Source organism: Ruditapes philippinarum, unplaced genomic scaffold (assembly GCF_026571515.1).
Source record: "Ruditapes philippinarum isolate M1 unplaced genomic scaffold, ASM2657151v2 ctg1191_1_1_1_1, whole genome shotgun sequence".
NCBI classification, from domain to species: domain Eukaryota; kingdom Metazoa; phylum Mollusca; class Bivalvia; order Venerida; family Veneridae; genus Ruditapes; species Ruditapes philippinarum.
The window spans coordinates 12,110-156,288 of NW_026853614.1; the positions used below are offsets into that span (position 1 = coordinate 12,110).

Below are 144,179 nucleotides of genomic sequence, written 5' to 3' on the forward strand. Positions count from 1 at the left end.
CTCGCCATTTGAATTGTTATATGGACGTAGTATAAGAGGTCCAATTACCATTTTGAGAGAGTTATGGTCAGGAAAAACAGATAATGACGAAGTTAAGACAACTTATCAGTATGTAGTTGATTTGCAAGAAAGACTAGAAAGTACATGTAAGATAGCACAGCAGGAGTTAGAGAAGAGCAGTATTAGATATAGAAAGTATTACAACAGGAAAGCTAGAGATAGAACTTTTAAGAAGGGAAGTACTGGTTCTTATACCTACAAAACGCAATAAGTTGTTGTTACAATGGAAATGTCCATTTGTAGTTTCCGAGGTCGTGAACAAATTAGATTATCGGATAGACATAGGTAAAATATGAAAAACAAGATCAACAAGGAAAGGCGGCGTTCAGATCAAAACTTTCCATGCCAATATGCTGAAGGAGTATGTTGAAAGAAATTTCGAACCAGAACGAGGTGCATTGGCAAGGGTAAGTGCAGCTGTTGTAGAAGCGGAAAATGGGTATGATAGATTAGAGGAAGATGATAGTTTAGAAACAAGTTACCAAAATGGTAGTGACATATTGTTATGTCCATTGAAGAAAGGTTCAGAGACATATAAAGGTGTTCAGGTCAATCCTGACTTACAAACAGATTGTAAGACTCAGATTGCAACCTTGTTAAAGAAATTTTCAGATGTTTTAACAGATATACCCGGAAATACGTCATTAATTCAGTATGACATTAAGTTGACTACGTCAGAACCGGTAAGGACTAAGGGTTATCCTATTCCTTTTCACTCACAGCAGATAGTAAAGGAAGAAGTTGATAAAATGCTAGAGTTGGGAGTTATCGAACCTTCTAATGCTCCGTTTTCTAGTCCAATTGTCCTTATCAGGAAAAAGGATAACACGATTAGGTTCTGTATTGATTTTAGACAGATCAATAAATGCACGGTATTTGATGCGGAACCGATGCCCAATATGGAACAGATATTTTCGAAAATTATCAAAAATACAGGTATTTTTCGAAAATTGACCTTAGTAAAGGATACTCGCAAGTTCCTTTGTCTGACAATGCAAAACCTTTGACCGCATTTGAAACCCCGTCGGGACTTTTTCAATTCCGGAAAATGCCCTTTGGTTTAGTCAATGCCCCTGCAACATTCTGTAGACTGATGAGAAAGGTTTTGAAAGATCTAGGTCACTCAGATAGTTTTATAGATGATATTTTGGTCTATACAGTCACATTGCCAGAGCATATCAACGCATTGTATGAGTTATTTACCCAATTAAGAGAGTCTAGGCTTACTGCTAGACCGTCCAAGTGTTTCATATGTTTTGAAAAATTGGAATGTTTAGGTCATATGATAGGAGGTAGTAAGTCCATTGAACCTGTTCTCAGTAAGGTCAAGGCAATTCAGGAGACCGAGAGACCCACGACTAAGCGAGGAGTCCGGCAATTTTTAGGGGTTGTGTCTTGGTACCGGAAGTTCATCCCTAACTTTGCCGCCATTGCTGTTCCGTTGACCGATTTGACAAAAAAGTTTCAACCAAATCGTATTGAATGGGGTGAAAGTCAGGAAAAGGCTTTTCAGACTCTTAAGGCTAGTTTGACCGGTCCGCCCATTTTGAAATTACCAGATTTAGACAAGATATTTATTCTCAGAGTTGATGCTTCTGATTGTGGATTAGGATCTGTATTACTTCAAGAACAAGGTGAGGAGAAATTTCCAGTAGCTTATGCCAGTAGAAAGATGTTACCAAGAGAACAGAAGTATTCTGTAATAGAGAAGGAGTGCCTTGGTATTGTTTGGGCAATTTCTAAATTTCACAGATACTTGTTTGGTAAGGAATTTATTCTAGAGACAGATCACCAGCCGCTTTTGTATCTTAACAAGGCAAAGTTAAGTAACTCTAGAATAATGAGATGGTCTTTGCTTTTGCAGCCATACAGGATGAGGATTAGAGCAATCCTAGGTAGAGAAAACATAGGTGCAGATTATTTAAGCAGGGTATAATGTAGAGTGTCGTGTAGTATTTATGGTGGTTATAAATATGGTGTACAGTATTTCTACTTACATTTTTGCAATTTGTCGTTTTCACTTTGTTGTATTTAAAGAAAATTTATCAATTTTCTTATTTAAAGGGGGGCGTAAATGTCACAAAGTGAAAGTACGTTTGTAAAATCTTGCATTATAGTTTCACGCCGAACCTCATTTTTACTCTATATTCATTGATGTGAGATTGCATCATCTTTTGTTCAATTTAGAGTTTTCGGGTGAAATTATTATTTAGAGTATTTTAATGGTTTGCATAAATTTCCATGTATCAATTTAAACATTTTGCCGTTTATTTCACAAAAATCCTTTCAGTAATAAGAAAGTTACATTTTTGTTTCATGAACCAGATATATGTATTATGTCTGTATTTGAAGGACGGGCCTTTATTTCACATAACTATTTTTCCCGCCGTCCCAGCTTTATTTCGTGCAAATCGATTTTTCATGTTTTGCACGATCCGTTTTCCCGCTCAGTACTCAGTAGTTTGCTATATATTGACTAAATTTTAAGTGACATATTGCAATGCACTGGACGTTATACAGGTCACTATGACGGTGACAGACAAATTATATTTGTTATAAAATTACAGTTTGTACAAGGTAAATTTAATTTTCTAGCGATTTTGTTTCATAAATTTTTGCTTTTTCGTAAAATACTATTTTCTATTAGAATTATAGTTTATTTGATTCAGGTTTAGTTATTTGGCAGTAATTTATTGTTTTCTAAATTTTCTAAATTTTTGCAGATTAAATTTTAAAAGCTCTTTTTATTCTAGTGTTTCGCTATTGCAAATTTATACCGAGACATGTTAATTGATGTATGTTAATTGAAGTTTTAATTGTATTGTAATTGTATAGGAGCCGTGAATATTTTATAGATATATATATATATATCTAGTCATAAATAATTTATTATGGTTCTACCGTATTTGTGCAACTTTATGTAAAATGCTGCAGTATCGTAATGATTTGTTTCAATCAATTTAATTTACGTTATCATCTTACTTCATTTCATATATCATCAGTTTTTGTTATATGTAAATACAACGTATCAAAACTAACGTATCTCTAGAAGGATCTTCAGTGGCATGATTTTGGAAGACGTTTATTTATTTGTGGTTATTATGTGGCGTATATTTGAATATATTTGCAACGCAGTATTATGCGGATGTGATTGAATTTTTGTTCCACGGAATGTATGGTGTACTATAGTGGACATTTTGTTTATTCAAAGAAGCACGTTATTTTATTGGAAACCGACAAAGGTCGAGTCTTTTCCAAGGGACTTTATTATACCCTTATGTTTGATTATCATGGAACTTACCATGTTTTATACTTTGTAGCTTCTTATTTGAGGACACACCCGAATATGACACGGGCCCTCCACACGTATGTCCATGGCTAAAGGGTGACGCATGCCCTTGTTCAGGATCCTATCAACTGTGCCAACACTGTAGGAAGTACAGTTACGCTTGATAAGATTTTATACAAGACGCCCGCCATTGTGACGAATTTTGTTCAACAACGCCACCACTTTATTGATACATAATGACAGAGACTTTACGGGAGAAATAGACTGAGATACGTTGATAGTGTTTGTTTGCGCAGCGACTTTTCATATATAATTATTTTTTTTATTTATAAATATTCATTTATGGTAAATAAATTTGTATATATTTTTCTGTTCTGAGTTGTTGGTTGTTTTAGATAGCAATTGTGGTCGGCCTGGTATCCCATCGTAGTCCCTATTGTGACAATGCGGTAGATTCTATTTTTTTCTCCCGCGAAAAATATTTACATAACTGTTTTTTTTTTTCACTGAATATTTTCAAATTTTAGGAAGGCTAAAACTATTGACGACATCACTCTGTGTTTCTTTTCTTCTCTATCTCCCCTTCATATCAACATAATATGTAACACTTTAAGTCAACAATTAAATACTGACTGTCCTTTAGTGAACGCTCCAATTCAAACTTATTATTAATAATATCAAATCACTGCCGGTATTTCTGGACATTTTGTAAAATTGTGAGACGGAAAGTTAAATTTGTATTTACCAGCTTAAAGTGTATACCTACGTTTTGGTTGCTCAAACTAGAAAGCATGATATTATATTCTTATAATTTACATTTTCACTCGCTAAGGAGAGAGACAGACTCGTATGGAACGCCGTGACTGTCTTATGTTATCAATGTTTTTGCTATCTTGTGAAACGATGATATTATTTTGTCATTTAAGCATATTATCATGTGCAATAAAATCATATCATGTCTAAAGACAATGCTGACTTGTTCAAACAGCATGTTAACTTGTCAAATAATCATTATGACATGTGCAGACAACATGTTAACTTGTCAAAGTATCATGATGACTTGTGCAAACGACATGTTAACTTGTCAAAATATCATGATGACTTGTGCAAACGACATGTTAACTTGTCAAGATTTCATGATGACATGTGCAAACAGCATGTTAACTTGTCGAATTACCGTGATGACATGCTCATAATACCTTAACAAGTTAACATGTGTTTTTCACAAGTCATCACGATTCTTTGACAAATTAACATGTTGTCTGCACAAGTCATCATGATACATTGACAAGTTAACATGGCATTTGCACAAGTCATCATGATATATTGACAAGTTAACATGCTGTTTGCACATGTCATCATGAAATGTTGACAAGTTAACATGTCGCTTTCACAAGTCACCATGATACTTGGACAAGATAGCATGTTGTTTGCACATGTTATCACGATGATCTGACAAGTTAACATACTGTTTGCATCATGAAATTTTGACAAGTAAGTATAGCATTTGCACAAGTCATCATTATACTTGGACAAGTTAACATGTCGTTTGCACAAGATATCATGATACTTGGACAAGTTAACATGCTGTATGCACATGTCATAACGATAATTCGACAAGTTAACATGCTGTTTACACTTGTCATCGTGGATTTTTTACATGTTAGCATGGTATTTGCACAAGTCATCATGATACTTTGACAAGTTAACAGTACGTTTTGACATGTCAGTATGTCATTTGCACAAGTCATCACGATTCTTTGACAAGTTCACATGTTGTCTTCACAAGTCATCATGGTTATTTGACATGTTAACATGCTGTTTGCACAAGTCATCATGATACTTTGAAAAGTTAACATGCTGTTTGCACATGTCATCACGATAATTCGACAAGTTAACATGTCGTTTTCACAAGTCATCATTAAACTTTGACAAGTTAACATGGCGTTTGCACAAGTCATTATGACACTTTGACAAGTTAACGTGCTGTTTGCACATGTCATCACAATAATTCGACAAGTTAACATGTCGTTTGCACAAGTCATCATTACATTTTGACAAGTTACCATGTAATTTGCACAAGTCATCATTATACTTTGACAAGTTAACATGTTGTTTGCACAAGTCATCACGATACTTTGACAAGTTAGCATGTTGTATGCACATGTCATCATAATAATTTGACAAGTTAACATGCTGTTTGTACAAGTCAGCATGTTCCTTTGACAAGACGTGATGTAATTTCCACATGTTAACATGCTGAAACGACAAAATAATATTATCGTTTCAAAAGATAGCAAAAACATTAATAACATAAGACAGTCACGGCGTTCCATACGAGTCTGTCTCTCTCCTTAGCGAGTGAGCTAGTTAAAGTAGACGCTGTGGTTTCAAGCAAACCAGTGCTGAACGTATAGTAAATCAGTTCCTCTTTCTATATATATTTCTTGTCAGATTTGCATGATAATGTAGTATTTGTTGGCGATTTTCTGTGAAGTTGAACCTACGGAAAATTTTAGCGCACGAACATCGCACCCGAAATAAGAAGGTTAACACATTCTGTATCCCATCGGACCAGGTCAATTTAATTATTTTTAAATAGACGTGATACATACTACTGGACAGAATTCAGACAACTACAGAATTATGTAAATTAAACATTAGCGAAGAACCATCTTTTACAGTGTGGCAATACCACGTGACATTGACGTCATTTTCGGCATCATTTCCAAAACAAATGTTGCTCGATTCGGAAAAGAAAATAGCCGTAAATATTTTATTTCTGTACCAATTTCTTTGGGATATGCACCAGTCTACGGGGAAAAATATAAGCTGTCCACAGAATATTGGATCTTCGTCAGTTTATAAGCCGTTCTATCAAACACTTTGCATAACCTTGGAAGTTGCTTGTATTAGAGCGGGCTTCCGTTGCAAGCTATTTCGTTTTCTGGCGTTATCTGGTCTACGTCATGATTAAAAAGTCAGGTTTACATCAACCGGGAGTACGGAAGGCAAAACTCTACCTAAATATGTTCATATTTTTATTATGAATGACATAAATCTTACATTTTTCTTCAATTGTCAATTCTGGCACCAGTTCCAAGTCGAAAAAAAGGACTATAGTTTAAAGCAGATTTTAGAATCCGTTGCAAATGCAAAGCAACATGCCTACCGTTCTCTTTCTACAATTTAGTTTTTCATTGTTGATCTTTCACAGAGAGATTGTGAAAAAACAGATTGTTCCTTAAAGCAATAACACTTGCTTGTATCGCAATAGTGCACGTGAAATCACGTAGATTTAGTCCTGTCGGAAAATAATATTTGTTTCGTTTTGAAGATGTTTAAAGTATTGCTCATTTTATCCTATGTAGTAAAATGTGTTTTATTCTATTTCACAATGGCGAAATTGATAAGAAATATATGTGCTCTCAGTGAGAGAAAAGAGTTAAAATAAAAAAAAAACACTTTTGTATGCCATTGAAAGGGTTACACTTTAACGCGGGTGATGAAAGTTCAGTTTATTTTTGTAAAGAGTAACTGACAATTACTGACACTCGTGAATTGTGTCCTCAAAAGAGAGACTTTTAAAAGGTATATATTTTTCTGGAATTGTTGTATAATAAATTTCTATAGAGTTTGATAAACAAAATCACAATTTGAACTTGGAACTTTGCCGTGTAAATCTGATAGCATTGTTAGCTCGACATTTTTTTTTTTTTTTTTTTTTAAAGTTGAGGTATTGTTATAGTCCGGTCGGCGTTGTCGTTGCCGTTGCCGTAGCCGTTGCCGTTGCCGTCCGCAAACTTGTACCTGGATCATAACTTTTTTATTTCTTGGTGTGTTGTCTTCATACTTGGCCACAACAACCCTTGGGACAAGACCTTTCAGTAGACCACACTAACCTTGACCTTCATCCATAAATGACCTTGACCTTCAAGGTTAAAAGTCCAATTTTTGCTTGTTCATGCTGTTATTGGCTGTAACTTTGTTATTTTTGAATGAATTGTCTTCAAACTTGAACATAATAATCTTCAAGGATATCCCTTAAAAATAACCAGCCAGACCTTGACCTTCACTCCTAAATGACCTTGACTTTGAAGGTCAAATTATTGAAATTTTCATTTTTTTGGCTATAAGTGGCTGTAACTTTGTTATTATTGAATGGATTTTCTTCAAACTTGAACATGATTATCTTCAGGGATATCCCTTAAAAATAACTAGACAGACCTTGACCTTCACTCATAAATGACCTTGACTTTGAAGGTCAAATTATTGAAATATTCATTTTTTTTGCTATTATTGGCTGTAACTTTGTTATTTTTGAATGGATTGTCTTGAAACTTGAACATAATAATCTTCAAATATAACTGTTAAAAATATACCGAAAGACTTTGACCTTCACTTATTAATGACATTGTCTTTGAAGGTTAAATTATTGAGATTTTCATTGTTTTGGCTGTAACTGACTGTAACTTTGCTATTATTGAAGGATCAACTTCATATTATAACAGAACATTGTTGTTTATCAAACCCAAATTTGCTTGGGCTCTTTAATGACCTTGACCTTGAAGGTTAAATTACTGAATTTTCTCAGATTTGTGCATTAAATGACCATAATTATATATTTATTGGTGTGTGTGTGTGTGTGTGTGTGTATATTAATATTTATACATATCTATCATCATCATCATCATCATCGTCATCATCATCATCATCATCATCATCATCATCATCACCATCATCATCATCATCATCATCATCATCAACAACAACAACAACAATGTATATTGCATGTTTCTATTTTTAGAACTGCGTGTTTCTATTTATTGATTTGCGTGTTTCTATTTATAGAATTGCATGTTACTATTTATAGAATTGCGTGTTTCTATTTTTAGAATTGCGTGTTTATATTTTAAGAATTGCGTGTTTCTATTTTTAGAAATTGCGTGTTACTATTTATAGAATTGCGTGTTACTATTTTTAGAATTGCGTGTTTCTATTTTTAGAATTGCGTGTTTCTATTTTTAGAATTGCATGTTACTAATTTTAGAAATTGCGTATCATACTATTTTTAGAATTACGTGTTACTATTTATAGAATTGCGTGTTACTATTTTTAGAATTGCATGTTACTATTTATGGTTTGCGTGTTACTATTTTTAGAATTGCGTGTTTCTATTTATAGAATTGCTTATTTCTATTTATAGAATTGCGTGTTTCTATTTTTAGAATTGCGTGTTTCTATTTTTAGAATTGCATGTTACTATTTTTAGAAATTTCGTGTTACTATTTTTAGAATTGCGTGTTACTATTTATAGAATAGCGTGTTACTATTTTTAGAATTGCATTTTTCTATTTTTAGAATTGCATGTTTCTATTTTTAGAATTGCGTGTTACTATTTATAGAAATTGCTTGTTACTACTTTTAGAATTGCTTGTTACTGTTTTTAGAATTGCGTGTTACTATTTATAGAATTGCGTGTTACTATTTTTAGAATTGCGTGTTTCTATTTATAGAATTGCTTATTTCTATTTATAGAATTGCGTGTTTCTATTTTTAGAATTGCGCGTTTCTATTTTAAGAATTGCATGTTACTATTTTTAGAAATTGCGTGTTACTATTTTTAAAATTGCGTGTTACTATTTATAGAATTGCGTGTTACTATTTTTAGAATTGCATGTTAATATTAATAGAATTGCGTGTTACTATTTTTAGAATTGCATGTTTCTATTTTTAGAATTGCGTGTCTATTTTTAGAATTGCGTGTTACTATTTATAGAAATTGCTTGTTACTATTTTTAGAATTGCTTGTTACTTTTTTTAGAATTGCGTGTTTCTATTTTTAGAATTGCGTGTTTCTATTTATAGAATTGCTTATTTCTATTGATAGAATTGCGTGTTTCTATTTTTAGAATTGCGTGTTTCTATTTTTAGAATTGCATGTTACTATTTTTAGAAATTGCGTGTTACTATTTTTAGAATTGCGTGTTACTATTTATAGAATTGCTTGTTACTATTTTTAGAATTGCATGTTTCTATTTTTAGAATTGCGTGTTTCTATTTTTAGAATTGTGTGTTACTATTTATAGAATGAGGTGTTTCTATTTTTAGAAATTGCGTGTTTCTATTTATAGAATGCGTGTTACTATTTATAGAATTGCGTGTTACTATTAATAGAAATTGCGTGTTTCTACTTATAGAATTGCTTGTTTCTATTTACAGAATTGTGTGTTTCTATTTTTAGAATCGCGTGTTTCTATTTTTAGAAATCGCGTGTAACTATTTATAGAAATTGCGTGTTTATATTTTTAGAATTGCGTGTTCCTTTTTTTAGAATTGCGTGTTACTATTTATAGAATTGCGTTTTACTATTTTTAGAATTGCGTGTTTCTATTATTAGAATTGCGTGTTCTATTTATAGAATTGCGTGTTCTATTTTTAGAATTGCGTGTTTCTATTTATAGAATTGCGTGTTACTATTCATAGAATTGTGTGTTGCTTTTTATAGAATTGCTTGTTACTATTTATAGAACTGCGTGTTTCTATTTATAGAATTGCGTGTTTCTATTCATATTTATATACAAAATAGATAAATAAAACTAATGTGACAAGACAGACCAACTTAATTTATAAAAAGGAAACGTTAAGATATGTTCAAACCTTTCTATGTTTGCGTTTAGAAAAGTAAAAAGTCGAGCGTTGCCCCGCCCGTCGGTGGCTCTTGTTACTTAGTTGCATTACTTGTGATTCTCTATTTATAAAAAGACCCAAAATAGCCATGAATAAGAACGGGAATGGACGCCATGTGGAGTAAACAAAGTAGAAAATAGTAAACAGATAAATGATTTTACAAACCAACAGCCAGGGATCACAGTCAAATTTCTTGAAACAAAACATTCAAAAAGACGGAAATACCAATGATTATCAATAATTATATAAATATTTACATTAACATCTGTAATAGCAACATCGGCAAGATCTATGACTGGGGTCCATATGCCACTGATGAGTCCATTAGATAATTGATAGCTAACATAAGCTTAGTAAAATTACGATTACATTTGAAGAGTATATTCAATTTTTATCCTTCAACTGTCAATTGACTTAATTCTTTATTTACATATCAGATAATTCACTTATTTAGTATATGCGTCATGTTTATCATGTTTTAGATTTTAATGTGTGGTCCTTTTTTAAATCTTAAAATGCTACAAAAATCCGGTTGAGGACATCTGCAGGTCATGCCGCGTGCAATAATCCATGCATTTATAGCCAATGACCACATCGATAAAAAATAGTCCCAAATAGCCCTATCGTTTTTATTCAGTTGAAAGAGACATTATTGTTAAAAAGTTCTACTCGATTTAAATGTTTTCAAACCATAAATATTCCGTTCCCTTCCTCTCTTTACAATGTATAATGGTGAGCTCTCTGATAAAGCTGAGTTGACTGATATAATTAACTAAATTTGTCAGATATGCAGTTTATCAACAGAAATAAATGCAATTATAAAATAGATAGTGTTTAATAGTGTGTTTAATAGTGTTCTTAAGTTAACAAAGTTATATCCAGTTCACGAAAAACGGTTACCGTGGGTATGAAAACAGGATGTAAAAATATTTTTTATCAACGAGTGCCACTGTGTTAAAAAGCTGAATCTATCATACTAAAACATTGCTACAGGTTCTTTATATATATATGGTTATACGTATAAATAACTCTTTACAAAAGAATAACCTTTGACTTTAAAATTGCCGCCTTTTCACAGCATACAAATCGAAGTGATCCTGAATGTGCACGTTCATTGGACAGGCTAGCTATGTCAATCCGAGCCTGCAACATTTTCAATTTTGCCGTTTTGGGCGATATTTAGGGTTTCTGTTTTCAATTCCACGTTTAGTATTGCTACATGACACAAATAGATTTTTCATAATCATTACCGTGAAAGAACAATGATTAAAGAGCAAATCAATTTCTTTACAAATACAGACAACAATTTTACGACTTTTAAAATCACTTATAGCGCAGCGAGTAAAAATCATTTAAATATTCATTTGTGTTTATGTAAATCGTATAGTAAATAAAATGTTTTTCATGGTTAACATAATTATAGAAAGAGAACGGTAGGCATGTTGCTTTGCATTTGCAACGGATTCTAAAATCTGCTTTAAACTGTAGTCCTTTTTTTCGACTTGGAACTGGTGCCAGAATTGACAATTGAAGAAAAATGTAAGATTTATGTCATTCATAATAAAAATATGAACATATTTAGGTAGAGTTTTGCCTTCTGTACTCCCGGTTGATGTAAACCTGACTTTTTAATCATGACATAGACCAGATAACGCCAGAAAACGAAATAGCTTGCAACTGAAGCCCGCTCTAATACAAGCAACTTCCAAGGTTATGCAAAGTGTTTGATAAAACGGCTTATAAACTGACGAAGATCCAATATTCTGTGGAAAGCTTATATTTTTCCCCGTAGACTGGTGCATATCCCAAAGAAATTGGTACAGAAATAAAATATTTACGGCTATTTTCTTTTCCGAATCGAGCAACATTTGCCGAAAATGACGTCAATGTCACGTGGTATTGCCACACTGTTTTAGTCTTCTAGCTAGTGTTCCCGTTCCCCTACGACATGTTGCTGTATTCAAGATACGCGCTTGATTGAACAGCTATCTAATCAAATCACTTCATTGCTCTTTTTCTCTTAAAAAGAATATAACATAGACAGTATATCATGGTAATTATATAAATCTTTGGGTTATAATTTATAAAATATGATAAACAAGATCAACAAGGAAAGGCGGCGTTCAATGAACGCAACCCCCATATGAAACTGATATTGATATTTCACATCAAATAATTTTAATTATCTTAAATAATTTTTTTTTTGACACCAACTTTGTTCTCATTTTTCATTTTAATGTTAACATTTAGCTATTGATCAGTAAGTAAATAAAAATAATATTTTTTTATAATTACCCAGTACATTTCACGCTAATTGTGAGACGAACCCTAAATGACGTCTGTATGGGCGCCGCCATTTTAAAATCGACGTCACGTCAGGTTACAACGTAAGTCAACGGGAAAAAATGGAATTTTAACATTTTGACCATATTACTGACTTTATTGAAAAAATGAAAAACATGTTTAGAGATATTGACGTTATGGTTACCATAACCTTAATTTGAATGATTTTACTATTATATTTAATAAAAATGGAATATTCAAATTTGGAGGGACAGACTATGTTGAGAAAATCTGATAGTATGTTTGATCTTTCTCGAATAATTTTGAGAAATCTTGTAACATATGCTGCCACCCTTAGTAGTTTAGTCATGGACGAATATTTATCAATGTTCATACCGTAGGGTGCGAGATCTGACATATACATTATTGATTGTATCATTTTCGGATGTGTTTACTTTAAAGGGGCTAACGGCAACTGATAACTGATCTGAACGATTCTTGTTAATATCATAAGTTGACCACTCTTTCAACATAAGATTTAAGGAGGATACCTTTGTTGTTACATGTTATGATTTATTAGTACCAAAGGTCATAAATTTATATGTCCTGTACCTTCTGCTTTCAAATTCAGTTGTTTTGCCAATGCTTCAGAAACATAAGAACGCTGTGATCCTGAATCAAGTAGTATTCGTATTTCTTCCTTTTTACCATTTGTTGGATTATTAACAGTTGTCACTATTTGCATAAGTATCATATTATCAGATGAAAACATTCCAACTTCGGGTAAAATACCAACTTCTTGTGACGTTTCAGTAGCGGTATTATTATTGCATTGCTCATTGACCACTTCTCTTGATAAATTTGAATTTGTATTTGAAGCTTTGAATTTAGCTATGCACAAGCTTATGTGATGAATATGTCTGTCATCACAATGTGCATACATTTTTCCTGGTTTACATTCGGTTTATTTATGTCCGCATTTGAGGCAATTGAAACAACTATTTTTCAGCATTCTTTTTCTTTCTTCTGTAGATCGGTACTTAGGGCATTCATCACTCCAGTGCCCCTTTTCGCAATATCTACATAATGTAGAATAATCTTTACGAACAGTATAAGTGCTCACAGAGCCTTTTTTATTTCCATTATTAGCCATGAGAGCTTTACAGGATGTTATTTTATTGTTTTCGCCATTAAAATCTCTTCTAAGTGTTGGTCCTTTCGGACCGAAACTGGTAGAATGTTCCCTAGGACAAAAACTTTTATAGGGTCCTCTAGGGCTAACACTTGATATCATCCATTGTCATGATAATGTCACAAGAAAGCTCTTAACCAGATATTGCACTTCTAGTTTCTCCATATAGTTTGCTTCGTAGATAATTGAACTTTTGAATATCGTAAATGTCTTTGTAACTGTGAACTGATGTATTAAATGTATCCCAAATCTCACACCACTTCAACTTATCGCCATTGAATGAACACATGTCTACCTTTGGTAATTTAACGTCCATTGTTTTATCAGAATCTTTCTTTTCTTGACGTTCAAGAAAAGCTTGTTGCAACGTCATTTGATTCTCTTGTTGCTTAATTTGTGACACAACAAGATTTTGAAACTCGTGTTGCAAATAAATCATTTCCTTATACCATTTCCCTATATTCATAGGACATATTTGGTTAGTCTCACTCTTTTCTAAGCCTTTCTTTAATTATTTTCAGATGCAATTGAATTCAGATGCGTGTGAATATCTGAATATATTGTTTCATTATCTTCAACAATCATTTTAAATACCCTGTATTCTCCGGTTCTGACTCGGATATGACATAAACTAGTTGTTCCGATTGCATTTCAATTTTTGCAACATATAAATCTATTTTTTCAATGAAGCTCTCAATTAATTGAATCGAGAGCATCACTTCTTTCCATATCATAAACATCGGTATGGATGAATTGATTACCTTCTGAAACTTATGTAGAAAGTGCATTCCTAAATCTTGTTTGAACACCTTTGACATAAGGCACAGAAGACATTTTATTCTATTGGTTCTTTCCCGGGTTCCGGCGCCACTCAATGTCGTGAATTTCCTTTATATTTTATTTTATAATCCAAGACATTGGAGGAAAGAATACATTTCCTTATAGAATTTTAATCCATTTAAACAATTTTATTTAGTTATCACACATATAATCCAATCATTTTACTTAACAACCTTTTATTAACAAATCAGTCTTACTAATTTTATTTCACTCCCACCCCCGTAACTTAAAAACGTCCCAATATATATAGCAAAACTTTCCCGCCTTTACAATTAAGCATAGCAAGAAAAGCATTTAAAACATGGAAACATAAATATCTCGTGCACAATAATTCACCTTCGGGGAACTTAAACAATAGATTTTCTAAATGCACGTGAAAAACATTGAAGTGGCTGATAAAACACGTGCAAAATGCTACTACATCTTCACCGTCGGATAACTTAACTAAAGAACTTTAAAGGCACGGTGATATATGACGTAACTTAGTAAGAAAATGGTTTAAAATAAAAAAATAGTATTTTAAGATACATGTATATCGCAATATCTGCGACAAAAATACTTATTTTGGCAATTATAGTGAATCAATATTTTGCACAGGACTTTGAAATGATGTCAATAATAGCAGTAAAGTCTGATTTATTTTTTGACATACTTTAAAGATCCTGTTTCACAATTTTTTTATGGTTTTATATCATAAATATGATGCTCAAATTAAGATTTATAAATATTGTAGGTTCCAAAAACTATTAATTATAAATATATTACCGAATTTAACATTTCATGTAAATAAAGGGAGGTAATGAAAATCATTTTCTATAAAATTTAAGACAAATTTTACAATTAGAAATGAATGTATATATTTTGATGAATACATATAATATTCACAAACATTTGCAGTACATATTTTCCATATTATTCGATGTTTGAAAATTGTTTTATCTGCATAATTATGTACACTTTGTGTGGTTAACCACTCTTATCAGAACATACAGGATCTTAAAAGGTCCTGTGATATTTTGTAAGCTCGGTTTGATTGATCTTGTTCATGGAGCAAACTACCGACCATGCCCCCTGGCACCGGCTTAAGCAGAAATCAACATTTAATCATAGTAATGGTGAAATTTTTAATTTATAAACATCCGCAGATGTGTTCATACGGCGGTTATCATGGAACTTTCAATGTGACACTTTCGTGCCTTTCCATGAAAAGCGGAGTCGAAATACTAAATGTGTACTATGTTAACATTTTTCAGATGCTTATCATCTCACAGGTTCCTTAATCAATATTAACCGTTCGTTGCCTAAAACAGCGTCATTTTCGTCGGCGTTGCTCGTTAATAAGTAGCAAGGCGGCCATTTTGTTTGATCTGCGCGTGTTTCTAAGCAATCGTAGAAAAAATGCACGATCTTACGATAATCTTACAATTAAGGAAATTTGCGACGTTTGATAAAATACCGCCCAAATCGTACACTCGACGTACAACAATCGTACGATAAAACGATCTTACGGCCGTTGATAAGACGGGCCCAGGCTTACAAAGAATTCCATTGTATTGCCGAAACATGACACTGAAAGAATTGCCAATATACTGTGCTTTCTTCTCTTCTCTAGTAACTTTTAATCTCGATAATGTCGTCATCTTCGATGTCTTTTGGATTGGTTAGTGCCATGTTTCACGAAGTTCTATGAGAAAGTGCGAGCTTAATATAACTAGCAAGGCTTTTTAAAATAATCTTTTCATTTTTGCATTTAACAACTCTCCACCGGGAGTGATATAATAGTAACGTTATATCTATTTTTCTGATGTTATTATAGCATGGACATATAAGTTTAAAATGATATTTGTCTTCAAGGTCCTGTGTATTACAGTATGTACAATAACGTACATTTCTAGCAACTCTATTCGAACCATATCTACCTGTTTGTATACGCACGGAATGAGAAGACATTCTTATTTCACTACTAAACAACCTAAGGTTACAAGGCAGTATGTCTAGATATAGCTGTCAGATACAAAATATCTTTAAGGTTTATATACAGTGTTTAAAAACAGCATTTGTTCCTGAGTAACATACGATATTTTCACGGGGGAGGAACTATTACGATGAATGGTGTTCTTATGATAACTTGTCAGGGGTTCTTGTGATAACTGTCACGGAGTTTGTCGGAAAACGTCTCTATATACTACAGAAACACTCGTCAAAAATGGTCATTTTCATCTTTAAAATGTGAGTTTAAGGTGTTTAATTAAAATGTCATTATTGAGTTTGCCTTACATCTTATACTTGTGTCAAAAACTAATTTATAGCCCCTTTTTCAGCGTCTCTTGTCTAACACCTGGTAGTTTTGAGTAAAATCTCCAAATTATATGCTAATTCGCACGCATTGACCCGTGTATTTGTGATCTTAATCATTGCAAAATATAATTACATAATTATAATGCAAAAATGCAAGCTAACAAATCATGCCCGATTTTTCAAATGTCCCAGAGTACTTGTGATAACTTTCGTTACTGCCAGTATGCTTCAAGGCACGTTTAAGCGTTTTTTATTATTCAATAAGGTTGTAAATCATTATTAAACGTAGTATGCTCATCATTTGAACAAATATATGGATCTTGAGTTAGAAGTATACTGTCTGCAAAGGATATACAAGTGATATGATATCATCTAACGTAAAAATTGAATCAGCGGTCACCTATATTCAGTATCATCACGCCAAACGAAAATGTCGCAAAACATACACTTTGTCCTCAGATACACAACCGTCTTTCGGTAGCAGCCACACTATAGGTGTGCTTCCATTATCTAAGGGCTTAGGAATTTGTATCATTTTAAACCATAATAAAAAAATATATAACCAGGATCACTTTTCCATCTATGTCTCCAAAAAGGAACATACAAGACAAAAATTCATCCGCTGTTGGCTGTAACTACCGATCTCTCGAACACATTTGCAAGCCTTTAACGGGTTTGAGCGAACTAAGTTTGAATATATATGTTAGTTAAAGTAGCATAATTTCCTTCACTTAGGTTACTTTGGGGTAATGTCAATCAAACATCGACAGAGAAATTTTCGTTTTAATGTTACAAAATGACAAAGTACCATTGACAAAGTATATGGTATTACTTTCAGGCATCTAGAAAGAACAACTATCGCATAAGCATAATTTTTCTGGCCTTGTTATGTTTTTATACTCTGTGACTGGTTTTTTAACTGTAGGCATGCACATTGAACTTCGATCATAATGGTAGTTTATAACTAAAAAAACACAAAACAAAATGAAAGTAAATACTACTAAATGTATTATTTTCAATACAAATTATTATTGATTTTTGCAGTATTTCACATCGTCAATTTTTGCCCTTTATTAGCTTTACCTTGTCCTTTACATGTACTGCTTTTAATAACAAGGTCAAGTGAAAATTGCTGATTAAAGTTTACCAGCACCAAGTAATAAACTATGCATCAAACTAAAAAAACAACGAAATACTTTGTAATGGTGATTAAAATGACTCTCTAAATGAAGAAGGGAATGCCCAGTTTAGCATTTATCTATTACTAATAAATTGAAAGCTATCATACTGCATACGACATATTATCTTTAAGGTTATGATCAAATCTTTACTTACTTTATCAAAATACAAGGCTATTTCAAATGATAATGATAATTTATGGCTGATAAGCTGAAAAGTGAATATCTATTTATAACTACCCTAGATGAGTAGAAAGAAATATGTTATTATGAAAAGAAAGTAAAAAAAAATGAATTGTTGTCTTATGTGTTACTTTTTTTCAATGCAGAGATGTATTCAAGGATAACTTATGTTTTCATTTTGTTATTATATCTACGTTATCATGCAGTATTGTCACAGAAGACAAGTAAGTGAACGTAATTTAATAAATAAATTCAAACATGACACATTTAGAGAGTTTAACGTTTCCACCAAAATTTTGGAAAACACGTCACGAACCTAAATTGATAGTTTCACGTAAAATATTAAACAATAATAAAGACTAATTATCCATATATTTATAATATGCTGTAATATATATGATTTTCGAATTGCTCTCATTATGATTATTTTCTTTCAACACCTTTAAGTACATTATTTAAAAATTACTAGATAAGAATGCTTTCGTGTAGAATATAATGTAATCCTTATTCTTTAAAAGTGCCGGTAGACAACCTAGTTCAAAGAATAAAGGCACAAGTGTCAGTAACGATGTCGAGTACCAGCAATTATAATGTTCCAGATACATCCTGGGATAGTTACAATGCTGTAGACAATGTCTATCTAGGAGACCCAAACACATGCAGGTGTTGTGCTTCAACATCAGGTACCGAACCACCATGGATACAATTAGACTTGGGCAGAATTTATAGAGTCAGTGTCATTCGGATATTTGGACGATCAGATGAAGGTATGCTTCTCAATTTCCACAACTAACCTGTAGTAAGAACAACATTCAAAAGCAATCAAGTATTTGATATTCACTTCATCTATTCAAATTGTTTAAAATCTCTTGTTGTTCACATATTACGTCTAATATCTAATTCCGAGTGTATATTTTAAAGATGTTTGGTTTTTAGCAAGTAACACTATACAAAATCCTAGGTATAAGAAAAGGACAAACAAACAGCTCCCCTGTGGTCGCTAAACACATTTTTTTCATATATAAATTCAGGAACAAAGAAAGAAAGAAATTAAATTAAGAATCGTTGTCTTTTTTCTGTTTTGTTCAATTCTTTCAAGTCTTAGTCCATTTTAAACTTCAAGCGTGAGCGTATAAATGTTTTACATTTTTCGGTAATCTTTCGCAATTTAAATGATTGAACCACCTTTTCGGAATGAGCGTATGGTGTGAATATTTGCAGTCCTGTCATGTTAGAGAACCCCATCTAAGTTCCTTTAATCCTTATATGAGTCAAAGTGCCATAATGTGTATTTAAATGTGTATTTTCATGTCAGGCATAGACAAATAAAACGTTATTTCAAGTTTCGATTTTAATGTGCAAATAATATTGTGCTACTTTTACTTTTTGTTCTTTCATAGCAAACATGGACCAGTATCAGGACATTTCAGTATATGTAAGCAACACGTCATTAACAGGAACTAGTGGAATGTTGATATATAATGGTAATACGAAAAATAACAGTCACTTGTATGAACTACACGCATCAAGTTCATACCTATTTAGATATTTGATGATACGACGTTCAGTTTCAAGTGTGTTGACAATATGCGAGATAAAGATTGTTCAAGATAGTGAGTACATATCAAATTTATATTTAAAAGCAGTTTTTGATTTATGCGATATTAAACTATTACTGAGGATATTCTATTTAGATATAAAATTAACCGTACTTTTATTACAAACCTTTAATATTATTATTCGATCGAGTTAAAACAAAACTTATCTCTGTGATGATACACATATGGATATGATATGAACAGAAAGAATTATTGTACTTTTAAGTAATTTAGATTTAAAAATGATACTGTGCATCCGCAAATTGTTTTTATTCCACACATGGTGTCAATATGACTCCTTTATCGATAACAAAAGTCTAAACCTTGTCATTTTCCACTGCTATTTTGAAATTCGTCATTGAAATCATCACGGTAACATAGCCATGCAAATTTAACTTTGAATTAAATAAAGTCATAGTCCCCCATTTGCGCCACATTTTAAGGGAAATGTGTCATCCGCCTTACCGAGATCCTCGGAATACAGTTCTGCGGCTCTACCAACTGAGTATAGTACACTTGATTTGTTAACGAAAGGCCCCGAATTCAATCCTTATCCGGGACATCGCTTATTTCATTGAGCAAACACATTATTTCACATAAATTGCTCCGCTTCTCTCCAAGTTGAAATTGGTAACAGATAAGGCGGTATGATTTCGTGGCGCCATAATATGGGTTGTCATAATAATCGTTCTAACAGCCTATGATTTAGAATTAATGTCGACGAATGTGTTATGTGCATGACACGAAGAATACTTATAAATAACAACAAGTAAAATAGGTAAACTCCTTATCTTGTCACTAAAGAGAAAGCAAACCTACTGTAAGCAAAAATGACTTAACTTGCAATACATTTATAACAATGGTAGCTTGCTTTATAAAACTTATAATCATACAAGCTGCGAACCCATTTTGAAAGCACTCAAATCAAATGTATTCGATATTTTCTTTCATCACATAACCGTGCCACTTTTGCGACTCCGTAAAAATGGCATTTCACGGCGGTGCATATATTTTGACGTGACTTTATTTTCGTTATATAAGGGGGCAGGTGACCTAAAAATGAACAATTTTGTATTTCAGTGTGGCCAGAAACATAATTCCAAATATTTCAAAATCTGTTTCACAGGCAGATTACCAGTTGCACAGCATTATTCAATGATATATGACATACATTGAAGAAAATAATAGTTTGCATGCATTGCTCCTTAAAAAAAATAACTGACAGCAATTTATATTTACCCCCACCCAGCCAAAATCACACCTAAAATATACCAATATGGGCAATCTTCATGAAGGTGAAGCATACTCCAGAATTCGCCCGATTCATTAAAAATATCACTAACACGCAGTGCAAGCTATGGCATTTTCAAAAATGACCAATAAAGTGTCTGTCATACATTTAGGTTTTTCACAAAATTTATCCGAAATTTCTTACTTGTTTGGCGCCAACTGTCAAAGCTTGATTTTTAACTTTTTCACCTCCATTCGGAGAGTCACAAATACATACACACAAACAAGAAAGAATTACAATGACAGAGAAATATCAGAAGTTACCAGTACCTTCAAAACACCATGTCTGAGTTATTAAAAAATTTGACCGGGGCCATCATTCGAATTTGTCCCCTGCCCCTTTAAGTTTTTTATGTGGTCCTCACTAAAGCGTTTCATTTTATTTTCTTAAAATATGGAGTATTTCGCATTAAACGTTAACTTCGAAAAGTGTGTACTGTGGTTACTTTGTATTTAATCAAAGATTTAAAAAAAAACCTATTTCAGGGGAAGTAACTAGTACAATGACCATGCCTGTTATATGATTTACTTAATATCAAGTGCCAGGAAACTGTGATATGGTCATTTTTCTGTATTCCACCTTCATTTAAATACCATAAAGTATTTTCAGAGTATTTAAAGTCTTTTGGAAGGAGATTATAGATAGAAAAACAAGATTACAGCCACATTTAATGTCACAAAATGAATTTTACAGCAAACCAGACCTCATTTATTTGGGCATACAGCTAAAAGTGCCGTAAAGACACCACTGTTGACTTATATGACATTATATACATTTGTAACATTTAAAAGTGCCCAATCATGCATTATTTTGTCATTTTGCACAATATAAAACTGTTTAATCTGGATAAATGTGCACATTCTGTGAAGTACAATTTTTGCCAAAATTTCAAATTTTTATTACCTCCCCTGAAAGATCACTAACACGCAGTGCAAGCTATGGCATTTTCAAAAATGACCAAAAAAGTGTCTATCATACGTTTAGATTTTGCACAAAATTTATCCGAAATTTCTTACTTGTTTGGCGCCAACTGTCAAAGCTTGATTTTTAACTTTTTCACCTCCATTCGGAGAGTCACAAATACATACAAAGCTACCAAAATGCTTAGTTTCGGGTAACCCCCCCCCAAAAAAAAAAAAAAAACTGCTCATTTCCTACACACAAACAAGAAAGAATTACAATGACAGAGAAATATCAGAAGTTTCCAGTACTTTCAAAACACCATGTCTGAGTTATTAAAAAAATTGACCGGGGCCATCATTCGAATATGTCCCCTAAACATAGCGTTAAGACGCGCTAAATTTTCGCGTTATGCTATAGGTGCGACAATGAAAAATAGTTCTATTTCACTTTAAACGGTCTTTATTTTTGGTATGTGATAAATATGTAAGTCTTATACTAAATTTATGTAACTCGTTGAATAAATTAAAATTATGCTCGCCACAGGTTCGCATAAAATATTTTTATTCAACGCAGTCAATAAATTCAATATTAAGCGTACAGTCATTCAGTATCTGCTATATCCTATAGGTAGGAATAATGTCTTGCAATTTACTGAAACTTTTAGATTTGCTACATTTACGTACATTGCGATGTCATATTGAAATTTAATTGTTCTCTGAACATGTTATTTTGATCATGCTTCAGCCATCGATCTGCTAAGCCTTTTACGAAAAACTGCAATTACAAGTCAATCCAGCATGTTCATGGATAATCCTCCATACAATGCGATCGACGGAATAGATAACTATGACGTAGACCATTGTAATTGCTGTAGTGTTACACAAGCAACGCCTTCCCCATCGTGGTGGCAGGTAGATCTAAGAGAAAACTACACGATTTACGTGGTGGAGTTATATGGAAGAAGCGATTTGGGTATATAATAAGTTATAGTTATTTTAGATTTATGAAGTAAACATTTTAAGAACGTTTAATCATGTTGTTCCTGTCGGTACGTTTGTCAGTCAGTACATAAGCCAAATATATCAGAACCTGATTCTTGAGTTTCTTTGGTACCATTGCTATTGGATTAGTGCGGACAACGTTTCCTTGTTGATCTTTATTCTCATATTTTGCCAGAGGTTGTAGTATAAGATTCTGTTTTGAAGTCTACAATAACTCGTTTACTACTCTTACAGTTTTTTTAAGATTATAAACCTAACGTCACCGAAATCCTGTCTGACCAATAATTTGGTTACACTTCGTGGGAAGTACAGACCTTGTCTTAGAAATACATGACGCATTGACCGATATTTTTCAGATTTAGTGAGGATAATAATCATAACAAGGGAATAATCGCAATTAATTTGAAACCAGTAAGTCATTGTTATTTTACATTGAACTGTTATCTCATTATCTTACTCAACACATCCTAAACATATTAGCCCTGTTACTTTTATAACCATTGCTTGTTCTCATTTCATATGCGGAGAGAATTGTATTTCATACATATATTTCATATTTTGATACATCTAGTTTATCTACAAATGCCGATTATATATCATTCATCATTTCTCGGTTACCTGCATGCTAATCAGAAGAATAAGTCAAATAAACGTTACAGTTTTAAACATTATTTCGACTCTTCGTGCGTGAGTGAAATAGTGTCAGAAATGTATAGCGCTATTACAGAAAAACATAATATTTGAAGTAAGTGGAAACCATGCGTCTAAAATGCTTTGAAAATTATAATATTGTTTTTATTTATAGCCAGTTTTATCAAGAAAATAACCCTGGTGCACATTTAATGTAACGCCTCACTGTATTTTAAGCTTCATTGATTTTTAATGCAATCGTCTTCATTACTTGTGAGAATAACAACATTCATGACATAGCTAATTCTTTCCATCGAGTTATTCATTTTTCTCTAGCTTCAATATGAAAACAGTTCTTTTGTAATATGCTGTTAAACTTTGTTTGTCTGAGAAATGAATATGCAATTGTTTAGTCAAATTTAAAGTGCGTCGTTCTTTTCTTTATACTGGCAGTTTCTGCAATAAAGGGTAGGTCATCATATTTATAAGCTGGACAATTATTGGTCACTTTCAACTAGTGTCTAGGGCATCGATTAAAGCTTTGTTTTCTTAACTTATTTTTCAGATAATAAGCCAATGTATGAAATAAATTCCTGATCAATCAAGTGTGAAATAACAGACTATGAAATTAACCATTTCAGATAACAACAATCAACTACAAGGTGTTAAAGTGTATGCATGTAACACATCGAACTGCTCGTCAGGCTCTGGAAAATTCTTATTCACTGTCCAAAAGATCGTGAATTCAACGCACTCTGTACATTTTCTAAATGATCCAGTTGTTGCACAAAGTTTTGGAATTCGTCTTTATGGAAATGTACTCACTATTTGTGAGCTTATCCTTTATTCAGATGGTAATATGATACTTTTATGTTGAACTATCTACAAACATCATCTTGCTGTCGCATCTAAGTATAAAATATGTATGTGCACATAAGTACACAACAGAAAATAACATTCGTACAATTATTTCATATGTACAAACTACGTCATATCCGGTACTAATTTACATGAAACAAATCTGATTGTGTAAGTTATATGGTTTACAAACTTACATTTAAATATACTGTAAATATTGAGACTTCAATTATAAATACACCCGTTAACTGGTTGCAAGTAGATCAGTTGGTTGCGGATAGAACAATTATGCGCTTGGTAGGTTTTTCCTGAAATCTATTGCTAGACAATATATCATAGAAAATAATGTCTATGAAAAGAAACTAACAAAGAAGAACATACCGCAGAAATCCAGTTTATAACTGACATTTGTATATAGTAAGTAATTGTCCTGTTTGATTCATGTTAACGGGTGTGACAGCAGGGGTACCGGTATTTATATTTGGGTCAAGTGAAACAAAACAACTGTTAGTTCACAGTTATATCGCGAAAACTTCAAATTTTACATCTTATAATATCTAATAACTGTAAACAAATATGTTGATGTTTTTAGACCACAATATGTGTGGCAGAGTAGCTTATATAGTAAGTTATGTATCAAACTGTTTTACTCGCTACATGTTAGCGGGTGTGATAATACGGGTGTTTACATCTGTGTCTAGTGAACCATATCAACTATTGGGTGGAAACTGCACATTTTACTTCTATGCACATTTTATAACTGTGAAAAGATGATGGAGTTTTGAGATTCGTTTTGTGTGAGAGAGTAGTTCAGAATTTTCAATCTAAATTTGACTAAAATATTATGACAACGACGTCTTTTTAAAGACAAAATGCATTTCAGATAACATTTGTAATGTCGGATGGTTTGGAAAATCATGTTTTCAAAGATGCCATTGTGCAGACAATAAAGTATGCAATTCAACAACTGGGGAATGCCAAACACCTTTATGCTTCCCTGGATGGGTTGGATCTGCTTGCAATGAATGTAAGTATACAAGTTGAAAATATAATCTCGCAAAACTTAATTTAATCTAGTAAATTATATTTCATACAAAAAGGGTAGCAACATGTTAAAAATGCGTAAGAAAACCCCTCAGCGGGCGGAAGGACAAGTAAAGGGTCATGGTTACTAACAGTGTAACAAAAGTATAAAAACCTTTAAAAGCACGTTTGAATATTCTTAGTTTGTCCATCTAATTAAAGAATATGACCAGACAAAGTCAGTATTATCATATTTCCAATTGTCAAAGTAGCGTTTGCTCACATAAAATCATTTAATGTGCCACACAATTATCCTAGTAGTATAAAAATTCTTCAACAAGTGACGGGATTGATAATCGGGCTTGACCAGGTATTTTTTCCTTAAATGTATTAGTGTGACCTTTATCTTAAAGCTGGTTTTATACTTTTTATTGGGTTATAAGTCACACCGTCACAGGAAACATCTTAAGGCACATTTAAATCTTTATTTTGAAGGATAAGTTCAGTTGCAATATTTCAGGCTCTGCACCTAAGTAGAACCACCTACGTTCCGTAAATTACCTTGATAACTGCTTCACATTAAAGTATAAAATGTCCCTGGTTGTCTCCGAGCCAACCGCGGTGAGCGGCAAGCAGATCAATGTCATCGACCTGAACCACTCTATTTCGGACGCCCATTGGCTTTTAAGTACAAACTTGCTCTTAGCTGTTACAAATTGTTTAGATTGCCACGTATTTAAGTCCAACTATTTTTAAATCTTCCGACAAATGTCAAAATGAGGTCTGAACATGGCCATATGATATGTTTTGACCTGACTTTTGAGTGGCTGACATAGATCTTGCCCACTACACGTGTCTTAATATGTAGCAGATATATGCATTATTTATTAAAAATTCTTTCAAGAATAAAACATATACGCACAACAAAGTTAGATCAGGTCGAACACGATAACGTTTAATCGGTCGTATCATTATGACATATTGGGTTGTGCAAATACTCATATGTGTGCTATTTTGACACCCGTGTTTTGCCATGGAAACAAACACGTAGTAATCGTTCAATGTTGTAATGGTCACTATATTTTAAAATATACTAACTCATCATAAGTTTATTTCACTTAAAACACCTGGTGATTAGTCAATAGTCTTTATGCGGTGTCAACAGAAACCGACACATATATTCCGAAATATTATTTCTAATTAAAAATTAGTCCGGGAGCGTTATTATTAATGACCGGACAAGACAATGTGTACTCTTTTAAGAAAAACTCGAATCATGACTTTGAACAAACAAGTATAATATTGACCTTTGAGCTAGATACCGACTCTTGTGTGGTAAACGTCGGGATGATGTACAACATATTATTGGTAAACACTATCTTTAAATCCACCTAAGAATTTCAATTGTGACTGTTCGTGACGACCATCAGCGCACTTTTACGAAAAACTTATATAACGAATTTGTGCAAAATATATTACCTAGAACCTGGACCGTGCCTCTACAATGTGGTCACAAAATTTGGACATAGTGAAGGAACATCTATATGTCTCCTAAATATAGATGGATAAATGCATAAAGTTGATTGAAATTAATATGAGTTTTGTTTCCCTTTAATATCTTCGAATCATTGAAAACGCCGGCCATTTAAGCATATGCTCAAATTTACAAAAAATTCAAGAAAAGATTTGAGTGTTTGTTTATCTTGATTTAGCATGTTCTCACGGAAAGTTTGGTCAAAATTGTGCAAGTGAATGTCACTGTTATAATGGATCTTCATGCAATAATATCGACGGGTTATGTTCAGTAGACCATTGTGCTTCAGGTTGGCAGGGTAGTTCTTGCAGTCAAGGTAATACGTTTTAAGCTTACATGTATTATTATAAAATTTAAATACGTAAAAGTAAAAATAATGCATTTGTTCTTTCATTGAGTATTTATATAATGAAACCAAATCTGTTTGACAAGATTGAGAAAGAAAGGAAACAAAGGTGAAGCTGAAATACGACTGATATGACATAAGTCACATTATGCTAATTCCTGTGTTGTCGATTTGAGTTGAATAAAATGATTGACTATTAAAACTAGAAATTAGAAATATTAATTTAAGATAAAAACAACTACCTAAAATGTAAAAAGACTGCCAACTTTGTTTATATCAATTTAGTGATACATTCAGTTTATAGAATAGTATGTTAGTCACAAGGATTATTGATTGTACTCATGAACTGGAGACATGTCACTTTAAATTACTTTGTCGAAAATTTAAAGAATAATTTGACTGAAACATGTTTTATAGAAACTGAACCGTTTGTTCTTAAAACATAAGGGAGATATATCATTGTTTATATTAAATTTGTATTATTTCCGGAGGGAGGCATTTTGTTCATGAATTGTTAGTCAGTCTTTCTGTATATCGTTTTATGTCCGTCCGACTGCGTTGTCATTGATGGAAATATATTAAAGTGATCTTGCTGAAGACATGTCACTTTAAATTACTTTGTCGAAAGTTTAAAGAATAATTTGACTGAAACATGTTTTATAGAAACTGAACCGTTTGTTCTTAAAACATAAGGGAGGTATATCATTGTTTATATTAAATTTGTATTATTTCCGGAGGGAGGCATTTTGTTCATGAATTGTTAGTCAGTCTTTCTGTTTATCGTTTTATGTCCGTCCGAATGCGTTGTCATTGATGGAAATATATTAAAGTGATCTTGCTGAAGACATGTCACTTTAAATTACTTTTCGAAAGTTTAAAGAATAATTTGACTGAAACATGTTTTATAGAAACTGAACCTTTTGTTCTTAAACATATGGGAGATATATCATTGTTTATATTAGATTTGTATTATTTCCGAAGGGAGGCATTTTGTTCATGAATTGTTAGTCAGTCTTTCTGTATATGTCCGTCCAACTGCGTTGTCATTCATGGAAATATATTAAAGTGATCTTGCTGAAATATTTAAACATAATGCCTCAAGCCTCAGGTTTGTTATATCACGTTTGTCTCGGATGTAATATGTACATAAAAAGGTCATAGATTGTCTTGTCTGGTTAACAATCCAGCCATGAAAGGGTTTTTTTAACATGTCACGGTAAAATTTAAAATGGGAGGGGAAATGTTAAAAGAATGCATTTTTGGTCGTGTCCATTATCGAAAAGGTCAAGGCCACACTTGAAATCAAAAGTCATAGTATGATTTTTTCTGGTTCAAAACTTAAAAAATGCCGTCTGAACAGACTTGAACCCGGAACTCTCGAAATGGACTTGCTTTTTATTGAATGCCTGCATCATTTTCAATTTTGCCGTTTTGAACGTTTTTAGGGATTCTGTTTTCCTCTTATCTTTATTTTTAAAGCAATGATAGGTATGTTTATGATCAAACACACACTTTAAAGGTAATATCTCCCAAAGAAAAACATTGATGGTTATGTCCGTTGATTAATCACATCATTCTTAGAAGCATTTTTAAATGATTAAGCATAAAATTATCACAATGCAAATCCTTAATTTACAATTAGCTACTTTAAGTTAATGTATGAAAATATGTATAATAAATAACAATGCACTACTCTGTGAAATCCGATGTGTTTCATACCTGGCACGTACAAGATTCAGTTCTTCTCCTGGACTGGAGTAACTTCTCTATCCGTTGGCTATTTAACAGTGAGTTGTTAATATAAGTTTACATTCCATTTTATGTTTAAATCTTGAACTCTGCTACAGCCGGTGCTAAAGGGAGTTACCTGTAACTTGTATTTATCAGTACCATCCATGAACAGGGTCAATCGAACAAACTCTGAACACCTTTTCTTTCAATTTTAGCCGTAAGGACGTTCTTAAGGGAGTCTGTATTCTTCTACATTATGTAGGCAACTGTAAAAAAACACATACTACAGGAGATCACTAGTGTTCATGTGTATTTACTATGCTACAATAAGAGAAAAACGAATTTTCAAATTCAGTTCAACAAATTATGTATTAAGATGGTTACTTCTTCATGTCTTACTCAAACATAAATGTGTGTTATAATGAATTTGCAAGGCATGATCTATGAAGTGTTCTATTTTCAACACTTAAAAAGTGCTGAAATCAATGATACCGAAGGACCAGAAAAAATAACGCTGTAGTGAAGTACGGTCAACATTATACAGCTGCCACGGGGCACTTGACATTTGCTGTTGTAATAAGATACTTTTATATAAAGAAGTCAGCTTGAATGCAAAATGATATTTTTTCTTATGTAAAGGTACAATAAATGCAGGAAAGGTTGCTGGGATAACCATAGGTGGTGCCATAGTTGTAGTCTGTTTTGTTATATATGTATGCGTATTCAAACGGAAAAACAACAAAGGGTAGGTGTTTTATTCATATTGTTACTATGGAAGTGTATTCTTGCAACAATTGTGATACTCAATTGTAAAATTAGCCATGCCAAATGACAACTTTTAAACTGTCTGATGATTTGTTATATGAAACGTAAGTTCAAGTGTAAAAAGTGTATATAAATTTGCAATCTGTTGTTTGATAAACACAATAATATGCATACATTTCCATTTTTTTAAAAGGCTTATAATCCATTTTGTTAGTAAGTAATTACCTTAAGTAAGGGTAAATGTACAGCTGATTTTCACATTGACATCATCTTTACGAGTATGTTCATTATCTAAAAGCCAGATAGCACTCAGGGGAGTGAACTCAATGTTACCATCTAAACTTTAACTTATGATTGAATGGACGTTAAAATCCATTTTGTCATAGGCACAACACTTATAAGAGTGTACATTTAAGACAAATACTTGTACTAATCCACTGCAAATTTTTGACGGATAAAAAGAATATAAGATCTGTTTATTTTAATGAGTAGTATGAAGAACGAAAGTTAAATTGTGCACAGATTAATACATCAAATTGCATTATGTTTGGTTTTGTTGAAAATTCATGTTAAATGTACTAAAAATGACATGGCTAACTGGATTCATTATTTAGACTCAAGATAGGTATTACTATGGTTACAATTGTGGATAGAGAAGTAAAGCTAATCTTTAGATGCTTATCATTTTTCAGGTAAGAATGACTTAAGAACGTGTTTTTATGTTTGACTATGATACAAAAGAGAAAGAACACCAAAACTAGGCAATCTGATTTAAACTCGGGGGCTACGCCCCCTCGTACAAATCAGATAGCCTCGTGTTTCGGTGCTCTTTCTATTACATAACTTGCATACTACAAGTACATACAAGGCAATGAATCGGTGCAATTATGTAAAAGAAAAACACGAAGTTATCGTTATTAACATCAGTTAATGAGCATGAACAAATGTCAAAGATTTAGATCAAATCAATCATGTGTTGTTTTATTGAGAATTATGTAAAAGTCCTAAAAGACACGGCTAATCTACATATAGATAAATATAACTGTACAATTTAAGAATATAGCCATGTGCTTACTTTCATGTGCTTACTTTTCTTTGTTTGTGCGTATTTGCCGTTGCATCAACTGTTATTACTATTACACACTTTTGAAATGAAGACATGAAATGAATATACTAACAGTGCACATGTTTCTTATAATAATGACAATTTTATTTTATAATATTCTTTGCGACACGAAATTTATAAAAGTAGCTGTTACTACTAGCTATTATTTATGTTGTTAAAGTAATTATTGCCACAAAAGACAAATAATTATAACTTCAGAGTACGCTTTATATTTTCACTTCGTGAGCATTTTGTAGAACATTATTTTATGGCTATAACATCAAAATGACACTATAATTGTATCAATCGTTGTGCACGCGTGTGTATTTGAAAATGTATGTTAGACTGAATAAGACATTGCAGAGTTGCCTTAGATTTCAGCTGCGCTACAGATGATCAGTTCATGAATCTAGTTAGTCATAGTTATCGTCGGAGCACTGTGGTATATTAGTAATGAACCAACCTATATTTTGAAGCAATTTTACATTCATTAAGTGTAGATAAATATCATATTAAACATTTTAACAAAACACTAAAAATGCAAGCTTCGCATTAACATGAAGAGCGAATATACCAAAATAACAAGCTACATAAAACACAAACGTTTATTAATATAGCATTTTTTCTATCAATATGCACATAATTTGTGATTAAGTATGCCGAATTTAACAGAACACAATTTTTGCATGAATAGTCATCAATATTTAACAGTCTGCTGTGTTTTGCAATATGTAAAATTTGTTAAAAAACTCCTTAGGTTTGAACAGATCAAAGGCTTATAAAGCTAATAGAAGTTTATCTGTTTGTTCGTTTGTTTGCATGCTTCTTTTATCATTTTGTATAAATTAAATTGATTGTTTAAAAAATTATCGTTGATTACGAATAATACTCAATTATAATTATCGGATATAATTGAAAACTAAATAATGTCTTACAATGCTGTTCAGTATTATTTTAATAACCTTCTGTTATGATTGTAACTTGTTTTTGTGTGTTTAGGATACCTTATAAAAGAGTCGACAAAATGGCAGGATGAAACAGGTATGTTATTCAACGTCTGAGTGCTATATTTTCATTTTATATTAAAAAACATCCTACTAAATGATTTAGGGAAATTATGGCATGAACTATTTAGTTAGAGCTTAAAAGTTAAAAAAAATGTTTTAAATTGTAAAAGAAATTGTACATGTTTATTCATGAAAACAATTTCATATACTCATTTTTCATAATAAAATTAAAATTAACGTTGAACAAAAGTTCTGATGGCAAGAAAAGTGTTCGACAAGTAGTTAAATGTTTCGGTTTAGTTTTCAGCAAAGCTTTATTGAAACCGCTCTTTTTTGCCAATATTTGCAACCAATGAAACTGTAAGTCGCAAAATTATGAAAATAAATTACGGACAATAGTAAGCTGTGAAAAATATCAACAAAACATAAAGTTAATGTCAAAACAGAACAGATATTTCAAAAGAGATAGATGATGTGATGTAAGAATAATTTAAAAAAATAATTGTACAGTTGCCACTTTGGTATGTTAATACTATTAAAACGGTAACTATTACACACGAGAAGAGTTAAAATAACCTGATTCCAAATTAACATACGGTTTGGTTCATTTAAGTGACCTTGACAGAAAAAAATGTTCCAATAGGTATCAAATGTGTTTTGTTTAAAACTTATTTCAGAAAAACGTCAGGGCACAATTGTAAAGCGTATGACGAGTCATTTACGAGACTAATAAAATCAAATTGTTCATTCACAAATGAACATATTTAGAAATGTGTCATTTATTTATGGATTAAAATTAAGTACTCCAATTGCTAGCAAAATGCAAAATGCTAATGAACATAAGATTCTAACATTTAATGCAAAGTTTATAAATTATCTTTTTTTTTCTTTTCAGTGAAAGGAAAACTACGTATTCTTTGAATCTTTTTACACCGTTTTTATGAGAACAGAAAACCGCTTCTTAGTACTTTACCGATGTAACAAATAGTGAGAGATGCTGCGCAATTTCATTTTATTTCATGAAAAGACATAATCTTTTTCTGACGTTATTATTTTTAAGAGATTTTCACACGCCTGAAATAAACTATTTGGAATTGTTGACGTCCACGCAGAAGCGCGACGTCCTTTTTGGAATGCATTCAGATTTTGTGAAAGGGCAATCGGCCCTTTCCGTCAGTTGTAACCGAAGACGATCCGATTGGTGAAAGGGTAGTCTTTTATTTGATTTTTAAAAACGAAACGGTCATTCGTGTCGCTTTATGGTAATAAATAATCAACTGGAGAAATTTGCAGGAAATGAAATGCAAACATATTCAACAATAAATTGCACTCTTATAAATGTATCCAAACAAATATTTTAAGTATAAACTTAGGCCATTGTTTACGAATTGTTTTATCATAGTATCGTCATTTTGAAATTGTCATTTCAGTAGGTTTCATTCCGGTAAATTAAAAGCTCCTTTCTTTTTTAACCCCCGATTGCACTTCTTACATTTGTTTTACCGTGAATATTTAAATCGACCCTAATTTCCTGAATTTTTGCTGTTAATTATTTTTTGTTTCAAGGCAATCGATTTTATGGTGGTTTGAATGAAATGATGATTTGCTGTATACTGTAAAACTTTAACAACAGAAACTTTCGTCTACAGTTTTAACATGAGGTGTTATAGGTCTATTAATAGGAATGTAGAGACACTGGTGGGTCAGATGAGGATTTTGAAGCAATTGAACAAAACAGTAGATTGATCTCCCAATAAATCAATTAACAATAGCTCTTTATTTATCACTAATGTCAAGTAGCTTTTACATCTTTGACTCGCATGAACATGACGTTTGTGAATTTCATTATACCTGTCTAAAATTCATGTAACAATCTTCCATTATATTGATTTAATTTTAATGTACCATTATTTTTGTTAACGCTTATGTCAAGACCAAAATGATCCTGAATTTTGCCTTTTTGAAATTCATCTAAAATTTTTCATTCCAGAGTGTGTTCTGTGTCAAGTATTTATGTTGGACTTGAACTATAACTACTGTGTATTAATAGAAACCATGGTTTTAATTTGACATGAAAAATTGCATATAATATTACCATATTGGTCACTTTTGTTACTATTTTTATATATTGTTTGTATATTTGCTACATTTATAATAATAAAAAACAGACTTTGTTCATTTTGACTACTGTTTTGTATGTTACAAAGAAAATACATTTAATATTCTAATCTATAACAAGCTTACCAAAGTGCATGATGAACAATTTCTTTCGTCCGCCCAGTACCCCATGATATACACTTCTGGTAAAATTCAGTTAACTATTGAAAGAGAAGATATCTGGTCATCAGATGCCTACTAGTTCATAGTCACTTGCTGCGTTTCTTGATAGGACGCGCTTTGATGCTTTGCATGTTAACAGTATGGAATAGAGACTCAGTTGAGTGAGGGTCAAACAGCTAGCAGTATCACATAAACATTCATTTATCTATCTTGATAATGCGAAGGAAAAATACATTCATATTTATCTTTTATAAGAGAAACCTAGGTTATTACAGGTTAAGCTTACAAAACTTTTTTCTTTGGCAACACTTAATTTATGAATATAATTATAAACAGGAGTCGGGTATAGAAGCTGAAAAAAACATGTGTCCAGAGTCTTTTATAGTACCCTGATGTATCCATAACAGCTTAGTAATGTTAGCATACAAAACCGAAACAAAATCGCGGGAAAAAAGCTGCTGATGATAGATTGAAAGACATGTACTTACGTAATGCCGACTTGTGATAATGAGTGTCCTAACTAATTAATGAATTCTGAAAAATGTTCAACAAGGAAGAACTCATGGTCGTTCACTAAGGCTCGCTTTCTTCATTCTATTAATTCAAAGTCCGTTGCCTGCTAGACATATTCGATAACGATTGTTAGGCAGTATCAAGTAAATGTAGCTTCCTTTGACTTGAAACAGGCTATAACTGACCGGTCAGTTTAACCATAGAATAGATCATAAAATGTTAATAAAATGTTAAATAGGCGATTTGTTGATCGTAGAACTAGAAAGTCACGTGTCCGAAACAATTCTTAATCGAACGATTCCGTGTCAGAATCAAACAAGAACTAATAAAGCGATATTAAAAATGGCGACGGAAACTATGATTATATAGTTATTCCTTCTCATGAAAAGGAAGAATAATATATGATACACTGGGCGCCATACATTTTAAGAAAGCATTTTGTTATCATCCGTTGTTATTGCTGCAATTTCTTATTCTCAGCAAGGAGTCCTGTAAAACTTCTTCGGAAGCCGCTATACTTGTACCACGAAACTGCTCTTCTAATTCTGTGTTTCCACTCAACTGAAGAATTGATTCCGAGAATAAGAATAGTTTAATCGAAAGAATTCAGATACAGTGAGTGTTGACTAATAACATATTTGTCATGTTCTTAACTTTGTTCTTTTGTGTTTAATCACAATTATACTTACTGTTTTCTGTCGTCGGCTGCTTGTAACTGTGTTAACCTCTTAACTAACATAACAACTTCCTGATATCAAAATGGCGCTATTCATAGATCAAATGGCGCGCTCCATATACATTCCAAATGCTTAAATATTTTTGGTAAAGTTTAATATCATCGAGTATCATTGAGTTTCATCAAACATAGTTCTTCCTTCTCATGAAAAGGAAGAATGAAATGTAAACAAATCATAATACCACTCTTTTCTCGAAACATGTTAATAAATATCTGTACATAAAAAGTAAATTTGTTTTTAACGTTTTTCTTGTCAGTCAATATAGATATTATTTTAGTTTTCAAATTCTCTAAAAAACAGCTTTTCTCATGTGCAGCATGAAACCGATCTTAAATGAATTATAGTACACGTTTAACTGAAATGATAGTGCCATTTTTGAATATCATTTTCTTTTTATCATTTCTTATTTTATTTACCTGATAAATAACGTGTAAATGGGCCAGTCTATACTCTAATGACGTGAAGCAAATTCGGACAGGGAACAAGGGGTATGACAGGCAAAACGTATGCTGATTCATGAACATAATTAACATTCAAGTAATAAAAAAGATTAAAGGAGTGAAAACGTACATTTGTTTTAAAATGCATCTCACAAGTATTTGCAAAAGGTTATTTTGAAGGATTCTGTGACGATTGTTCTCCTTTGCCTAGATGTTTTATTACATTTAGTGGATTTATACCTAAATTCAAGGCAAACATGCAATCTTGTGTTTAATCAAGTAGTTATATCTTTATAAATTTTAAGAAAACAATTCGTACCTAAGAATTGATTATATCTAACAATTTATTTTATAACCTTTAAACACATTTTTGCTTTTTGTAAATAAACGGAACAGTTCGATTATGCAATTTGCACCAATATTCAAGTGAACTTTTTCTCGGCGCAACGGAGATATTTTTTATCTCTTTCTTTGTATTGAATTTATTTTAAATATACCAATTATTTCATTTTTACTTGTTTTCCATTTTTTGTTTGTTTGACCAGACCTTTCAATCTTTTTCGCAACAGACAAACATTTCAGAATTTCAGACATGGCATTACTTTGTGAGTTTATGCATTCGGTTCTATTTTTTCACAAAAATTTGCAACCTTTGTTATTAAACAACGAGCACATACAAAGAACACAAAGAACAATTTATTTGTGTTTCGGATATTCAACTGTAGTATAGAACAATTGATTTTGTACTGGTAACATTATTTAGCGGCTTCTTTGATGTGCAGCATCAGTATTTAACTTGTTTCTTATATTTTAGATAATGATAGCCAGGCGCTGTAAAGTTATAAATTTTGCAATCTCATTTTGACCCCGTTTTGTGGACAGTAGAAATTAGATTGCACAATTCGGCCTATATTATGCACATATTTCGACTTGCTAATCTACCTTTCAGAGAAACGTTTATCATTATGATATGTGTAAGTATTTGCGCGAGAGATAAACGCTTCGGTTTGATGGTCGGATATTACATTAAAGCGTTTGATTTTGGATATTGAAGTTCGTTTGTTTGTCAAGTAAGCAATAAAGCCTTTCAATGTCTATGCATATATGTGCCTTGTTATAGTACTACGTATTTTTAAAATAATAGTTTCGTTATTATCTTTCGATCTACGATTTTATGTTTTTGTAAAAAAAACAAGAAGCTTTAACATGTAAAGTGAAAACATTCATATATGAAAACATCGACTGTTGTTATAAATGCAACTGCTGTTTGTAAAATATAAAATAACAACACTAAATATAATGTCAATATTTTCTACATATCGGTGTCAGTAATGATGCCTTTTCAAATGGTTTTATATCAAATTTTACATTGAAAGTTCATATATACAGTTGTATTAATGATTATGTCAATAGTTTCTTGATTGTATACTTGAGGAACAAACATATAAGAAACGCTGGAATGAACGATGAGTGCCATGGCTTCGTCCAGGGGTCAATTATTTTACTTATATTTTCTTCCTGATACTACATGGCATATACCTTATATATTTGAAAATATATGTGTCTCGTGAATCTCTTTGCAATTCAAGTAAATGCTAATAGGATTTAAAACTGGTTACGCCTTCAGTTTGCCTTGTTGACATAGAATAATTCCGAGTTCCTACGTTCCATTGTTCCCTCTATAAAGTGTTTGCTGCATACTTCTGTATGTCCGTCTTGTCATTTCTTTTTCTTTTATCCCATTGTCCCGACTCTGAGCATAGTCTATATCTTTGTCATTTGCATTGTTTAATGATATACTATTTTCATCCTTGAGTTAAATGTTTTACTCAGAGAAAAGCATTTACAAACAGTGCTCTGACGTTCGTATTTTTCGGATAATAATTATTTCACTCCTGAATGATTTTAGGAAATGCCTTAGCAAAGACGTGGACAATTACATGATTAGGTATCGTGCGAAAAAATCAGGTCGCTGGCTCAAACATCTAGGTTACGCTTGTAGAACCAACGCTATTATATCATTTTCTTAAATGATATGAATTTATTTACCGCACTGATATTCGTCATTCATTTATGGTATTTACAATAAGCTGGCATAAGTATATTGACTAAGTGTTGCATGCAAAAACCATGCCTCAGGAAGCTCGAATATCTAATCACACCCGTACTTTAAATGCATGATGTGATTTTGATAATCTATTGACGGTTTGTCCGGTCAACAACTCTGTCATTCCTATATTGATTTGGAAATAACTTGGCATAACGTATTAGACATAACGATGATATGTCTTGCAAAGGATTATGTATCAAGTTCAAATGTCAAGGTTAGTCATGTACGTTGAACGTTATGATAGAACATAACGGTCTTCTTTTGTGCATTGTTGATGAAATGTGCTCATCAAAGACGCTATCGGAGGTGTGGACGGAAGCTTGCATTTACCACTGCTGTCAATGAACAGGCTCAATTTTATCGAGTCTGTAACATTTTCAAATTTTCAGGTATGAACAGGCTTTACATGTATAATCACAAAATGGGCCACTTAATGTAGAAAACTATCAACTTGTACTTTGTAGTTTTGGATTCAACTTTGACCATGATTACCGTTTAGCCGATTGACCTACCTTTAATAAGTTATCATGTCACTTATGTCACATTACCTGTTTGTTTGTCAGCATAATGAGCAAGTCTCCCTTGATTACCTAATTTAACTTTGGAAAAACTGCAAGTGCTGCAGCATTGGGCTCTCTTTTGCGATTAGATAACACGCACGTCAGTCGAATTAAAGCCAGCTGTATAAATACATTGTAATTGGATCAATTATGTTTGTGTAATTTAGTGATTTAGTTCAAAATGGATGCACATTTCAATATCGTTTTTATCTATTTTATTATCTACTCTAATTTGCACGTGATATTTTAAATACAACCCCGTTTCAAGTGATAGCAAGTTAAAACGGTTTCCTGCGGGGAAAATTTTTAATAGTTTAAATTATCAATTATGTGAAGTTGTAATCTATTCCCTGCAGCAGTTTTGTAGAAACCAGCTGACATGTGTTAACTTAACAAAAGGTATGCCAAAAATTAATGATTTAAAAAATGTGTTAGTACTCCAGTTTTAAACTATGATGTATGGTCGTTTACATTTAAACAAAGCGTTACAATATACCTCAATAACGAGTGTTGTACCATGTTTTAAGCATTAGGCACTTGACCCTCCATATCTTAACGATCAATTGCATTCCAATATCCCGATAAAAACCCAATGCTAATAGGACAAATGTGAATATCCAGTAAATGAAAAAAAAAAAAGATAACGAAAACACTCGACTAAGAACACTATGTTCAGAGGTTATTTGTTATTGTGCAAATGAAGTAAGAAATCACAAAAATATGTGTTTGTTGCATTTGTCAGGTTCTGATGCAGCAAATGCTTTCAAGGATGATTTATGTTCTAATCCTGTCGTTACTTCTACATTTTCATGACATACAGACGATGAAAACAAGTAAGTAAACGTTAATGCGTTCCTTGAATCCAACCTTTTTTGTTGAGTCTTGTTTTAATATTTTACATATTCGAACCTAATACAGTGAAGAATTTTTAGCTTTTAAAAAGAATATCGGACAATATATGTCCGGAACATCGATTAGTACAAATACGAATTTCTATGACAACTAAATTAATTTTTTCTAAATTATTAAGCGATAATCTATTATTATTTTGATAATTGAGAACTGCTAGCTTCATCTGACTGGGATAGTTTTCATCAACAACAATTAAGTATTGATATTTTCAATAAATATTTTAAAATGTTTTTCTGAATAATAATATTAATCATGTTTATCATTATCTATCCCAGTGCCGGTAGACAACCTAGTTCAAAGAATAAAGTCGCAAGTGTCGGTACGATTGTCGAGTACCAGCAATTATAATGTTCCAGAAACATCCTGGGATAATTACAATGCTATAGACAATGTCTATCTTGAAGACCCAAACACTTGCAGGTGCTGTGCTTCGACATCAGGCACTGAACCACCATGGCTACAATTAGACTTGGGCAGGATTTATAGAGTCAGTGTCATTCGGATATTTGGACGATTTGACAAAGGTATGCGTTTCATATTTTCATAACTTTTCGCTCGATACTAGAACAATATTCCATACTTACTCAGATATTTTATATCTTGTTTATTAAAACACGTGTTCATTTTAAAATCAACATATAGTTAACAGCTTACATTTTTCGGGTTGAATTATTGATACTTTAAACCTGTCTGGTTTTTAAAATATTTTACAGCAACACATTAAAGCTATGGAATAGCTCTCTTAATCCTAAATGAGTCCTTACATTTAAATTTGAATATCTTAGTCAGTTCTTCACATCTGTAATAAGGTCTACGTTTTTCTTGAGGTAAAGCTTATAACGTGTTACTTTCACGTCATTTGTTTTAGGACACACGGATGAGTATCAGAACATTTCAGTATTTGTAAGCAACACGACAACATTGACAACAATAAATGGAACGTTAATATATAATGGTAGTACGAAAAATGACAGTCACTTGTATGAGCTTCAAGCATCAAGTTCATACCTATTTAGATATCTGATGATACGACGATCATCTGTAAGTGTGTTGACAATATGCGAGATAAAGATGGTTCAAGATAGTGAGTATATCAAGATTATAATGAAAAGCAGTTTTGATGAATACTTTACCGTAACTTGGGAAAATTATGCGAAAAGTATATAAGATAAATAAAAAGATACAAACATTTTGATTCGTACACTTAAAGATATTTCTAAATGCGGAGCCGTTAAGATCAAATTTTAACAAAGACACAGATCGTACGCTTTTTGATTTCATTAAAAACTTTTAAAAAACACCAGTCTGTCTATTCAAAGACTCTGATATCATTTTAGTTTTATTATACACATTCCTGCAGTTTCAAAAACATTCAAAGATTTTAAGCATTTACATTTTTTAAACTTACTCTAATTCGCTCCACCCACTTTGGTTAAATGGGTAACTCGCAACTTATTGGGTGTTATAAATTCGTGGCGCCATAAAATTGAATGTAATACAAGGGAAGAAAAACTCCTATAATACTTAAACGATGAATTTTTTGAACTTTTACCCTAATATCTATATAAAAAAAGAAATCTACAATACTTAATAAACATACTTGTATCATAGTTTGGGGACCTTTATGTTGAAAATGTGTCAGAGTTAAATCATATACATATACATGCACAGTGCGTTAACTGGAGTGCAGGTATTAGTTACCCGCACTCTAGAGCATGTCCATTCATTAGCTTATTTCTGTAGGGGTTAACTTATTGTGACGACAGAGAAAGGGGAAACAATAGAAATATCATATTCAGTTGCTCGTTCATTGGTTTCTTTTTTCTGGGGTTTCATATTGTGACAACAGGGAACGTGTTTTTATGTTTGACTATGATACAAAAGAGAAAGAACATCAAAACACTCGGCAATCTGATTAATACTCGGGGGCTACGCCCCCTCATACATATCAGATAGCCTCGTGTTTTAACTTGTAACATTATTAAACGGCTATAATATCTAATCTGTAGCTTGCCTACTAACATTGAATGACGAGCAAGCAAATCGTAAACGCAGTTATTGTTTAAAATCTGAAACGAAAATACATTTTATACCTTTAAATATCATTTTTCATAAATAATTGTTTAATGTATTCAGTGTGACAATACCACGTGACATTGACGTCATTTTCGGCATCATTTCCAAGACAAATGTTGCTCGATTCGGAAAAGAAAATAGCCGTAAATATTTTATTTCTGTACCAATTTCTTTGGGATATGCACCAGTCTACGGGGAAAAATATAAGCTCTCCACAGAATATTGGATCTTCGTCAGTTTATAAGCCGTTTTATCAAACACTTTGCTTAACCTTGGAAGTTGCTTGTATTAGAGCGGGCTTCAGTTGCAAGCTATTTCGTTTTCTGGCGTTATCTGGTCTACGTCATGATAAAAAATGTCAGGTTTACATCAACCGGGAGTACGCAAGACAAAACTCTACCTAAATGTGTTCATATTCTTATTATGAATGACATAAATCTTAAATTTTTCTTTAATTGTCAATTCTGGCACCAGTTCCAAGTCGAAAAAAGGACTACAGTTTAAAGCAGATTTTAGAATCCGTTGCAAATGCAAAGCAACATGCCTTCCGTTCTCTTTCTACAATTTAGGTTTTCATTGTTGATCTTTCACAGAGAGATTGTGAAAAAACTGATTGTTCCTTAAAGCAATAACACTTACTGGTATCGCAATAGTGCACGTCAAATCACGTAGATTTAGTCCTGTCAGAAAATAATACTTTGGTTTCGTTTTGAAGATGTTTAAAGTATTGCTCATAAATATCCTATGTTAGTAAAATGTGTTTATTCTATTTCACAATGGCGAAATTGATAAGAAATATATGTGCTCTCAGTGAGAGAAAGAGTTAAAATAAAAAAAAAACACTTTTGTATGCTATGGAAAGGGTTACACTTTAACGCGAGTGTTGTAAAGCTAAAGGTATTTTTTCAGTTTATTTTTGTAAAGAGTAACTGACAAACACTGACACTCGTGAATGTGACGAATAGGTTCTTCTGTCTTCAAAAGAGAGACTTTTAAAAGGTATATATTTTTTCTGGAATTGTTGTATAATAAATTTCTAGAGTTTGATAAACGAAATCACAATTTGAACTTGGAACTTTGCCGTGTAAATCTGATAGTATTGTTACTTAGTTGCATTACTTGTGATTCTCTATTTATAAAAAAAGACCCAAAATAGCCATGAATAAGAACGAGAATGGACGCCATGTGGAGTAAACAAAGTAGAAAATAGTAAACAGATAAATGATTTTACAAACTAACAGCCATCGATCACAGTCAAATTTCTTGTAACAAAACATTCAAAAAGACGGAAATAACAATGATTTTCAATAATTATATAAATATTTTCATTAACATCTGTAATAGCAACATCGGCAAGATCTTTGACTGGGGTCCATATGCCACTGATGCATCCATTGAATAATTGATAGCTAACATAAGCTTAGTAAAATTACGACTACATTTTAAGAGTATATTCAATTTTTATCCTTCAACTGTCAAATGACTTACTTCTTTATTTACATATCAGATAATTCACTTATTTAGTATATGCGTCATGTTTATCATGTTTTAGATTTTAATGTGTGGTCCTTTTTTAAATCTTAAAATGCTACAAAAATCCTGTTGAGGACATCTGCAGGTCATGCCGCGTGCAATAATCCATGCATTTACAGCCAATGACCACATCGATAAGAAATAGTCCCAAATAGCCCTATCGTTTTTATTCAGTTGAAAGAGACATTATTGTTAAAAAGTTCTACTCGATTTAAATGTGTTCAAACCATAAATATTCCGTTCCCTTCCTCTCTTTACAATGTATATTGGTGAGCTCTCTGATAAAGCTGAGTTGACTGATATAATTAACTAAATTTGTCAGATATGCAGTTTATCAACAGAAATAAATGCAATTATAAAATAGATAGTGTTTAATAGTGTGTTTAATAGTGTTCTTAAGTGAACGAAGTTATATCCAGTTCACGAAAAACGGTTACCGTGGGTATGAAAACAGGATGTAAAAATATTTTTTATCAACGAGTGCCACTGTGTTAAAAAGCTGAATCTATCATACTAAAACATTGCTACAGGTTCTTTATATATATATGGTTATACGTATAAATAACTCTTTACAAAAGAATAACCTTTGACTTTAAAATTGCCGCGTTGAGGCGTAACCCTTTTCACAGCATACAAATCGAAGTGATCCTGAATGTGCACGTTCATTGGACAGGCTAGCTAAGTCAATCCGAGCCTGCAACATTTTCAATTTTGCCGTTTTGGGCGATATTTAGGGTTTCTGTTTTCAATTCCACGTTTAGTATTACTACATGACATAAATAGATTTTTCATAATCATTACCGTGAAAGAACAATGATTAAAGAGCAAATCAATTTCTTTACAAATGCAGACAACAATTTTACGACTTTTAAAATCACTTATAGCGCAGCGAGTAAAAATCATTTAAATATTCCTTTGTGTTTATGTAAATCGTATATTAAATAAAATGTTTTTCATGGTTAACGTAATTATAGAAAGAGAACGGTAGGCATGTTGCTTTGCATTTGCAACGAATTCTAAAATCTGCTTTAAACTGTAGTCCTTGTTTTTCGACTTGGAACTGGTGCCAGAATTGACAATTGAAGAAAAATTTAAGATTTATGTCATTCATAATAAAAATATGAACACATTTAGGTAGAGTTTTGCCTTGCGTACTCCCGGTTGATGTAAACCTGACTTTTTAATCATGACGTAGACCAGATAACGCCAGAAAACGAAATAGCTTGCAACTGAAGCCCGCTCTAATACAAGCAACTTCCAAGGTTATGCAAAGTGTTTGATAAAACGTCTTATAAAGTGACGAAGATCCAATATTCTGTGGAGAGCTTATATTTTTCCCCGTAGACTGGTGCATATCCCAAAGAAATTGGTACAGAAATAAAATATTTACGGCTATTTTCTTTTCAGAATCGAGCAACATTTGTCTTGGAAATGATGCCGAAAATGACGTCAATGTCACGTGGTATTGCCACACTGGTATTGACACCGGGAGAAGTTTGTATCTTAACATACGTGTCAACTGCCATGTTCATTTAAATTTATAGCTATAGACCTACTAAGCGTAATACGAAACACTTCAATTACAAATCAATCCAGCATTTTTATGGATAACCCTTCATACAATGCGATCGATGGAATAGATAATTATGACGTAGACCATTGCTATTGCTGCAGTGTTACACAGGCTGCACCTTCCCCATCATGGTGGCAGGTAGATCTAAGAGACAAGTACACGATTTACGTGGTGGAATTATATGGAAGAGGCGATCTGAGTATGTATGATTTTATACATTCCAGTTTTATAAAGTCAAAACTATAAATAAGTTTTAACCATGCTATTCATATTAGCGAGTTTCTCCAATGTCATCCTAAATAAATAAATGTATTTTAATTGTTTTTCTAAACCTATGAAGTCGTGAAGTTCTATTATTTCATTGTTTGGTTATTGCATGATTTCAAAGTAAATTAGTGCATATTTCAATAACAAGAATGCTTTGTAGTGTCGAACAAAGAAAGTCTTTTCTTTGTCACGTTTTAAATATTTTTATTTTAAAATAGTGCTATAAATATTGTTATCTGAAATAAATATAACACAAATTATTCAAAACTCTTGTAAATATTTTAAAAAAATTCTGTACTTAATGTTTCAAAACATGTTGTGCATTATTATATTTATTAATTTTACTTCCACTTGAGGATGGTTTATTATGTAATCGTCTTCATTACTTGTGACAATAGCATTCAGATTATCATTTCATGAGACATTGTAGACTGTAGCTTTTATATAAAATGTATTCATATAGTACCCGTACCTTGCAATTTCATGCGAATTTGGTATAGTCTTGTTTTTGTTTGAGCTAAAAGAAGCGGAAATACAATCTTAGTTGAACAATATACATATGTATTCTTTCAAAATGAACAACAAATATTTTCAGCAAACAATAATCAGTTACAAGGTGCTGAAGTGTATTCATGTGGCACGCCTGTTTGCTCAGTAGACTCGGGCGAATTGTTATTTACAGTACAAGAAATCATAAATTCTACGCATTCTGTTCATTTTCTACCTGAACCAGTTACTGCACAAAGCTTTATGATTAGTCTTGTCGGCAATATTCTCACTATTTGTGAGTTTGTCATTTACACAGAAGGTAATATTATAATATTACGTACAATTGTCATCATAAACATTTTGTTGTCAAATATAAATACAACTGTGTATGAATGCATAAGTACAAATCAATTCATGACATTCCTACAATTATTCCATTTACAACTACACACTTAGTCGAATTTGTCACATATCTTTTTGTTTAAGTCATATGAATTAATGAATTGGACTAGTATTTGCCAGATTAATATCATTTGTCGAGTATACACTCATTATCTTTTTTCATAAACAAAATCAATTATTACAGATAAAATCTGTAATGTTGGACATTTTGGAAAATCGTGTTCTCAGAAATGTCATTGTTTGGACTATAAAGTATGTGATTCATTGACTGGACAATGCCAGACACCTTATTGTTTACCTGGTTGGGATGGATCAGCTTGCAATGTATGTAAGTATGTAAAACAAATTGAGAAACACATCAAATCTAGCAATTCATTGTTAAATATCTGCCGTCGCACAAAAAATAACTATTATTCTTTTAATACGTGAAAGCAACGTTTTATGAATTCGCTTCATGCATTTAGCATAATCATAACAATAAGTATAGCATGGTTCTGTCATCTTACTTTGAATTGAATCATTACACATTCTGATCTGCTACTAACATGCTAAAATGAATAATGTAAAAACAAAAAAAACGAAACTCTTTGAAGAGAAAAGTGTGCTGCTTACGTCACCGTTGGCATGTTTGATTGTTGATGTGACTGTTCTATCTTGTTTTAGCGTGTCCTCACGGAACGTTTGGTGAAAATTGTAAAACGGAATGTCACTGTTTCAACGAATCCTCGTGCAATACAATAAACGGTACATGTTCAATAGGTATTTGTGAAGCAGGTTGGCAAGGTAGTTCTTGTAGTCTAGGTAATATGCTATTTATTCTTCTATTAGCTGAAAATAAAATATCCATTTTGTACTAGCAATTCCACAATTTCTGAAATTTTAAAAGATCACTTATATAAAAGCAAATAGTTTAAGCTGGATGGCCGATAGATATGCGACCAAATACAATAAAAAAACAACCATTAATTAAAGGAATTTTATCAAAAAGATATAACATTGAATAACAATGTTTTATGAAAGAATTATAATAATTTTTTAGTTCAATAGCCTATGATGATCATCATTTTATCATTGATAAGGGAAAAGCCAACTGCATAAGGCTTAAATGAAATACTAAATGATCGTTTGAAAAACAATTTATTTAGCAATAGCATCGCGGAAATTATGTCACATTTTGTCTCAGACTATACGAACGGTGATTCATATTAAGTTTGATTTTGAATATGTTATTTCATCGAATGATGTTTTAGACATATTAAACATACAAATTTAAATGCATATTCATAAAAAGTTTTTATATCGCTTAATAAAAGAAGGCATGGTTTAAAGTGTATAATATAAGGTGTATGTTTGTTACCAATTGATTGTAAAATCGGGTGTTTATTTTGTGATAAAATAATTAATTTCAAAATACCTAGAATGTAGTAAATGTTTCAGAATATGTATAAAACGGATGAGGCATGCATAAAATCATTGTGCAACTTACTTAAAAATGTGTTCTGTTAATGAACAATATAATGTGTTTTAAACTACATAGACATTCTATGTAAAAAAAACCGTTTCAGTTAATAATTACTGTTCGTTGATTTATTTAGGATATTTCATCAGATATATCTTATTTACTTTTAACTGCTTTACAACATCTATTTTCATTTTGAATTCATTTATATTTTGTAGAGTGTCCTACTCGAACATTTGGACAAAATTGTTCAAATGAATGTCACTGCTTCAATGATACATTATGTGATAAAGTCAATGGAGTTTGTTCATCTAATAAATGTGATCCCGGCTGGCAAGGTGATTCTTGTAGTCAAGGTAACTGTGCATTATCAGAAAAATTAAAATATAGTTATTGTAATTTGTTTGTAAGATCAATAGAGATATTCCCCTTCATGTCTTTTTATTGACATCAAGAAGCATGCTTTATTTATCAAATGTCTTATTTTCAAATGTAAAACAGTGGTTAAATCAGTAAGCAATAGTGTGCAGTATGGCATGTAAAGATTTCTTAATTTGCATCTTGCCTTTTGCACCATCTTAATCGTTTTTAAAGTATTATTTTAATATTAAAATGCATATTAAAGTATGATGTTCACGCCACTGTTGACGCATCCTGTTTATCTTGTTTAAGCGTGCCCTCATGGAACGTTTGGTGACAGTTGTGAAATGGAATGTCACTGTTACAACAACTCCTCGTGCAATAATATCAACGGAACATGTTCAATAGGTATTTGTGCTGCAGGTTGGCATGGTAGTTCTTGTAGTCAAGGTAATTCGCCATTATGTTCCTATATAGGTGAAACATAAAACCTTTTCGTGGTTGAGTTGAGGTGAGGTGAGGTCTATAATGGAAGGTCTGCAAAACAATGCATACTTACCTTGATATTGTTTATTACTAGACATATGAACAAACCATGAAAGACCTTTACATGAATATTTCTGGCAATTGTGAGGTACATGATCCGAAATATCATATATTTCTATAAAAGCTAGATAATAAAATGTTCTAGAACAAAAATATCATTCATCAGGTAAATGCTTATTCTTAATATCTTAAATCCTTATCTTTTTATTCATGTAAGTAGCTGTTGTCATAACACTTAAATTTGATACTTTACGAACTTTTGGAAGAGAGATAATTTTCAAAAATACGAAGAAAAAATGGCTTAATTGTTTTTCCTAGGATAAAAGGAAGATATATGCCCATTTATATAAAGCTTGAATTCGAATATAACACAATATCGAATTACAAATGTATATATTTCATGCATATAACTATACAAGTATGACTTTTAGTGATGTTATCGTGGTTTGGGAAATATTAATTAAAATTGTAATTAAAATTGTACATCAATTTTCATTTCAAACTTTTAAATGACCTAGAATAAACGTAAGCATTTTAACTGTTTTAAAACATCGAATCATTTTTGTAGAGTGTCCTGCTCGAACATTTGGACAAAATTGCTCAAATGAATGTCACTGTTACAATGAAACATCATGTGATAAAGTCAGTGGCATGTGTGCATCAGGTAGTTGTGATCCCGGCTGGCAGGGTGATTCTTGTAGTCAAGGTAATTGTGCATTTTCAGTTAAGTTAAATAAGTAGTCATTTTGAAGTCATCTAGAAGTATTTTATAAAAATGTTCTTCTTTTAAGACCCATTATGCCCCAGACTTATTTATTTTTATTTCTCAATTCTATACTATTTTTGGTTTCTCGTTATAGTTTATAAAATGTAGATAATTGGCTAATACCTAAGTCATCTTTTCCTTTCGTTGCTTTAGTGTCATTTGTACAAATACAAGTAGGGCCTTTTAAACATAAGTCAAACACTACTTTGTTTACTTCTTTTTTTTACTTTTATAATACAAATAATTAAACAAATGTGATAAGCATGTAAATACTCTAAGAACATTATTTAAACGTTAAACACATACATGCCCTTTCTTGGGAGAGAAAATGTAATGTATGTCCAAGCCATAATGTGCTTTTAAGCATAAATCAAGTATTAACAAATATAAGACAATGATCAAATCTTTAACATTTAGAAAGTAAAATATATAGACTTCTAAACTTGCATACTGCATTTGACACAATTTTGATCGATATAAAGTATTATGTTTAAATGTATACTCAGGTGTGACTTTGACGTCACTGTTTACGCGTTTTGTTTATCTTGTTTAAGTGTGCCCTCATGGAACGTTTGGGGATAAATGTAAAATGGAATGTCATTGTTACAACGACTCCTCCTGCAATAATATCAACGGAACATGTCTAATAGGTATTTGTGATGCAGGATGGCATGGTAGTTCTTGTAGTCAAGGTAATACACAATTATGTTCCTATCGATGAAACATAAAGCCTTTTTGTTAAGGTGAGTTGGTCTATAATGGAAGTTCTACAAAACAATGCATAATTACCCTGATATTGTTTATTACTAGACATTTGAACAAACCACGAAAGAACTTTACATGAACATGACTGGCAAGTGTGAGGTACATGATCCGGTATAGCATAATTATATTTTTATAGCAGCTAGATAATAAAATGTTCTAGAACGAAAATATCATTCATCAGTTAAATGGTAATTCTAAATATCTCAAATCGTTATCTTTTCATTCATGCAGCATTTTAGAAGGTTATCTAAATGATATTTTCTTTTGTTTTTTATCCTTATTTGAAATACTAAAGGAAAAATGAGCCATTGGTAGACCTATTCAGTCGAATTAAGAAGTGATATACTCATCCGAGCGACAAACAGTGATTTTATTAAGCGATAAATTCACTACTTGTAATATATGATTTCGATTCTAACACGACATGCCGTATCTGATATCAAGCTAAAGATAGGTCGTCAACAGTGATTTTTTGTATATCTTCACATAATTCCGGTCCTTCTATGTTTAATAGGGAAAAACGCTTTAGTGATGTTATCATTATTTGGAACGTGAACAGAAATTGTAATCAAGAATTTACATTCATTTTCACTTCAGGCTTTTATATAACCTAGAATAAACGTAAGCATTTAAACTGTTTTAAAACATCGAATCAATTTTGTAGAGTGTCCCGGGCGAACATTTGGACAAAATTGCTCAAATGAATGTCACTGTTACAATGAAACATCATGTGATAAAGTCAGTGGTATGTGTGCATCTGGTAGCTGTGATCCCGGCTGGCATGGTGATTCTTGTAGTCAAGGTAATTGTGCACTATCAGTTAAATTAGAATATTCTTTATTTTAAGACCAATTATTTATTTTTATTTCTCAATTCTATACTATTTTTGGTTTCTCGTTATAGTCTATAAAATGTAAATAATTGGCTAATACCTAAGCCATCTTTTCCTTTCGTTGCTTTAGTGTAATTTGTACAAATACAAGTAGGGTATTTTTAACGGAAGTCAAACACTATTTTGTTTACTTATTTTTTTTACTTTTATGATACAAATAATTAAACAAATGTGATAAGCATGTAAATACTCTAAGAACATTATTTAGACGTTAAAAACATACATGCCCTTTCTTTGGAGGGAGAATTTAATTTATGTCCGAGCCATAATGTACCTTTAAACATAAATCGAGTACTGTCTTAATGACAAATGTAAAACAATGATCAAATCTATAACATTTAGAAAGTAAAATATGTAGACTTCTTAACTTGCATACTGCATTTGACACAATTTTGATGGATATAAAGTACTACTTTTATATGTTTACTCAGGTGTGTTGTTTACGTCACTGTTCTCGCGTTTTGTTTATCTTGTTTAAGAGTGCTCTCACGGAACGTTTGGTGATAAATGTAAGATGGAATGCCACTGTTACAACGACTCCTCGTGTAATAACATCAACGGAACATGTCCAATAGGTATTTGTGATGCGGGTTGGCAAGGTAGTTCTTGTAGTCAAGGTAATACGCAATTATGAACTTTTAGGTATTATAACGGAAGGTCTATAATACAATGCATAATTAGGTTTATGCTAAGTATTAGACATAAGAACAAACCACGAAAGAATTATACATTAAATTTGTTAGCAAAAGTGAGATATGTGATTCGATATAACATATATTTATATAGCAGATATATAAAGTGTTCTAGAACAAAATGTTTATTATTCATCAGTTTAATGATCATTCTAAATCACTTATAGCAGCATTTTATAAGAATATCCAAATTAAACATTTTTCTATATCAATACATTGAAATACTAATGAAAATAAGCCTAGTGTAGACCTATCCAATGTTACATGATTTAATGTATACGTATAACGTTTGATAACAAAAGTTATAACACGATCATTATCATTTCATATTAATAAACTTCTTAATATTAGGCACGTTTTAACTTCAAATGTAAGGCTAATATGAATTTCACCAAGACACTATGAACATAAAACAAGGCCATTATGCAAAGAGTACGGCCTACATGAGAAAACTTGGCTATTATGAGATTGGGAAATTTTGATTGTCTCTCCATCTCGGCCATTATGAATCTGCTTTTTTTCATTGAAAAAAATCGTCATTTTGAATTGCTGCAAGGTAGGTTTCAGAGACATTTTTAAAACAAGAATCTCATATACCTAACAACAACGGAATTTCAGATGAGTTATTTTTTGTTCACTAAGTACTTAACCTTTTTTAGAGTATGTGTAGTTAATTAATAAAATTGTCAATAATTAAATGTTTTTCATAATGGCTTGGTTATTGGGCTTTAGTCTGTCTTCAGTCCAATAACAATGCCATAATGAAAACACTTAATTATTAACATTATAGTAGTACAACAAGTCTTTCTGATTTATCTAATTATCAATGGTAAGTTGCTACAGTCATAATACCTAAATTTGATATATGAAGCATTTAAACTGTTTTAAATATTCTTGTTTCCCTTATGGAACCATTTTAATTTTTAAAACAGAGTGTCCTGCCCGGACATTTGGACAAAATTGCTCAAATGAATGTCACTGTTATAATGAAACTTCATGTGATAAAATCAGTGGACTTTGTGCATCTAGCGGCTGTGATCCCGGTTGGCAGGGTGATTCCTGTAGTCAAGGTAAATTGTGAATTTTCAATACAATAAAAGCAGTCATTTAGATTTGTTTATAAGATCTGTCAAGGTTTATCTGTTGATGTCTGTTTAATTGTCATGTAGAAGCATTATTTTAAGAATCTTCTTTATTTGAAAATAGATTAAATACTGTCTTATTGGTAAAAGGAAGACAATTCTAAAATATTTAACAAATAGAGAATAGCATATATAGATAACTGAATAAATCTAGTTATTTTTTTACCATTTTGATCGATTCAAAAATATAACTTTATTTGTGTAAATCAAGTTTCTGTCTCCTGAATTGTTTAAAACAGTTGAAAATTCTTAATTTATGCTTATGTAAAAACGTACAATATAATAACAGCAAAAACGAAACAATTATAAATGAAAGTTGTGATGTTGACGTCACTGTTTAAGTGTTTCATTCATCTTGTTTAAGGCTGTCCAAACGGAACATTCGGCGATAATTGTAAAATGGATTGCCACTGCTACAACGAATCCTCATGCAACACAATCAACGGTACATGTGCAATAGGTTTTTGTGATGCTGGTTGGCACGGCAGTTCTTGTAGTCAAGGTATTTCTATAAGTGAAACATTACAACGTTCTTGTAGTAATGATTTAATGTCTTCTTACATGTAATATTTCAAAACATAACGTTTATGAAAAAAGAGCTCGAGGATCAATAGATAATTGAGGAAATAAAGTAATAAGCAAAGAATTAAAAATTGGAAGGCTATTATAATTTTATTTTTAATTTTCAAATACAATTTTTTTTCAACGATAATAATCTTTTACTTATCTTATCATTATCAGCGGTAAGGTATGTGAAAAAATTACAAATTTATATCCATTTTATTAAAAGCTTAAAAATCCTAGTAAATACAAGCAGGTTTATTTTTAAATTCTTTCACATCATTTTGTCGTTTAGAAACAAGTTTTTATATCATTATAGAGTGTCCTACTCGAACATTTGGACAAAATTGTTCAAACGAATGCCACTGTTACAATGATACATCATGTGATAAAGTGAATGGTGTGTGTTCATCTAATAAATGTGATATCGGCTGGCAAGGTGATTCTTGTAGTCAAGGTAATTATACATTTTCAGTAAACATGAAAAAATACTTTTTTGTCTAGGTATTCTTTCCGATGATTGTTTAAAATACACTTAAATGCATTTTAAGATTATTTTAATTTACTTAAACATCAAACAAATACTGTCTTTTTTGACACATGTAAAACAATGGCCAATCCTTTATCAATTGGAAAGTAAAATAATGAAAGGCTTAGAAACATTATACAAAGTTTCAAAGAAATTATTTACCATATATATAAAACGTTAACCACCTAACAAAAGTGGCGGTGAACAGCAGTTCTATGCATAATAGAATAAGTAAGTGCTCGTGATTAAATGTCACCGCATCATCTGCGATGCGGTGGCATATAGCGGTTCATATGTAAGTGTTGTGTGTGTGTGTGTTTGTGTGCGTGTGTGTGTGATTAGAAGAAAAGAGAATTTAAAGACTTAAAAAAAAATCTTCTTGCAAAGACCCACAAGGCCTAGAGCATAGATATTTTGCGGGTCATAGCCATTGAGTCAAAATTAGTTCCGCCCGGGGGTCATTGATTTTCACTATGTACATAAAGTATAAACTTAAGAATTCTCCTGTTTGAAGGTACAATGCTTGGATATTAGTTATAAGATTAGTTTTGATATTTAGCATATAACATCATTTTTAGGTCTTCTACAAAGGATGTTCAAATTTTGCCCCTATTGTCAAAATTGGTCCGCCCCGGGCAGTCATCGGTTTTCCTTATATGTATAAAGTAAAAACAAAAAAAATCTTCTTCTCTGAATGACAAAGGAGAGGGGTTAGATATTTGGCATACAATATTGTGAGGTGGACCGCTACCAAGATTGTCTAAATTGTTGGCCTTGTGATAAAATTGGCCTTCATAGGAGTCATTGATTTTTTATTGATGTACATTAAGTAAAAACTTAAAAATATCTTCTTGTCTGAAGGGATAAGTATTATAGAGCTTTGATATTTGGTATATGATATCATCTATTGGTCTTCTATTGTAGTTGTTCAAATTTTGCCCCTAGGGTAAAACTTGGACCCGCCCCAGGTGTCAGAGGTTTTCCTTATATGTATAAAGTAAAAATTTCAAAAATCTTCTTCTCTGAATTGACAAAGGCTAGAGGTAAGATATTTAGTATGTAACATTGTGTAGTATACCTCTACCACGATTGTTCAAATTAAATCCCCGGGGACAAGATTTGCATTTTGTACCAATAGTAAAAACATAAACTGTTAAAAGTGTTTTCTGAGTAGGAGAAAGCTGGAGCGTAGACATTTAACACAAAACATTGTCTGGTGGACCTGTATCAAGATTGTTTGAATTCAACCATTTTATCAATATTATGCCCTGCCAAAGGGGACACAGTGTCCTACCTTCTGGTCATTTGATTGTCAGCCATGAAATTTGAACCATGTGCACAGTTTGTAATGTAAAATTGAATATTAATATCAGCTGGCCTAGATTTTGACAAGTGACCTTTTTACTTGCCCTTCGATGTACAGCTATGAAATTTGGTCCATGTGCACAGATAAAGATGTAAATTGAACTTAAAACTTAAATATGTGACATAGAGTTCAAAAGAGTTACTTACTTGCTTTCATTTAATGCACAGCCCAAGTGCACAATAATAAATGTAAAATTTAACTTTGGTATCAGCTTACCTAGATTATGATAAAGTGCCTTCTTTTTGCTTTTTATGTACAGCTATGACAAAATGCACAATTGCAGGTGTAGAGCTGAAATTTGATATCAAATGACCTAGATATTGACTAAGTGACCTTATTTATTGTTTTTGATACACAGCTATGAAATTAGGATAATGAATAAAGTATAATTAAAATACATTGAACATGCATGAAGTATGCTCTAGTGACCAACATCGTTCAAATTCTTGTAATAAACTGCTGTCACACAAATAAAAGTCGGTCCTCAGGTGAGAGTTTTGGGGCCAATGCCCCCTTGTTCAAATTATAGTTTTTTGTGTCGAGTTGGCCCTACAAGAGAAATGTAAGCTTTACAGGGATATTTATGAAATACTTTATGTAATAATGACTTCAAATCGTAAATATTCTTTTATGTTTTCAGAACTATATAATGCTTAATAGAAGAAAATGGGGGGGGGGACTCTTACTGTATTTCAAAGTTTAATACAGCTATGCAATAAGTAAATACCTTCATTTTTGTCAAGTGCGAAAATATTTATTTTGAAACAATTATTGTGCACTACGGCCATTGTATCTGAACATTAGACACATCAACACATTGACTTTCATTTGACAAGCTGAAATATGAGCTTGACCACCTAATTCCCTAGACTCAACTGCATTATAACATAGTTCATTTGTATAGAAACAAAAAAGTTCAGTTGTAAAGAAACAAAAATTAATCTTGTCCTACACTGTTATTTAGTGTTATAATATTAATGCCTTAGCATTTTTCACAAATGCAATGTTTTTTGTTCTTTTTAGAGTGTCCTTACAGAACATTTGGTCTAAATTGTGAAACAGATTGTCACTGTGCAAGGAATACATCTTGCAACAATGTGAACGGCACGTGCTTTATAGGAGACTGTGAATCGGGTTGGCAGGGAAGCTCTTGCAGTCAAGGTATTAGGAATCAAACTTTTTATATGATGATAAATTTTGACTTTTGAATCGGATTAAAGAACAATCGAATGATATAAACGTTTTCATTTTACAGCTAAACATACTAATATATTTTATTATATATATATTTCAAATTTAAATTGTATTGTCTTAGGTTACGTATTAAAACCGTTGTTCAAAGTCTTGATTAAATAATTTGCCTAGGTTGTCCTCAAGGAAAATTTGGCCCGAATTGTGAAAGCGAATGCCACTGTTTCAATAGATCATCATGTAACAGTACAAATGGGGAATGCTTTATGGGAAGGTGTGATCCGGGCTGGATTGGGGTTTCCTGTAGTCAAGGTAAAAACGCAAAATTACATACACAATTTTTAATTTTCAAACAAGAATGTTAATGTCTGTTCATTAACTCTATGTTTAACTTATTTCTTAACGACAAGAATTCGTTACACGTTACTTGTACATGTATCTATTTTAATTCGAATTCATGTTTTGATAAAAAAAATTGTTGCAATAACATTGTTGAAACACATACCTATCAAAATCATCTATAAACCTGACTTCATTCTAAAGAATTAGAACGTAAGAAGTATAAAATATGTTGAATTGTGATAAATTGCAGAGTTTATAATACAAGTTTAGCCACATACACACGAACACGCACACAACAAATACGCACATACATACACATTAAAAAGGGACTTTAGATAGGGTCCTATTCAGCAATTTCTAAGCACTATAGTCTTTAGGTTTTTCCATTTAGCTCACCAGAGCATTTCAGTGTGACATTAACAACATCTTATCCTCAACCAAATTGTTAAATTTAACAAGCTGCATAGATGCCCTTCTTCATCAAAGCTCAAAATGGTTCAAATCTGATGAATAAGAAGGTCAAAATGCTTTAAATGAATTTTAAAACGGCAATATTAAATAAATCTTATTTTCCTAAAGCGCATTGTGTCAAGCTTAGATATTTGGCAGTAAATACACATAGTAGCTATGAACCAAGTTTGTTCAAACTATTGCACAGGGTTAAGGGTTAAATCGGAACATTTTCGTGGAGTCATTCGCCTTCCTTATATAGATAAAGTAAATATTAAAAAGAGACATACAGGTTAACACTAACATATCTAACATGAAATATAAACCATTGACTTTTCACAGCAAGTCTTACATCCATACCAACCATGACTTTCCATAGAAACCAGTGACGATTTTTAGTTTGAACTATATCAGATGCAGATTTTAACTGTGTCATCAGTTAACCTAAATTAACCTTTTAAATGGTTTCATTCATACTTGTTCCTTGTCATTTAGAGCCTTAATTGTCAGGTTAGCGATACAAAGGCAGTCAGAAACATCTTATTCACTTCTCTTTCACAACTACAATTCACAAATAAATAAAAGACTCGAGTGTAAGTTAACTACTGAAATCTGGAAACAATAAATTGTCAAACATGTAATCTAGAATATTTCTTTTTGGTTTCCTTGATAATTTCCTTCCAATTTTATGTGCATAAATTATAAGGTACAATGTTTTGGACAGTTGTGTTCTCGACAGTAGAAACGTGCCCACAGTAAGAAATGTCATATAAGTACAAGAGATTGTCAAACACATATGTAACTGGATAGACTGTATCCTTTATTCGTGTTCAGCCCAAAAGCGGGCTTAACCCGTATAAAATTTATATATTGTCGCTGCCCGTTTTTGGTCATCTTAAACTTTTCTTCTTTTGTACAGATTTTAACCGAAACAATTTATTTATTGTAGAATGTCCGTTAAGGAAATTTGGTTCAGATTGTGAACATGAGTGTCATTGTTTCAACAACACATCATGTAATAATACCGACGGTGAGTGTTCCATAGGATACTGTGATCCAGGTTGGCATGGCAATGCTTGTAATGAACATAATAGCACAATACCTACTAGTACACAATCAACACTTCTCCCAACTACAGAAACTAGAAGTACTTCAACAAACGTTATAACTAATAGGAAAGGGAAACTTAATGTCGGAGAGATCGGAGGGATATCAATCGGTGCTATCTTGGTGGTAGCTGTCATTTTTGTACTCGTCTTATTCTTAAAACGTCGAGCAAGGTAATTATAAATGCTTGGTCTGATAAAAAGATATACATGTAAATCAATACGTATAACTTTACGTTTTACTTTATCGTTTTGTTTATTTGTTGAAATTTGCCTGGTTTTGCATACTTATACTAACTTTAACTATCTTACATAGTTTTTACGCTTTTTGATGTTCATGGGTCAACTAAATGACAAACTTCAGGTTGATTTTACCTTTCAGAAAAGCCGATCCATTTCAGTAATAAAGTTGAAATGTAAGTATTCAACGCTGTTTTATAATTCTTAAAGATCATGTATGTTGTAATTTAGGTTGTTACCATAGTGGTGGTGTTGTTGGTAGATTTCACTTCGGATCACGGCAATAAGCCACATTGAATTCACCAGACCACAGTTCGATCAACGCCAGGCTGTCAAACAGTTTACCAGTACTAGTTGCTTTCACTTTCGCAAGGAACTGAAACTTCTGTCTAGCTAGAGCAGAGCAGATGTACAGTGCAAATGACCGTAGAAAGACTTTCATAACCAATAACAACGAAAGTGGCCTGCGCTGTCCGGGAATCGAACCCGGGCCTATCTTGAGTCTAGCGCTCTACCTATTGAGCTTGTTACCACAATTAAGTGAAAGTTTATATAAGCATAAAATTATGCTTCTTAACAAGTTTTATACATCGAAGACTATGTAAAATGTGTACTGCAAAGATTTGTCCTTATTATATGTAATCACTAAAATATATTCATTCATTTCTAATTGAAAAATTCGAATTAGGCTTTATAGAAAATAAATTATAATTACCTCCCTTTATTAACATGAAAATGTAAATTCGGTAATATCTTTACAAGTAATGCTTTTTGGAACTTATAATACAATGGGTGGAGTTGAGTTAGGAACCATGACAATATAAAAATAGCAAAGGTAAATTTGTTGACAGAGTGCCCATTATTTACATCGTGTACCGCTGAATTCTTTTTTTTTTGCAACTTTTTGAATAATATTTAACGTAAATAATTTATGTGATAACGGCTTTTTTAGCCCTTCTTTGTATAATGTTGTTGCTGAGGGTTAAGGACAATGCCATTTGAACTATACCGAAGTAACCTTGAGAAGTGAAACTCTACCCTTCATGTGCCAAACTGTGTGCATTTATTGATAAATGTTAAATTGACAAACACCAATATTTGTGATTTATATATAATAGTAAAAAACAACTTAAATATTTGGGTGTATTAATGACTTAAAAACAAAACGACCAGCCATAAAAGCGTTTACCGTAGTTCATTGATTGTATGAAAAAATGTTGACTGTCAAGTCGTCCTTATAAGAAGGGGCTACTACACACAGTTTACACATGCAAACTTAGTTCCAAATCCTTAATAATTGACACAATTTGCATGGCTACACGATTAAGAAGGGCACTTCTTTAAAAATTGGAGCGATTTCATTGGTCGGCAAATGATGTTAAGACTAAAGAATAAAACTTTACATTCCTCAATCAATAAAAGATTAAAGTCACCTACTTTCATAAATTTCTTAAAACCTTGCGTATATTTGTGTTTGAGGGAACCTGGGCCCATGAACATTCAAGTCCCATTATGCCGCAGATGTTTTTTTATCAAAATATTAAATTTTAAATGTCCTGCTTAATTTTGAAGGGTGACCATTTGGCCAATTAGCTAGGTCAATTTTGCTTCTATTACTTTTTGTCAATTAGTAAAGTTATATTGGGTAAGTGTTTGTAAAGTCTTGATTTCACTCATATTAATCATGAGAGTTAATAAATCAAAACTTTCTATGTTTAAAATGTACGTTTAAGATATAATGTGAAATGTTGCATTCTATTAGGCACGCAAATGACGCGCACATTTATTATATATAATACATGCACTATGGTTAGAAAATAAAGTTTCACTTTAATTTTTTTTCAGAAATGTTTTTGGCCATAAAACGTTGCGTCTTCGACTACTTGTTTACGGAAATGACTTCGGTGTGCCACATGTTCGTCACATTTTTCTTGTCACTCGAGCATTTAGATTTCCGCACATTCAGTGTTTAAGATTTGGGAATTTTATTTCAATTTCATTAACATATTGAATCGATAGAAGTCTGCTATTGTTATATTTTCTTTTTTCCCTCGGATCAAACCTTGTTGGTTTGTTGTTATTGACAAATATTGAGACCATATTGAGTGATTCAATCATATTGCCTTATCATATCATGCTGATTTTTTTCAATGAACAAGTTTAGAATGTTAATGTATAGGCCTTAAGACATTTATGATAAAATCACAACTATCGGAACAACAAAAATGATTAACTATTCAGTTTTTTTTCTATACTATTTTCACGATATATGTATGATTTGTTTTATATATTAAATTATTTGATTTGTTTTCATTGTTATATCATTTACCATATTTCTCTATATAACTGAATGTTATCTACTTTTAACGATGCATGTTTTGATATCCATCTATTACCTCTAGATTAGATGTATGTTGCTTTTCATTTGTCTTAATTTATGATTATTATATTTACTGTTAACTTCCTATCATATTCCAATTTGCATACATCACCCAGTGGTTGCGCGTACCATTCCAAGACAGGACTATGATAAGGACCCCAATTTATTTACCGCCGCTCCTGCTCATCATATTTACATCTGTATTTATTACATTTATTATTTCGTTAATAAATACAAAATCATAAATTTTAAATGTAGTATTTCCGATCTGCGTTAATTGTGCATCGGTCAGAATGTCTGAATATAGCTATTTGAAACATTTTCTTTTCCGCTTGACATGGTTGTGAGTCGTGCTTGGGAATATCTTATTACAATTAATTTGCAATTATCGTGAGTAATATCACAGTTGATGGTGAGATAGAGGGGACATACTATTGTGTAGCTCTCGAGTCTGATATTAACATAATATAATAACATTAAGTACCTCATCAGTAACCCAACCAACTACAAACTCTTCAGTGAATATGACGTTCAGCCAAGATAATTGCAATGAACGGAATGATAAATTAGCTTTATTAATGTACAAAAATCTTTAAATCAGCACTGGAAGGTGAGGTACTGAAGGATATTAGGCTTGAAGTCGATGGAATGATACATAAAGGAACACAAGTACTTCGAGACGAAATTTCTGTACTGAAAACTGAAATAAGTAATCTACAAATCAGCACACGCAAAACATAACGATCTTAATCATATCTTAATCATTACGGGCGGAGGGTGTGTTTAAACATCTCCGGAATCCCAGATAATAGCGGCAAACCAGACGAAGACGAGCATGTTTAGAGGAAGCTCTAAGATAAAACAAAAATGGTTGGTCTGACTCTTAACGAATCTGACATCGACTAATGTCACCGAAAAGAATTTCAACCGCAAGGTTACTTTAAAATTTACGCACTCGAAGGTTAGACAGAGATTTTTTAGTGCCAGGAAGAGATCAGGTGATGATAGTTTTGTTCAGGACAATTTGACTCCATTTCGCGAAAAGCTAGGTTATAAGGCAAGTAAAAACCTGTAAAGAACAGACCTTGCTACACATATTTTGGTTATATGTAACATATACACATAAGTAGCCAAGGGAAAAACAGACCATCATATAGTGAGAATGGATGACGTCAATGCTATTACTGTAAAGTAACCAATTTTGAAAATGTCAAAATATGTAACACCAGATATAAGTCGAACACGATAACTTTTACGTTATCGGTAATATATAATTGGTGGTTCAAGTGTTTTCAATTATTATATTTTGCATTCATATTTCAATATAAATGAAAGCGCGTAAATCAGAGTAACGCACTGGTGAGAGAGCTCAGATTGTTATACGAAAATGAACTGTCGAGTTCAAATATGCAATTGTGCATATTTCTTGAGTATGGTGTTTACTTTCAGAATACATTTTATAGCGTGTCACTTTACTTTTCATTTTCTCTTTTATAAAGTTTTGCTTAATTTAAAGTTAAATTTGTGACGGTTAAGCAAAATTGAATGTATTTGGTTTTTAGCAGATGGAATAGCATTAGTTTGGAACTCTGAATTCCTTTCATTGTAAAATATCAAGAAAGGCGGCGTTCAATGGTCGCTACCCCCACACGACTATGCAACAAGAAAAAAACTAAAATCAAAACATAAAAAAAGAAAAGAAGCCTTTTCTAGGACTCGAACCAGGGTCTTTACATTGACAGAGCGAACTCTCTACCACTACGCTATATTGCTAAACGCATAAAAATGAGCGATTGCTTAGGTGGGAAAATTTATGCAAAAAATAGTATACTTTTATAATTGCATAATCGACACCCCTTTTTGTCAATATTGATGTACAAAGAAATTGAAAGGAAAAGCGAATTCGAGCTGTAACAATTTTTTAATTGTTATTAATCTTTGTAATGTAAACATAGGCTCAAATAATGATTCAAAGACAGTAGCTATAACTGTTTTTGTTTTATTTCTCTATTATTCCATTACAACGACAACCTTATGGCTATGTCTTAATGTTCGTCTTCTGTCTTGCTTCGTCGGGCCCTTGTAGGTGATTTTCTTGTTGCTCTGCCTTCCTTTAAGGCATCGAGTACTTTGGTAATGGTCATTAGGCAGTAACTTTTTTACATATTTACATAATTTTGTATGTGTTTTATTTATTTCGTCTAATGTAACCATGACCATTGTTAGAATTTCACTTAACGGGGATTAATTATATATATATTTTCGTGTCATTCAGGAACATATTGGGGCTAAGAGTGAGGTTTGGCGCGCCTAAAACCGGTTTAAACTCCCCAGTGGTTTAACTACCACTGACCGTTCCAAGGCGGTACCTCTTTGTGTTCCTTCACGTGTTTTTCTTGTCTGTATTGTTACTTGTTTTTGGATGTTAACATGTTTTGTGATGTCTGTCTTTTTGGATTGTCGTTGACGGTAGGGATTTTCTCTCCCCCCCCTTCCATTTTTAATTCCCCCCGCCTTTTCACCCGTATAGCCCTTTTCCCTTCAATTCCCTTATGAGCCTGTTTTTGTTTATATTATTTCACATTACATGTCCCGCTCCTTTCGCCCTTGTGTCCACTACAGGTACTTGTAAGTGCCTTCTTGGTGTCCTGCTTGGGTGTGTCCGGGGGCGGCGTCCTGTGAACGTTGCCTTTGCCTCGTTGATCTTTATTCTTGTTATTTTTTTTTATTACGACATTCAACAGACAATACATAGGATCTTTGTCTCGGGGTAAAAGATAATGCAGCCTCACCAAATGGCTCAGGGTTACAGAACATTATGAGTTAAATTATTAGCTAATTGCATTCAAGGTATCCCGTTGGGCGCCAAATGTCACTGGGTGAGAAAAAATCTGCGGCCTGACTAGATCCCTCGGAATACCGTTAAGCGGCTCTACATACCGAAATATCCGGCGGCTTATGCTCTGTCCTGTTTTTGTTTGTTGTCCACCTAAGCTCCTTGCCACTGGTTCTGGTTGCTGGGTCGTACGGGGATTGCGTTCATTGAACGCCACCTTTCCTTGTTGATCTAGTTTATCATACTTTACACATCTCCTGTTCTAAATATCGAACAGTTCTAAACCGTTTTATTTTGATAAAATGGATTTTGTGATAATAATAGTAATCTATCTATGCATAATTTCACAATTTTCTATTAAACTGCACATGGTCAACCCACGTGATATAGTGTCGTAGTTACACACACAGATATGTTCCGGTCATGCATTGTTTGTATGTAACTTAAGTACTATTAACATTCAAAGCGTAGTGTACCCGCAGGCTGTAAAAGTCCCCCCCCCCCCGTACATTCAATCAGGGATTTTATATTTTCGATCATTAAAGATCGTTCAGCACGACAATATTCTTGTGTTTGTGGTACTTTTAAAGGTTGAAAGGTCTGGTCGAAGCAAATTAAATTGAATTACAAGTAAAAATGAAATGATTGGTATACTAAAAATGAATTCATGACAAAGACAAACATATCTACTTGCGCCGATAATATGTCCATTTTCCTGACATATATAATCCTTTAAACATTAAAAATTAGAAAACATTCCATTTGAATTTCCAAACAAATTTCCATTATGATGTTATATTCAATAGAATAAATTTTATTTTAATGGTTGTAATTTATAATCATTCATTATAATCTTTATACATACCATGTCGCAAGCTTGTATAACCTTCCAAACACATATTAAAATCCTATTGAAATTTACAACATACTTTTAAGTTGACACTACATTTATTAGATATAATTATAATTTAGTTTAGTTTGACAATTGTTATTTTTAACCGTACATTGTTCCCTTTATAAATAATTATATCTGTTGCGTCATAAGCATGGCCATTTTGCGGCCATTTTTCCAGTATAGAATCCTTCAAACTATTTACGTTAAACTTACTTTTGTATCTCAGTTAATCTGTTTTATTAATAAACATTTAATTATTTTTATGAATAAGCATACGTTGTGCCTGTTTTGCAAAATACAATGTCCAGTGTCTCCGTTGCGCCAAGAAATTCTCCGTTGCGTATTTAAGTCATACCACTGGTTCCCTGTACAAATTTGGTTCTAGTCGTTAGAATATTGACTGGCTCATTGACTCCTTATTTATCAAATAAATAAAAATAGAAAGATTATGTAATCGAACATGCAACTCTCACTTACGTTTATTGTTGTTTTATTCCTTAAAGTTCGATGATAAATTGTACATCAGAAAAGCTATTTTCATTAGAGAATTTGAAAACAGATTAATTTTGTTAAAAAGAAAAGAAGAAAAAAAAATGAATAAGCATACGTTGTGCCTGTTTTGCAAAATACAATGTCCAGTGCCTCCTTTGCGCCAAAAAAATCTCCGTTGCGTATTTAAGTCATACCACTGTTTCCCTGTACAAATTTGGTTCTAGTCGTTAGAATATAGACTGGCGCATTGACTCCTTATTCATCAGATAAATAAAAATAGAAAGATCATGCAACATGCAACTATCACTAACGTTTATTGTTGTTATATTCCTTAAAGTTCGATGATATATCAGAAAAGCTATTTTTACAAGAGAATCTGAAAACAGTTTAATTTTGTTAAAAAGAAAAGAAGAAGAAAAAAAAAAAAACTAGAAATTTTCCCATTGCTAAATGGACAAATCTGCCGCGTGCATGTTGTGGCCCCGTTAGGTTGCTCTTTTGGAATTCGTTGAATTGACTTTAAAATTGTATTTATTCAATACCGTAAACACTACGAATTGAGATCAACGCTTCGAATACTTATACCTTGATATAGCATATAATACCACCATCATTTGTACAGGTAAATGAACGCGGTATGTTCAGGTTTCATATGTATTTGATGTCTTTTACATTTTTTAAATTCTTAAAAAAAAATGATTGTCTATGATATAATTTTAGATAAGAAACAAATATGATGGTTCTTGTAAACACATATTTGATATTTTACTGTAATGTTTGTATAATATGCATATGAAAGACAATGCACTCTATATTTCGGTTTTAACCTTACAGTTGATAAATTATCGTCAATTATAATTTCACGTTATCAATAAGGGCAAGTAATGAGTTTAGGTTTTTTATACCTGATTTGTACTTGATTCCGGTAAGACTATTTATGAGTGCCAATCACAACTTTTCAGCCCTCTCCCCATTAATCTTTGTGTATGGAACTCAAACACAATATTATGAATACACGAACGGGTACTGTTGTATGTTTACCTAACCTCACATGTAAACAGATGCATTATGTAGTCATTAAATGTTTGAATTTATCGACTTAATTCATGATATTATATTGTATAAAAGTTGAGAAAAAAAATAAGTTTGTATTACTATTATATAACATTTTATAAGAACGATTTTTATAAATGTCACTTATATAAAAACATAGTTAACAACTGCATCATTCAGATAATGATTGTCAGACACTGTAACATAAGAAAATTTGCAAGCTCATTGTGACCCCATTTGTGGACAGTAGACATTAAACTGCATAATTCGTCCAGTATTATGCACATACTTCTACTTTCTAATCTACCTTTCAGAGAAACTTTTATCATTGTGATATGTGTAAGTGTTTGTGCATAGATAACAGCCTTGGTTAGCTTGTCAGAGATCACAGTCAAACGTTTGTTGTTGGATATTGAAGTTCGTCTGTTTTGCAAGTAAGCACTCGGCTTTTCGATTTCTATACATATCTGTGATTTGTATTAATACAATTAATAAATTAGTCGTTTTTTTTCGATGTGTCGTTCCACTTTTTTTTATCTTTGTTCTTAAAACAATACCAAGAACCATAAAATATACTAAGTTGAAAGTTGAAATCCGTTATATAAGTAAGAATCGACTGTTTATACAAATTACTAACGATTTTTGTTTGTAAAAAATTTAAAACGCTTAAGATATTGGCAATCTTTTGTATCACTTGGTCCGTCATGAAGACTGGTAAAATAATATGTGATATCAAACTTTATATAAACAAAGTTCATATATACCGTTGTTGCATTACGTCAATCATTACTTGATTGTACATGTATATTTGAGAAATAAATGTATAATGATTGTTGGAAAGGGGGACATCTTTCTCGAACGATAACGTATTGCCGTGACTTGGATTAACCAAGGGGTCACTGATGTTACATTGCTTTCTTCTTAATACAACGATGCATATAGCTTATATATAAATAAAAATGCCTAGTTAATCTCTATCAAATTTAAGGAATTTTTGCCTTTTTCGTCCATTTTATCATATACTTATATATTGGCATGCGTGAATGTCAAAAGTCGTTATATGAAAGTACATTGATATCCAGTCCATATCTTTGTCGCCTAAATATATGTTACTTTAAAAAGATTCTGATGAGTTAGAGCACATTTGCAGGTAACATAAACATCAAGGTCAGACTATGGCTTTATGGAATTATGAATTAGTAGGCACATTTGGAAAACTTTTCACAAGCAAACGCCAGTTGGACAGCTAGAAAAGGGAATGGATATACATGTACTTCGATGGCAAAAAAGTGCATTGAATTTATTAACTAGTTATATTTTCATTTATGGATGCTTTTAAAATAAATGGGCACACTGTGAACATTAGTTTTTTAAATCTGGTTTTACGGCGCACCTACACAATTTAGGTCATATGGCGCTGAAACAGAAAAAAGCTGATTTCGGATTTTTTCTGGATGTTAGAAACTTAAAGCAACACTAGGGACCAAAACCATTTCACCTTCTGAAGCTAGGAGATGCATAGACTCTAGTAAGTCCGAACTATATAGTCACGTAGACAAAGACGGTGGCTGTAATTCAGATGCATCAATCCTTAAAGGCAAACCCTCATCCACAGGATATTATAAGAAGATATTATTAGAAGAAAAATGTAAATGTTTCAGCACTCTTTGTTATAATAACCATGCATTTATGTAAGTCAACGGTCATGGTCCTATCCTTGGTCTTGCTTATGGACATATGTCTGTTTCAAAAGAGAGCTCTTGTTAGAAATACTTGAATTTGCAACTGAACTAATTAATGTGTTTGGTTCTTGTAGTATATGGTTTCATGTAATGTTGATTTTATGTAGAGATGTAATTTTTCCGGTCCTTGTTTGGTATGACGGTATATTTTTATGAAAGGTATTTTAGATCCATATTCTTGATTTTTTCAAGGTGGATAGTTCAAGTATTCCGAATGGAATACTATTTAAGCATTAATTTTCAAGATTGTGTTACCTAAGTTTTAAATTTTCTTGTGACGTCCTATGTGATATGCATAACATCTGATTCCCTTTATATATATATATATATATATATATATATATATATATATATATATATATATATATATATATATATAAATCCAATAACACTAAAAGTCAGTACAAACCTAGACAGAGTGCTCGATGGTATCCCAGAGCTGTATGTATGGATTTATATTCAATCAACACATTGAAAAACACATTTTCCTTTACTAATTAGTTTCATTCGCAAAACGCAAAACTTCTGAAGATTGCGTTTTGCGCATGAAACTAATTAGTAAAGGAAAATGTGTTTTTCAATGTGTTGATTGAATATAAATCCATATATATATATATATATATATATATATATATACGTTTTGTTTAGTTCCATCCATTGTTTTGCCATTCAAGACACACGCATTTGTTTTTATTTTTATAAGCCTTTTTTATATAATAGCACAAAAGTGTTAACCGCGATAACCGCCGTATGAACACATTAACGGATCATCTTAATTGACGATTCACCAGTTTCATGTGTAAAATTGAATTTTGCTGTAGGCCTATGCTAAGAGTATTGGATTGTAGCTTGCATTTACTTCTACCGTCCATAGATAGGCTCTGTACAGACTCGTTAAAACCAAACCTGCAATTTTTTTAATTGTGCCGCGTTGTGTCTATCAAGGGAGACTGTTTTTCCCTATTTTACCACTACGTCAATGAACAGGCTAAACCTATATAATCACAAGTGACCCACTTTCGAAATACATTGCAAAACTTGATATACAAATTTATCATCTTGTACTTTAAACTTTGGAATGAAACTTCGACCCTGATTAACAGTTTGACAATTGACCTACCTCTAAAAAGATATTATGTTTTATTTTTGTTTTGGTTTGAGCTATTAAGATCCATCATGATTCATTACTGACCGTGCAAGTAATACAATGGAAAACAGATCTACAAGGGAGTTCTACTCTTATTGAATGCAGTCCCAATAATATCCAAACGCAAATTGGTGCAAAGGGGCACTAAACATATGGATCTTTGTGCGTATACAAATATGCATAGCAAAAGTGTGGTTGACAGAGTATTTATAATGAGCATGGCACCTCAGATTCCAAATTTAACTTTGGCATACCTGCTTGTGGTGCAGAATCTCTCTGTGTCTGTTAGATAACACGTACACCATTCGTATTAAAACTTGTGTTATAAATACATTGTATTTGCATCAATAATTATTCATGTTTAATTTTGTGATTAAGTTCAAAATTTATGCACATTTGTGTAGTTATTTCTTTTAAATGAACTGAATTATCTGTTTATCTATTTTATTATCTGTTCTTATTTGCACCTGATATATTAAAAACAATGTCATTTCAAGTGATTACAAGCGAAAACGGTTTCAGACGGGAAATACATATTTAGATACCAGACATGTCATCGAAGTGTGTAAAGTTGTAATACATTCCTTCCAGTAGTCATGAAGACAACACACACAGAATTAACCAAATAGTTTCAGTGTTTAAAGGGCATTATTCTGCAAAATAGAAGACACATATTATGGGACATGTGCAAACATGTTATATAATTTCAGAGAATAGGTTTTGGAAGTACAATATATTCAGTACATTCTTCAGTAGTTTTATAGATACTCGCTTAAATGTATTTACATATTTAACCAAAGGTACAACAACAAATGGGTGACTTCCAAAGCTTATATACTATTTGAACAATGTATTTAGAAATGTGTAAGTACTGAACTTTTAACTATGATGTTTGGAATTTTATATTTAAACCAAGTGTAACTATAAATCTCACTCAACGATCAAACGATAGGTAACGTTGACCTCCACTTCACAAGTCAGTTGCATTCCAATATCTCAATAAAAACCCAATGCTTATAGGCTGATATATGTTCTAGTAAATAAAAAAATAACGAAAACACTAGACATCAAAGAAAAATAAAGTTATAAATCACGAACGTTTTATGAGTTTGTTTCGTTGTCAGGTTCTGGTACAAGAGAGGTTTTCAAGGATGATTTATGTTTTCATCCTATCATTACTTCTACACTGCCATGACATACTGACACTAAAGACAAGTAAGTCAAAGTAAATTGTACATATTCTAACCTTATACTCGTACATTAAGATATTTTAAGGTTTTAACAAATATATCGGTAAAAATATATGTTGCCAAAGCAATGAGTACAAATACAAATTTCTATGACAACAGGATAAATTATCCAACGTATTAGTAATAGTTCATTGTTATTTTAATATTTGAGAATTGAATTGTTCACTTCGTGTTAAAGGAAAACTTTTATCCATGAACTTAAAGTAGTCATACATTTAGGAATTAATTTTATATCAAAGAAATACTGTTTTAAAATGTTGTTATGTAAAATAAGATTTATTATTATCCCAGTGCCGGTAGACAACCTTGTTCAGAGAATAAAAGAGCAAGTGTCAGTTACAATGTCGAGTACCAGCAATTATAATGTTCCACAATCATCCTGGAATAGCAGCAATGCTGTAGACAATGTCTTTCTAGGAGACCCAAACACATGCAGGTGTTGTGCTTCTACATCAGGTACCGAACCACCATGGATACAATTAGATTTGGGCGGAATATATAGAGTCAGTGTCATAAAGATATTTGGACGATTTGATGAAGGTGTGCGTTTAATATTTTCATAACGTTTCGTTTGATACATGAATAATATTCCTAAGTTATAATAACTCAAACATTTTACATATTTTTTTGTAAAACACGAATTCAATTCAAACTGTTAAAATCAATATTTCTTCTTTACGATATTTAATAGCTTACATGGCATTTTATTTTTGGTTTAAATAATTAAACTGAAAACCTGTCTGGTTTCTAAAAGTCTTTTACACCAAATAACTAATTACAATGCAGAAACAAAGATTGAATCTTCAACCTCTTTATCCTAAAATTCGATCATACATTTAAACATGAATCAAATTCTTCAAATAGCTGTGTCAATTATTCACAGACATAACGTGTTTAGATATTTTTTGCATATAGCTAATAATACTTTTATATAATTCGTTGTTTAGGACACCAGGAACAGTATCAGAACATTTCAGTATTTGTAAGCAACACGACAACATTGACAACAATAAATGGAACGTTAATATATAATGGTAGTACGAAAAATAACAGTCACTTGTATGAGCTACAAGCATCAAGGTCATACCTGTTTAGATATTTAATGATACGACGGTTATCTGTAAGTGTGTTGACAATATGCGAAATAAAGATGGTTCAAGACAGTGAGTATATTAAGATTATATTTAAAGGTACTTGTACTGTAATAAGAACCTGCTACTTTGGAAAATTGTATAAGATAAATAACATCGAACAAACATTTTGTTTCCTACATTTCAAGGAATTTCTAAATTGAGTAACATTAAGATTGAATTTTAACAATAAAACTTTGAATCCGCTTCTAGATTTTTTTACCTTACCAGAACCAAAAGTTCAGGGTGAGCTATAAGTATTAAAGGGGGATACTCCGGCGGCCGTTGTCTGTCATCATGCGTCAGCAATTGTCTTCTCTGAAACTGTTGAGCAGATTTACTTCAAAGTTGATCTGTAGCATCCTTGTGACAGTCACACTTAAATTTGCTCATGTCATTTCAATTGGCTTCTTTAAGGGTCATCAGAGCTAAAAATAGAAAAACCTGTAAACCTTCTTCTACTACAGAACTCATTGATGGATGATCACCAAACTTTGTCCATACTAAAGCTAAAAATAGAAATACCTCTAAACATCTATTTCTATGTCTAATTGATGGATAATCACAAAACTTTGTCTGTAGCAATCTTAGGTAGTCTTTCTTCAAGTTTTCTCATATTAATTTGGATTGTCCCCTTTTAGGGGTCTCTTGAGCTTAAAATAGAAGAAAAACCCTTAAGACATCTTCTTCTTTAGAACTTATTGATGGATGATCACCAAACTTTGTCTGTAGCATTTTTGGGTAGTATTTTATCAAGTTTGCTCATATTAATTTGATTAGCCCCTCTAAGGGGCCGCTAAAGCTAAAGCTAAAAAAAGAAATACCTTTAAACATCTATTTTTACAGATTTTATCGATGGGTGATCACCAAGCTTTGTCTGTAGCAGTCTTTGCTAGTCTTTTATTAAGTTTGACCATATTAAACTGAGTGGCCTCTTTATGGGTCTTAAGGGTTAAAAATATAAAAACCTTTAAGATCTATTTCTACAGAACTAATTGATGGATGATCACCAAATTTTGTTTGTAGCATTCTTAGGTAGTATTTTATCAAGTTTTCTCATATTAATTTGATTGACCCTGTTTAAGCTGAAGCTTATATGACACAGGTCATGGTATTCCTTCAAATTATTGTTTAACAATATTCGTTGCTCAAATTTAATATTTGAAAAAATTGGCAATGGATAATTCCAACACTGAAAAGCAGTTGTTCTGTGGACCTTCATGGCCCTCTTGTTTTAACACCAGGTTGTCTATTCAAAGACTAAATTGAATATGGTTCCTTTTTTACGAAACAATATTTTTATGTAGCTTATAAACATTGTTTATAGCTTTGAAACACTTACATTTTTACTTTCATTGTTACGGTTTCATACATGTACAAATAAGTGGTTTTGTTTAAGTAAACGAGCTTTTGAATCGGATAGTCTCGGGTCTAAGCCTCATCTTGAATATTGCTCATTTCCTTGAGAAAAATAGTTACTCTAACTTGTTAAATCCACTATGGTTAGAATGGGTAACTGGTGGAGTGGTATAAATCTGTGGCTTCATGATATTGACTTTCATGCGAGGGAAGAAAACTCGGTGAATATGCCATGTGCATAAAACATAATTAAAATGCTATCATCTATACGATGAAATGTTTTAACTTCTTCCTCAATATCTTTATGTAAAAATGAAACTATGATATTATAGGCAGATTTATTTTTTTTCAAATATGTTGAAACTATTAACGTTATTAAACGATAATTAAAGATAATTTGTAGCTTGCTTAATAATAAATATGATGAGTATACGAATCTTAAACGCAGTTATTTCCAAAACTAATTTGATACCTTCAAAAGTCGTTTTGTATGGATATTTCTTTCATGTATCGACAAAGAAAATTTAGTATCTTAACATACATTCTGAAGGCAATATGAATAAATGCTTAACACGTTCTTTTGATTTTATAGCTATCGATATACTAAGCTTTATACGAAACACTTCAATTACACGTCAGTCCAGCATTTTTATGAATAATCCTTCATACAATGCGATCGATGGAATAGATAACTATGACGTAGACCATTGCAATTGCTGCAGTGTAACACAGGCTACACCTTCCCCATCTTGGTGGAAGGTAGATCTAAAAGACAAGTACAAGGTTTACGTGGTGGAATTATATGGGAGAGGCGATCTGAGTATTTACTTTTTTCATATATTCTAGTTTTATTAAGTCATAAATATAAATTAGTTTTAAGCATGTTGTCAGTGTTAGCGACTTGTTACAATGTCATCCTAAATTTAAAAATCATGTTGTTTATGTCAACCTCGGATATCTGGGTGTTTCCATAAACCTGTCTCGTCATACAAATAACAAATAGGGAACGCTTTGTTTTTTAGTCTTCATATTTAGTTCAAAAACGAAACTATTTAAGACTAACGTACTACCATTGTAATGCCGATAACTTTAAGATCAACGTCCCTGTGACCTTCGCTATTAGGAGCTTGTCAAATCGTTGCTTTGGCTTACATACTTGGTAGGATGTTTGGAAATTCAGATGGTCATATGGGCTTAAACTTCAAACTTTCAATCAAATCAATAGTTATTCTCCTGTACATATATAGTAGAAGGAGTTTTAGCTTTGCATGCCGTCTATCGGTCCCTTGGTAAGACCGTTCGTAGTCCAGAAACTCTATCTTACTACGCAAGGGTCAATAGTCGTTCATGTTGCAAAGTTTTAAAACTTTAAATAGTGTCGGAAATATTGTTATCTGCATTTTATATAACACAAATTTCTCACTCTTTTCAATTTCTTAAAATATATGAACCAAATGTTTCAAAATAAATTGTCAATTATCATATTAATTAATTTTACTGTAACTTGAAAATGGTTAAATATGTAATCGTCATCGTTTCGTTTTACAATAGAATTAATAATTTTGAAAGCGATTCTAATAATTATTTCATGAGACATTTTACATTGCAGCACCTTTATAAAAACATACCTATAGTATTCTGTAATTTCATGTGAATAATGAATAATTAATTATTTGGTTAATACCATGAGTTATCTAAAAGTCACAAGATTTATGGCTTTCTGACAAATGAATATGAAGTAATAAAATATGTTTTAACATGTGTCATTGTTTCTTATATATTTACATAAAGGTTTTATTGTAAGTAAAGGATTTCATTATCGAAGTGTTTTCCTTATCATAATATCAGTTTGACCAAGTTAATAGAAAGAATCAAAGCTCCTTTTACCTTGTTTATCTGTTTTCTTTAGAGGATTTCGATTTGTAAGTTTAGTTATTCTCATTAATGTTACATATACCAATATGATCATTTGTCTCGATTCGAGTAAGCGTTCAAGGTATAGGGACAGACAACCTTTGTGGTATGAACTTTTCCTTTTAAAGTGAAAAACATATATTTTCAGAACACAATGATGAATTACAAGGTGCTGAGGTGTATTCCTGTGATACATTTGACTGCTCATCAGAGTCCGGCCAAGTGTTATTTACTGTGCAAGAGATCACAACGTCTACGCATTCTGTCCATTTTCTACCTGAACCAGTCGTTGCACAAAGCTTCATATTAAGTCTTGTCGGAAATATGCTCACCATTTGTGAGTTTGTCATTTACACAGAAGGTAATACATACGTACATTTTATCATTAATATTTTTCTGTAGAATATAAGTACATTATAATTGTGTGTCGTAGTAGTAATAATAGCGCATTACATTCCTACATCTTTTTTTCGTTTACAAAAACAAACTATTTCAAGACTTCAAATCCGTCGTTCCTTGTTGATCTTGTTTATCATATTTTACACCTATTTTATTGTGCTAGTCATAATAATTGAATGTGCAAGAATTATATTATTTAGCGAGTGTACAGTTATTTTATCATTAACAAAATTATTGTATTTCAGATAATATCTGTAATGTTGGATATTTTGGAAAATCGTGTTCTCAGAAATGTCACTGTTTGGACTATAAAGTATGTGATTCTTTGACTGGACAATGTCAGACACCTTTTTGTTTACCTGGTTGGGATGGATCAGCTTGCAATGAATGTAAGTGGGTAAATATATCAAATATAGAAAGTCGTTGTTAAACGTCCGTCGTGTATAAAATTTGTTACAGTATTACTTACATGCGTGAAAATTTTTTTATGAATGTGCTTCATGCATTAATCATTATTTTGATTATTTTGACATGGTACTAAAATACCAAAACGAATAATGTAAAAACAACAAAACGAAACGCCATGAAGAGAAAGTTGTGCTGTTGGCGTTGCTTTTGACATGTTTTTATTTTTGTCGTCACTGTTTATTAACATCTTATTAAGGCATGTCCTCATGGAACGTTTGGTGAAAATTGTAAAAAATGTCATTACTAAGGCGTTTCATTTATCTGGTTTAAGCCTGTTCTAACGGAACCTTCGGCGAAAATTGTAAAATGGATTGCCACTGTTACAATAAATCCTCATGCAACACAATCAACGGCACATGTTCAATAGGTATTTGTGATGCAGGTTGGCGTGGTAGTTCTTGTAGTCAAGGTAATACGCTATAAAGTATTCTGATGAAAATAGACTACCCTTTACGTATAACATATTCCGCTATTTCTTAAATTAGACATTTAAAAAGATTACTAAATTATGAAACCAAATAAGCTTTATGGCTGATAGATATATGACCAAATAAAATAACAGGCAAACTTTTAAGAACCCATTTTGCCTCAGAAATGCTATCAGTTTTATTTCTAAAAAACTGTTTATCTTCAAAAAACAAAACCTGTGCTGTCTACTGCATCATTAGGTCTGTTGGCAATGTGTATAATTATAGTGAATTATTATTGTGTATGGAAGTCAAAATACTAATACTTCTTTGTTAACATTTTGATACCTTTACGATACATAACTGCATGCTTTACACTTCTTTATTCAGTTGTAAATCAACTAACATGCTCTTTATCCATAAACAAATATTACCTAACCTATATTTGACATTTTAAAGAATATAAAAATTGAATTCTTAGGCGTTATTTGCCTTTAATTAAATGTTTTTTCTTAAGAAAATAATGCTTTATAACAGTTTTAGTAACCTACTATAACTTTTCTAATCGTTTCAGTGTTATGGCCTAAAATAAACATCTTCATGTCATTGATAAGGGAGTAGCTAAATGCAAAATGCTTAAAAAATATTAAATGCGCGTTAGAAAAACAAAGATTATTTGGTTTAAATATATTTGTTTAAGCTCGTTTGCGAAACAAGTTTTGCAACTTATATTTATGACTTTCGGGTCTGCTTCCTGGAACTAATCAGTACGTGTGTCATATGAAGAAACATGGTCGTGACCCGAGTAGTGCTCGAACCCATAATCTCTGGGTTGAGAGGCAGGCACCTTAACCACTTGGCCACCGCTTTATCAATTATATGAAACCTTAACTTATTTTTAACTGTACGAGTAATAGGTTAACTATTAATTAAACAAAATACTTTATAAAATGATCTTAATTATTTGTTAGTGCCAGACACCATAATAATTGTCTAATTATCAATGAAAAGTTTGTAGGTAGCTATAGTCGTAAGACTTATATTTGATACTTTTAGAACTTTCGAAATGGGAGATGATCTGAAAAATATACGAATAAAAGATGGCACCTTATGTTCTAAGGATAGAATGAAAATATGTAGGCCATTTAAATTAAATTTGTTTTCGAACATGACATATTATCGAATTATATAACTTGCATATAACAATAATATATATGTTACCATAGTTACTTAGCCTACCTTGTGAAATTACTATCAGAATTCTAAAGTGATGGTATCTCAATTTGCAAAACGTCTAAAGAAGTTACATAATTACATGTGTATATAATTTTTCATTAAAACTATAACAAAGATAATCATTGTAACTGATTAAAAACAACAATTGTTCTTTTGGAATCATTTTCATATTTAATTAAGAGTGTCCTGCTCGAACATTTGGACAAAATTGCTCAAATGAATGTCACTGCTACAATGAATCATCATGTGATAAAGTCAGTGGAATGTGTGCATCTAGCGGCTGTGATCCCGGCTGGCAGGGTGATTCCTGTAGTGAAGGTAAATATCTTTTATTAGTCAAAAAAAAAGATATGTGGTTATTTCGATGTCATCTGACCTATACTGTATCGATGTGACGTAAAACCAAAACAATCTATAAGCATTTTTGTGTCGCCTCTAAAGATCAGTGGCGAAATAAAGGGATCACTTCTCCGTCATGAGTCAGTCTGTTCGTCCGTCTGTCACAAAAATTGTCCGGACTACTCCTCAAACACTACTTGTGCCATTGCATCCAAACGTTACAGGAATTTTCAGTACTATCTTTAGTTGTGGCATTTCATCGGCATTTTTTGGTTAAGGGTTATTGCTCTTAAATTATTTATTTTTTAATGTTTGTCCGGATTACTATTATAATTATTATAGTACTATAATTGCAATTTCAATACAACTTTACATGTTTGACCTGTAGTTGAAATTCTTGCGGATATTACAAGAGTATTTCGGTAAAATGATTTTGGGTCGAGTTATGGTCCGTCAAGATGCGTTGCCAGCTACAGAAAAGCTTTTCTGATTTTTTGATGGAAAGGCAATTTATGTTCTAGAAAGTTTGTTATATTAATTTCACATTTGTTCATCTTTTTATCCTGTTATGGTGTCTACGAAGATTCTTATTTGCCAATTCCTAAGCAATAATTTACTTCTGTTGGTATTTTGCAATTCGTACGAATATAATTGCATGTATTTGATATTTTGTACGGAAGGGAAAACACTACTTTGTTGACATTTTGTTACGCTTTTGACAAAATTCCAAAAAGTGATAAGAATGTTAAATGCTGGAAAAAAATTATTTAGACATAAATGCTATTTCTTGAGAGAAAAAAATCATGTCTTACTCAAAATATAATTCAAATACTGTCATATTGAAATAATGCACGGAAGGGCACCTGAGGTATTCCTCCACCAGTAAAGCTGGAACGTCGCGATATGACCAATACTGTGTCGATGTGACGTAAAACCCAAAACAAAACAAACAAATGTAAAACTACAGTTATCAAATATGTAACAAATAGAAAGTTCATTGTAATATATATATACTAATATATATATAAAGTTTTGTTTCCTTAAGGGTGTCTGACAAATGGAAGGTTAAAACTCAAGCCGGTTTTAGAGCGAAAATGGGGACTGTTGATAATATTTTGTTCTTAACAGTCTTATTTATCATGTTCTTAATCAAAATAAGAAATTTGTTTGTGTCTTTGTTGATTTTTTGTAAGCGTTTGACTACTTTGTAAGACATTCGGTCTTATTATAAATTATTCAAATTTGGTGTAAGGGGCAAGTTATTTGATATTATTCAATCAATATATTCACATCTATGTTAAAAAGTAAAATTATATGGTGAGGCAGGTACTATTTTTTATAGTTATCTGGGAGCTAGACAAGGTGAATCTTTGAGTCATTCTCTGTTTGCCAAGTTTAATTTTAACCTTGAAGGGGACGAATTGTGCATCAAAGGTGCAGAGGGTGTAGATATAGGATCATTGAAACTATTTTTATTGATGTATGCTGATGATATTGTTCTTTAAGCAAACTCTGCTGAAGGAGTACAACCTAGTATTAATATTTTACATGAATATTTTTCCAGATAGAAATTCAGAAATTTAAAGATAAACAATAATGATAATATTTCGAAAAGGGGGGCGTTTACCAAATAACTTGGATTTTTATTATGATGGAAATACTTTAGAAATCGTCAATAAATAATTATACGTACCTAGGAATTGTTTATACGTCAGGTGGCTCCTTTAAGGAAGTCTGTCACACGTTATCAGAACAAGCATTAAAAAGCAATTTTTAAGTTTAAAAGTTATATGTCTAGGTTTGTTAATTTGTCTTCAGATCATGTCTTAGACCTGTTTGATAAACTAATAAAGCCAGTCCTATTATATGGCGCTGAGGTGTGGGTTTTTTTACAAGCAAACTAAAGTAAAAGGGTGCTTACAATGTTTTGCAGACGAACATTAGGTTGTAAAAGTAAGCACACAAAATTTTATATACGGCGATCTTGGAAGAACGGATCTATATAGTCTTAGAATTGTGTACATTATAAAATATTGCTTGAAAGTAACAAGCAGCCCTGAAAATAAATATATAAATAATGTATATAAAATGATGTTTAATGATAGTGAAAATCAACCTCAAAAATCAAATTGGGCTTAATGTGTTAAATGTTTTTATCCATAATAAGTTTTTATCATGTTTGGCTAGAACAGGTAGTAGGAGATGTTAACATATTTTTACAAATCCTTAAGCAAAGAATACAGGATGTTTTTGTACAAGGATGGCAAAGTAGGATTGATATCTCAACAAGAGCTACTTTTTTTTATAAATCTTTATGTAGTTTTGGTTTTCAACCATACCTTAAAATACTTAATGTTAATAAATATAGAAAAGCATTATGTAGATTGAGAGTATCCTCTCATCGATTAAATATAAAATGTGGCCGATGGAATAGAACTGTGAGAGAAAATAGACTTTGCATATCCTGTAATAAGTTAGAAGACGAATTTCATTTCCTATTTTGAGTGTAACATGTATGACGCAATTAGAAATAAATATATAAAGTACTACAGAGTTCGACCAAGCATGTTTAAAACGATAGAATTGTTTTCATCAGAAAATGTTAAAGTTATAAGAAATTTATCTGTATATGTATAAAAAGCATTTGAGATAAGAAGATGTACATATAATATTTAGATATTATATTGTGTTACATTCTTTAATAATTCTATTGATTGCACATGGTTGTACTGCGGCATATACAAAAATATACATATTCATATTGTCAATCAAACACGCTGATAGAAAAATAGCTAACAAGTATGTGTTAACTTTCGTGAATAGTATAACATTTCATTGTTGATTTTATCATGGCTTAAATTAGATTCTTGGTTGTATATATGACGTTAGCTGGCATTTAAATATTAATCTTAAATATAAATGAAAAGTGTACGCAACTACGCCATGTTTTTGTAAATAGAAAATAGTAATAAGTAAATAAGTAAGAAGTAATAATGTATAAGAAGTAAAAAATATCATGTTTGAGTACACATGTATTTATTGTATGTATATACGTAAACGCACGTGCGTTCGTAAGTACGTACTGACATGTTAGAATATTGTTTATACAAATAATACCAAGAAAAAAGAAGATGCAAAATAATGTTTTATGCTTAGTTTATATTTGATATCAATCTTAATAAACATTTAAGATTCAATTATGCACAAAAACAGATATTTTTAAAACAGTTACATTTTTAGGAACTTGTCTCAGACATATTATTTTGTATTATATATGCTGAAATGTAAGGTAAGTAATTACGAATCAAAAGCATGTCAATTTTGTAAGAGTAGTGTATCTTGTTTCTTGCATCTTACTAATTTTACATATACTTTGTTTATTTTATTGACAGATTTATTGTTGACTGTATATAGTGTAATAAGCGTTTACACCAAAATGTGATAATAATGGCTTTGTCAATTGTGTATTGTGAGATTTATGAAAGAATAAAGCTTCTTCTTCTTCTTATATGATTACATTCTAAAGATATTTTACACATTAACCATCCCGATTTTAGCTATAATTGTTTGCGCTTGATACAGACTGAATTTGGCCTGGGTTTCTTTTTGTGTTAAACCATCATAATTTGATGTCCATTATTTTAAAACAACCATACCTTTATCATTTGGCACATCCTTTGTTATTTTTTGAAAGGAAAAAAAAGTGTAAAAAAATGGTGTGCTTGACGTGAATGCTGCATGTTTTGTTTATCTTGTTTAAATTTAACATGTCCAAAAAGGAACGTTTGGAAAACTTGGTGAAGCCTTTAAAAAAAAGTAAAAATAATTCACAAAAGTTTGGTAGTGATGGGTTTGGCAGGGTGTTCTTGTGTAAGGTATTGTGCCATTTGGATTATATTATGTTGAAACCATTTTAAGTATTCATTCTCTAACCCATTACTCCATGAGCATTTTGTGAAAAATGCCTGTTTTCATTTAAAAGCCTCTTGTTACAATTTCATATTGCATTGAAACAGTTTGTTAAAAAATGATTTATACTTATCAAACTTGTCACAAATGTTTACTGGACCATAGCTTTTGTAACGGCATGCTCAATTTTACTTTTCTTGTTACCATTACAACGAGGGGACTTCTCAAAAAAGCGTACACCCCTTTCTTTCTGGCACCCCTGATGTATCTTTCTGAATGGTCGCGGCGCCTAAATAAGTGGTCACTTTTTAAACACCATTTCCAAAACGAAAACAAATTATGTTTGGGACCTAATTTGCACATTTTTCAATATCTGAGGCTTTTAAATGGGGGGAGGGGTATAGAAAGTGCGTCGATTCGCGTATATTTGAGGTAAAGGGTTAAATTCCCCAACAGATCACTTACACGAAACAACAATATAAATTTTACAATATTGCCGAAAGAAAGTATCAAGTCAACTATAATTATAAACCTTTTTTACATTTTTATAATATTTATAATGAATTGTATTGTTATGGATGGATTATAATCATTTTAAACAATACCATATACTGGTTGATAAGTGAGAAGCTATAGTCATATGACTTGAATGTTTATATATGAAGAGCGATTGCAAATGATAAAGATTTGAAAAAAATATGCGAATGAAAGATGTCATGTTTGTATTTATATTAAGTTTGTATTCGAATATAACACATTATCGAGGTTCCATAACGTAAGCTTATGAGAGGAAATTCTTTCTTTCAAATTTCCAAGAACTACCTTCACCAGATCACTAAGTCTTAAGGTATGGTCATCCTTATGCATTTCCTCCGCGTTGAAGAATAGCTAATATGCTAGAACTACTGTTAAATACATTGAAACTTAAGGTCGTGGGTTCAAACCACAGAAAGGTCAACTTCTTTTCTTTTTATTTCTTTTAACATTATTTATGTATATCTCATATCCCTTTTGGAAGAAAAATGTTTGCTTTTTACAAGATCAACCATTATACTTTTGAGAAAATTTAGGGAAACTTTGAAAACAGGCACTTATGTTAGTACATTTAAGATATCTTTTTTAAATTAGGTAGGAAATTGGTCAAACACGTATTAAAAATTTGGTTGGGTTGGGTAACATTGAGTAGAAACAATCATTTTCTTATGTGGATTGTCAGCTGAATGTTACATGTAATAGAAAGAGCATCGAAACACGAGGCTATCTGATTTGTACGAGGGGGCGCAGTCCCCCGAGTATTAATCAGATTGCCGAGTGTTTTGATGTTCTTTCTCTTTTGTATCATATAGTCAAACATAAAAACACGTTCCCTGTTGTCACAATATGACACCCCGGAAAAAAGTAACCAATGAACGAGCACCTGAATATGATATTTCTGTCGCTTTCCCTTTCTCTTCCGTCACAATAAGTAAACCCCAGCAAAAATGAACCAATCAATGGTCATGCTCTGGAGTGAGTGCGGGTAACTAATACCTGCACTCCAGTTAACGCACTGTGCATGTTTATGTATACGATTTAACCCTGACACATTTTTAATAGAAAGGTCCCCAAGCTATGATACAATTTGTTTATCATTAAAGAAAATGGGAAAAAAATCTTCACAAGACTTTGATTGTAGATTATTTAAAAGTTCCTAAAAAGGGGCCTTCTTACACCTGAGATTGAATTAGAAAAGAGGCCATAACTCAATTTCCGTATGGTAAAATTTGTTTAAATTTCACGTACATGTGTCCTTTAAGATATATACCTGACCTATTTTATCATTTTTTTCAGTTCCTTATAGTGCCCGCTAGGAGGGTCAAACCTTAATTCTCTTACGAGTATAGAAACAGCTTCCATTTACTTAAATTTCTAAAAAGTTACTTGATACAATTGTAAATACGAAATATAATTTATCATTAAGTTAAATGAATTACATTTGTATTAACTGAGACGCGTTGGTAAGAGTTTTTTCATTCCTTTCATTTATTTGAAATACTTCTTATTTGCATAGGCTCATTTAATTGTTTTGCCACATGTACATTCCTACTTTCGGAATCACTTTTACATTTAATATAGTGTGTTCTGGGCGGACATTTGGACAAAATTGCTCACAAGAATGCCATTGTTTCAATAATACACCGTGTGATAAAGTCATTGGTGTGTGTTCATCTAATAAATGTGATCCCGGCTGGCAAGGTGATTCTTGTAGTCAAGGTAATTGTACATTTTCAGTATAGTTTTTAATTGTTTTATATATCTTAGTATTCTTTTTGTTGTCACCTAGATGCATTTGTACAATATTATTATTTACTAACACATTAATCAAAAACTGTTTTTTGACACATGTAAACAATAGTCAAACCCGTTACAAATAGAAAGTATCACATATCGAAGACTAATATATAGTTTACAAAGTAGAAATGCATCAAAAGAATTATTTATATATATACATGTAAACATTATTTCGAATGTCAAGCTCTTTAACATGTGCATTTTCTTTAAATCAAACGGTAAAAATAAAAAATATATATCTAAATGATTGACATTATAAATTTGAACTTGAAGACTACAATTTAAAATAGCATTAGTATTATGCGCTGACTTTGTAGTTCTACTGAAGGTGGATTGAATCTCAACACAATGTTCCGTTTTATATTTTAATGTTAATCTTTCTTTAGTGGAATACCACAAATAATATATAACATATACACAGGATATCCTTATGTTAACAAATAGATATTGAAAAACAGTAACAAATATTTCTAGTGGAAAGCCACAATGTTATCACTTGGAAATCCAAAATCTAACTCTCTAAATTTTTCTACATGTATCTTTACAACATTTCTAAATAGGATTTCGTTTTAAACTGACCAATAGAATTTTAACATTTTTGTGTCTTAAATAACAAAATGACCAATCAGGTTTCACTACAAAATATGGTAACATAGCAACATAGAATTATAACAACAATCATCACCTGGACATTTTATCAGTCATAAGGTTTAACAACTTATTAAGTACAGACGACTAAATTGACATTATCACCTAAATATAATAAAACTTTTAGCACAGTTGATTGGACAAAGAGGAAAAGCCATTTTTAATATTCTGGTTACATAAATATTAATTTGACATCTGTTATTAAACAAATAATATTTGTAACTTAACATATTTGAAATTTCACACATAGTTCTGAAAATTTGACCTTTTAGAAAATGATTATATCTATAAATATTTTTGTTTAAAAGAAAATCATCATGCATATTTATTCATTTATTTTTTTAAAAGAATTTTATCATTTTTCTGCTGCACAACACTAGTCTTAATTGCATAATTTGTTAATGTGATTATTACACTTGTACATATGAAAATATGTTTTTAAGAGTGTCCTTACGGAACATATGGTCAAAATTGTGTAAACAAATGCCACTGTTTCAACAATTCACTCTGTGATCGAATCAATGGCGAGTGTACAGCAGGAGGATGTAGTCCTGGCTGGCTTGGTCAATCTTGTAGTCAAGGTAATTATCAAATATGTTTTTTGTTTGAGAATGAATAGAAAATAGTTCGTATTATCCAATTGAGTATTTAATGGATATTTGAACTATGGTTTGTTAATTAAACAAACTGAGTTCATAATAGATAAAATGTATCTTGTTTAAATATAAAACGCGTTTAACGTGTGCTGAATTTATTTCTTTCCCCAAAAAAGTGGTGGTTAAAGCTCTGTACATAATAAAATAAGTGCATTAGCTTTTATTGTTTTGTTTTGGTTTGATTTTTTGTTTCTTGTGTTTTGTTGTTGATGTTTTTGTTTTGTTTTTATCTTATTTTTTAGTGTGTCCTTACAGAACATTTGGTCTAAATTGTAAAACAAATTGTCATTGTGCAAGTAATACGTCTTGCAACAATGTTAATGGTACGTGTTTTATAGGAAACTGTGAATCAGGTTGGCAGAGGAGTTCTTGTAGTCAAGGTAATAGCGAATCAACCTTTTCACATATTGTAGAACACTTGAATAGATCATTATTACCGAAAACCTGTAACTGTTTAAGCCTTTAAAATACATTTTATTAATCGAATTATCTTATATAAAGCTAAAAGCTGAATATTTATTTCCATTAACAGTAATAAAAACAAAGGTATATAAGTTGCAAATAAGACAAAGAAGATTTAAAACATTAAATTGAGGTGAACGAATCGGTAAAATGAAAAATCCGAAAAGATTATTTACATTTCCTTTATACCTACAAATAGTGTTTCATGTCGTTTTTCAATCCTTCAAACCGTTGGTCATTTTGTTCTGAATAGCCTTTTACTATTGAAAAAATAGTAACAGTGAGTATGTCAGAATAATCATACGGTTTCACTGTAGATAGTTTTTTTTTACAACGAGTCAGCGATACACTGATGTGTATCAGATTTCAATGTACAATTTCATTTATAAACCTGTTGCTGGGATATAAAATATGTATACATGTTTAAAGGTCAAATCGTTTAAGCTAGCAAATATGCGCGTTTTGAGAGAGATTTTACATCAGTTAGGAGAGACACGCTGATAGTGTGTAGCGGTTATTTTTTTATTGAGAAGAGAATTTTGTTGTTTTGTAGGGAGTTTTGTTGGTTTGTTGAAGTGGTTGAATATAATTGTGGTGATCTTAATTGATCAGGGTTTATTGGTTGTAATTAGTTGTTTTGGTTGTTGAGTTATATCTGTTTGTGAAGATATAATTGGTTGATATTGGTTGAATGTTTGTCTGGTCAAGATTATATTAGTTGATGCTTTGTTTTGAGGATATATGTAAATATTGGGTGCTTTAGTTTAAGTTGTTTTCTGATGCTGATTAGATTGTGTGAAGTTAATATTGTTGGATGAATGTTTGTGGTTTATACTGTATCTTAGAGTTGTAAAAATATTCATTTTTTGTGTTCTTCATTTTGTAGTGATTTTATTGTTTTGTTTGGTCATAAGTTGTTTAGAGCTTGGGCTCGCCAGGTGTCTTATTTTGTTTCGTATAAAAGACGTATACGTGGAAAGATATTTCGTATAAGTGGCTGATAAATGATGTGTGTTTGTTTTGGGTGTAAATAATGATCAGAGTTCTGTGTTTTGGGTGTAAATAATAGTCAGAGGTTGTTGTGTAAATGTATATATTGATTTGAGATAGAAAAAGATAAAAATACCTAAAAAAAATAGTGTTAACTAAACAATAACATGCTAGTTTTCCAACTGAGAATATTTCACTTTTATGTCAGGCGGTGCTGCCCAGCCTCCATATCTTGGAAATTGGTTCCAGTATTTATTACTGAATCTTTCCTTAGATTAAATAACATCAAGGCAGACATTTCTCCTGACAATTTGGGGGCTCGTCCGGGATATTCTCTTTAAGTTGGAATCTTTCCTGGCTAAATATTGTTTGTTAAACTTTGATAAAATTTTTGTTAAACCTTAAACCATTTTCGATCTGTTGGTAAAATGTAGCAGTGTAAAATGCTGTTAGGCGAAAATCGATAAATCTGTTGTAGTGTTATACAAGTAAACTCTCTGTGCAATAGAGTTTAAATAGAGGTTTATATGTATAGAAGCGGTGACGGACTGTGTTTAAAAGTTTATGTATACTGAAGAATTTATTGCATTTTAGCAGGAGAGCACCCTTTGTTGAATACTGTTTATACGGTGATAGAATTAAGTGGTTTTTGGGAGACATTTGTTTTGATAGTTTGAATCATTGTGTTAATAAGTTTATATCGATGATAAAGATATAACTTATAATTTGTTGAAGTTATAAACATCAGTAATTGATAAAAGTTTATAACCGGTGTTCAGTGGGTGATTATTCATAAAAGTGTATGTAAAAGTTGAATAGATAGTTTTTGCTGCCAGTGCTCAATTGTTTGTTTCCTTTAAGTTTACATTGTTGTTAAACACTACAGGAAGATTATTATCGGTGCCCTGGTTGTTACTGTTGATACAAGTTCATTGCCGGTGCCCCGTAGGTGCCATTGTTATATAGAGATTAGATTTAAAAAAAAAACATTTATCGGTGCTACAGAGGTACACCATTTTGTTGAGTAATAAATGTTTACTTAACGGGTTTCGTAGAAGTTAATTATCTTATTGAATAGTAATTCATTATTAAGCAATTATGGATTATGAGAAATGGGTATCATTGGGAGAGAGGCTTGGGTTGAAGGACGGGGGTTTACGTGATTATGTTCAAAAGAAAGAATCAGAATATCTTGATTGAGGCCGAGCGTTTAGAAAAAGAGGCCGAACGTGAAGAAAAGAAACGTTTATTTCATGCTGAAGTAGAGATGGAAAGGAAAGAGCAAGAAATAGAATTAATGAAGTTAAAAATCGAGGCTGGGGATCGCCTTGATACCCCGTCTAGCACGTCTAGTTTGAGGCCAAGATTGCCAAAATTTGAAGAGTCAAAAGATGACATTGATGCTTATATAGAGCGTTTTGAAAGGTTCTCCATTAGTCAAGGATGGAAAGAAGATACATGGGCAATAAGCTTAAGTTCTTTATTAACGGGGAAAGGTCTTGAAGTTTACACTAGTATGCCTCCTGAGCAAGCATCAGACTATCAAGAATTAAAAACAGCAGTTTTGAAAAGATACCAATTAACAGAAGACGGTTTCAGAACGAAATTTAGAGAGAGTAAGCCGGAACAAGGAGAGACTGTAAACCAATTTATGGCTCGATTAGATAGGTACTTCAGTAGATGGACAGAAATGGCCGACGCTGCGGATACAGTAGATAAATTGAAAGATCTTATTATTAGAGAGCAATTTGTCAAAGTTTGTTCAACAGAGCTAGCTCTTTTTCTTAAGGAACGAAAGCCAAAGGATCGTAGAGATGTCATCTCTTTGGCTGAACAATACTTAGAAGCTCATGGTGGTACAATAACAAATAGTAAAAGCTCAAAAGTTGCCAATTTTTCAAATAAATCACCAATACGCCTTTATCAAGGTAATCTATTAAAACCAATACAGCACTATCACAGAGAAAATAGAAAAGTTACATGCTTCATATGTAATAGAGAAAGTCATGTGGCCAAAGATTGTCGAGATCAGACTAAGAAAAGATATGGGGCTGCTGCAATGTCATATGGAGAGCAAAATAGAAATTACTTTAAAACAAATCGGGATTCTTCACCAAGGAACTGGCGTAGTAGGCCTGGAGAATGTAGACGTGATTGTAGATCGGATGATAAGAAAGTATCGGGGTTATGTATGTCAATTTCTCCAACAAGTTCTTATGATGGTTGTATTGAAGAGGGAAAACTTAAATTAGCCAATGGTAACTCTGTGCCTGTCATTACAAGAAGCTGTACAATTGAATCATTAGAAGGTGAACGTCAATTGGATCTGAAAGTAGGATATGTTGGTAATCAAGGGGTGAAAGTTCTAAGAGACACTAGGTGCGAGTTAGCAGTAGTTAGAAAGAAGTTAGTGGAAGAAGATCAAATGGTGAATAAAAATTGTGTCATGATAGCAATAGATTGTCGGGCCAGGTTGGTACCCATGGCAAAAATAGACATTGATACGCCTTATTATAAGGGTGAAATAGAAGCTATGGTTTTAGAGTCAGCAATTTGTGACTTAGTCTTGGGCAATATTCAGGGTGTACTTGATAAGCCAAATGAGAAGTGGGTTAGCCGAGAAGTAACAAACATAGCTGCTGTTGTTACTAGAGCACAGGCAGAAAAAGAGAAGAAAGCAATGAAACCTCTTAAAGTTCCGGAAGTCGAAGATAACGAAATTACGGTAGATGTTCTTAAGAAAGAACAATCAAATGACAATACGTTACAGCGTTTTGGCAGTATGCTAGGAAAGTAAGATCATGAAAACAAAAAGCGGTAACAAATTTAGATATGAAGTAGAAAAAGATGTGTTGTATAGAATATTTGAGACGGTGAAAGGTGATTTAAAGTCTGAAACAAGACAAATCGTTGTTCCTAGTAAAGATCACACATGAGTAATGTCATTAGCTCATGAGTCTATAGTGGGTGGGCATTTGTCTGTACGCAAGACTTTAGACAGGATACAGTCTAGTTTTCACTGGCCAGGTATTTCTAGTGATATAACTAGATTTTGTCGTTCCTGTGATATTTGTCAGAAGACGGTGCCCAGGGGCAGACTTCAGAAAGCTCCTTTAGGTGAAATGCTTATTATTGATACCCTCAGTACAGGGTTCTCACCATTTGAGCTACTATATGGCAGAACTGTTAGAGGTCCCATGCAAGCACTTAAAGAATTATGGACAGAGACAGAAGTACCAGAGACACGTAATACGTATGAGTACGTCCTAGATTTGAGAAATAGATTAGAACAAACATGCAAGATTGCTAGAGAGAATCTCAGCAACTCACAAGAAGAGTATAAACATCATTATGATAAGAAAACACGACCAAGAAGTCTTAAGAAAGGAGACAAAGTTTTATTGCTCCTGCCTTCAACACACAATAAACTGATGTTACAATGGAAAGGTCCATTTGTTGTAAGTGAAGTAGTTAACAAGTTTGACTACAAAGTGAAAGTAGGTGATAGAATTGGAATGTACCACATAAACCTTCTGAAGAAATACGAAGAACGAAAAGATAGAATTTGTGCGAGTGTAGCTGTAATAGAAGCCGAAAATAATGATGATACTGGAGCTGTTGATGATGAAAATCTTTTAGAACTAGTAGACACACAGGGTGAAGAGACGTACAGAGATGTTAATATTAATGATCAATTAACACTTGAACAAAAATCAGAAGTAAATGCGTTGCTTCAAGAATTTGAGGATATTTTTACTGATATTCCCGGAACTACAGATCTTGAATCTCACAAGATTGAGTTGACTGACAAAACACCAATTCATGTTAGACAATAAACGATACCATATGCAAAAAGGACAGCAGTAAAGGATGAAATTAAGAAAATGCTTGAATGTGGTATCATTGAACCAGCAAATTCTGTTTATAATTCTTCAATTGTTTTGGTGAAGATAAAGGATAATACAAACCGCTTTTGTGTTGACTTCAGACGACTCAACTCTGTAACAAAGTTTGATACAGAACCAATGGGCATTGTTGAGGATGTGATGGCAAAGCTAAAAGAAGATACGTTTTTCACAAAATTGATTTGACCAAAGGATTTTGGCAATTACCAATTGAATCAAAATTAAGACATCTAACAGCATTTTCTACAACAGAAGGTAGTTACAAATTCAGAAAAATGCCATTTGGAATGGTTAATTCTGGTGCAACATTTAATAGAATGATGCGGAAGTTGCTTTCCGGAGTGAATGATACTGATAACTATGTTGACGATGTGCTTGGACATACAGTTACATGGGAGAGACATATAAAAATGTTGAGACGGTTGTTCAAAAGAATACGAGAAGCAAAGATCACAGTTAAACCCTCTAAACTTATGATTGGATTTGAAAGTATACCATTTACCGGTCATGTTGTTGGCAAGGGACAAATGCAAATGGAAGATGACAAATTAGTCAAAATTAGAGACGCTATGCGACCAGAGTCAAAGAAGCAACTGAGATCATTTCTTGGTCTAGCTGGATACTACAGAAAATTCATTGCTTCATTTGCAGAAATTGCTTCACCCTTGACTGATCTTACGAAGAAAGGACAGCCAAATAAAATCATATGGAAACCAGAACATGAAAAAACCTTTACGACATTGAAGCAAGTACTGACACGATCACCAATACTACGACTTCCAGACTTTTCAAAGTCATTTGTTTTGCAATGTGATGCCTCAGATACCGGAGTTGAGGCTGCACTTCTTCAACAGTTTGATGATGGTCTGCTTCCAATAGCTTACGCGAGTAAGAAATTGCTGAAAAGAGAAAGAAACTACTCGGTTATCGAAAGGGAATGTCTTGCAATGGTATTTGGAATAAGAAATTCAACAAATATTTGTACGGGAAAGAATTTGAGCTGCATACAGACCATGCTCCTTTAACATATATTCAGAAGTGTAAAGTTGAAAGTGGCCGCATAATGAGATGGGCATTATTTCTACAGAACTATAAGTTTAGAATAGTAGCTGTGAAAGGAAAGGACAACGTATGTGCAGATTACCTAAGTAGACTCGATACCTGAAAAGAGACATTGTAGATTATTCATTTTGTTTGAAAACAGTGGAGTGTTTTCTTGAGTAGGGGGCTGTCAGAATAATCATACAGTTTCACTGTAGATAGTTTTTTTTTTACAACGAGTCAGCGATACACTGAAGTGTATCAGATTTCAATGTACAGTTTCATTTATAAACCTGTTGCTGGGAGTACAAAATATGTATACATGTTTAAAGGTCAAATCGTTTAAGCTAGCAAATATGCGCGTTTTGAGAGAGATTTTACATCAGTTAGGAGAGACACGCTGATAGTGTGTAGCGGTTATTTTTTTATTTAGAAGAGAATTTTGTTGTTTTTCGGGAGTTTTGTTGGTTTGTTGAAGTTGGTTGAATATAATTGTGGTGATCTTTATTGATCAGGGTTTATTGGTTGTAATTAGTTGTTTTGTTGTTGAGTTATATCTGTTTGTGAAGATATAATTGGTTGATATTGGTTGAATGTTTGTCTGGTCAAGATTATATTAGTTGATGCTTTGTTTTGAGGATATATGTAAATATTGGGTGCTTTAGTTTAAGTTGTTTTCTGATGCTGGTTAGATTGTGTGAAGTTAATATTGTTGGATTAATGTTTGTGGTTTTATACTGTATCTTAGAGTTGTAAAAAAATATTCATTTTTTGTGTTCTTCATTTTGTAGTGATTTTATTGTTTTGTTTGGTCATAAGTTGTTTAGAGCTTGGGCTCGCCAGGTGTCTTATTTTGTTTCGTATAAAAGACGTATACGTGGAAAGATATTTCGTATAAGTGACTGATAAATGATGTGTGTTTGTTTTGGGTGTAAATAATGATCAGAGTTCTGTGTTTTGGGTGTAAATAATAGTCAGAGGTTGTTGTGTGAATGTATAAATTGATTTGAGATAGAAAAAGATAAAAATACCTTAAAAATAGTGTTAACTAAACAATTACATGCTAGTTTTCCAACTGAGAATATTTCACTTTTATGTCCGGCGGTGCTGCCCAGCCTCCATATCTTGGAAATTGGTTCCAGTATTTATTACTGAATCTTTCCTTAGATTAAATAACATCAAGGCAGTCATTTCTCCTTATTTTGTAATTGCTCAACTAGTTTTTGGTACAGTTTGTATGACACGTTTTTCATGGAATGTTAAATTTTGGCGGTCTTTACTGTGGCCATTTTGAAAAGAATATAATATTTTTGTGGTTACTTTGCTTCGCTAGGATACATAGTCCAAGAGATGGTGGGGTTTTATTGCAATTTACTGTATCACCAAAAGAAACATTGCCATTATAAAGTATAATGTTTGTCACTTTGTAGCTTCTAAAAACTCATATCTTCCTTTTAAGCAGCCCGGGCAAAAGTACAAAAATTCAAGATGGCCGCCAATATGGCCGCCATAAATTGCAAAATACCATATAATTTTTGTTTCTTGATTTTTTACATACGAATTTTGTACATAGTAGTTTCAATAGCGCAATATCATATAAAATATGGCTAATTTATGTCATAATTAAGCAAAAATGACAATTATATGACAAACTTTAAAATTATCACTATCAAGTTACCAAAAAAGTGGTATAAAATAGCATTTTTTGACAATATGATGACTTTCCTTTTCCGTATTTACACAATATAAACGAAAATGCATTGAAAGTGTGTTTTCTTTATAAATTTAATATAGCTAGCCAAGTTAAGCATAAAAAATCATTTTCTGGGCATTTATGCCGTAAGAGTAGATCTTCAAAAGTGGGTGGGGTAAAATTACCGAAAAAAAATTAAATTACAATGTCCCCAAAACTTGCCTATACTTCATAATTTCAGTTTAATGTATAGGAAATTGTGTTTTAATTGTATGTTCTTTATCATTTGAACCTTTTGTTGATACGTTAAGCATAAAAATTCATTTCCTGACGCATTTATAACAAAAGAGTACAGCTTCAAGAGTGGGTGGGGTAAAATAACCCCAAGAAAGCGTGATCAAAATTAATAAGCTCCCAATACTTGCCCTTATTTTACAATTTTAGTGCAATAACCATATATTAATTGAATTTTGTGGTAAGATATATAAATATGTATTACATTTAAGAAGAAAAGAGACATCATGTCATAGCAACCTTTAAGATTATCACAATTAACCAAAAATTTAACAGGCAAAAAACACAGTTTTTGCATTTTGTTGCCTTTTAGTATATCTTTTTGACACAAAGTAGATTTGTGCTAGAGTTGTTTAAGCTGATTAAAGCTGTATTACTTTGGCATAAAAATCATTACAAGATAATGTATTACAGAGGAATAGAGTCTAAAATGGGTCTGACAAAACACTTTCAAAATTAAAAAGTGCTAATAGAACATGCTTTTACTTTTTATTGTTTAATAGTCATGTTTTGTCATTTTCTGACAATTATTATCAATAAATTATGTTATCAATGTACCTAGCATAGTCATATTTTGGTAAAACATTGGTGAAATCTACAAAATTCTTACTGAATATTTTTGAATAAAAAAGTTTGGAAAGCTGTACTCCCTATTGTTGGTCAAGTTAATATGGTCCTTACTAAAATACATCAGTTATAATGACGTTATGTATTTATACTGTGTTTATCTATAGTGTATATCTTGTATATGTGTACTCAAAAAGATGTTTATTTCATGTTTAAAAAAGAGGCTGTATAGCAAATACAAGTATTTTCAAATTTCAGTATATAAATTCTTTAATCAATTTAAATGTTTTTTTTATCATAATTAATTCACACAAAAATGTATTAAAACAACATACTAGTATTTTGGTAACTTTTGTTTCATCTTTGTAACATAAAATATATGTAAGTGTGCTTTAATTGAAATTGTCGCGATTCGAGTAGCACTAGACAAAATTGAACTTAAACCTGAACACATCATGATGCTTATACAACGTACTCTGACGGGCAGAAAGAGTTTTTATTACGTCCTTTCTACAAAAAAATTGTAATTTTATTTATTTTGTTACATGTTTATAACACCTGTCATTGATTATGTTTTTCTTAAAGGCCCATTATTCCTCAGAAAAGCTTTTATCTTCCTTTCTCTAAAGCTTTTTTTTTTAATTTTGGTATAGTTTTATGTTATCCATATCGTTACTCACTGGCCAGTCACCTGAACTATTTTATCTGCTACATTTTGGCAATAAGTATAGTTGTTGTGAATTAGTATTTTGTATGGAAGGAAGTTAAAATACTACTTTGCTTTCATTTTGCTACATTGACTACAAAGTATTTTAGATTTATAGCTATTTTATTAAGGTTACAAACATCTAACATTCTCTTAAACCTTTATTAAAGTTATTTGTTTTTTGAGGCATAATGTGCCTTTGATAAAGGTAAGAAATTTTGCATCATAATTACAATTAAAAAAAGTGCATTAAAAACATCAAAAGACACACTTATATATTAATCAAGAACCATGATGTCTCTGTGAAGCATTTTGTGAGAGTGAAGTTGTGAAATTTGATATAAACACATCATCATATTTAAATTTGACAAAGGAAAGAAGTATTGTCATTTATAAAATGAGCAATCATATATGATTAAGTTTAGCAAAAGTTGTAAATGTTACTGCACACAAAACATCCAAATACATAGTTAAAACATGTTTAAGCTATCAATACTTGTCACAGGAATACATACATCTTGAAATTATACACTAATACATTCTTTACAAAAGTCGATTTTAAAAGCAACAATTTTCACACAAAGCAACCGACCAGCATTTAGTTGAAATTTACATTTATAAGTACATAGTCGCTGTTTCCTTAAGATCCACTAGCTATGTTATGTGTTGTCTGTCTCACTATCAGCAGAAATAAATATTTAAATTCAGTACTTTGGAGTGTTGCAAAATCAGGACTGAGCACTGACTTGTAGATGGACACAATGATGCATCAGATCCTGGCAGTTTGATCAATTGGGATGTTATATTGGTTGATCATTGAAATCGTTTCAGCACAATTAACATCTATGTGTTGCATAGGTTTTAGTTTCTGCTTTTGACGTCTGTTCCCGTTGGTGGTTCTAGTATTCTGTCGTGAATACTGAATATCACCTTTAAGGATGTGTTGCCTGACTTAAGATTTCTCCTTTGGTGGCTTTTTCTGATATTAAGTCTTCATAACCCTATATATATTTTTTTAATTATTTAGTTCAACACAATTTTCATATTTAGGCTACACGAATTATTTTACTTTGGTCCATTCACTGTTTTTCATGGAGTGGCGCAATGGCTACATTGAAGATCCTTTGATTACCGTCTTATGGACTTGTCTATGGATGTTTAAACTTTTAAGTTTCACTAGTATAATTTCACAACATTTTTGTTTAAATGACAATTATGACCTTAACCTTTGAGCCAAAGACTTGAATATTTCTTGTTCGCTAAAATGCAACACATCTGTGTGACCAGAAAAGAGTATCAACGCATAGAATGAAAAATTAGAGGTGACTTTGAGCAACACATCTTGTTTTAGCGTGATACACATCAGATCAATGTAAAAAAAAAGTTATGCATAATTGTAAAAACAATCATCAATGAATGACAATGTCGTTGGAAAGACAACTCCAGCTATTAATCATATGATGAATATGGAAGTACAAGTGTGACTTGATTTTTGAATGTGACACATCGGTAAAATGTCAAAAACATTTTTATTAAGTTATTTCAAAAATCCATCCAGAATTGACATAATTATTGACATTACATGACCATCAGTGCACAATTTATGCAAAATATGCAAAGGTATAGACCACACTCAAAGTAAGGAATATGGAAGATGGCAGTGTACAAATAATAATTCTTCTCATTTTTTTGTAGGGGAGGGGCATAAAATGCTGCTTTTATTTTAAGTATTGAAATTGACTGTTTTCTTTTGTGCAGAATGTATTAATGCATCTATACTTATATTAATATATGTATTTAGATTGTGTTTTAAGTTTAATTAATGTGTCCATTAAGGCTTAAATACCTTTTGCTATCCACTATTGCAATTTTCTATGACTGTGATTTTATTCAGTATGATATTTGCACAACATTAATTAATAAATGCTCCTTTCATCAATGACAATAACCATTTCTCTTTTCTTTCATGTTAGATAATATAGTAGTCAAAGTAAAAATAATATTGATGATGTGTCAACCAAAACTAAAGTTTAAATTAAAATGTAATGAGATCGAATATCCTTTTTTACAAATTTTGCTGGAAGAACATTATAAAAAATATTTTTAAAAAAGTATTTATCCGTACAATATTTTTGTTTTCAAAACATATAAAATGCCATCACATAATTGTAAAACATATATTACAGTACAAAGAAAGCAAGTTGATGAACATTATATTTAATGCTGTTATTTTCCCCCACCGAGTTTTAAAACTCACGCAACTTCTTTTACTTGGGGACCATACGCCGCTTTTCATGGAATGACACTACTGTGTCACATTGGAGGTTCCATGATAACCGCCGTATGAACACATATGTGGATGTTTCTAAATTCAAAATTTCACCATCTTTGTGTTTAATTGTTGAATTCTGCTTAAGCCGGTGCTAGGGGGTGTGGACGGTAACTTGCACGTTCTAGTACCGTCGTTGAACAGGCTTAATCAAACCGAGCCGCAACATTTTCAATTTTGCAGTGTTGGGCATTCTTTAGGGATTCTGTTTTCTCTATTCTAAGATATATGATAAGGTAAATACTTTGAATGACTTGTCAAGCTATAATCAACTGATAAAAGACAGACAACTTTGACGTAATTTCATTCTACGGTATATCTTAAGGCAACAAAATATCAAAAATGTGTTTTGGTACCAATTTTTGTGATAATTTTAAATTGCGATGACATGATGTTTCTTTCTTCCTTAATGTAATACAATCTTTATATTTTTTATCACAAAATTCAATTACATAATAACTACACTATAATTGTAAAGTAAAGGCAAGTTTTAGAAGCTTAATAATTTTGATTTTTTTTTCTTCTTTTTTTCCCTCTTTCTTTCTCGGTTATTTTACCCCACCCACTTTTGAAGCTGTACTCATCTGTGATAAATAATCAGGTAATGAATTTTTATGCTTAACTTAACAAGAAATGTTCAAATGATAAATACCTTTAGATTAAAACACAATTTCCTATACATTAAACTGAAATTATAATGTAAAGGCATGATTTGGGAACATTGTAATTTTAAATATTTTTCGGTATTTTTACCCCACCCACTTTTGAAGTTCTACTCTTACATCATTAATACTCAGCTTATGATTTTTATGCTTAACTTGTCAAGCTATGTTAAATTGATAAAATACACACAATTTCAATGCAATTCCATATATATTATTTTAATACGGAAAAACGAAAGTCATCATATTGTCAAAAAATGCTATTTTTTACCACTTTTTTGGTAAATTGATAGTGATAATTTTTAAGTTTGTCATATAATTGTCATTTTTGCTTAATTATGACATAAATTACCCATATTTTTCCTGATATTGTGCAATCAAAACTACTTTGTACAAAATCTGTATGTAAAAAATCAAGAAACAAAAATTATATGGTATTTTGTACTTTATGGCGGCCATATTGGCGGCCATTTTGAATTTTTGTACTTTTGCCCGGGCTGTGTAACTTAAGAAATGGGGTTTTAGAAACTACAAACAATTTGCTTTATAATGATAATGTTTCTTTTGGTGATACGGTAAATTGCAATAAAACCCCGCCATCTCTTGGACTAACAGTTTTATATGGACTAATTTACGTTCTTCAGAGGAGTTTCCCAGTGGGGAAAAACTTTTATTTTGAACTTTTATTTTGAATTTGTTTGTCTTTTGACTTTGAACACAGAGTTTTGTGTAACATAATTTTCTGTTTTGAATGAGGAGTTCTAGTTGGGTGGTTCCAATATTCCTACTTGAATAATGTTGAATCACCCTTAGGATATGTTGCCTGCTTTTTAAATGTCTTTTGACGTCCTATCTGTGATACGCAGGCTTCATAACCTCAGATCCCCTTTCAAAATTCCATTTTATTTAGTTCCGCCCATTGTTTTCTCGTTTAGGGCACACGCATTTTTTTACTTGGGGACCATATGCCGCTTTTCATGGAATGGCACTACCGTGTCACATTGAAGGTTCCATGATAACCGCCATATGAACACATCTGCGGATGTTTCAAAATTCTAAATTTTACCAGTTCATGTTAAATGTTGAATTCTGCTTAAGCTGGTGCTAGGGGGCGTGGACGGTAACTTGCACTTTCCAGTACCGTCCATGAACAGGCTCAATCAAACCGAGCCTGCAACATTTTCAATTTTGCCGTGTTGTGCTTTATTTAGGGATTCTGTATTTATCTATTTTATGATCACATCCGTGTTATTTGTGCCGTGTGGCGGCTGTAAAAAGTCTCCCCGTACATTTAATCAATGATGTTATATTTTCGATCCTTGCAGATCGTTCAGCACGACATTATTGTTGTGCTTGTGGTATATTTAGTTTCAACTTTTTGGCACTTTCTAGTTGGGTGGTTCCAATATTCCTACTTGAATAATGTTGAATCACCCTTAGGATATGTTGCCTGCTTTTTAAATGTCTTTTGACGTCCTATCTGTGATACGCAGGCTTCATAACCTCAGATCCCCTTTCAAAATTCCATTTTATTTAGTTCCGCCCATTGTTTTCTCGTTTAGGGCACACGCATTTTTTTACTTGGGGACCATATGCCGCTTTTCATGGAATGGCACTACCGTGTCACATTGAAGGTTCCATGATAACCGCCATATGAACACATCTGCGGATGTTTCAAAATTCTAAATTTTACCAGTTCATGTTAAATGTTGAATTCTGCTTAAGCCGGTGCTAGGGGGCGTGGACGGTAACTTGCACTTTCCAGTACCGTCCATGAACAGGCTCAATCAAACCGAGCCTGCAACATTTTCAATTTTGCCGTGTTGTGCTTTCTTTAGGGATTCTGTATTTATCTATTCTAGGGCTAGAAAAGCTATAGACTATAGAAAAATGGCTTCGGGTTTTAGTCCCGTCAGTGTTCCTACAACTAGTCACAGTTCGACAAGTTTGACGGAAGATTCGAGTTCTAAGGTGTCTACGAAAATTTCGGGCACTAAAGGTCCGGTAGTTACAGTTCCGGATAAAATTAGTACGACAAATGCCATTAAGTCGCATGGGAAACATATTCCTGGGAAAGAGGGCTCCGTGTCAGTTTCAGTTAAATCGAGTTTACCCGTCGGAGTCTCCGATAAATTAGACGAGCTTAAACATACGGTCTCACCGGCTAAGCTTCTCAGTGATACAGATAAAAGAAAACAACTGTTGGCTCGCCTTGCAGAATTGGACGAGAAACAGAAGGTATTGCAAGAACGGAAAGAGTTTGGAGATACTTCGAAAACAGGTGGAGGAAAGAGAAGCCGTGGTGGATGAGCTGGAAAAGTCACTGTCGGGCCCGTCACTGTCAATGCCTAAGAGAGGGAAGGAAGGTTCGAAGAAACCTCGTGTAGCTGCTGGTTTTCAGGTGCCTTTGCCTTCTTCTACTCCAGCTGGAGATTCAGGTTTGGATTTATTAACTATTAAACATTTGAGAGAAATGACTGGTTTGAGGAGAAGGACAAGGAAGGAAATGGCAAAACTTGGGGTTGTCAGCTCAGAGTCTTCAACTGATAATAGTGCTTCTACTACGGATAATGAGTCAACTGTTTCTGACTCTGATGATGGTGGTTCTGGGCTTCACAGTAGTAGTGTTAAGAAGCATAATAGACATAGTAATAAACATACAAAATCTGGTATAACTTCAAAATGTTCTGATTCTGTTAAAAATAGGCAAAAATATCCGCATTCTACCTTAAGGTTTGATTTTGTCAATAGAAATATTACTTTTGAGAAAATAGATTTTATTTGTTTGTAGCAGGAGAATTAGAAATCATTTCTTCACCTAAGATTAGAGAAAAAGAAGCCAAAGCTAGATTGGATTTGTTAAAAAAGTTGATGTACCTAAAATAGCTCATATGATTTTTTCTGTTGTTAAGTCACTTTATGCTGCCATTTTGAGAGAGATTGAATTAGGTCACAGTAACTGGGGGGATGATTTCCATTATGTTGAGTCTGCAGTGCTGGCTAGACACAAAGTTAAGAATTTTAGAAATGTAGATTTTGTGCAATTACGTCCCAAACCATCGTTTGATCTTCCTCAGGAAAATTCAAGTACTGTTGGAGGTGAAGATTACAAAATTTGGTTTTGTAATAGATATCAAAGGAATAAATGTCCGCAAAAATCATCACATGTTATTGCTTTGAAAGGGGGAAAAACCCGGTTTGCAAAGCATATTTGTGCTACATGTTGGCAAACAGATAGAAAAGAGTTGCCACACCCAGAATGTTCCACTGCCTGCCCTCATGCCAGTGTATGACTTACTAATGGCTTGTGGGCTATGGCCTCAACTAATAATACATTAGATAATACTTCTTTAGATGGTTTGGCTGATATTTTCTTGCCTAGTTTTTGTAAATATCAACACATAGGTTCGTCTCCTAAAGTTATTGAAGACTCTAATTTTGAAAATTCAGTTGTAAAGTGTGTTTGTAATCATAAAAAAAGTTGTAAGGTTTGTTTAAGCTTGAAAGAAACATTATCTCTTTCATCTCAGGAAAAAATTGAGATAAGTCGGGAGGTTAAATCTTCAGGCCTTTATAATTTTGAAGGCTGCAGGATTCCTGTTAATAATAGGATAGATACAGATTTTATTAAGCAAATGCTGCATGGTTACAATGATATGTTGGTGTGTGATTTATTAAAATATGGTTTTCCATTGATGTTGTAACATTAGAGGATAAAAAAATTCTATTTGATAAACCACCTTGTAAGAGGAATTTAGCTGGTGCAACCGCTTTCCGGATCATATGTTGAAATATTTACAGAAAGAAGCTTCTTGTGATGCTATAATTGGTCCTTTTAGTTCTTGTCCTTTTCTAGATGGTATGGTCATTTCTCCTTTAAACACAGTCCCCAAATCCAATCCTAATGAGAGAACGTATTATTTTAGATTTGAGTTTTCCAAGGATGGTACAGGAGTTAATGATTTTGTTTCGAAGGATGAATATCTTGGTTCTGATGTTGAACTGGTTTATCCTAAAATAGATGACTTTGTGTCTCTTATTAAAGCCAAAGGTCAAGGTTGTTTAATGTTTAAGTTAGATCTGCGTCGAGCGTATAGGCAAATAAGCATTTGTCCATCCAGTTATAATTTAGTGGGTTTCAAATGGAAAAAACATATTTTCTTTGACACTGTATTATCTATGGGGTTAAGATCTTCAGCACATATTTGTCAAAGAGTGACAAATGCTTTTGCTTTTATGATGTTCAAATTTGGTTTTTGTATATGTAATTATCTAGATGATTTTTGTGGTGTGGAAAAAAATGATGTGGCTCATTTTGCTTTTATGTTACTTAGAGAGATTTTTGTTAGGAGTGGCATTGAGGAAGCTCTTGATAAAGCTTGTCCTCCTTCTGACATTATGGTCTTTTTAGGTGTTTTATTTAATAGCAGTACTATGACCATGGAGGTTACTCAAGAAAGACTTGCAGAAGATTAAGTCTTTGGTTTTCTTCTTGGTTAGGGAAAGAGTCGGTTACTTTAAGAGAGATACAAAGTTTGTTGGGTAAACTTAACTTTGTGGGTGCTTGTGTTAGGTCAAGTAGAATATTTGTTAACAGGATTTTGAATTGGTTTAGAGAATGTCATGCTTGTTCTTCAAATAAATTTTTAGTGACTAATGACGTTAAAAAAGATTTGTTGTGGTGGCATAAATTTTTATCTATATTTCAGGGCAAATCTCTGATTGATTATGGAGAATGGTCGCTAGTAGATTCGGTTTTTAGTTGTGATAGTTGTTTAACAGGATGTGGTGGAATTTGTGGTAATAGTTTTTTCCACAGTGTTTTTCCTGGTTTTATTTTAAATCAGAATTTGAGCATTACATGTTTGGAGATGTTAACTGTCATTGTTTCTCTTAAATTATGGTGTGCTGTTTTGAGAAAGAAAAAAGTGGTTATTTATTGTGATAATCAAGCAGTTTGTATTGTTATCAATACGGGCAAAACTCGGAGTTTATTTTTACAAAAGTGCTTACGGGAGCTATGTTTTATTACCTCAGTTAATGAGATTCAAATCAAAGCAATTCATCTCAGTTCAGATGAGAATCGTATTGCGGATTGTTTGTCCAGATGGGATTCAGATCCTATGTATATTAATGCATTTTATGAACAAGTTTCTCATGTTTCTTTGTTGGAGAATGTTGCTGTTCCTGAAGATATTTTTAGATTTCTTCATGATTGGTAATTGTAATTTGTTTCAGAGAAACAGTTTGTGATTCTTAAACAGGACCTCAGGAAGTCACATAAATCAGCTTTTGCTGATGGTACCAACAAGAATTTGCATATACAGTGGGAAAGTTTCATCTTATTTTGTTTATATTTGGACTTTGTTATTTACCTGCTTCTACATCAACTTTACAATTATATGCTCAATTTCTTAGTAGATCTTTTAAATCAGTGCAAAGTATTAAGAATTACATTAGTGGAGTGAAGACATTGCATATGTGTTTAGGTTATAACATTGATCTTATTAATACTTATTTTACTTAATTTATCCCTTAAAGGTATTGCTAGGTTAAATCCTTGGGCTGTTCAACGTGCAGAGCCTATTACTTTAGATATTTTATTGGGGATTTTTGAAAAGTTGGATTTTTCTGTTAAAGACAATGTTGTTTATTGGTGTTTATTTCTTTTTGCATTTTTTCTTTGTGGCTAGAAAATCGAATTTGGTTCCCACTTCTTTGGATGATATTGATAAAGGAAAATTTTTGAACTCTAATTGTATTCGCCATTGTGGTAATTATGTTTTATACATTTTAATTGGTCAAAAACTATAGCAATTTGGAGAAAAGAGAGGTTATATGTCCCTTAGTTAGATTAAAAGATAGGAGGTTATGTCCTGTTACAGCTTATGATTTGCTTTTATCTTTGAAAATTCGTCAACATCGTCATGTGTTATTTACTTTACCAAATGGTTCAGTGGGTTACATATTATTTATTTCAGAAAAAGTTAAGGGAATGTATTCAAATGATAGGTTTAGATTGTGAGAAATTTTCCAGTCATTCTTTTAGACGGGGTTTTGCTACTCTTGCACATAGGTCAAATATCCCCCATGAGCTTATTCAATTACTAGGTGATTGGAATCGGACGCTTATAAGGTTTATTTAGATCTTAATTGGAATGATAAAATTTGATATTTTATCTAGGATGTTTGTATTAGAAACAGAATGATTTGGTTATCTGTTTTTCTTGTCATTCCAGGCCTGATGGTTCATATTATTTCTGATTCCATTGCCAAGGACGTTAGCGGCATTTGGCATACCAAGGTGATTGCCTTCCCAGGGATTAACATAGCCCGTCTCTCAGCTAGGATACAGAATGCTCATTTTTTGGTGTCAAAACTTTCACAATTATTCATGTTGGCACTAATGACATTAATTCTAGGGAGAATTATTCAGTTGATGAGATTATTAGTTTTTTTCAATAATCTGATTACTTTGATTAGGAGTATTAATTCTCATACTCATATTGTCTTCTCTTCTATTTTGCCTCGTCCGTGTGATTATATGGATACAAGTGCGAAAGTTAAACAAGTCAATAAGTTGTTGGAAGGTCTATGTAAAGAAAGGAATTGTCAATTTATTCATTCATTTAGGCCTTTTTTCAAGTTTGGTAAACCAATTCGTTCACTATTTGCTGTTAAAGACAAAGGTCTTCATTTGAATTTAGAAAGGCACGCGTTTATTACGCCGTTTTTTTCATTAATACTGTGTCGCATTTGGTTAAAGGTAAAGTGGTTCTGTAAGATGTTGTTTGCTCAGCATGTAGCACTGTATGTTATATATGTATATATTCATGTTTATATGTTAAGTTTATGTATGTATATAAGTTTGTTATTTCAATGAATGTAGCTCTGTCAAAATTGTTCATGGTGCTTTATTTTGATTCAGATACATAGTCTTTAAAGGGAGTTGTTCTTATTCCTTTAGACTTCTTGTACGTGGTTCGACAGTATCTTTATGTCTTACACGTTTTTGTTACCTTTTGAAGGAGGTTTTTGTCACTTCTTCGAGGTTAGAAGACTTGTGGTAATGGTTTTCTTGACGTTACCCTAGTCTTGTTGAGATTGATATAGTTTTGATTTTGCTGCATTCTTTTATGATTATTAGATTTGTTAAATTTGTAACATTGATTGATATGTATTTTGTCAGTGATTTGTTTTTTGTTTTTTTTGCTTTATGTTTTATGTTTTGGCGGGTTTTGGCGGAATCTGATTAATGTAAGCCCTTTTGTTATATTGACTTTGGACATTTATAAATTATCATGGATTATGTTCTATAATGTTAGTTCTTACATTAATCCATTATTAAGTAATATTGAGTTTTATGTACTTAAGTGTCATACATAAATCAATAAATATATTTCGGTACTTTATTTCCTGGAGTTTGCTTCTGATTTTGAGATAATTTAAGTATTTTTTGTGAAACATAAAATCTTTTAATTATCGATATTGACAGGGGTTTTTTGAAATTACGTCTGTTACCTGGCTTATTGTCTCCCTTTTAAAATCAGTGACTTGTTTTGATTTGCTTGACTGATTTTTTGTATTCATCCGCGGTTATTATAAATAAGTCGCTCAACTAGTTTTTGGTACAGTTTGTATGACACGTTTTTCATGGAATGTTAAATTTTGCCACTCCCGCCCGCCCTATTATTTTGTGTTTTTTTTATTAGGTACATTATATATACCTGTTGGTTAGTTTTTTGTTGTTTGTGTATTATGTCATCCAAGGGCAATTTTGTTTGTGTGCTGTTGAAAATATAGCAGAATCTGATTAATGTAAGGGCGGAATCTGATTAATGTAAGCCCTTTTGTTATATTGACTTTGGACATTTATAAATTATCATGGATTATGTTCTATAATGTTAGTTCTTACATTAATCCATTATTAAGTAATATTGAGTTTTATGTACTTAAGTGTCATACATAAATCAATAAATATATTTCGGTACTTTATTTCCTGGAGTTTGCTTCTGATTTTGAGATAATTGGTTCCAGTATTTATTCCTGAATCTTTCCTTAGATTAAATAACATCAAGGCAGTCATTTCTCCTGACAGTACTACAGATACGTTACCACCAAACACTATTATATGCCCGTTTGATCCATGTAACGAAATTTTGCTGTTCCTGTTACTTTGGAAAACCTCGCCGATTATTTCTTATTAGACATTATATTGAGACTAATGGAAATAGTCGATTTGTTGCTATTGTTTGCAGTAAAAATTACACCAATCTGAAATTCGACGTTTTTGTCACAACTAAACGAATTGTCAACAGCTGCAAAAATACTCGCGTGCTTTCTTTTAAAGAAGCAAACTTGTATAGATAGTAATGCATATCTCACTGTTTCAATGTCTATTTTATAGACTGTCATGTATATCCGTTTAGTGGCCCCATTGGATGCAGTTGCGTTTGGAAAGTGTAGTTGCTGCTTTTTTGAGAGTTACTTCCCTTTCTATTCTTTATTGTCACTTATAGTATATTGTAAAACAGTACATTTACATCTTTCGCCAGGAGCTTTATTTAGTATGAATACATAACATGTCTTAACTGAAACTAAGCGTTGTTAGCTATCAATCTATGTACAATTTTATATCCGTCATATAAGTCTATTAAGTATACAACATGATTGAAAATAGTTTTGTTTGAAATACTCACAAAATAAGTTTTGATTTCATCAATATTCATTGAGAAGTACATCTAGTTTTTTCTTAGCCTTCAAACTAAATTATTATGTCTGGTCATTAATAGTTTGTGTTTTGATTTATTACCTTTTCTGAATAATGTTATTTATGTACCAATATGAACTGATATTAGTGATAAGTTTCCATTATAATCCATTCTGTGACATGAGACTATGTTTAACAATTGAATTTCTAGTTTTTGAAACCTTTGTGTTTTATCAAAACCTTTGACTGGATCTTTCCAACAACCCGCATTGCATATTTATTTATAGTCTTTGATTAATATGCAAGTAAAGGAGAAAGTGCATTCACACAGCTCAGTATTTGCATAAATTATTCAGTTTCACATGTCCGACTGGTAAAGTTAGAGAAGATTTCTTTAAAAAGAATGATAAAGCCTTTGACACGTTGTAACAGTCAATGATAAAGATTTAGATTTTACTTTCTAAACACCAGAAGTTCATCAATACTAGTACCGTAATAACATATACACATTACCACGACACATGCATACATACAATAAATGTATCAACATTACAGATGCGGATATGCTTATTCTGTATTTGTGTATATTTTTAACCTCTGTATATTGATTATCAATAAGCAAATTTGATTACGATGAATTAAAATAATTATAGTTTTCCAATGCAAAACATTTATTTAGATTAATACGAAATGTAAACAATTGTTCTTTAAGCTAAATAAGGTTGCCACAAATTGTAAGTTTACCGCTTTGTTGTTGATTAAGCATTTTAACGACGTAAATAACTTAACCTAAAACAGAGGTAATAATATTAGAAAAAAATGGTAAAGATATATCATGATTTAAGAATTGCTGGCTTACAAAATTAAACACATGTAGTGTATAATGTTTAAAATCATTCGTGATAATAATGTTTATTAACATTGTCAACTTTAACAAATGTAAAGGGTGTCAGACCCTGTGAAATTTACTCATTAATGAATAAATTTGCATAATTGTGCATTTTTTCTTAGCGTGTCCATATGGACGGTTTGGTCAAAATTGTGGCAAAGAATGTCATTGTTTAAACAAAACACCATGCAGCAATACTGACGGTGCATGCTCGACAGGGAAGTGTGATCCAGGTTGGCATGGAAGTTCATGTAGTCAAGGTAGTTGATCTTTCTTTTGACACATAGTAATTACGTTAATTTACGACTGGAAAGTGACAAACACCGGAATGTTATCCGGGATGGACATGACTCGCATATTATGACGGTAGAGATATGTTATTATTGTCAGTCAAATGTTTCTTTGTAATTCTGCTTTAGGATAACAAGCTGAAAATAAAGGTTAATTGTTTGTTTTCAAGATGAATATCATTTCAAATTTAACACTGATATTTTATTTATGAGACACAAATTAAATGAATGCTTTAATCTATTATCTCCAGTGTTACCACAATATACAGTATCAAGTCACCAGAATGACCAAACGTATGTCGAAGTACGTAACAACATTTTAAAACTGTCACATAGTCCCAGCCATTATAAACATCTTCATAAAACTGGATCCCCGCGATAACGCAAAAAGTTCTGAAAATACTTTTATGAAACTTGATATATGGATGGATGGGAGTCTGTAAATTATTCACGTTGCTATGTTGAAAACGTTGGTTGCTATGCCAACGAATAGGCTGAAAATATGGCTAATTTTACACATAAACTGGATCGAGTGATAACGCAAAAATTACTAAAATATTTGTATGAAACTTGAATTATTGTTAGAGGGCAGTCTGGAGATTATGCATGTCTTTTTCATTTCTCCCTATGTTGAAAGATTTGATTGTTATGGCAACAAATAGCTTTAAAATATGGTAACTACAACAATATTTGTGATTACTCAAAAAGAAGTGAAAACATATTTATGAAACTTATAATATGGATAGATGGCAGCATGGATATACACATCTTTATAATCTTTGAAGTATATTGAGAGCTGTCCAAATCACTAATCGTCGGCGACCTCGTCAAGATTTCTTATTCAACTTTTTACACTTTTTTGAATTCCTTAATTATTTCTTCTAACGTATCATTTAAGTGATTAACCTGTCTGTGCTCTACCTTGTGCGCTGTCCTGTTTTTGTTTTAGGTCCTCCTGGACTCCTTGCTACTAGTTCTTGTTGCTAGGTCTTGTGGGGCTTGCGTTCATTGTACGCCGCCTTTCCTTTTTGATCTTGTTTATCATATATTATATTTCACTATAAGTTTTTTTATTTCTTAATGTATATACTTCAAATGTCAAATATATCATAACATCAACTACATCATATGTAACAAGGTTTACACCTCTAGCACAATCTTTATCAGAATTACCCCCCCCCCCCTTAAACATAGAATTTTCATGAAGAAAGTTAATGTTCCTTTTAAACTTCATTATTTCTTAATGTATATACTTTAAACTTCATGTATATGTGTCCTATTATCACTTAAATCATTTGGGAGAATGTTTAATACTCTAGCTTGGCAATTTCTAGAATCCCACTTGAACTAACATTCGTTCTAGAAGCTATTTCTTTTACTCAAACTTCTTCAGTTCTTATAGCATTTATTTTAAACTCCAACATCATAATATTATGACTAGCAGCCATAAAGATTACCAACAGAGTATATGTCAGTTTGTCTGTTTGTCCGTTCCTAAAAACTGTTTTAAAAAAAAACCTTTTCACCAAATTTACAAATTTACTTAAAATAGAGAGAATTTGAAACGTTCGTTATAAATATTCATCCTGAGAAAATTGGATCTTCTGATTATCTCTTGTATAAATATTATTTTATTAATAGGCAGAGAAACTTGACACATTACCGAGATATACAAAAGTTAAGAACTCCAAAGATTTAAGTTCATTCATATCATTCATTCATCCAATGGCATAATTCAATGACCAATGGTCCTTCAGAATGTTGCTGGGGTTCTAACCGGTATGGTATTCATGGATAGCTTGCAATACTATGATAATTGCTTGTTTTGATTGGAATAGAAACGTTCAGATTAGAACTAGAAGTCGTAAGTGTTTAAAATAATCTTAGTACGAACAAGTTATTCAAACTCTCAAGCTTTTGGTTGTTTATTATTGAACGAAATGTGTTTTGTAGAAAAAGTCATGATATATTATTTAAGGGCATATTTGTCTGAGTTGCCATAATGGGGTGCCTTCCAAGTGTTCCGTGTTGCTTGGTATATTTGAGGCTGCGTTTATTGATTGTCGCGGTCTGTTGTTGTACATCTAATAAGTTTCTAATTTTGTACAGATTTTAACTGAAACAATTGATTTGTTTTAGAATGTCCGTATAGAAGTTTTGGTTCAGATTGTGAAAATGAGTGTCATTGTTTGAAAAACACAACATGTAATAATATCGACGGTAAGTGTTCCATAGGATACTGTGATCCAGGTTGGCATGGCAGTTCTTGTAATGAACGTAATACTCCTATACCTACTACTACACAATCAACACTTCGCACATCTACAGCGGCTAGACGAAGAACGTCAACAGACGTTGTAAGTAACAAGGCGGCAGGAAATGTAAAGGCAGGAGAGATCGCAGGCATAACAATCGGTGTTATCTTGACTGTAGATGTAATTTTGTTCTCGTTCTTTTCGTGAAAAAAGGTAATTTTAAATGCTTGATCAGATAAAAAGATCACAAGTAAATAAATTACTTTTCCGTTACCATTTGATGATTATTTATGTGTTGAAATGTGCCTGGTAACACATACTAGTTTTTGCCATAAATCTCGTACATAGTTTTTTTACGCTTCTCATGTTTTTATTTTTATGACATTTTATGCGTCAAATATTTGTTTTATCTTCAGAATTATTTTCCGAGGTTTATCTATTTGTGTAATAAGGTCAAATGTACAAATATTACATTTTTTATTATTCTTTATGCTCTTATTTAATGTTTATGTTACAAGATTTGTGCATTTATATTTGCATAAGCAAACTAAGCAACACCTTATGCTAAAAAAAGGTGCATGCGCCTTATTTGTGCAATAAACACAATATTAACAATCTGATTCGATATATTAATGTTTTCTATCGATAAAAAGAGACCGCTGATAAGACAGGCCCCTGTTCCGTACGGCACCATTTAACAGTTTCGTTTTAAATCTGTTGCCTTATCAGGATATGATTCATACAGAGTCAGCCTTATTTCAATGTGCTTCTGTTATCTTAAAGCACTTTATATGGATTATTTACGCCATGTCGCATTTTCACTTCTTCGCCTTAGAAGGCGAAAATGCGAACGCGCGGAGGGACGACAAGTCTCTTCGTGTTTTCGCTTTTTCGGATTTTCAATGCAAAAATGTAACAATGCGAAAAAGCAAAACTGCGAAGAGACAATAAAGTATAACTTTGTCTTTTCCTTATGTTTTAGCATTGTTGTATTTTGAACCCGAAAAAGCGAAAATACGACGAATGGAATGCAAATATACGACAGGTTTTAATGTCGTATTTTCGCCCTCCTTCTTCCGTATCTCGCTTTTTTCCCTTGAAAATCCGAAAAAGCGAAAACACGAAGAGACTTGTCGTCCTTTCGTGTTTTCGCATTTCGTATTTTGAGTCGAAGAAGCGACAATACGACATGGCGTTAATCAACCATCATAATTATTGAATTTGAACTCTGACCTGCATCAAGCAACAGTTACTGTCTTTGTTTACAATTTCATTGCCGTTTCTTTCTTTTGTTTTTTTAAATGTTTTGTCTTTAATAATTGTCCATCCGTTACGAATGACTTAAAACGTCTAAACGACTACCTTCAATTATTTATATGACCTTAGTGAACAGCTATTACTAATATCATAACACACGATTGTGTAATAATTCTTTCGTGTTACTTTTGAACGTAGAATTTGAATAAAAATGCTGTGTTTAAGTGTGTTCTTCTTGGGAGATAACATAATATGACTATACTGGTATTTTAATAAAAGAGATACTATAAATTGAAGAATAAACATTTACGTTCTCCTATATGTATATCTATTACATACATGATGAAAGTCATATGCTTTTAAAAAAAATAGAGAAATACAGAGTCCATAAAAAAAGACTAACACGACAAAATTGTAAATGTTGCAGGCTCGGTTTGATTGAGCCTGTTCATGGACGGTATTGGAAAGTGCAAGTTACCGTCCACGCCCCCTAGCACCGGCTTAAGCAGAATTCAACATTTAAGTTTTATAAACTCTTTTCATAGTCATTGTCTATTTCTATTTTCTAAACAATTACCAGTTGGCAAGTTACCCAGGACATAATTTGCTTCTATTACATTTTGGCAATAAGTAAAGCTATATTGAGTTAGTGTTCTGTATGGAAGTCTTATTTTCCCGGATATGTCTTCGTTAGAAGTAATTAAACATTATATTTTCAAAACATACAATTCAGATGTAATTAATGAATAAATTGTATTATATTGGATAAAATGACATGCGGACACTCAATTTATAATTATAATGCAATCTATATGTTTAGATAATAAGTTTTCTTTCCCTTTTTTTCAGAGAAAAGATTTTGCGACTTCGATTACCCGTGTCAGCAGGAAATATATTGAGTTTTCTTTGCGATAATCATGTTCAGAATGTTTTGCTCATATGTATCAACATTTATGATAAAACCATAACTAACAGTATAACAAAAAGATTGATTTTCAGTTCAGTTTAATTTTCTTATCACTGAATATGCATGACTTTTTATTTAGGAAATTACTATATGATTGTTTTTTTGTTTCTTTCAATGTTATGTTATTTACCATATTTAGAATATTTATAAACATAATTGTGTATGCTTTGATCTTCTTTCCTTCCTATGCTGTTCTTTATTGGTCCAAAGTAAAAGTAACAGTAATAACTGTAAATTTCCTATCATCCGCCAAGTTTTCATACAATATCCGTTGCGCGGACAGGGATATACCTGAGGACCCCAACTTAGCATGTTATGTTTATTCTTTCGTAAGAATATCTGCATTATTCATCTTTGCGTTAAATGTGTGTTGGTTTGAATGTCAAAATAATCATAGCCATTTGAAACAGATTTTTCCGCTTAGACCGAGTTTGCGTCTTGCTTGGGTATGTCTTATTATATTTTGTTGTTGACGATGTTGTTCTTGTTGTTGTTATTTCAAACATTTATTTAGAAACATTCGTTACTTCGTTTTAACATTATTTTTGTTCTTTTCTTGTGCAAAATAACTAGAATCATTCAAAACAATCTGCTTGACTTTTGATGCCAGTTCGCAAACGTAACGACAACAATATAAAGGACATATATTGATTACAATGATTTCTACGTTGAAAAATGGAAAGTCATGACTTTTTTAATAAACAAACATTCAAAGTTTGCAGAGTACGAGGCAATGAACCACACTACTTTCGATGTGAACGCTTCTTTTGCTTCTCTGAGTAGTTTGTCTCCTCGTTACCTATGCTAGAAAAAAGCGCACATGCAAATGCAATGATTAATGAATCTTGATTACAACGGTTTCACCCCTCTGGTTATATAGCTAAACATATCACAACCAAACACTATTTGTTTCAAATAAAATATTCATATAAAAAACAGCAAAGATTGTTTTTATCAACAGAAGCACACAACCATTTGACATTCTTAGTTTAAATGTTTAAAACAAAAAGGAAACTATCAAGTTGTAAACGTCATTTTAGTACAGTTACGGTTTTAGGTTTGATTACAAATAATTTTAAACAAAACATGAGTTAACCCTTACTACACTATGGTGACGATATAATAGAATCAAAAATGATTTACCCCGCTATGTCAGGTTATCAAAGTTCATATATCGACGTTACAAAATGACCGTAACCACGTGTGTAGTGGCAATGTGTAAAGTTTTCGAAATTATAATTGATAACAATATATAAATAACACATGGGTTTGTGGGTAACAGTAAAAATATCATCCCGAGAAAAATACTGTTACCCGAGGCGTAGCCGAGGGTAACAGTATTTTTACGAGGGATGATATTTTTACTGTTACCCAAAAACCCATGTGTTATTTATTTTATTACCCCGAACAAAAATACTGAGATGATCTGAAATTGTCAACTAAATCTAACTGTAACAAAAATAAACCAAGAGTAACAATAACTAAACTGTCCTTACCTTTTAAGTTTTAAGTGTACTTTACTGTATGCCTACTTGAGAAGTTTTCTTTTTCTTTTATTCTTTAAGCATGTGATGATATCTACAAACCATAAACATACAATAAGCTAGGTTTTATTTAGGAAACAAAACACTAACCCATTTACACGGTTATGATCTGTGAAATCTGATCCTTCTGTTTCCAGAATATTCTTAGCATGGTTTTTGACAAAATTACGATGATATCCTATGTCCACCATATCTGTAACGTTTCACTGATTAAATTTGTTAAATAATCCTTTGTTGCATGCTTAAATCTTCTGCATGTTCCAGTTTGACACATAATTATTTACATTGCAATCACTTCCGTTGAAAACGGATGTTCACTTTTTGACTATTGAGCAAAAAGATATTTTATACGCGAAAAGCACACCAGGGTGCAAACAACTTAATTTTATGAGTGTCATAGGGACTCCAGAGGAGAAATTGATGTCCTATCGGGGTTAAACGTTGAAAATAAGAATGAATCGAGAAAAAAAATGGCGGCCATTTTATTTCATTTTATTTAGGAAATAGACCACGTGACCGCTTAAAAATACTGTTACCTATGTAACAGTACAAAATTTTTAGTCACGTGGTACACTTGCATTAACAGTAAAAATAACTCCCAGAGGCCTATGGGAAATTAGCATTACGAAAAAAGTGAGGGGTAATAATACAAACTATTTCTGATTTATTGCCCATGAAAATCGTACTATCGTCACTTGATTCACGATTCAACTGTCAACTGAACAGCATCTTAGGTTTATTTCGGCGAATGCATGGTACACTACTTAACCGTCTACAAAAAGAATAAACATTTATGTTTATACCATGTAATGTTTTTACGAGAACGTAATTGAATCACAGTTAAGTTTACTAAACTTAACTTTGATTCAATTACATTCTCGTAAACATATTGCATGATAGTGTCTTTTTAGCGCCCTGAACAAGTACAGTGCGATGTCATGATGTAATCTTTGGTTCTTTTTTTGATAAGTTAAACAAATTCCATCGCACAGTCATTGAAAATGTTTAATTAAAGCACAACATAAAATTCATCTTCAATAGTTAACTTATCACACTTTTCACATAGTCCTTTTCATCGGTCAATATTCTTATGTCTTCCTTATTCAATATTCCAATAATTTGACATTCTTATTTTTGATGTTATCTTTCTATATTTAACATTACAACAGTGTCATGATAACTATTCGTAACATTTCATTTATTTGGACCAATTAGGATAAAAGTAGTCCTTAAAGAATGTCAAAACGGCAAAAATAAAAAAAATGCATAAGATACTATAGGGTCAATTTGCTTGAGTCTCTTCCTATGTCAAACAGATTCTACATAATAAAATAAAATTGTCAACTCGTCCAATTTTAAATAGATGCAAATATACATTCGTATTTGCATATGTTGGAAATAACCAAATCTCTGCTGGCTGTAACTGTGTCAGTATTATGTGAACATTTTATATATGCCATTTTACTTACCAAAAAGGTTACTTTCTTTCTACGTTATAACCAATCTTTAACCATCCGTATGTTTGTCAGTTGCTTGTTCAAATAAAATGGGAATCGGCCTGTTTCAACATACACAGTAGCATGACAAGATGAATTTGTTTAACCTTCAAGGACAAATGTTTTAATTTTGCTTGAATTGTACTATAATTGGCTAAAACTTTATGAATGGATTTTCTTCACACCTGCAAACAAATCTTTTAAATAAACCAAATTGATTATGACATTCGCTCATCAATGCCCTTGATCTTGTATGCTAAAATTGGCTATAACTTCTGTTCTGTTCTGTTAATAATGCTTGTTATATAAAACCAGTTCTGCATTTATTTTACCTTCATGAATTTCATTAACTGCATATTAAGTATAAATACGAAAACGTATCAACTTCCAATAACATGATGTAAAATGGTTGTAAATATCAGGATTGCTTCTTTAGAAAACAACGAGTACACAATAAACTGTGATCTTTAGTTGTATGCTTTTTAATGTGGGAAACTTATTTTTCTCATCAATATGCTTCATTGAACGCCGTCTTTTCTTGTTGGTCTTTTTTATCATATTTTAATCTGGACTTAATGTTTATTTAGATTTCCATAGCATATTTTTTGGTAGAATTTTAAATACCCGCAACAGGTAGACCGGTAAAACACCGGGAAGCTGTAGAAAGCTAAACCGGCAACAGTAAGTATTTACCGGGTGACTGGAAAAATTCCACTGTTGCAGATTCCTGATTATCGACAATCTAATAATTATTGTGTTTGTAACGTATCTTCTTATTTTGTTTTTGATTTATCGTTACAAATGGTACATATTGAAAGGACCATTATTTCTTGAAAGTTTAGATTCACAATTTAATTTCAGATTGATGTAAACAAGTTTTAAAACGTTGGAGCGTCACAAATATTAAAATTGAAAGTAATTATTTTTAAATGAACAGTTTTAGACAAAAAATAATACACATAATGAGATTAAGTTTCCGATCATTTTGATATAATTAAGATAATTTTCTGTTGCCGGAATCTTAAAAAATGAGTGATTATGAACTTCGTGCATTAACAGAAGAAGCGGAAACGTCTGAAAAGAGCAAAGAACCTGGATCCGATCGGTATGAAAGTAGAGACTATGTTCTTAATGTAAAAGAAACTACATGTAACGGAGCGAGAAGACGTATCATTAAGAGAAACTGCTGGAGGTCTTAGAAAAAATCTCAATAAGGGTATGTACGAACTTTTGAAACAACCTGTAGATACATTCTACAATTCTGAAAAAATACTGAACAAATGCCAAGAAATTCTTTTACATGACAAACAAGGCAATCTTTTTGAAACAAAATATAAAATAACACCCGGAAGACAAGGGATACACACTTTAAATATATACCATTCCAAGTTTGATAAATGGGAAACAACAAAACGTGTTCTTTGAAAAAGAGTTACCAGAAATACTCAAAATACTCGAAGATCATTTAAAAACCAATAATGCGTCTGCTAAAGAAATTAATAAAAACATTCAACCGTTAATTCTGTCAAGTAAGTCAACAAATACCTCTGAAGAATGTTCAACTGATACGGCGATCACGAGCAGCATATTTCACTTCACCCTCACTAAGAGAATATTGATAGAAACCAACGTAAACGTTTTGTTTGCCAAATAGAACTTTGCCAATATCTGCCTAGCTATAGGTTGGCATCATTATAGAAAATTCAAGAGGGTGCCATCAGCAGGGAAGATGATGGCTTCAATTTTTTGTTCAATGGCTACTGTCAATTTCAGATCATTTTCGATCAAAATCAAAGTTTCCTACTAACAGAACCGCTCATAATAAGAAGAGTAGCACGGAAAATAAATATTTCTATCAATCCAATGATTATTCCTTAGAAATGAATTGATCAATAGATACTCCGCAACCAGTATCAGCAGAAGACCAGATACATGACACAAACCAAACAAATGATAAATATATAGAGCCTTCAATTAGCAAAATTCATGATTCAGATTCACCAACCAAATCTATTGTAGGGGATTCTATTCTGAAAGAAATTCATACATGAGGTCTCAAAAACGATGTGGATGTGCTAACATGTCCAGGGAAGCAGACAAGTGATGTTTGCTTTCGTCTGCGAAAATAAGGATTTGCGTGAATACAAAAACATTGTTATTTACGTTGGTGGAAATGATGCGGCAAACGACAGTTCCGTTGATAAAGTTTACGAAGTACACAAAGTTATGGTTGCTTCAATGCGTGATAAATGTGCTATTTGTGTAATCTTTGTCCACGCCGTGATACAAATGTTGAACGATCTAACCGCATACTTAAGAGAGTTTGTGAGGATTCCAGGGCTACATTAATTAACTGCTTTCCATCTTTCGTCTATGGGAATGGCCGTACAGCAAAATATTACTACAGTCGGGATGGAATCCATCTAGGTTCTAAAGGAGCAAGTACCTTAGTATCTGTCATCAACAAAACACTTCCAATAATAAAGGAACGTGATTCAAATGGACATGGTCAAAGACGACCTTTTTTGGGACCAAACACAGATGAAAAATTCAAGGTCAGATTGAATAACTTTATTCACTGTAATATTTGTGGTTTTAACCATCATACAACGAGGCAGGAGTAAGTAGGTTCGTGCAGACAGACACATCTAATATTTTTCAACACTATGCAACATTAGCTTGTGAGTGTCAATTGAAAAACTTAAATCATATATCAAACAATAATTCAAAGTGTATAGATCTTGATGATCATTTTAACCTTACTTACTCACATAGTAACACAAACTGTTTGTCGGTTAAACTGCTTTTAATGAACCTGTTAGTAATTATGTAACATTTACTTTCGGCACTAAGCGGTTGCATATAAGCTTTCTAAATGTACAACATCTTATGCCCAAAATTGATGATATACGTTTGATACTTAATGAATCAAATGCCCCAGATAGTTTTGGTCTATGCGAAACATTTGTATGTGATTCAGTAGAAGAAAAGGATCTATAAAATGATAATAATACTTCTTAAAGGAGAGACATGGTCTTAAAGGGTGGCTGTGGAATTGTAATATATATTAAAGATACCGTTTCTTAGACGAATTGACATAGAATCTCAAAATGTGGAATCAGTTTGGTTACAGGTTATTTTTTCACACAGTAAATCTGTATGTTAAATTTCTTATGCAGGCCACCAAACAGTAACCAGTCTTGGATTGATTTCTATGAGCAGAAATTAATTACTTCATTATTGCATAATCTAGATTTGTATGTAACTGGAGGTATGAAAATTAACTATTCATTTCCTAACAATTTTAATAATAGCAAATGGGCGCATATTTACAAGATTTTGGCCTCGAGCAATTAACCCAATCTCCTACTAGAGTAACTACGGACACAGCTACTATAATTGACCATTTATACGTACCTCCCCTTAGCCATATTTATGATGTGTCTCTAATTAAAGCTTAAGCGATCACTATCCATTGTCGTTAACAATAATTTGTGTTACAAGAATGGAGGCAAATGCTTTTCGCATAAAACGAAAAATTATTTTTCGTTCAAGAATTTAATGACAAGTATTTAAAAATGATTTGAATGCTAATAATTTTGATATGATTTAAACTATTGCAGAGCCAAATAATTCACTTGATGTTCTAAACATTATGATTGAAGCATTATTTAACAAATATGCGCCTGTAAAAGTAAAGCGTATTAAAAGGACTAGACAACCAGATTGGTACTCGGACGACATTAAAGAGGCCCACAATAAAAGGGACCACTATAAAAGCTGTAAAGACGGGATTAATTATTAGTTATGGAGAAATAAATGCCAGGCTGTTATCAAAAAGAGTAAGAAGATGTTTTATAAGACAGTTAAAGATTCGAGAGATTGTAGATATCTATGGCAAAATTTAAAAGACATATCAAATGAGAATAAGCAGCAACCGTCTTAATCAATCACTTTAAACATAAATGATGTTCTATTTGAAGGAAATGTAAATGTTGCAAATTCCTTAAATAAACATTTTACAGATATTTTAAAACTAATTAAGGAATCTAATTTTAATGTTAACAATTTTTCGTTTAATTAATTAAAAATTTCTAGATCATAAACTTAAACATAAGCAATATGACATTGATTTCATACCCACTTTTGAAGAAAGCAGTTATGTTGACAACCTTGATAAAAAATAAATCTTCTGGCATTGATGGAAGTGGTCCTAATATGTTAAAACTATGTAAAGACTCTATAACGAGAGCAATAACTTCAATTATTTTTAAGAGTATTTCACTAGGTATATTCCCAGATAAAGTGTTATACCTTTACACAAAGGGGGAGATAAGTCAAACCCCAATAATTATAGGCCAATATCTATTCTCCCAATCATTTCAAAAATACTTGAAAGGCATGTTGCAAATCAGCTTAATAATTATCTTCATTATACCTATATCATTAATGAACAAGAATTAGGTTTCCGGAGACATTATTCTTGTCAAGCGGCTTTGATCCGCCTTATAGATGCTTAGCTTACGAACATTGATGATGGAAATATAATAGGTGCTGTATTTTTAGATTTTAACCAAAGCCTTTGATTTACTTGACCATAATATAATGATTCATAAGTTTTATCAAAAACTTTATCATTTTCTGAAAACTCTGTACAATTTTCCCAGTCAAATCTCTCTAACAGAGAGCAAATTGTAAAAGTCAACAATGATAAATTTATATGAAAGTTGTATCAGATGTACCACAGGGATCAATCTAAGGTCGTATACTGTGTTTTTTTTATATCACTTTTTGCGATTGGACAAACTGATCTTCAAACCATATTCAGATATCAAAACGTCCTCATAAAACGTCCTCATTATTTTTTTCCTCAGCATGTCTACACAGTATTTTTTTCATTAAAAGGGACCGCTCTTATGTGTAAAATGTTGTCTTGCATATTATATATAAAGCAATTTTACGCTATTTCGGCACTTCTTATTGCGTTATAAAAATAATAAGTATTTTAATTGTGTCATATATGTGTTCATATTCTGTCACAAAGCGTCACTTAGATTGTTTATATTCTACTCTGTAATATCTCAACCCTTTTATCATTTCGAAATGTTAAAAGATGCCGCTGAAAAAAGGGCATTAAAAAGCTTTATACATACTGAAGTTTACAATGTTATCAGTATATCTTCATCAGTTTATATTGATTTCAAGTATAATAATGAATTTATATATTCTTGTATTTCATGCTTATTGCAATCAGATGTACAATGTTAGGGACAAACGTCCTTTTTGGCTATCATTTGCTTGAAAAACTAATGAAAAGTAAATTTATAGTTTCATTGATCAGTTATGTATTACTATTTATTTAATCTAAATTTATCGAAATGAATCGAAAATGGGACATCATTTGAGAAATTCACAGCGATATGTTTGAAGGTCATAGTTTTATGTAGCAATTAAAAAGAATAGACACTTTCATATTTTAGACAGATTTATTTTTTATCCTAATGTCAAACTTTTGGCCAGTCAATCGTTGTACATATTGAGTCAATTCAGCTTAAGTTGACAAAGCAAAAATAAGCACGATAAGCAACTATCATCATAGTATTTGTATATATTCTCAAAACATACATTTGCCACTGATCAAAACAATTAAAAGCTTTTTAATTTAAAATAACCAAATGCATTGCAAACGAAAACAGACCAATCTGTGTTGAGGCGCTGGTAATGCAATCCATGGGGTCTCCCTCCACCAGGAAAACTGGAGTCGATGCTTATTAATTCTGTCATTCTGTTTTGTTTCTGGATATGAAAACAATTAATAATTTCATTTCGCCCATTAAGATAATTATAAAAAGAAAAATTCAAAACATATCGATTGCCCATACAATGTGAAACTTGTGCGGGAATAACATGTCTGAATAATAAATTAGATGTTTGATTAATATTTTATTCAAAAACAAGCACCCGATTTTGATGTTTAATAGGGAAAAGTCGCTAAAATAAATGTGTTGAAACATAATAAAAATGCATTCTTAAAAAAGTGATGATCTTTCCAACTTTACGTATAACTTAACTAAAAGGGAAAAGAAGGCAACGGAATGACTCAAAATCCATCTTAGGATTTGATGAAAATACCAAAATTTATATGCAACATTAGATAAACAGCTAAATAGGTATAATCATAGTACAATTTATCCTTATTTGTTTAGAAGATAACGGTTCACAAAATTTAAATAAACCACGGCTTGATTTATTCATGATACATGTAAAAAATACTTCCTTGGCTTGGGTGGACATAATAAGAACAAGTGTTTAAAACTTTGGATTTATTGCTAAAAGGTAGGTATTAAATTTAATTCGTGATACGTAAACTTTGTAATTAGATTGAAATACGAAGCAATGACTATTATTCCGCCTACAAACTGGGCACTATATCGGAAAATCGCTTTCTGCTTGACCGACAAAAATACTCAAGACAGTCGTTCACTCTAAAAAAATATGTTTTAAAAACTTTTTCTAGCTGTTTTTAGATCACTTCCTGGGTTTATCTTCTCACAGTGAACCACTCATTATACTGTTTGTGTGTTAGGAATTATGTGAAGAATCGTTTTATATGTTAAAAAATGAGGGGAAGTAGCATGATATTTGTAATTTGATATAGTTGTTATGGCTTTTTAGTCCCCTACCGGTTTAACCGGTGGGGACTTTAGGTTTACCCTCCGTCCGTCCGTCTGTCCGTCTGTCTGTCTGTCCGTCTGTCTGTCTGTCAGTCTGTCAGTCCGTCAGTCCGTCCGTCCACAAAACTGGATCCCGCGATAACGCAAAAAGTACTGAAAATATTTTTATGAAACTTGATATATGGATAGATGGCAGTATGGAGATTATGCACGTCTTTTTTTTTCTTCCTATGTTGAAAATTCTGGTTGCTATGGCAACAAATAGTCTGAAAATATGGCAAATTTAACACATAAACTGGATCCAGTGATAACTCAAAAAGTACTGAAAATATTTTTATGAAACTTGAAATATGGGTAGATGGCAGTCTGGAGATTATGCACATATTTTTCTTTTCTTCCTATGTTGAAAATTCTGGTTGCTATGGCAACAAAATAGCCTGAATTTCAAGATTTCTGATTTAAATTTTTCAGCTTTTTCACTATATGTTCTTTATTTCTTAAGGTGTTTACTTCAAACTTTAAATATAAGTTTCTGGTCATCAACCACATCATATGTGACAAGGTTTATAACTCTAGCACAAAAAATATCAGTATTACCTCCCTTGAACTTAGATTTTTTAGGGGAAAAAATGTTGTCTTTTTTAAATAACTTCTTTATTTCCTAATGTATCTACTTCAAACTTCATATATATGTTTCTTATTATCACTCGACATTTTTGTGAAGGTTAAATACTCTAGCAAGACTATTTCCAGAATTATGTCCCCCTTGAACTTAGATTTTTTTCGTGAAACTGGTATTTTCACTCCAACTTCTTTATTCCTTATAGGATTTACTTTAAAATCCCACATCGTAATAATATGACAAGGTTGTATAAACATTATTTCCTTACTAAGCATGGAAACTTAACACATTACTGTGATATAGACAAACTTATTTTATTATGTTTTGTGGTTGATATTTTCAAATACAGACTTCATCCTCAAATTCATTATAAATGGCAATACACAGGAGTGTATGACAATTAAAGAACTTTTTGAGGGACCGGTAGGGGACTACTGTATTGCCCGCAATACTATCAAATGCTTGTTTATAATTACAATAGTATCTAATAGAATTTCGTATAATACGAAGATATAATTGAAAGTATATCTATAATGATTATCTATATCAAAGTGGCAAACTGCCATTTTTATCAAGGTTCCATGCAACTAGAAACGTGCTATTGTTTTTATGAATAAATTGAATTAAAATCGTTTACATGATGGATGTAGAACCTGTGTTCAGTTTAATCAAGATATGTGTTTCAACATAGATTGTTGAATTTTATTGATAATGCGTTTTCTAGATAATTATAATGTCTTCTTATTTATTTTATAACATTTTAAGACAACATGAGTTTGTACAAGTCTTGTTATTAAAAAAATGAATGCCTATCAGGCTGATACATGACATATCTATATTACCTAACGTGGTGAAAGAACTTACAGTGACAGAAAGCCATCCCATCTGTACTTTGACCAGACTGGTATATGAACTATTTTTATTTATTTTATTTAATAACATCATTTTTTTAATGATTCTAGTATTAAACGAAACACAGGTCAAACTTTTGTGATTTGCGCTACATTCAGCTCATTATTAATAGAGTTATGACCCTTTTAAAGCATTTCCAGGTAAAATGATTTGTTTTCGCAGAATAATTTTTGAAGTATTTTAATGTTTGCTTTTATATTTGGCATGAAGATATATTATAAAAAACAGATGTGAAGTCTCAATTTTGCTGCAGTCAACTCATTATTATGAGCTCCTTTTGAAACACTTTTATAGCAGCATGCCTCCAGATTTATGCTTACTTTTAAGAAAATTTTGAAAATGTATTTAAATATATTGACAAATGAACTGCAATCCAAAACATTATTAATCGATAGGATGTTTTATTTTCTCGGTGTAGATAATTGCCATGATGCATAGAAATGTATCAAAGTTGTAAGGAGCAATATTAAGATAGTTGACAGTAAAAAAGTAAAATATCGTTTTAAATGCTTTTGACAACAAACCAAAAGACCCCATTACAGTTGTGTAATATTGCCATAACATTCTTTGGAAAATACTATTTTAAAAACAATTCATTTGCGACCAGGTAGGCCTTGAAAGTCATTGAGATAATTGTTGTAAAACTGTGTATTTTTTATTATCAAAACAAGGTATTTAATCGTTCTTCTTGAAAAAGTTTCTATACAAACTAGAGATATTTATATAATAGATGAAATAGAAAGTAATTAGCATTCTGAACATGTGATGGTCTTATTAATCAATAATTATACGTTATTGAGAATGTAATGGTACTAAAATGTCCCGTTTGAATGATAAAGCTAGATGTAAGAACAACCGGTAACATGACCATCTGTTTGACACTAACCACCTTGCCAAGTAATAGTTGTGGTATCATTTTCTAGTTGAAATTGAACTGAGTATAATAGGTTTGAAACAGCAAAGAAAAAGTGTTTCAAAATCATGAAATAATAAAAATATTTCTCAATACTGTATTTACAGCTCAGCAATTGAATTATGAAGGCACAATATTGTTTAGCACTGCTCTTGCTGCTAGTAACGGAAAACAGGGCCATCTTAGGTAATATTGCTATTAAAAACAAATAAGAGCTTAAATGTAAATTCTCTTAATGAATACCCGCTTCGCTCAAAGACTTTATTATACATATGATCAAACGATTTAGATAGATGATTTACAATGATATTTACTCTGTAAGTTAAATCTGGGACATACGATAAGTTATCGTATATCCCAGGTTAAATACACCGTTAAATGTGAACATATAAAAACATTAACATGAAAAGAAAATGGATATGTTATCGTATTTAATCATAGTTACTTTCAAGTGGTATTTAAGTTAAAAGAACATTTTCAGTCTGAAAAAATAAAATATAACCCAAGCTAACCGAAAACTCAATATGAAACAGACAACATACATGATAATTAAATGAAACGTCTTTTATTGCTTATTTGACATGATAAATATTTTATCATAAAGAATGGGAGTCGTCACCCAGTGATAAAATCATTAAAACTTATCAAAACTTTTAAGTTACTGTCCTTTTTTCATTTTAAATAAAATACAATAATTATGATTGTTTCCAGTAAATGTAGCGCTTGGGAAGAAAACTGAACAGTTTGGACAGCAATACACATGGCCATCTTCAAATGCAGTTGATGGAGTAAAAGAATGCCAGAATGTCAACAGCAAACATTTCACAGTATCAGGATTCAGTGATTTACCGTGGTGGAAGCTTGACCTTGGTGGATTATTTCAGATTCATCAAGTAAATGTATTTGGAAAGAACGACGCCCAATTCAGTGAGTTGAGATCCAATTAAGATTATTATAAGATGGTCAAATCTATTTAAATTAAAACTAATCATTATTTAAGTCATTGCATGTTAAACAACATATGATAATAGAATCTTGCAAATATATTCAAATGAACGACAACCTCCTAACAAAAGACTTACCTTCATATTACTTTAATTCGACGTGACGCTTTAAGTACTGGTTTCTTCCTTGTTTTTTCTTTCTTGCGCTGAACTCGTGACAAAGGTTAACCCGTCCTGCACTTACGAACTTTCGCTACATGTATATGCAGTATTTCGATAGAGCGGAAGTCAGTTCCTGAGCATGCGCTTTGTTAGTCTCATTCAGTTACCGTTCACGATTTTAACGTTGTTGCTACGAAGCGGCATGTGTCCTGCTGCTGCTACACTTAGTGTACATGCTTTTACAACTTATATATCAGTCAAACAAATTAAAACAACACACATAAACTACACATAGATGTTTTCCATATTAATATTTTGCATTTTCAACTGATAGTCAAACAAATATCTCAATATTCTTTCCCATTTAATATATTGTTTACATGTGATGACAGCTAGTTAGCAGGCGAACGCTGTGTTAGATTACTTCCGGTCCAGAAAATTCCCTTGTTTACCATCAAAACTCATATGTTTACCATAGCAACCATATATAGATAGAAAATAAATTATATAAGGTTATTGAAAAAATTGTCAGTTTCTTGACAAAAAATCGAATTAATAAATACAAAGTCTTTAGAAAAGGTCCCTTCTTTGAGTTCATTTAAAAGGGGAATAATTTGGCGGAGTTTTAGACAGGGAAACATGAGTTATCATTCGTGGCTAGGGAATATGGCCGACTGAAATCATGCAAGCGAGTTTGTAAGTGCCCTGTAGGTATTTGTAAAAGTAAAACGGACGAAAGTGAAGCTGTCTGTCATACTCTGTGTATTTGACATTATATAGTCTATACTTCATTTATATTATTGCTTTTATTTTAAGAATTATTGTGATAATTTTAATCTTGCGTTTGAATTATGGCGAAAATATGTAAGGTGGAAAACAATCGGTATCTAAGTAGTGTAGATTTTCTCACAATTGATATATTTTGTACGGAAGCGTATCAGGGCCTACAGTTGGCGAGATGTTTTGCGTTAAGTCAACTTTTTTTTATTCGCATTGATAAGATGTTTTTGCATTTCTCAATAAAATTTACTGACAAAGATGAGAAGCTTTTAGGCATTGCAACTGATTTTTTCTCGATTTGCTTGAAGCTTTTGTCTCTTCGACAAAAATCCTGTCGAAACTTCTTGATTTCACGACTTTGCTGAAATATTTAGTAAGACTCAAAGACGTTACTCGCATTGACAAATAGCTTACGGAAGCTTCAAAGGGTCACCTCTTATGCGATCTTTTGTAAGAAGATTTACGCAAGTGGAAAAAAATAAGGCGCAAAAGCATGATATTGTTAGTGTTTTCGCAAAAAATAATTCGGATAAACGAGAAGATTTGAGTTAATTGGCCAAATGTTTTCTTGCAAAAACAGAAACATTGCACATTACGAGTCAATTTTTGCGAGAAATTAAGAAAATGTGTTTTTTCGAAAAAAATGTAGACGCAATACATGCTACATTTCACTTTCTCGAAAAAAGAATATGACGCAATAACTTATACATTACACCTTCTCGCAAAATCGTTTGATGCATTACCCTTATACATATCGTTTGATGAAAAAATGTTTGCGCAATGCCTAAAGTGTATTCCGCTTTTCGTTATATTTTTGTCGAGATCGTCATTTTTGGACATGAGGCCATTCGAGAAGAAAAAATGGTAAGTTCTCCTGTTTTTGCTAAACTGGCAAATGCATGATTAGGCTTATTGTCTGAATAGGGAATCATTTTGATAGAAATATGCATCATGTCATTTGGTCATATTTTTTTTCACATATCCATGCATTTGGTACTATCATTTGCTGATAAAACTGTAGACATTTTGTTGCAAAGAGTCTTGACAATGGCTTTGGAAATCCCGAAGGGTCCACGATCCAAGGAACTCTGAATTTCTGTTGATGTTCATTTGGATTATCTGGAAGTAATGTTCTGTTTGAAAGGTCCAAATTTATCAATATTTTCGCCTTTGGCCCTTTTACGTATAAATTCATAAATAAAAAATAATAAATAAATAAATAAATAAATTTTTGAATGAACCTAATCGGCTATATAGTATAAGGAATGATGAGAATGAAGTTTGTAATATGTACAGTTACTTCCCTTATATTCCATTACTCCATTTTTTATTTCAGTTTGAGTGTGTCGGCATGGAAAACGAAAAAACAGAAACTTCCGTTGAAACTATGTTGTACAGCCATGAATTTTGGACTATGTGCACAGTTTTAGTTGTAAAATTTAACTGTGATCAGGTGAACTAGATTTTGATGATGTGACCTACATGTACTTTCTTGTCCTTTGATGTGCAGTTATGAAATTGGAACCATGTGCACAGATTAAGATGTAAAGTGAACTTTGTAATCAGCTGGCGTAGATTTTGACAAAGTGTCTTACTGTGCTAGCCTTTGATGTACAGTCATGGAATTTTGGCCATGTGAAAATTACCTTCACCACCAAATTCACTAGACTCAACTGCATTGATAGATTTCTACTCTGATCTTTCATTTGAATAACAATCGATTTAACCACTAATCTGATAATAAAAATTAGATAGGTCAGTGATCTATGCATTATGGCAATCTTCAATTGTAAAGAAACAAAAAAAATTGTTCCCTCTTGACTATTTAGTGTTGTACATGTATTAATGCGGTGGCATAGCATTTTTCGCAAATGCAATCTTGTTTGGAACTGATTTAAATTTTAATATAACAGCCGCCATGTGTTTAAATTCTGAAGGTAAACTTAATATCTCATTTTACAAGTTCTTTATTTCAAACATCAATTCAAATATAAATTTCCAATCACTAATTTTGAAGTTACATTTTTCTTTGATGTGTGATGGCAAGTATAATGCTTATATTTTAAAGTAACTACAAAGTCTTAATTTTTAGCATGCTCTGTATTTTATTCTTATATCTTTATTGTGATAAAACAGAAACAAAGTATATAAACCTGAGTCTTAGTCTTAACTAGGTGAAAAAAAAGAAAACAAGTCTTATCCAATTAGTAATTTTCTTTGATGTATGATGGCAGGCAATGCCAAATTTTAAAGTAGCTACAAAGTCTTAATTTTTAGCATCCTCTGTATTTTAGTCTTATATCCTTATTCTGATAAAACAGAAACAAAGTATATAAACATTTTGCTGAGACTTAGTATTAACTAGGTGAAGTATAGAAAATCAGTCTTATCCAATCAGTAATTTTGAAATTACATTTTTCTTTGATGTATGATGGCAGGCAATGCCAAAATTTTTAAGTAGCTACAAAGTCATAATTTTTAGCATGCTCTGTATTTTATTCTCATTCCTTTATTGTGATAAAACAGAAACAAAGTATATAAACATTTTGATAAGTCTTAGTCTTAACTAGGTGAAGAATAGAAAACCAGTCTTATCCAATCAGTAATTTTGAAGTAACATTTTTCTTTGATGTATGATGGCAAGTAATGCCAATATTTTAAAGTTACTACAAAGTCTTAATTTTTAGTGTGATCTGTATTTTCCTTTTATATTTCTATTGTAATGTAACAGAAACAAAAGTTTCTTATATATAAATATTTTGTTGATTTTAAGCCTAATATATATTAGGAATAGAAAATAAGTTTTCTTTAATTAGTGCCTTTGGTGTTACAATTTTCTTTGATGTATGTTGGTTAGTTCTGCAAAAAAATAAAAGTCATAAACTTTTTATGCGATCTGTTATATTTTATTTGAAATAAAACTAGAAATCATTCTTTGTTGTATTATTCAGAAGTAACATTATCAGCATTGTTTTGAAACCATTTTGGAATTCATAAAAAGCTAGTATCTGGGTGTGTCTTATGTAATAACATTAAAGCCCTGGCATGGACAATGAAATAGTTAATAAGTTCTAAGATTTGACATTGAATTGTGACTGTAAATTCTATTAAGTAATTTTTATGACAATTTTATCATACAGAACCAATTTTCAGTTCTACTTTTTTCTAACCTTTTATCATAACAGTCAGGTTGTGATTTCCATTGCAGTCCAAAACTTTAACTTATCGAAAAAGAGCTATTGTAGTCACCCGACTGTAAACGTCGGTGTAACCACTTATGTTAAAGTTTTTGTAATACCTCAAATATTTTCAAAGTCCATTGACATATGGCTTTGTACCTTTTCACATTTGTTCAACATCATGACCCCAACCTGTAGACAGAAGGAGGTAAGTGTATCAAGCATTTGTACAGAATTATGCTCCTTTTCTGTACGAAATCTGCTGTGGTCATAGTATTATTTTTACAATAGGTTTACCTCTTAGATTTGGTTCGCTAGCTATTTCTAATCATGGTCATGCAACTACATAGTTAGGTTAAGAAGCAGGCGCTTGTTTTGGTTGAGTCTACTATGTTTTGTTTAGGGGGTGAGTTGTCATACACAAATTTACAATTTATATGCATTCATTTTTTTCCAATGATTGTTATTATCTTAAATGCTTCTGGGATTGTTGTTTAATCAATTCATTTGTAAATTAGATTGTTATATGTTTATTAACGGAATAATTTTAATGAACACGAAATAAGTTCATACCTTTATGTGTATTGATAACGTGACGGTTTAAGCCAATGAAAACACATCAATATTATTACAATCAGGCAGAGAAAAGGTTTGCAAAAAGTAAATCGATAATCTTTATGTAGCAAACAAACTTTAAATTGCAAGAATTTTTTCATATCTTTTCGGCAGGTTAAACTGTCCGAGGAGGGCCAGGCATTTTCGTATCGTAAAATGGCTGCCATTTACAGTATAGTGATTATCCCAAGCACCACCGCGACTTAGCGCGGGAATTATAAATATAGCTAACCTCGGCGCATCGCATAGGATAGAAACTACCTTTTTTCATATTTTATTGTAATAGATATTTACAAACTGTGTCTTTCGGGTTTTTTTTATCAATATATAACCAATAATGATGTTAATATGAATAAATAATCATATCTCAAATCTGCGACTATGACTTACAATGAAACTCTACCTTTAGTGTATTAAAAAGGTTTATAATTTCCTGTAATTTTATTCTGTGATTATGCTTCAAAAGAGTCAATTGACCGTTAATTTTCTTTTCATATTTTTTTCCTTGAAATCATTTTTCTCATCTGAAGGCATGCAACTTTAATATGATGATACATTAATTACATTCCATGAAAATGTTTAAAGATATAAAATATCTCATGACATGTTTGTACATTTTACATTACACCTATAATGCAGCAAGCATAAAAAGTCTTCACAAAAAGTAGTATGCAATCGTACCTATATTACATACGAAAGTATGTAATATTTTTCTTGTTTAACTTAGAATTTACATTAAGGTTTGCATACCACCTCAAATAGTTTTATATTCTATTGAAACAAGTTGAAATTGTATACTCTTCTTTGAGAGCATAATAGGACTCTCTCCAAGGCCTATAACTGTAACATGTATTAAAGAAAAAAAATTCCATTCGTTATAAACACATAAAATTTTACATTTTCAAGGCTCTTTAACTATCAAGCATTAAGAATAGTCGAGCATTTGCCTTTATAGTATTTCTTTAAGACCGCCTTTAAATAGAGTAATAAATATGACCTTGACACCTAAATGACATTCATCGTCTTGGTCATTTTTACCTCGACATTTAAAAAAAACAAAAAAAACAACAACAACAGAAGAGGTATTGTTATAGTCCTGGCGGCGTTGCCGTCTGCAAACTGGTACCTAGATCATAACTTTTTTAGTTCTTGGTGTATTGTCTTCATACTTGACCACACTAACTCTTGGGACAAGACATTCAGAAGACTACACTAACATTGACCTTCAGTCATAAATGACCTTGATCTTCAAGGTCATCTGTCCAAATTTTGCTTGTTCTTGCTATTATTGGTTGTCTCTTTGTTATTTTTAAATCGATTGTCTTCAAACTTAAAAATAATAATCTTCAAGTATAACTCTTTTAAATAATCAGACAGACCTTGACCTTCACTTATAAATGACCTTGACTTTGAAGGTCAAATTATTGAATTTTTATACTGATTTACATACATACATACATATTTTCTTCTGTAATACGCATGCGGATATATATGGGCAGGATTCATACAAACAAAATTATAAAAAGGAAACGTTAAGATTTGTTCAAACATTTATTTGTTTGCTTTCAGAAAAAGTAAAAAGTCGAGAGTTGCCCCGCCGGCGGTGGCTCTTGTTTTAATTTATCCTAAATGGTCCATAATTTTATTTATAGATCGATTTGATTCATAAATCTGACCTTGACCTATGATTGACCCTGTTCACTCAGCTTGTGGTCATGTTTTGTTTTCCTATCGATATATATTTGCGTAAGAAGCAGCCTTAAAGTTAGTATTCGAGCTGCCCAGTGGCCTAGCAAGGGGGATTCATATAGCCACAAAATAGTTTAAGAATAATGTTATGTATCAAAAATGCCTTTCTCAGACTAAGAAGAGATATGGTTTATCGGTTTCAAAGGAAAACAACTCACAGCAGCCTAACGTTAACTGCCTGGCAGTCTAAGTACTAGAGGTATTCTGTTGTGTGCCGCCTGGTGCTTCGGGTGGCTGCAAGGCGCTACAATATTGTTATGACTGGAGCAACATGAGTGGCTGTCTGCACTGTAAAGTTTCTAGTGGCTTTCGATGACATTTGTGCAGAGCGTTTTTATTTTTTATTTTCCAAAAGGCGACCTACATTAAATTCAATTTAAAAACTAACATGTGACTTTTACCACCATTTGACATTGACAGTCTTTTCGTGGACAGATGTGTAAGACATGATGCGTTCCTTTGTTATTTTATCCTCCAGAAGGGGCATATAGTTTTTGACCGTTCAATCCGTCAGCGCTATAAATCATAAATAAAAAACTGTTTGCAAACCAAGCACTTTCAAAGCACGGGGAAAGTTTGATAGTTTCAGGTGTCTAAAGGGTCGATATGCAACAGTGAAAGCATTCATCGTTAGGAATGAACTGTCTTTGTTTAGTAAAAACAGTTTTGCAAATAATTTCGTTTTATTACGGTGACTTTATAAACAAAGCTGTGTATACTAAATACTAATTTAAAATGTTTTATTGTGGACATGCAGAAGTCGTTCCTACCATTTCCTGTTACGTGTCTTTTAATTTTTTCCCATATAAAATTATTGGGCCTTACAAACATAACAAAATACCTTAGGATGTCATTATTAGATTTTCAGCTGAGCATTACGTTGGCTGGACAGGTTTGACAGATTAAGTGTTCACTTAAGCTCTGGTATACCTCTAGGTAAAATCTACAAGTGTTAGGTTGCTTTGAACTGCTTATAAACTATAATCTTTATTTGATTGACTTATGTATTAATAAAAAGTAAGTTTCGTATGTCAAGGGAAACAAAATTGGTTATTCTTCACATTAAAAGATAACTCTAGTCTGTAACATATTATCACCATAAAAAGTTTGAAAACAATACTTTTCCATTTTTATTAAATACCTCTACAAATGTGACAAATTGACATTAGATATGTTTCGATATTCTTAATCTATCGGATACCTTACACGCTATCAGATATATGTACATAAATGAAATAATTTTAGGAAAATTAACACATTTCGATTCCATATCATTTTAACAATTATCAAACATACATGTATTTGCATGTGCATAATACAGACATAATAAGAAAAAACTCCACGTGGCCTATTTACTACCGCTGTCATATACCCCGTGAAATGTTTCCTACTCACTAAAAATCTAATTCTGTAGTAATCGACTATGAGGCGATGATAATATGTTTTGATAAACATCGCTTGCTTGTTCTGCAGTGTTCAGTTGTTGACAGAAATGTGCATTTAACCCCATCCAATTTTCACTCAACTGCACCATTTCGCTGCAACAGCCATGGATAGGTGGTTCCTCGGTAAACACCCGCACCAGATTCTCCAATTCTTCTTCAGAACAATTTATTGCAAACGAACAATCTGTATAACCGAACATCCTTGGCTGATAATACATCATGTTGGGTTTACCTGTTACAGTCTCGCAATAAGTTTGTGCCCGAATCGTATGTATATTCCAGGATTTCTTAAAACTGTCAAGATGATTTTGAATGAGAGGCATAAAACAAAGTTATTAGGCATTCGATTTGCAACTGATCGGTATTTTTAAATAGGTTTTGATCAATCAAATCTTTAAAGAAGTTCCTCCAATAACAAGTAAAGTTTCTCGAGAGGAAACTCCAAAGCATTTCAATTCTTTGATTTGCAGTTGATCTCCCAACAGAAACAGAATTGTACCCTGACATGCTATCAGTATGTGACATTCTAAGTGCGATCTGAAGGTTCTCTAATGTACAGTTTTCAGTCCCTGCAACAACCCTTACCATTCTTGGTACATGACCACGTTTCGTTACATGTTGCATGAAATAAAATGCAATAAAAGCAGGTTTTTTATTTGATGGTGCAGCTTTCAACCATAGAATTTAATTTTTCGGGAAAATCCATCTATAGCTCCGTGAATTGATATTCCAAATGGTTTTAGATTGTCATATCCGTCGAAATGAATTACGAAGTTTGGGCCTCGATTGAAATATTTTCTACGTCTTAATCGTCTTGCTTTCCTGTTGACTACTTCTCCACAAGGGTCTAACGCCTTAAGACAAATCCTCACTGTATTTTGATGTGCTCTGATTCCATATCTCAAAAAAAAAATGCATTCTCCATGCTGTTCTGTAACCTAGTTCGGAATACCCCTCTCGATGTAGCTGTACTATTCCCCGAGTAATATCCTCTGGGTTGCTTTCTTCACGTCTTCGTAAGTTTAAACGTCGAAGAATTCTTTCTGTTTTAGTTTTGGAAACTACAATATGGTGAACAAACATTCCAACCATTTCCGAATGCGTATAACCAAGATTGAAGTATTTTTGGACAGTATTGTGTAGGCTCTGCTCACCTGGTAGCATACCATAAGACAACTTGATATGAATTGCCACAAGAAGTTTCTGAAAGTAATCAAAAAGCAATGTAAATTATTAGATTTTTTCACTGAATACAAACACATTCAATAGCAACATGCCTCCAGGTTCTTGCTTATTTTTATGAAATTTTTAAAAATGTATTTAAATGTCAAGTACATTGTATTGTAAAATGAACAAAGAAAGTAATTATATATTGCAAACGGCATGTACGAGTACAATCCACGTTAATAATCAAAAAGAGGTCAAAATATACATTAAAATCTCTTACTGCGTTAGTAACGCAGAACTAGTGATTGATACTGCAAAAGCAGTCATTAATCGCTCAAAACATGTAAATAATTACTTTACTATTGAATCTTCTTACTTTTAAAGATCTTAATAATTTTTTCCAAAGATTCAATTTCTTGAAATATTTTGGCTCATGTGGAGGCGTGTCTCAGTACTTTTGCAAAGAACATTTTCTATTTCTATTAAATTATGTAAAATAAAAGATAACGACAACGACGACGCATAAGACTAAGACAACTATTAATATAAATACTACTTCTACTACATAACTACTACTTACTTACTACTTACTTACTACTTTAGCTACTACTATCACATGTATTTCTACTTATTATTACCTACTTCAGCTACTACTGCTACTTATACTACTTCTACTTCTTAGGCAATACTTACTACTGCTGCTACTTATAGTACTTCTACTACTGCTGCTCCTCCTACTACTACTACTGCTGCTGCTGTTTCTGCTGCTAGCAATACTAGGACCAATACTACTGCATGGTTGAATGGCGCTTTTTCAATAATCGGGATATTTTAGAGGGTTTAAAACAAAAACAAAAACAATCGACTCTTTCAAACAACTAATATGTAAATAATAATACACATCTATATGAACTTTCTTAAACACAACTTTTTAAACCGTTTGGAACATCGAATGCGAAGTGTTTTTGAACCATAAAAATATTTCCTCAAAACAATGTTCGTTATCAATGTCGGAGTAACAGGAAGTATTCGAAAAGATTTGCTTATTATGGAACTGGATGTAATAAATTTTAGTAATCAGTTATTATTAAATTTCATTATGTCATTCCCTCGAAAAACTCCCCTTTACTAGAAAAGCATGATTTTAGTCCGGAATGCGTCACGGTACGCTGATTTGGGTATACTAGTAGGGAGATCCAAGATTAGTGTCTGTCTGTCTTGTATCATATAGAACTATTTCCAGCGATTTTTATTAGTTTTTATTTATTTCTATTAATTTCGGAAGAACAAAAAGTCGCAAGGGGCAAGGTTTGGTGAATAAGTAGTGTGCAATAAAAATGTTACCTTTCATCTGTATAATGGCAGATAACGAGCTTGGGCATTGTGTAGAAGTATATTTTTGAAACCGGTTCATTGCGGACGTGTTTTAAAAGTATTTTTTCATTTCTTCAATTGTGCATTTTTATTGTACTTTCTAGTAAATTGCAACATGTTCACAAGTTAGAGAAGAAAATTGCATATAAAACATTTTCACTTAAAAAGCGTTTTAGCAATAACATGCCTGTTGGTAGCTTTGCAGCCAATATTATATTTACAATTTTTCGTATGGTTCAAATAAATGCACCCAAATTTCATTCATATTATTACATTTGCAAATTTCTTTTATCATATTTTGGTAAACTGTTCCAAGCATATTATTATGTAAAATAGATAAATACAGAATCCCTAAAGAAAGCCCAACACGGCAAAATTGAAAATGTTGCAGGCTCGGTTTGATTGAGCCTGTTCATGGACGGTACTGGAAAGTGCAAGTTACCGTCCACGCCCCCCAGCACCGGCTTAAGCAGAATTCAACATTTAAACGTGAAATTGTAAAATTATGAAATTAGAAACATCCTCAGATGTGTTCATACGGCGGTTATCATGGAACCTTTAATGTGACACTTATGTAAAACAAATTATCATAATTTGTTGATTTTGTTTTCAAAGTCACTGTGACCTTGACCATAACCCGACATAATCCATTGTATAAAATGATCTACATGTACCTTACATTGAGATTCACTTTCTGACAAAGTTTAGTCAAAATCAAAGCAAAAATGAAAACGCTAGAGCTTTAACGCCAACTTTTTTTACGGACGAAGGATGACGGAAAAATGACCACAAAAGCTCATGATGTTACGTGGCAGGTGAGCTAACACATTATGAAATTTGACCTTGATATCGGTATGACCTTGAAAGTTTAACATATTAGTGATGATATTACATAACTTTTTTTTATTGAATTTTGTATTATTTTCAATACTTAACTCAATAAACACGTTTGGCAAATTCCATATGGAATTTCTTTAATATCACATTGCACTGGCAATTAAATTCTTTACAATGAAACAGAGATATGCTTTGTTAAGTACTTCATTGGTTGCTGTTACCAGTCGCAATACAACTAGTTATATTAAGTACTTTGATTTTACTTTTAATAATATCATATATATTGATAATTATGCATCCTTTTTTTCTGAAGTAAATACTAAGGTTAATTAAGATTCCTAAAAATGCTGTGTTTGGTAAGTGTTTATCCTGTTATTGCATGCTTACAATCATTTTAAACCATTTTTTAGGGAGGGGGCCCACATAAATTTTAAGGTAATTTAAAAATACTGTTAAATCTGGATGAATAAATAAATTGGAGTAATATAGTTATTTTGTCGTTTTAGCATTTTTATGCCCCCGAAGGTCGGCATATAGTAATCGCACTGTCCCTCTGCCCGCTCTTCCAAACGTTTGTCCGATAATCATGTCCGCGCTTTATGGGGCGATTTCAGTGAAACTTCACAGGATTGTTTGTCACGAAGTCTAGTTGTGCATACTTTATTGATTTTCCTCTTGAATCTTTTTTTTTTGCACAGATATGGCCCCTTCCTGATCATTTTTCGAGTAAAATAAGCTTGTCTGTAATTCATGAAGAAAATTGATTGGTGATTCCAGTGACACTTCACAGGAATGTTTGTCGCTATGCCTAATTGTGCATATAATCTAGATTTTCAGCTTAATTCTTTTATGGGACAGTGATAGCCCCTTAACGGTCATTTGTCGAGTGAAATAAGCTTGTCTGCGCTTCATCAAATAAACTGATGGGTAATTTTAGTGAAACTTCACAGGATTGTTTGTCACTATGCCTAGTTGTGCATAGTATCTTGATTTTCCGCTTGAATCTATTTTGGGACAGTTATATCCCCTTAATGTTCATTTTTTGAGTAAAATAAGCTTGTCCGCGCTTCATCACCAAAACAGAGGGGTGGATTATTCACAGAATTGTTTGCCACCAAGCCTAGTTGTGAATAGTTCCTGATTTCAGTAAATTAACTTTGCCACTTGGAAAATGTATATAACCAGTATTTTGGCATATATTGAGGATTTTATGCCAGAGCTTCCTATCGGGGGCATAAGTCACTTCAGTGACAGCTCCTGTTTAAGAATTTGTTTCCGTGGATTAAAATGCAAAATGAGGTAGGGAATGGCAACCGTAAATCACTCACTATGAAATAAGCTATCATGAAAAGCCAAATGAGTGAGAATCTAACAAAGGGTGTAATACGACATGTACCTACTTAGACTGATACTTGCTGGGCTGCTACAACCACCGCCGCCAGCACCGCCACTTCTACAACTCCTATTACAACTAATTGTAATACTACTAATAATGATGATGATAAAAATTATTATTACATACCAATACTGTTAAAACTTTCTCCATGACTTCGACAAATACGCTGCGTGCTATCACAATTTTATTAAAACTTATTTAACGAAATAATAAGCCATCGTATGCAAAACGGAAGACGATCTCGACAAAATTTATAACGAAAACCGGAATACACTTTAGGCATTGCGCAAACTTTTTTTCATCAAATGAAATTTATTATGGTAATGCATCAAAAGTTAATGCGAGAAGGTGAAATGAATTAGGTATTGCGTCATAATCTTTTCCGAGAAAGTGAAATGCGTCATGTATTGCCTCTATATTTTTTTCGAAAAACACCTTTTATTAATTTTTCGTCAAAATATTAATCGTTATGTGTAATGTTTCTGTTTTTGCAAGAAAACATTTGGCAAATTAACTCAAATCTTCTCGTTTATTCGAATTATTTTTTGCGAAAACACTAAAGATATCATGACTTTGCACCTTAATTCTTTCGACTTGCGTAAATCTTCTCATAAAAGATCGCGTAAGAGGTGACCCTTTGAAGCTTCCGTATTAGCTCACGTTATTCAACAAAGTTATTTTGCAATGATTAAAAACTTCTACGTATTACGTATAAATCATAACATCTTCATGTAATGTTTTATGTATTAAGTATTAATCATAACGTTTTTATGGAATGTTTTTGTCAAAACGAGAAGAAACGAGTTGACATGTCGTGAAACTTTTAGATAAGTGGATGCCCTGATAAGCTTCCGTAATTTTGGTTTCAATTAAAGTAGTAAATTCGGTGATAAAGTTATGATTTTAGTATTTACAGTGTAAAAATAGGTTACCCGGAGGATGAAATATATTAAGTGTTATAACTTTGATAAGCATAATTGCAAAAATATATTTCAAGATATTACTAGTTTAGTTTTAGTTTATTTTATCGCAGCAAACGCATGTAAAAATGTTATACAAATGATAAGTATATTACGGAAGCGTATCAGGGCCTACAGTTTGTGAGATGTTTTGCGCTAAGTCGACTAATTTTTATTCGCATTGATAAGATGTTTTTGCATTTCTCAATAAAATTTCCTGAAAAAGATGAGAAGCTTTTAGGTATTGCAACTGATTTTTTCTCGATATGCTTGAAGCTTTGTCTCTTCGACAAAAAAAAACTGTCGAAACTTCTTGATTTCACGACTTTGCTGAAATATTTAGTAAGACGCAAAGACGTTACTCGCATTGACAAAAAGCTCACGTAATTCAACAAAGTTTTTTGCAATGATTAAAAACTTGTACTTATTACGTATTTTATCATAACGTCTTCATGGAATGTTTTATGTATTACGTATTAATCATAACGTCTTCATGGAATGTTTTTTGTCAAAACGGGAAGAAACAAGTTGACAAGACGTGCAACTTTTAGATAAGTGGAAGCCCTGATAAGCTTACGTAGTAAGCTTATCAGGGCATTCGCTTAACTAAAAGTTTCCCGTCATGTCAATTTGTTTCTTCTTGTTTTGACCAAAAACATCCCATGAAGATGTAATGATGAATAAGTAATACGTAGAAGTGTTAACCATTGTGAAAAAAAAAACGTGTTAAATTACGTGAACTATTAGTCAATGCAAGTAACGTCTTTGCGTCTTTCTAAATATTTCAACAAAGTCGTGAAACCACGAATTGTAATATTTTTACTAAATTTTTATCAAAGAGACAAAAGCATCAAGCATATCGAGAAAGATAAGTTGCAATGCGTAAAAACTTCTCATCTTTGTCAGTAAATTTTATTGAGATGTGCAAAAACATGTTATCAATGCGAATGAAAATAAGCGCAAAACATCGCATCATCTGTAGGCCCTGATAAGCTTCAGTAAAGCATAAAGCATAACGAGAAGTTCGGTTGCAATGCCCAAAAGTTTCTAATCTTTCTAAGTAAATTTTATTGAGACGTGCAAAAACATCTTATCAATGCGAATAAATATAAGTCCACTTAGCGCAAAAAAAATCATCAACCGAAGGCCCTGATAAGCTTCCGTACACAACAATTAAGGCCTGGTAAGTTACTTGTATTATGCTTTTAACGAAAGGACATTATCTTATAGTTAAGACTTTTACTATTTTTATTTTATGATTACTGGTAAAAGGGAGATAACCCCAACAACAATTTGCTTAGCGCATATAATGGTTATCTTTGAAATAATAATAATTGCTATTTAATGGGTTAATAATGAGATATTGAAACGTTTTACAAATATCTTTCAATTTCGATTTGCTTATATGTATGAGTATTTTAATGTAATATGTCGTCAGCTTATAGCACAGGAAATTAACATTCTATAAGCAAATAATTAAAATAAAACGGCAAATATACCTCTCTTTACTATAAATAAACAGAACAGAACAGAACAGAACATATCTTTATTAACTCATGTTACATACAATATAACACATGAGTATACATAACAGTAGTGAATATTTGTTAATTTAACACATGACATGGTTTTATTCAATAAATTTCTACACAGTTCAAAAATATTTTTAAGATATTGGTAAGAGGAAGATTAATAATTATCATTATCATGGGAGAATGACAGATGAAAAAAGAAAAGAAAAATAACAAACAAACAGCTACCGCCTGAAGGGGGGTAGATACACACGCGCAAAAAAAAAAGTATTCGTGTCTCGATGCCAGTTTGAAACGGACTATAGAAATGCGAAGGTGGTAAATAATACGTCATTGTTTACATACGGGCCCTGTTGCGAGGTCCTGTTAAAAAAGTTTGTGCACAAATTAGGTCAATCAATACACAAAATGGAAGTTATTATTGAATGATAGTGTACAGTTAAAATTCTACTGTACATAGTATTGAAAGTTCAATAATAATTAAATTAACGATGGATGTTGAGGGTGAACAAAAATATATTGTTATTCAATGGGATTTTAATCGAAGTAGGAATGGATTTACTTAGCGCGTGGTTTAAGGTGAGAAAGTTCATTTTCTAAGTAGGCCTACATTTTGCAAAGAAAGCAGTAATTCAAATCTTGGCTTGATTGCATGTATTCCAATGATAAAACGACTTAGGAAAACAAAAACAAACAAAAACAAATAAGAAACAAGAACCGGTTGAACCGGGTGATGCTCCCCGAGAAGGTTCTGGACACAGGAAAGTATAAAAAAAATGAACAAAGGGCAAAACTCCAAAATTAGGCAAAGCGGAGTTATGTTTTTTTGCACTGCACTTCTATTCAATGAGATCTATCTATCTATAAAGTTTCCTGATGATATCAGAATTCTGTCCCAGGTAAAAGTCAAAGTGTAAAAATGAACAAAGGGCAATAACTCCAAAATTAGACCAGGCTTTGTTTAGGTTCTTTAAGCATTGCAATTCTATCCAATTATATCTAGCTACCTACAAAGTTTCATGTTGATATCTCTAATAGTTTTAAAGTATTGTCCAGGACAAAAGTCAAAAAGTAAAAATAAACAAAGGGCAATTACTTCAAAATAAAGCAAGGCAGAGTAATGATTCTTAAGCACTGCACTTCCACCCAATGAGACCTATCTATCTACAAAGTTTCATGTTGATATCTCTTATAATTTTAGAGTAATGTCCCAGACAAAGTCAAAGTGGCAAAATGAACAAAGGGCAATAACTCCAAAAGTAGGCAAGGCAGAGTTACCGTTCTTGGGCACTGCACACCTACTCAATGAGATCTATCTACCTACAAAGTTTCATGTTGATACCTCTTATACTTTTAGAGTTATGTCCCGGACAAAGTTCAAAGTGTAAAATAAACAAATGGGGATAATTCAAAAATAAGGCAAGGCAGAGTTACGGTTCTTGTGCCCTGCACACCTACTCAATGAGATCTATCTACCTACAAAGTTTCATGTTGATACCTCTTATACTTTTAGAGTTATGTCCCGGACAAAGTTCAAAGTGTAAAATAAACAAAGGGGGATAAATAAAAAATAAGACAAGGCAGAGTTACCGTCCTTGTGTACTGCACACCTACTTAATGAGATCTATCTACCTACAAAGTTTCATGTTGATACCTCTTATACTTTTAGAGTTATGTCCCGGACAAAGTTCAAAGTGTAAAAATAAACAAAGGGGAATAATTAAAAAATTAGGCAAGGCAGAGTTACGGTTCTTGTGCACTGCACACCTACTCAATGAGATCTATCTACCTACAAAGTTTCATGTTGATACCTCTTGTTGTTTCAAAGTTATGTCCCGGACAAGAAAAGGGGACGGACGGACGGACGGAAAGACGGACGGACGGACAAGGCGGCGACTATATGCTCCCCCGAAATTTTTTCGGGGAGCATAATTAGACATTAGCATACTGTACATATACTGATATACATGTATAAATATTAAAATGTATACAGATTGTGAACAGTACTGGTGTGCATGCATTATATCTGTACTAATCATTGGACTCTTCTATCATGTTTATATATTTAATAAATGCTCAAACATGGATGAAGCACAAATTTGAAAGATTCTAACAAAAAGAAATTTGTTATATCTACTTATCTTACCATTTATTTATTTATTCTGTACCTTACAGTACTAGGAATGTACTCAGTATCTAAGTAATTTTTTATTTATTTATCTAGTTTACCTTTTTTATATCTACTTATTTATTTGTTTATATATTTGTTATTTTTAAATGTAATTTTAATTTACTTAATTTCATTTAAAAGTATTCTTATAAATTACATGTTCTTTGCAGCATATTTATGGAGGTATTTGTCAATAATTATTTGAATTTTAGCATGTTTGGTCTTCTATAGTAATACTGTTTGATTAAGTTTTTCCTGTTTTGCTCAAAGAACGGGCATTTTAACAAATAATGATATTCATCGCCTATGTCATTTAGGTCACAGTGCAAGCACTTTCTGTCTGGTAAATCTATTCCATTCCATCTTCCAGTTTCTATAGGGAAATGATGGTTGCCTGTCCTAAATCTTATTAAGGTAATGAAGTCTTGTTTGTTATAAAGTTTAAGAAGGTGGTTGTCCAAATTTATATTGCTTTTAATTAGTGAATAGTTCCTACCTTTGCTAGAGTTATTTAGAGATGCATGCCAATTTTGGATGTTTTGGTCTAGAAGAGTTTGTTTTATGATAGTTTTGATATTTTTAGATTCAATCTGGTTTTGATGTATCCAAAAGTCATTACGTCCTGATTCAACTAAAATTGATTTTATCTTATTTAGCCATTTTGAATTTAAATTTAAGTTGTGAGTATACTGATATAATCTGTATGCAATTTTGTTTTGTTTTCCCGTAATTAGTCTATTCCAGAAACCTATCATTCTGTATTTTATTGTTATTTCCAAAGGATATCTACCAGACTCTGCGTAAAGCATATACAATGGGGTACTTTTTCTAAGATGTAGAATTTTACGTATAAATTCAGTATGAATTTTTTCGAGTAAGTTACAGTTTTCATATCCCCAAATTTTACATGAATAGGTTAAAATTGGTAATACTGTATGGTCAAAAAGTTTGAAAATTAGGTCTATTGGGAGGTTAAGGTTATAAATTCTTTTATAAAGTAAATGAAGTGCTTTCTTGGCTTGCTGTGCTAGATATTTTCTTGTATGTAAAAAGCTTTCTGATTTAGCAAAAAGTGTTCCCAGGTATTTGTAGTTATTTACTATTTCTAAACTTGAATTGCCTATTTTAAAAGTGAAGTTGTTATTTCTATTTCCAAATACTATTACTTTTGTTTTGTCAATGTTTATATTCAATTTCCAATGTTCACAATATTCAACAAAGTCATTTATACATTCCTGGTGTTGTTTTGCATTATCAGACAGTATAACAGTGTCATCTGCATAGAGAAGGATTAAGATTTTTAAAAGATTCTCAAAGTTAAGATCATTTTCAAGAGTTATTCCGGAATTCCCTTTTTCTAAGAGGTAGTTTTCTAAATCATTTAGAAAAAGTGAAAATAAAACAGATGAAAGATTCTCGCCTTGGCGTACTCCACAGTTACATGCAAAAAAAGGAGATGTTCTCCATTTTGAGAAACACAAGATTTAATACTGGAGTACATATTTTAATAACGCAATTTTTTTTCCATTAATATTGTTTTCAAGTAATTTTTTCCACAGACCAACTCTCCATACTGAATCGAAAGCCTTAGAAAAATTAACAAATAAGCAGAAAAGTTTCTTTTTTGACTTTTTTAGAATTTCAGATAAACAATTAAGGCTAAATATGTGATCTAAAGTAGAATAATTTTTCCGGAAACCAGCTTGGTTTTCATTTAGAATATTTTTTGATTCTAAGAATGAGTTCAGTGTAATATTTAAGACACTAGTAAAAAGTTTGCTAACACAGCTTAGTAAGGTTATTGGCCTGTAGATCACAGGTGACTTTGAATCTCCTAAATAAACACAAGGAATGCAACGCCTTCTGCACACTCGATACACATTTTATCTAATTACACACGTGGAAAATCAATGTCAACAAAATAGTTTAGCAATTTCGATACACAATACAATATTAGTCCTTTTACAACCGCTGATATTTTAAATCAAAGCATTGTA

At 32.0% G+C, this 144,179-nt stretch overlaps 2 protein-coding genes across 2 annotated transcripts; both read left to right on the forward strand.

Moving 5' to 3' along the window:
- Positions 1–18,062: 18,062 nt before the first annotated feature.
- LOC132737362 (uncharacterized) lies at positions 18,063–33,977 on the forward strand. Its single transcript, XM_060724632.1, has 10 exons — positions 18,063–18,237; positions 18,532–18,780; positions 19,414–19,626; positions 22,550–22,777; positions 24,078–24,290; positions 25,178–25,321; positions 27,030–27,167; positions 29,568–29,673; positions 31,798–31,839; positions 32,701–33,977. The coding sequence occupies exons 1-9, from the start codon at positions 18,162–18,164 to the stop codon at positions 31,832–31,834; spliced, it is 1,404 nt and encodes a 467-aa protein (XP_060580615.1). The 5' UTR covers positions 18,063–18,161; the 3' UTR covers positions 31,835–31,839; positions 32,701–33,977.
- A 5,208-nt stretch (positions 33,978–39,185) lies between these two features.
- LOC132737357 (uncharacterized) lies at positions 39,186–111,876 on the forward strand. The gene is made up of 31 exons (XM_060724628.1): positions 39,186–39,278; positions 39,633–39,881; positions 40,226–40,441; positions 44,511–44,738; positions 45,402–45,614; positions 45,882–46,025; positions 46,361–46,498; positions 47,375–47,512; positions 47,829–47,966; positions 48,631–48,768; positions 50,965–51,102; positions 52,110–52,247; positions 52,684–52,821; positions 53,200–53,337; positions 55,799–55,936; positions 56,141–56,278; positions 57,708–58,038; positions 59,950–60,019; positions 69,774–69,864; positions 70,191–70,439; positions 70,847–71,062; positions 72,981–73,208; positions 74,451–74,663; positions 74,947–75,090; positions 75,441–75,578; positions 83,176–83,313; positions 84,483–84,620; positions 84,938–85,075; positions 107,066–107,203; positions 109,373–109,701; positions 111,595–111,876. Exons 1-30 carry the CDS (start codon positions 39,194–39,196, stop codon positions 109,693–109,695), a joined length of 5,070 nt encoding a protein of 1,689 aa, XP_060580611.1. The 5' UTR covers positions 39,186–39,193; the 3' UTR covers positions 109,696–109,701; positions 111,595–111,876.
- Positions 111,877–144,179: the final 32,303 nt, after the last annotated feature.

Bases quoted from the DNA above. Each gene is read 5' to 3' on its own strand.
- LOC132737357 (XM_060724628.1), top strand. From the start codon at position 39,194: ATGCAGCAAATGCTTTCAAGGATGATTTATGTTCTAATCCTGTCGTTA. The intron at 39,279-39,632 runs GTAAGTAAACGT...TATCTATCCCAG, and splicing joins CATACAGACGATGAAAACAA to TGCCGGTAGACAACCTAGTT. The intron at 51,103-52,109 runs GTAATACGCAAT...TTTTTAAAACAG, and splicing joins AGGTAGTTCTTGTAGTCAAG to AGTGTCCTGCCCGGACATTT.
- LOC132737362 (XM_060724632.1), top strand. From the start codon at position 18,162: ATGTATTCAAGGATAACTTATGTTTTCATTTTGTTATTATATCTACGT. The intron at 18,238-18,531 runs GTAAGTGAACGT...ATTCTTTAAAAG, and splicing joins AGTATTGTCACAGAAGACAA to TGCCGGTAGACAACCTAGTT. The intron at 19,627-22,549 runs GTGAGTACATAT...ATCATGCTTCAG, and splicing joins GATAAAGATTGTTCAAGATA to CCATCGATCTGCTAAGCCTT.